The following is a 122,938-nucleotide window of genomic DNA, read 5'->3' as shown; positions in this document are numbered from 1 at the left end:
TAGCTGACCTTGCTTTGATGCAGAGCTGGTTGATTCACCACAGAGGCTGTTTAGTAACTGCAAACATGGCCAGCATTAGGGCTGGTCTTAGCACAAGGACAAAGCTTGTGGGTTCAGGTTGTGTGGGACTCCTGAGGAGCTGCCCTGAGCAGGAGCTATTCATCCAGGCTGTGGCTGGGGGTCTCACACTGAGGTTTCCAAGGTGAAAATGTGACATGCATTAGCAATATTACTTGGTACTCTACTGTATTGCACTGAAAGATTTATATGGTCTTGAAAGTCATTATACTATTTGGTTATAAAATATGTAAGTATGCCAGATGCAGACATGTCAGCTTCTTGGAAGTGGGAAATAGCACTATTTTTGCACTATAGTTGTTTGGGTTTCTTTTTTTAAAAACCAAAACCAACATGATAATTACAGAGGAATCCAATTCTGCAAAATAGCAGTGTTAAGTTACTCTCTGCTGAACATGGTAAATGTGCTCTTGTATGGACAGTACAAAATCCAAAGACACAGAGCAGTGAATCCCTCCATGTTTGGCACTAAAGGGATAGTGTTCCTTTCCTAAGGAACCCAGATACAGCCCAGCTATCACAGACCAAACCAAACACCCTGTGCAGCTCTATCCACCATCTTCTGAGATCCTGCATCTTCAACAAGCTGCTACAATTTATAGCCTCTGTTTAAAAAATTAAAAAAAAAAAAAGACCCATCTGGCTGGTTGTAGTTAGGTTTGACACATAAAAGTGTAACTCGGCAGTTCCTCCTTGCAACTAGTTCTGCTTTGATGGAAAAATGAGAACTGACAAATGAATACAAGGAAAAAAAACAGTTCCAAAAGTGTTGTAATGGTGTGGATGTTACGGGATGTTGGCACTAAGTACGGCAGACAGGATTTTAATCAACATCAGCTATTTTGGGGAGGATGATTTAGTTGCTTGCAGGGTGTGACTCACATTTCTTGACAATGAGCTGTGATTTTATATGTAATTCTTATCCTGCAGCAGCAGTCAAGTCAGAACAATGTTATTTACCAGTGAAACTCAGCTTCATCCCAGAAGGATCACTTCTGAAGTGTAACAGTTAATCTCTCCCTTACTGTGAATTTTTCCCACTATTAATGAGATTAAGGATCTTGTTTCTGTAGGCTTTAACAGACAAGACTTAATTTATTAGCACCCTTTGAAGTAGTAACCTAAAACAGAGTATCCACTACTCCTGTCATTTCTGTATGCTCCTCTGAAGGTCAAATAGTACTGAAAATTGTCCCATCCATAGAAAAACAAATCTTAGTATGACACGTGACTCTTCATAACAGCAGCAAATCTCCTTAGGGATCTTCCATCTGTTTCCAAAGCTTAGGAGAGGTTGCTTGATGAACAAAACTGCCTGTTGGTGAGACCTGGGAAAGAAACAACTATAAAATCCAGCTCTCTTCTAGCAATGCTGCCAGGCTGTGTGGCAGCACACCCTTCTACACTGGTTCACTGCTTTGAAGAATCTTTTTCCCCCAGCTTTCACCAACTTGATCCCCTATTCCCCCTGCAAATGCAAGGCCCTGCCATATTACAGATCCTGCTGTGGAACTTCAAGGCCAGAAATTTCACGGAACTGTCTAAATCAACATTTAAGTCTATTAATTTTAGCATCAGTGAAATACCATACATGGATTATAAAATCTGTCAGTGTATTATAAATCTTAGGATACTATTAGGTAAGCATTCTCTTGAATACTTCTGATGCATTTCACTTTAACCCCAGCGGTGGAACCAACAAGACCTAAGAGGTCCCAGCTCCACAAACTTTTGATGAGTTGTCCATTCAAACATTCCTAAATGCAGAATGGGTCAAAAAGCATTTGGGGAAAAAGTCCAGGAGAGAAGGCCATTATCTCTCTTCTGCCAAACACAGAGAGATTCTGCTGTACATCCCCGCATTTTCTACTGCCTCTGTGAGGTAGGTGACATTTTCCACACTGAGCAGATGGTAACTTGAGACTGCTGTACTGCACACAACCTGTAAACATTATTTGGTGAAGCTGTAAATATCTCATTGCACATTCTTTAGTAACTGTAGTTGAGTTCTGAGCACCTGTCAGTAACAATAAACTGAGATTCTCTGGGCAGGTGTATTGCACTGTGGTCTTATTAAGTTTACCTGCCATTACAACTGGGAAAGAAGTGAGCTAGCTCCAAAATTTTAGCCTGTGAGGCTTTGCCTTCTGGAACACACAACCAGTAACTGACCCTGAGACAGCAGTATCATTTGACAAAACAGGAGGAAGAGCCAATTCTTTTCACATACATGAGTCACTGCATGTGTTTTAAGACTGTTATTACTGAAGCTCACTTTTTACCAGCACTATGTTTTGTGTTGTCTCATTGAATAAGGAGGTAAAGAACAGTCTTGTTTATTCTACTACTTATGTACTCATTGCTTGACATACAAACATTAATCTGTATGATCAAGTATATTGCTTATTATTTCAGGGAACAGGATGCATACTATGGACTTGGTCAACATCTTCATTTCACTGCCTTTTCTTCAAACGCCAGCAAGACTGTAGTACAGACTACCTAAAGGAGTGGAACAACAGTGTATATGGAATGATAGGTGCAGAAGGCAGAATTTAACACAGATTCAAAATTATTTGTTTTGTAGAGAGCTGACTGCATATGCAAATATAACTTCACACAGTTATCACTGTAAGGACCATCATCAGTAAAAACACCAAGAGCTGTGCTGCCAACCTGACATCTCATGTACCTCAAGAGAAGCAGATGCTGCACTGCCCAACAGCATCACACTAGTGTGCTCACTGAGCAAGCCCAAAACATTTTTCCCATTGGAAATTGTCGGGGTTCTGGGGGTGGGATGACCCCGAGATAGTAGAAAGTCTTTTTGCTCCCAGCCCCACAACCAAAGAAGTAGAGATTCGTCACTTCTGCTTTTCAAGGTTATTTTTCCTTATCTATAACATTCTTTCCCTGACCAGCTGAGATCGGTCCAGCAGGCTGGGTTGCGGCACCCTGTCTGCCCTTGGGGTGGTACTCTGTCTCACCCCTCCAAAATGTACAGTATATTCTAAGCCTGTGGTCCTGCCCTGAACCATCCTGTATCTGTAACCCCATTGGCCCAAGTGTTATTCCGCACCCACTTTGAATTCCCCTCTTAAGCTGTGCTAGCGAAATCAATGCTCTCTTAGCCTTTCTCCTCTCTTAGCCCATCTCCCCTCTTGCTCCCTCCCTCCCCTAGGCTTTCCCTCTCCCCCTCCCTCCCCCTTTCCCCTTCCCCCTCAGTAACCATGCTGCTCCCGGGGATGGACCCCCAATAAACCCCCATCTAATCAGCACCCTCAGAAGCCATGTGGAGTCTCCTTTCCTGCCTGCTGCTGCCAGCCAACTCACAGCCTAGGGTGCCCTCCAGGGACTCCCCGGGGTGCCCCCACCAATGAACTGCAACAGTGGTATTAACATTGTATACTAAGAACAAGGTGTACTTTATTTACAATAATTTTCCAATACCTATCACCTATGGTAGACAGTCTGTCTCTACTCTAAACCAGTCAAGAAGTGTCACCATCACAGCAGAAGATGGAGCACAAGAAGGAGAAGGACAGGACACGTCCAAATTCCTCCATCTTGCCTCCTGAACTCCCATTCTAAAACTCCAAAATCCTACTTTTTCACCCTGTGACAAATCAGCTATCATTCTACTCAAACTCTTGTGGCTTGTAAATCTTCATACAAAGTTGGTAGTTTGTTCCATGGGCTAAAACCGAAGGCACAAATGTTTTTGACTCCGTGCCTAGGTCTCTGAGCCCCCTGCCAGGGTCTCGAGTCATCCAGAGCAGAGAGTGGAATATCCTGGGTTCCGACAGAAAATGCATCACTACTGCTGTACATCACACACAGTTCCTCTCATAATCCTTGGAATAGTTTGGTCTAGAAATAAAAGTTTCTATGACAAAGTTCACAGCTGCAATAACTACTGACTCAAATACACCACGTTTTGTTTGTACTGGCTCTTTTGTTTAGACTGAGGGACTCATACATAGAAGAGCAATGGATTGTTTAAAAGTTGAGTTACTTTTTGAGGTTATAGGAGGATCTCAATCCCATCTTCAGCAGATGGATACAGCTACAGCAGAAGGCATCTACAGCACTTGACTGGGGCTGGGCTCCCTCCCAAGCAGTGTTCGAACTGCTGACTCCCATTAACCACAGCAATCCCTGTGGAGATTGCATACACTATTTACTTTTCCAAAAGATGCCACGTTCTAGATTCCTCTTTGCTGTTACAAAAGCAACTTTGCACTTAAGGAAGATACAAATACAGTATGACTAGTCTATATAATCAACACCACTGGTCTTTACTACTTTGTAAACTGCTGATTAAGCTGTAAAAATCACTTCCTTCAAGTCAGCACTATAGGTATCAAATGAGTTAAGAACTTCTCCTCTCTGATTAGCGAAGATCAGCCTCTGTTGATTCTCCATATCAAATTAATTTGAAGTTTTCATATCAGATACTTTGCTCATAAACACATTTGCTGTGACTTTGCTCATAAACACATTTTAAGAGGACAGGCAAGTCAAAATATATTAAAAGTCCCTCTGGTTTATGATAATGTTGTTGGGAATGCAGAATTAAATAAGAATACAAAAAACATTGAATGCAAAGTTAAATACAATACAAACTTTATTAAAAATAGGTTGCAAGTGAAATACAGTAGAAATGGGAAACTACAGCAGTTTTGATGGGTTTTTTTTCAAATAATGCACAGACAAATATGAAAAGCACTTTTACACATATTCACACTTGACCCAAATGCCCAATAGCGGCCAAATCCACTCAGCTGAAGGTTATAGGTTATTTTTTTGCTAAGCCTTTTTCAGAGTCTAGCAGCAACAGTAATTCAGCCACAGCGTAAGTTTTTTCCTCTCACTGTAAGGCTGCTAGTGTTCTCAAGATAAATTGGGAGAGGCTTGCTTTTGCTGATGAACAGACAAAGCAAGCATGCAGATCCTTCATTAACACTTTCAACCAGTTTAATCTTCTACTTCATATTTAACAGGTGAAACGGTAAAAGCACACTTTCAAATAAGAAACCTGAAATACGTAAAAAATATTTACACTCCAATTTTCATTAACTTGCATTTATTTATCATACAGCTCTTATTAAAAGTGATTTCTTTCCTAAGGCAGTGAAAATCTACCCCTTTGTATTTGGAAGTGTGCACAAATCCCTAAATATATATTTATAAGAGAACAATATGATACAGGAAAAAAAAATCATCTAAAGCCAGTAAAGGGCTCTGTCAAATAGAAAATTTGTTTGGAATCACAATATATATTGTCTTAACATCACACAATGAGAAAGACTCTGATGAGGTCCTTATTCCCAACATCATCAGCCACATAGGCATAGCTGAGGAAATAGTGGGAGGAAAAAGATTAACAATTAAAAATTAAATAAGGCTATAACAGTGTGAAAAAATAGCTTGAACTGCCAAAAAGGCTTTCAGTACAACCATAATAGGATGTCAGTAAAGCCAGCTAGACGGAATGGGAGCTCACTAGCACTGCTTCCTCAGCATGAGCAGGGATGGTTCCTTGCTAGTACACCAGCCGTGTTAATGACCTTATGAATGTTCCCACTTCCAGACTGCAGGACTGTATTTGATGCTTTATACTTCAGTCTTCTTCTCTAATATGCCAATTGATATCTCCATAGAAAAAAAATATATTGCTGAACTGATAATAACAGACTTATCAATATTGTTCCAGGCCTAATTGCCCAATAACTTCTAATCTGAGTTTCTCAGAAAACATACCCACGTGTTCTGCTTACCTTCTAACTGTAATCCTTGCCTTTAAGACATTACTAATATTTTGGTCCTAGCTGATGGAGGGCCACTAAGTGTAGCCTACTATCTATTGCTTATGTAATTTTTAATGAAACAGTTATCCAAAGGTTGTTATCTTCACATTTTTTTAAAGTCTGAAGCACATATAGTGGGGATACAACAATGCAGACTTTTCCATAACTACAGATAAAATCTTAGGCATCCATTTTAGACCCAACAAATACATAGGAATAGAGATATTCTCATTCCAAGATTCTATCTAGAGAATGTGTGTTATGCCAGTACTAAGTAATGGTAAGATCTGTATTGATATGCTGATCCTTCTATGAACACCATACAGTATGTCACACTTGCATATGAAACCTTATTTAAGGTGGCCCAGACATTGGCTTCTTGTCGAACAACCTAAAATACCAATTTCTAGTGCCAGTTTACTTTAGGCAGTTCAAGCTATTCTCACTTTCTCTGCTCAGCAGCTGAAACAAAAGTGTGTCTGTAAAACACCAGGAAACAACTTATCTTTGACAAATGCTACTTGGTCTGGTGCAAAAGAACTTTACCCCCAAAACAGAAAAAAAGTTACCTTCACGTGATTCATATCTTTAAAAATTTACAGTGCTTTCACTGTATAAACCACAAGTTTCTGGCAAAGTAATCAGAGTTTTCTTGCTATTGCAACATCTCTAAGTCTTAATTAACAGTCTTAGTAGATATAAAGGAATCAAAGTCACTCCTTTCAGAAAACATTCATTTTCTGTCCATACTTAGTAGTGTGCTCCCAATCTCAATCCCTCAATTTGGAGATCATCCATTACATCTGATAAGGTGCTTTCATCTTATTTTGTGTTCAACTCATTTTCCAGTTCCATTAGTTTCCTAGAAGCTTTTACTTTATTGGATACATCCTGACCCTGTGAAAAAAGTCGCTGGCGTTCCCTGAACGTCAGGTTTTCTGGTGCTCCAGGTAAATCTGCATCTTGACTGGAAAGGAAACAAAAATATTTTTTATAATTCTCACCTACAAGGTCCTTAAACATAATCATTCTTGATGACATGTAATGACAGCTGCTTTGACTACAGCAAAGCAGTCTTCATTCTGTGTTCTGAAAGGTTTTGTTCCTCACACATACACACAACTCTGACATTGTGCTATCACTTAAGAGAAATTAATGACTTGACCATTTATTGCATGTCAAAATAAATGGAAATGCTTGCCAATTTCCAACATGAATGGCAGGTTATAAACTAAGGCTCTGCTTGTGTTAGCACAGCATTACTGCTCTCACTAAACTAGCAAGCTTTTCTGTGGTGGCACATTTCTAAGAAAAAGCACTGGAAGACAAACCTTTTCTTGTCCCATCATCAGTATGCTACATGGTAAAGCGTGTATGAGCTTAGATCTTTTATGCTTATTACAGGTTTTCTAAGAATGCCACTGGAGAGGTACTGTTCAGATTTATAAATACACCTAAACAAGCTGAAGTTGCTAATTTACAGTGATAATTTTGTTTACTTAATTGTATTGCCAAAACATGTTGCTGTTCAGTAGTGCTTCAGATCATCTAAGGACTTGTGGAGAGAACTTAGTTGTGTTTTATAGTAACCCATAACAGAGCCAACAGCAGAACTCTGGAGTAGCCCCCAGAGACAGAACGATGACAACAAGAAATACTGCAAAAGCTAGCCAAGTTAGTTGTATAAAAGTTAATGGACTCCTGTATATCACCTTTTAGATCTTTTGTCTCTTGGATCCCGATAAACTTCCCCAGCAGCTGCTCCAGTAGATCCAGTGTATGAATTTATTCCTTATGCAAAAAAAAAAAAAAAAAAAGAAGTAAGTTTAAGGACAGCAGCTACAACACAGAAGTTTTATACTGTATCCCTTCAAAAAGGTGCAGTGCTTCTTTCAAGAAACAATCTCAAATGAGAATCATAATCAATCAGAGGTCATCTGACCTCTAGAATATTTAATTCCAGTACTATTAAATTCAAACCTTCTTAAAATGGCTTATTTTTTCAATTCCTAATTTTGAGTCAAACCCCATTCTGTTTAGATTATCCAGCACATGCCAAATCATGGTCTTTATCTTATTATGCCTTATTGTTACACAGATACAAGAAGCAGTTCAAGGAGTAACACAGTGCAACACTCTCATTAGCCTGTGACAAACTTCACAGGAAGTAAGTTAGCTGTAGCTCCTCTCTTTCTGAGGCTAAAAGTAAGCAAAGATTAGTAGATACCATCTTTGCAATTCAGCAGAATCAAAATTTCAGTCTCTGTTAAGTCTGATACACAAACTGTACCACTCAGAAAATAGCCCCTTCCTCCCTCTCCTGAATTTAAATTTCAAGTCTTGCAGCACTGCACCTTTAAGCTGATGTAACACACAGGTTTTACACATGATATTAATTCCTTGTAAAGGGCACAAGACAAAACCTTTTATTTCCAATTAGAAGTTTAAAAATTTAATTTGTATTTAAGACCATATTATCTTAATAACTATCAGGAAAATAGTAAAAAAAAGTGTAGCACACTACTCAGATTTGTCTTCAGACAGTTCTAGTCTCAGTATTGTACATGTTATGTCTTGTGAACCTTCTTTGGTACAAAAGGAGATGTTTGCTTCTTCCACTGGTACATCTAACTTCTCAGAAATGTTTAGTAATTCTGAGTGAGGCTAGAACACATAAGCCAATTTAGCTAATGTGCTGTAGGCCAAATTTTTTCCACCAAAAATTTGCAGCAAACCACATCATACTAGGTATGCCAGGCATATAAAGATTTTTTTCCTATCAGTTGTGAGTCTTACATTCCTGTAAGTACTGCCTCCCCCACTTTGAAAAGCTTGTGTCTGGATCCACAAGCTGTGGGTCGTGGTTTCATTTGCATTTGGATAGTGGTTTTCATTTGGGTGTTGACTTTTTTCTTGGTGAGCTGACAGACCAAATGGTCTTTAAAGACCCAGTGGAAGAAAGCACAAGAGCAAAATTTGCAGAAGCATGATTTACTAGAGTTAACACTCAGAACAGGAAAGAGCTGTAAAGGACAGGAATGTAACAGAGTCAGCAAGATGGGAGATGGTCAAACTGCACAGTGAATTCTGCATTTTGTGCAAACGGCTTTGTACATTACGCAGGCAGTCTTCATAGAAGCTTGAGCAATCAAGTGAAGTTAACCTGTTCTCAAGGCTATTTTAAAAATTATGAAATAAGAGTATTCAGAATTAGTTGTATGGTTTATGAATTAGGCTATTAAAGGCGAAGCATCATACTACAATATTCCTTAATTGTTACCAAAACCCTAACCAAATCTTTGTATATTGTCCTTTCAATTTTTTTCCAGGACAAACAAATGTGCACAAACAATATCACTGAACATTTCACTTTCCTGAGATTCATTTTTCAATTAATATTAACAGAGCAGGATTAGAAATGCAATTATATACTAAATGGCATTCTGAGTTGTGGATGATGGGAGGCAGGGAGAGTGGTGGTGACAACTAGTGACTAATGGCTCTAGGGTTGCCTAATTCATTACATACACAGCCTTTAAAGTGCCAAATAGGGAAGGGAAGCAATCGCTTTTGCAAGCCTACGTGCTGTGATGGAAGGCACATTTTACTTTTTATTACAGTCAGTTTCAAAGAAGAATTCCTAGAAAAAGAAAGTCCTTTGAAAGAAAAGAAATTAAGTACAGACATACAGTACCAATGTTTCAAGTCAAAACCATGCCATTTCAGAACTTTCTTAATTCTTTGTAATACCTTGTGTTCAAAAGCTAAAGTCCTTCTGGTACAAAATTGGCTGTAGGTTTATCAGTGATTTCATGTGCACTGTAGTAGGTATTATGGTAGTACACAGCAGGTAGAGTCCAGAATTATACTCCAGTCTAATGAAAACACATTGAAAAACTAAAACCTTCCCTCACCTTCCTTTAAGATTCAGAGCCTATTACAGAGCCAGGCAGGAGTGACAGTGGGTTTACAGAAGAGAGGCCATTACCACAGAGACTACTACATCCTGATATCTCACAGGCAACACCAGTGTAAATTACCAGGCTTCCCCCATCTTTACAGGAGAATCACAGTGGATACTTTTTTTATGCAACTTGGGTGTTGTGCTGATCACAAACAGTGGAACTACTGACCATCCAACACCAGTGGGACAGTAATTATAACTGAGCTAAACTGTCCCTTCAGCAATATTAAAAACTACACAATACTGTGCAGAGCTTCTCTTCAGCACAGGAAGCAGTTCAACAGTAACAGAAGCTAATCTGTCCTGCAAAAGAAAGGATGTTAATTTTCCTTGCTGGAAAATTATGACTTGAGCCTCAATTGAACAGGATGTGGACAAGCAGTTCAGTGGCCTTATATATATATATCTTGAATTAGATTCTCATGCTATTGCAGCTGGATTAGAAGTGCTTCTAATAGATGGAACCTATTTGGAAGCTCATATCCTCCCTATGCCCAGGGCACAATGCTGAATAAAGCAAGTGAGCGATTTTCCTAATTTGTTAGGTGGTCAAAAAAGTGATGAGGGTTATAACATACTATAGGATTCCACCTGTGCCACTAAGACTTGAATCCAGCAAAGAAGTTGACCATTCAGCTAGAAGCCAGCATAAACACCTTCCCTTGGGATATCAGGTGACTTCTACCTTGTTCATTTTAGAAGGATGAATTGATTGCATAGAGTTGGTTGTCAGGCACTTGTTAATCTCCAGTGTAAGTAAAAAGAATAAACTAGGACAATGTCCTGGCCACCATCTTCAAAAGAACATAGAAGAAAACAAATGCAGAAGTACCAGCAGATGCTGCTGTTTAAAGACAAAGTATTATATCAAGAAAGTGCAATCTTATCAGAGTGAGACCTACTGAAAGTGTCAAGTACACAAGATTTCTCCTCCACAGCAGCAGTTTAAAAAAAAAAAAATCCCCAGACTTTGGACTGAATTAGCTTTGAATTCAAGAGTATAGTTCAAGTAGTTCTCTGCAGGTAAAATACAGTGCTAAAGTTACTGGCAGCTAGAACTCTAACTGAAATTAAACTTCATTATGGTTGGCTTGGAGTTATACAACAACAAGATGAGGAGTCAAAGAAACACAGAGGTGTAGAAAGGAAGGGAAGGAGTAAAGCAAACAGTACTAAGATGAAGTTTACATTTTTTTGTCTCTCTGCACGGAAACTGCACTGTACAAACCAGAAATTTAGGAATGGCGCTTAATACGTGAAATTAACTGCAAGACCTGTACTTCTCTTGGTGCTTGTGTATTTATATCTACAAATGTAATTTTTAAAGCCATTTGCACACACTATTAAAAGAGAGAGAACCCTGGTACCAATAACAAAGCAGAAGATAAGTTCTGTCCATCAGGAGAGGTTTCCTGTGTTCAAGAAAGGTGCACTTCCAGATGCCCTGAGTAAACAGTAGTCAGTCATACAAAACAAATCACTTCAAAGATACAGAGTGAAAGCCAAAACCAACAGTACTTCAAACTGATTGAGTTAAAATAATTTCTGATTCATACATGAAAGATGGAATTTTTGCTTTTGAAAAGTTTGGGTAAAGAGCAAGAAAATTTGAGAGATCAAAATAATTAAAAATTGAAGAATTCATATTAATATCAGGATTTAAGTTAGATCACCAGAGTGAAAATAGTGATTAATGAAGGGGGAAAATCACAAAATAAGTGATTCAGTCTAGAGCCCTGGAGTTGAAAATATGAGGACAGTTTTGTAGACATGACTTATTTCATTGTTTCTACCTTTAGAGCTGCTGGCATGGATGAAACTTGGTTTGTTTGATGGGAGCGGGGGCTGGCTTTTTTTGACAGTAGTACTGTTGGCATTGACGGGAGATGACTGGAATGAGTTGGAAAGAAAGATGCCATCTGAAACTGGGCGAGGCTGGCGGGAGGGCTGCTGTGGCTTAAGGGTGGCAGGAGGAAAGTCACCATAAGATTTTCTTGTGCTGGAGTACTTATCCTGACCTGCTAGATTGGAATCCTCCTCCTCCTCATCATCATCATCATTGTATGCAACAAACTTGGCAGTATAAATCGTGTCAGGGGAGAGGACCTGTGTTTTGAGGTAAGAGGTGTTTCGCTGAGGTGGGGGAGGAGGAGCGTTAGATGAAGGGGTTGGGGATGGGAGTTCATATTCCCGTGGAAGTGGAGGTCTGTACAGACCAGGCTCGTCAGGTTCCAGCAATCTTCGTTCAGCTTCATCGTGCTGCCTGCGCCTTTCAGCCTCTAAGCGACTGTAATACTCCTCTTCCTGGCGCCTCTGAAAGCCCAGAGGAAACAGAAACACAGTGGTCAGACATTTTAATCCATGAGATTTAAGCTTTTCATCACTAAGCTACAATCATCTTCTGTCAATCTTTTTTGTCTCCTTTTCTGGCAATAAGCAGGGCATCTATATTGGACTTGTACAAAGAATATTTACTACTAAGAGTGAATGGTATTTGTGGGTGCACTGGTGATTGGCCAGTGGTCAAACCGTCATATTTGCAAAAAACCAGCAGCCATCCAGTAACACCCTGTGTTACTGGATGGCTGCAAGTTTACCACTGCCTGTGGTCACTAAAGCAACTGCCTGTGTAAACTAAGGGCATTCAAACATTTATTACTCAAACTGTAACTACAGTTAATACGGTGCCAATTTACAAAAGCTGTAGAGAATCTGTGGGAGAGGAATACAACTAAAATTAACTACAACCTTAAAAAGGAACTTTGTTATTTTTCATGCTTACACAATGTAAATGAGTCAACAGAGCCTTGGAATAGATGACTTCTAAAAAAGTTTCTAGTATAAACATCAGGAAAACTACTTTCACACAAAAAAATTATTACAAATAAATTTTCCAAAACAGGCATCAAACAAATACTGTTAAAACAGAAACTATGCTAATGATATTTATATGAGGTTGCTGTCTTCTATGTATTCTTCCTCTTTACAAGACTGTTCTGTTTTTAAACTAAATAACATTTAATTCTGTTCAGCTGTTGTCTCAGACACATTGTAAATTAATATAAGGGTTTATTCAGTAATTTGATAACAAATGAGGTGTATTTGGGAACTATATGTACATTACAAAACCCTTTGGGTATAAGTTTAGTGTAATTTCTGCTAGGAATATATGACATTTGAAATAAACATCATTTCTGGTTTTAATCCACATGTTTTTAAAAAATCCACCTTAAATGCTTATCTGTCCAACACTGAGTCAGTTATCCTGAAAAAATAATAAATAGATCTGATCTTGTTCATCTGCAGCAAAGATGTGAAACTCGTACTACTCTCTAAAACCATTTTACTGATAGTACTGAGTTCAGAATTGGTAGAAGTATCTCAGTCAACATCTGTCAGTGAAAACTCTTTCAAGTGTGATCCAAATGTCATTTGGCTGCATCATTGTCAGAAGTTAAGAAAGCCATAGTTGTTTTCTCTTGGTTGCATTTTTTAAGGTCCCTAGAGTCTATTTTTAAAAAATTTCCTCACTGCAGATACACCTTCCTCACTTCTCTCTTATTACCACCTCTTCCACTCACCAAACCGTACTGTTTATGGGCAACAATTTAACAAAGCTTGAAAAATAAATGAACATAGTTAAAGTATTTAAAGTTTGGGGGCTTTTAAAATGTATTTGCTCAATCTTCCAAGATGAACAACTTTAAAAGCTAGCCTTCTCTCTGAAGTCAGTGTTCCTAAAAGGCAAACTGAACAAAAGTAACTGCTTTCTCAAAGAACAAAAGGGTCTTAAGAAACATGCTGAGTCAAATAAGTTGCTTTGTCTTCTAGTTTTATCAGTAAAGCTTGTCATATTAATGTATAATGTTTCAATGGAACCAACAATTCTGAATTTTTATAATTTGACTGCACACTTATCTGCTGAAATTATTTACTTGCTTTCTAGAAACCACTTTCCTCCTACATTCCAAACAAAAACCAATATGGAATATTCATCACTGCTCCATCATATTTCATACTTCTCTCTGTATCTATATTAAAAAATATTAGAGAATATCTAAGTGCCATCTACTGGGACACAGGAAAACCCAACAGCACTAACTGAGCCATGATAATAAAAAAGGTATGCAATTTATGATGGGAACTGAAGGGAAACAGAAATACCTAATTTCTTCCATAATTTTCAGAAAGGCCCTGAAGGTAAGAGCCTTGCCACTGCCAAAAACCTTCAGGCACTAAGCCCGCAGTACTACTTCAGCAATACCAGTCAACTCCAGCCAGCAGGAATGGGCTGTTTAATTCCTTTATGGTTTGGATAGAACAAACTGAAGCCTTGGGCCATGACCCTTATCACCACTGTGTTTAAACCCTGCTGACCCAACATTGAGCTGGTACTGGCCAGGCTGAAGGGGAAAGGCCTGCAAGAACCCCTGTGGCACTCAGAAAACCACAACCTTTTCTTCAGCCTCTCTCCTGGTCCGCTCCTCCTCTTGCTGTCTGCGCTCTTCTTCCTGCCTGGCCCTGTCCTCTGCTTCTCGTTTCCGCATTTCTTCCAATTGTTGCTGCCGTCTGCGTTCTTCATCCTGTAACTAACAGAGACACAATTTTAACTGGTCACTCACATGGGCAAGATGGGTCAAAAATGTACCAAAAAATGTAACTAAATACTGGCATCTAAAAATAACTCATTCAGGAGAAAATGCCATGCTACAGATTCATTAATACAATTTCCAGTCATTATGAGTATGCTTTGTTATACTGGCTTGCCTAAAATTGCTAAGGGGAAAAAAACCCAAAATACAGGCGCACAGAACTACATACATAAAAGCACAAATTACACAGGGAGACATTTTTAGCAGTCATGTATGAACTCCCAGTAGAAAACTGAGGTGTCTCATGTCCCAAAGAGCTTCAATAACCATAGTCTCATAGGTACAGTAAAATGAAATTAAATACTTGGAACCAACAGCCCACATCTCCAGCAGTCAATTTTTTTTTTTTTTTTTATTCTGGATTAGAATTTAAGCACTGGAAAATCATTACTCAGTCAAAGGGTCAATCCATTTAAAGTAAAAGGCTCATTCAGCAAGTCTACAAATAGTCTTGGGAAATAAAATCTCCCACTGTATCTGCAGCACATGGGTTTTGGAAAAACAGAGAGTAAAGGAAAGAAAACTTTTGACTACTGGGATGAAACAGCTCACAAGAACAACTCATGTCCAACAGACAATACTGGTTTATATACATGTATGATGCTGCACAGACAGAAAAACTGAGCACAATCCAAACTTTGCATTTTTTTTTAAAGCTAACAGTATATAAGCCCTTGATGGACAAGAATATTCACTGGCCCAAAAACAAGTAGAAAATAACTGGACTACATGCTGTGTTATTTCTTACTGTTGCATATGTTTTAAAGTAATTTTTTTTCCTCACTTTTTTTTAAAATCCTTATTACTATAAATCAACAAGTGATTTGATCTTGCTATAAACTGCATGTAACAGGGATACTTTTCTACTCCTTTTTTTTATTTTATTTTATTTTACAATCCAAATTCACTTACAGAAAAAGACCCTTAAGACACAAAACAGTACAAGAGAGAAAGAGAAATTAAATATTAATAGACTTTGTAAGGACAACCTTCATGCAAGTATCTTCCTCGCCAATTAATTAATAAAAAAAGTATAAACAGTTCGGCTAATTTTCTTACAATTATTTCCCCCCGTTGTTCATTTTTGAGTATGAAAGCTAAAGAACAAAATTAATTTGGTGAATATATTTTAGAGGATGCTACGTCCAAGTAAATTCCCCTTATTTAGGGCTAAAACTTTGTCATTCCTAACTGAAAAAACAAAGATCAAGCTCAGTTTGCACTGCAGAGCAGGGAACAGAGTAGTTAACCAACTCCCTGCTTGGATTAAGACTTCTTGTCTTAGTTATTAGAAAGACATTATTTTAGCAAAGGACATAATATTGCTGTCAAAAGGAAAGATAGCTTGAAATTCACAAGTGTTTATACAAGAGAAGTAATTTCCTCTTAATAATAAAAAAGAAGAAGAAAAAAAACAGGCAAGCAAAAACTGCATGGTGAGAAAATACAGGAAAATTCCTGTCCCAGGTGCATTACAGAAACACCCTGAACATGGCAGTTACTGCTCCCAGGTTATGGCATGGATGCCTTATTGCTTAGCAGCAAATATTCCTATTCAAAAGCACTTAAATGGGAAAGAATTTCCAACTAAATAATAGAGAAAGTAGGACTAGTTTATCTAATTGTCTTCTGACCATAACTAAAGAAAGAAGAAGGCAGAAGTGACCAAGCTGCCCACCTGGGAACTGTTGTTATCATCTAAATCGTAAGAATTGTGAAGACAACTGTATCCAGGTCAGAAGCTACTCTAAACATAATACTTATAGGAAAATGGCTAAAAATTGTATGGAAGGCAGAAGTGAGAATACAGCAACTATTAAGAGATGACATTTCATTTCTTGATGATTACTAACTAGTTTCTACTTTGGAGCATTCCCAGACCAAGGCAGGGAGCAGTAGGTTGATGAGGTATGCCAGAGCACTTGCAGGTGTTTGTAACTCTGTGTGTACAACAGTATCCAGTTCTAACTTCACCCCAAATTTTCAAGATGCAAAGGATAATCAGCTTTGCATCCCACTTCCAGTGAGAGGGCTGTAGGATTCCCAGGTTGCATATTTTGATTGGTTGCTTCTCTATCCCAATCAGTTTTACTTTTGTTTACAAGTCATGTTTTCACCAGATTTACTGTATTTCCACTATCTCCTCCAAAGCCACGTGTTTATATTTTAAGAGGAAAGAGCAACTAATTTGTACAGCCACAGTGATGGAGAAGAGCATTCTCTCAGCTGTAACCAAGCAAAGCATCTGAGCACAAAGCACCAATTCTTTTCCCCTGCTTTGACCCAGCTCTACTGCAAAGTGCCAACCGTTTGCTCAGTCACACAACTTTGTCTCCTTATTGCCAACATATACTCACAGTGCTGCTTCTACACCTAGAAGGGCAGAGAAGTCCACCTTTCCTCCAAGCTATTGCTCCTGGTAAAGGGGTCAGTGGGTTGATCCTATCAGGAGTGTTAAGATATTCACAGGACTAGCAGGCCATTCTCAAATCCAGGACATCTCAAATTTCAGAAAATGTTCATTTCTCCAACCACTGCTTATAACACTCTAAAAGATATTCCAGGAGAACTTTAAATTTATACCTATTTATTTAATGACAGCTAAAAAGGTGTGTCAGATCTCATAGGGCCTGGGGAATTTAAAAAACAAACACTATCTAAGCTGACAATTCTTGTATTAACTGTTCATCACCTTCCTTCAGTCTTGTAATTAGCAGAACAGCTATCAACAATGCTCACCCCTAGACATACAAAAAAAGCATAAAACATGACAACGTTTCGTTGTTGTTGGTTTTGGGGTTTTTTTAGAAACAAAGTAGGAATTACTTGGGTATATGAAGTGGCATTGTTTAGATGCATTTATGTCTCGAAAGTCACGTGAATAGGATAAAAATAACGAAATTATGAATAATCGCTGGGTGTAGTGTTCAACTATTTTAGAAGTATCTTGCTGCTGCCTTTTTTTAAAGCTAAATTTATGAACATCATAAATCATCAACTGATTCAGGCCATGCATCCATCTAGGCCAGTACTCTGCTGTCTCTGACCATGGCAAGAAGAGCTGCACATGAGCCTGCCCTTTGATGCTAGCATTCCCCCAGCACTTAGCACATAGTTAAAGATGTCAGCTGGTACAGTCTTGTCTAATCCTCTGAGCAGCTGTTTGCCAGCGTGGTATCTATGCATCTGTCTAATCCATTTTTCAAGCTGGTGATACTGTCTGCCTTCACCAACCTCCTGTTGCTGAAAGATCCAAATGTTTGCTGTCTGCTTGGAAAAGCACTTTATCTATCTAGCCACAGCTCCAGGAATCAAGGTTTGAGCAAAAAAATACAGGTAATAATTAGAAAATATTGATAAGATTCTAAGTCTGAAGGATCCATGACTTCTGGCTTGCCCTTAAATTCAAAAAGGTGAAATGCTTCACCTGTTCCACTGCTGTAAACTGTTTAACACTCACGAAACACACAGATAACAAAACTGAGCACCTCATATTTTATAGGTTACCAGAAGTATGCATTTTAAAAGGTGATTTTCTTTTTCATAAGGCAGTGCTGAATATCCAAATCCATCATTTGAACCGACACATTGACAGTTTTTCCAAGCAGCACAAATGAAATTTTACTAACATCCCCTTTCCTTTAAAACTGGTAGACTAATTACACAGAAATTGACTTTGAAGGGGATGTATTTCTGCTCTGGAAGACTACAAAACTCCTTCTCCATGTCCAATAAGTGTAATAAAATACAAAATTAGCTGGAGTCATAGCAATTACTGCTCCAGTTTGAAAGCCTGTCATGTTTTAGATGCAAGAGAATAGTATTAACCAATTGAAACTGAAATGATATTGTAACTTAATGATTGCATGCTTATGCAACCAACTTGGAAATATCAGTTTGGAAGTGATTTCTGAGTTTACAATACATTTTTGTGTTGATGTCAAAACCAGACATCTGTAACACCTGCAAACAACAGGGTGTCCACATGTGCTGAAGAAGTATGCTGTATTACTAGGCTCTCAGTACAATTTCCCTTCAAACTGTAAAGGAAGTGTTCTTAGAGCTCTTCTAAAACCTGCATGGTGCAAAAGGGAAAGGAAGCAATCTTACTTCACAGCCTGTTCATTCAAAGTTATTAGTAAGATTTTGTAAACAAAATTGCACATATCAGCAGATACAGTTTTATGTTAGACCACTGCTGCAAGAAATCAAGTCTGCAAGCAGAACACAACATCTAAGAGGAAGGAAACACAGGGAAAGGAATCACCATATCTGAAAACATTCAAATGCATGCTGGCAGTAACTTACTGCTTACAGTATTCATAATGATCTCTGAACACCCAAAGAAGCCAAATCATCATCCAAAGCACATAGGGCTGTTAATAATAATAAGGAACTGAAATGGGAAAGAGATATTGAAGAGAAAGAAACAAACATACCAAATCTAGAACAGAGATTGCTGGCACAGCAGTCTGCTGCAGGTAGTAAGAAAAGGGAAAAAAAGAAAGATGCACACTGTAAATAAAGACAGGTTAGATATGTGATACTTCAAAAGCATTTTCTTTTATTTGTTTAGTTGGCTGCTTTAGAATGAGGAACTGAATGGACATAAATGTGAAATACAGAAATTAAAACAAATAATCCAAAATGTTTATCAGTATTGACTCATCATGGATCTACCTCAGTAGATCCACAAAGATGCTACTTAACTGCATCTCTAAAAGCAAAACGTAATCAAAATTAAAACGTTAATTCAGTTCAAGACAACTGTTATTTTTTCATTTCAAAATGTTCCAAAAAGCTGTAAGAACTTAATGCACAGTGTTTTAAAGCCAGCACTTGCAGAGAAGACTAATATTGTTATGCAATACAACTGGTTTTTTTTTTTAATTAACATATCGGTTTCTTAGCCTTGCCACAGCAAAATTTTTAAGACACTGTTTGTTAAAATGGCAGTTCTACATGAATTTTTATGCCCACGTAACTGTCTATGTGCCACAAATGTCCTGTTAGCAATGCTGGACTTTAGGGAAACTTGTTTGCCGAATACATACTTAGTTTTTTCTTTTTTCAGTTTCCAAGTTTGAGGTGTCTATTGTTTTGCACAGCAATAAGTTAGGCATAAGGGAAAAAAAAAGGAAAGCAATGCAGACTGCAGCGAACATGAGAAGAGTAAGTTTAGGAAATGAAGCTGCCAAAACAATCGTGAACTCAAATCCTACTCAAGCCACTAGCTATTTCTGTATGTCAAAACAAGCATGTCCAAACATTTCTCAGGAATTAAACACTGCTTATCACAGAATTAGGTCAACTTTTCTAGACAAACACACAGAAGACACTGAACATATTACAGAGCTAGCTTTTAAGCCTGGAAAAGCGTAGCTATTGGTACGTAATTTTGGAATCCATGCAGTTATTCAGGAAAAAACAAATTTTCCTATAGACACTTTTTCTCAGTAACAGGAGATTTAGCAGAGTCTTGGGAGACAACAGCCACCAGCAACAGTTGTTAAAAATTTCACCATACTATCGAGTTGTATTATCTTATTACATGTATTATGAGCTTTCACAGAACTGAAGCTAAGGTAAGCAAACCTCAGATGCTGATTAATCTGGACACCATGAAAAATCCAGGCCTGTAGGAGTCAGAGCTCTAGACAGGGGGTACACCACCCAAAACCACACAGCTCAAGCAATGGTCCCTCCACTGCTGAGGTCAGCACTGAGGGGTGGTAAAGGTAGAGGTAGCAGCTGTATCAGACCAGCAAGTTGGAATGTCTGTTTAGCTCACTACTCCCTGGAAACCGTATGCATTCAGTGTCTGTGTTCATGACCCAAAACTATAAATAAAAACTTTTAGAGGTAAATACACTGGGGAGGAAAGGGAGAAATTACACTATTTTTATTCCCGATTCTCCTACAAACTTACGTAATTTCAAATGTTTTTGCTTACCTTTCTGCAAGCAAATTTCTGCTATATTTTACCTTCTAACCATACTCTAGGTACATGGCAAAAAACCTTTATCCAAAGGGAACTTCTCTCTCCCCAAAACCAGAAAAGTAAATCCAATTGCTAAATTGTATTCTATAAAAGGTAGCTTTGTACTTTTGCAATACATTACTTAACTGATGAAACCACTCTAAGTCATTAATTTTAAAATAAAGCCATTTACGAAAGTGTCATCCTCTTTTACTCTCTAAGAACATCAAAATACTCAAAGCATGAAAATCCATCAAGCTAGAAATTTACAGTATTTTTTTCTAGAAAGGATTTTACCCTTGCTCTTCTTTCTGCCTCCAGTCGCTGCATGATGAGCATAGTATCCACCTCATCATCCTCCTCTTCATCATCATCTTCATCTTTTTGCTTTGATTCTTGCAGTCGCTTTTGGAACTGCCACTCAAGCATGAGTTTGCGGAGGCGGTCATTTTCTTCCGCTGTTCGATCAGGTTTGTTCTGAAGTTCCTGAATCTCTTTACTCAGCATGTCCACGATGTGCATCTGTTGCTGCTTCTCCAGCTTCTCCTTCGCATCCCGTTTCCACGGATCTGGAGAGAGGCTATCACCAGAGGATAGTTCTTCCTTGCTGATAGTAATGTACTGCAGATCTCTCCGCTCAATAGTCCGCGGCTGCTGTTGGGGCTGCAGCTCTCGAATAACTGTTTCTTGAGACCTCTGCAAAGTTGAGGGCTTTTCTGATTTCACTTGTTGAAGGGAGACGGGAGGAGCCACAGGCTGAGCAGAAATTAGTGGCTGAGAACGCATTTGGCCCAGTTTTCTCTCCTGCTCACGACGTTTCCTTTCTCGTTCTTCTTCCAAACGTGCCTTTTCCTTTTCATACCACCTCTGATGTTCTTCTCTTTTTTTACGCTCAGCAGCAGCTACCTGGGAGGATGCTTGTGCTCCTATCTGATTTGGAGGAGGAGGTGGAGGCAGAGGCAAATCCATTTGTAGTTCATCAAATTCAGCAGCATAATGCACTGGAGGAGGTGGTGGCGGAGGGGGAAGATCTGTTCTGATAGGCTGGGAAATGGCCACTGGAGTTGGCTGGCTAGTGGCTGGAGTTTTCCAACGGCCAGGCCCACTTTTAGTTAAACAAGAACCAGGCGACACTGGTTTGGAGGAATGGTTCAGGTGTTCCTGGCTAGATGTGCTAGAATCCACAGATGAATTCATCCACTGATCGCTGTCTGACTTCCGATCAATGTACTCAACATCCTTTCGTATAACAACTTCCAAACGATTCCTCTCTGGCTGGAAAACTTTGTCTCTCAGCTCTTCCTGGGAACGAGCTACACGCTGAAAAATATTAAACAAGGCATGTGTATCACAGTCCATCCACATTAAAACATATTTGAAAATGGCTTACAAAACACGTTCTTATTACTGAAGATAATTACTTTTACTGAATTTCACCATTTCCATACCCAGTAGGTTTCCCAAAACCAACAATAAAATATTCTTCTCTGTCTTCTTAACTCATTCAAGCGATGGAAGACTTAGCAAGCTCCTGGGAACTGCCTGGTAACTGGACTGGGAGGAATGATGAATTTAAGCTGGAGTGTAAGCGGAAAACTTCCCCAGCTTGCAGTTTCTCAGGACTATCCCTGACACCCCCTCCCCCACGTGTGAATACAAAAGTCCTGGTAGCTCTCAGCAGTGGCTCAGTCATACCAGCTCTGCCATTCAGACTTCAACTGGTTTCACTGAAGATCTTTCCTATTGGGAAAGCAAACACAAAGGCTGCAGAGAGAGAAAGAGAGCAAGAGAGAGCGAGAGAGAGAGAGAAGAGTGCCTCTGTCTACCCTCCATTAACAGGAGAGATGCCCTGCAGGAAGTTCCCATTACTAACACAATTCAGGGTACAGAATCCAGGCAGACAGTCTAGTTCTACCTGTTCCTGGAACATGAGTATAATGAACTGAGATTTTTGTCACTTTAGTGCAACACCAAGTCTTTTTCTGTAGAACCTCTGGGTACCATTGCGCTGAACAACCACCTGAAAAGGAACACTGGACACTGGAACACTGGACCATAAACCAGGATTATTAAATCTGTTAATGATTTTCTTGAAGCAAGTATTCATACTTTGAATGTTAGGAACTGCTAAGTACTGAACACACAATGCACCAATTATCAACAACTGAGAAGACTAACAAAGCAAACTCCTTTTATTTTCCTCCGTCAATGACCTTAACCATGACCTCTAAAGAATAACTTCTTTGAGAGGAACAAGTGTATTTTTTATGCTCTATTAGTCCAACAGAGCTGAACACAGTTATTTGTGGTAGACTTGCTGTAAAGATGCACCTAGCCAAAGTTTGCTAATGCCTTCAGAATAGAAAGCAGACATTTAGCAGCTTTTTTTACAAGGCCAGTTCTCTCTGCAAAGATTAAAGTGATTTTTTTTTATTTTTGTAAAAGTTTTTCTTCTGTTTTCTTCTAATTTTCAACTTTAAAGAACTATTGTCTGTCAGGGAAAAACTATTAACACTTTCAGTGCTAGTAAGGAGTTAAACATTCTATTATGCTTTAGCAAAATCCTTTTCTGCCCTGCCTTCAGCCTTAAGGCTGTATCTCAAATTCATTGTCTGTCAACGACTTTAATAGATGGGCTTCATCTTTTCCAATTTAACCACCTCATCTAAGCTACTCACTTAAGCTTGTTTTAAGTAGGGGAGAGATTCATATCCAGGCAACAATTATCAGAGAATTCAGTTAAGACAAATGGGTAGGAACCTTTCTCTGGAGACACCTGCCTCCCCTTCTGCCATCACTGACAGAAAGCACGTAGATGTTAACTATGCAGCTAAGATTAAGTGAGATGAAATCATGAAATGTGGAAGAGTTAAGCATGGAAATTCAGTTAAATATTTCTGTATCTTTTGCCAAAGTCTTTCAACTTGCAGCATTCCCTTTCAAAATACCGTCCTACTTTGAGCAAAGCATCTATTTTTTTTATAGCCCAAATAACAAGAACTTAATTTCTATAATACTAAAAAACCACTAAAATAAAAGTGACTTTTTTACTGAATTCACTTGCCCATACATGTGTAAGCAACCTATAAACAATTATTTCTTTGCTTACTTATACAGAATTTCAAGATAATTTACACAACACCTTTTCAAAAGTAAAAGATAAGCCTGGTGTAAACCTGTGCTCTTATCACTAAGAAACAGCACCAAAAAAAGAAAGAAAGGAAAAAAAAAAGCGCTCTATATTATTAAGTCTGGTGGATTAGAGAAAGAAGATCATCCAGTAAGTAGATTTAGTAGATCTAGGTTTAATTTCCTGTATGGATTTGAGTGAAGTTCTCACTAACAGGAGCAGAACAACACTGTATTTGAATTTCTAAAAGTACAATGGGTGTAAATTTATTCCATGTCAAGATGCATCTACACTTTGATAATAGATACTATTTGAAATTTTATCTTTCTTTTTTTAACTAGAAGCAGGGAATGTGTTTTAATGAACACCTTGGATAGATCTCAAAGAACTGTTTTATTTCAATTTTAATACTTTATCACTTAAACAACACACCCTTCAGGCAAACATTTTTCCACATAAACTTTCTTGGAAGAATGGAGATTTAGTTTGCTTTTCAGAAAGCCACAAAACATTTTACAAGATGAACCCTACTACCACTTACACCCCATTGTCTCTAACAGGAAGATTAAAATATCCCAGATAACTGGTCTGCAGGTAACAAATTCTGTGAAAGGAAGGGGGGGGAAAGACAAAATGAGAAAAAAAACCCCCAAACCATAGGGGTCCTGAACCCAAGCCCATCTTGGCAAAAGTAGAGTTGTTCCTATCTTATGGTATAGTTATAGAGAATTCCTATTCTGACAGAAGTCTCTAGCAGTCCAGGAATGGAAAGCAAGCAGTTTCTTTCTGTTTTGTTTCCTCATACTGAAAAAAATTACTTCTCACCTGCATGGTAGTATTGATAGAATGATTACTTTCTGCCTGAAGCTGTGGTTTTTCATCATAATTTGGCCACTGACTCTGAGCTGGACCCATTCGATCCTGTGACTTTGAAGCTGGGAATGTGAAATATTCTCTAGTATAGGTCTGTGTTGGGATGGGATAAGCTTCAGGTCGTGGTGGCAGAACCTGCTCCTGAACAAGGGAGAAAAAAAATAAGGTAGGATTCTCTAATCACATAGATCTGTATGGAAGATTGTTCTAAACATGCATTTTCCAATTATTTTATTTTGGCTCCTAAGAGCATTACTCATCTGGGACAGGAGATGAAGAGGTTGCCTAGTATCAAATATAACTGTGAGGCTATGACTCATGTTTTTATGGTCTCAAAGCGAGTATGCAGCATTGTACTAACCTAAGAAATCACGAGGACAATCATGAAGAAAATTTAATGAAATCAGTGAAAGCTTTCTAAACCTTTCATTAGCTGTAATAAGAAAAACCCCACCCAGTCACAAGCACCAGCACTATGGTCAAATAGTTCAGTAAGACACTGGTTTGACTCAAGCACCTTGACACTACTAATAGATAAAGTTTAATAGCCAGCATTTTGCTTGCCATTTCTGACCTCTGTACAAAGATTTCCAGTAGAGACTGAGGTTATTTTGGTGGTAGTTCCAGATGCATAAGCATTCTTTCCCCCAGGGCTTGGAGGTTGATCTGTTGGAAAGTTAAAGGAAGCATTTATATGACTGTTAATAATAATTTACAGACCTTAATAAAGACTTAATAAAGTAACAGTACTCATAAAGTAACTACTATTTTTTCTCTGAGTAGTTCTAGCAGGAAGCTTGCTCCAAATGTTACCACTACACTGGTATTTTAAACGCAATCCATTTTTAAAAACAGTCACCCACTTTTGAATACAACAGCCTCTGAAACTACTGAAGGAGGAATCTATTCCCAGAAGAAGGATAACCTTTCTTACTTGCTACATTGGGACTGGAACGATGATCAGCCCTGTTCTTCATCAATCTGTCATCCCCTGGCAGCTTCTTTGGTTCACTGTACTCTGTCCACGGCAGCTGAGGACTCTCAGGTGATCCATTTTGTGTGGAATTGTTATACAGCTCAAAACCTTCACTCTTTGGTCGAGGTTTACCTGTGCCATGGTGGTCAGAAACTGTAACAGTTGGATATGTAGTTTCTCCTTTTCACTTAACTACTGCCTAGCATACTTTTTTTGAAACCAGAGCTACCTTGAGCTTGTATTTAAAATTTAAGTTCCCAGTAAAGCAAATGCTACATTTAAAAATCTTTCTTTCTTCAATTATGCAATCCCAATCTTCTATCAAATATACAGAATTCCCTCATCTGTATTCTTCAAAAGAACTTCTGACAAGGTACCACAACTGGTAAAACTAAATATGTTATACTGAAAGGTCTCTGGATGACTGAGACATATGGCATCTGGGATGGTGTTGTTAACTGTGATAAAAAGGATTTGTTCTTTTAACCCATTCTTTCCTATATTGGTACTACCCTGTATGTAGAAAATGTCTTCATTAACAAAATTATTTCCTTTACAATAATATTTTTAATTGGACTTCAATGTGTCTTTTGTTAGTAGCCTGAAGTAGGATGATAAAATAGAACATTGGAGAACCAACCAACCATCTTATGATCAGACACTGAAACTTAAGGAGATAAGTTTCAACATTTCTAGTTTAAAAAAAAAAATAAATTGAAATTCAATGGCAAAATACATTCCAGGATTTCTGTTTACATTTATTTCTCTCCTGCTAGTTACACTGCACTCTGTGGTTACAAGGAAGACATTCTGAGAGGAGAGAAGCTCTTATAAAAGGGACAGAAAATGCCATTAAGTTTAATGCCCTTTATATTAATTATATTTCATTTGTTAAAACAAAAAATAATTCAAATCAGATTTGTGTTTAAATGCATAATTAATTTTGAAAGGTACATGTGCAAAGGATTTATTAATTACTAGACTAGGAAAATTTCAAGCAGTATTTAAAACCAGATGAATTTCTGACAAGGAAAAAAATTTCCTTTTTTCTGTGCAATTACATTTCTTTTTTGATTTAGTGCTATAGTAATACTTGGTAAGATACAGTAAATTTTTGTATTTTCTGCATTCTTATGAATGCAGGAGGCATACTTAAAAAGCTGTTATATTAACATCAATATTAGTATCTTTACCTCGTTGCATCATTGGGGATGGCTGATTAAGCAGGGTTGCCAGACCATGGTAAATTGCACCTTGTTTTGCTACTTCTAGTGTTACTACCGAACCTGTCCTAGTCATAAGTTCTGCTGCCCTACAAAAAAAGGTAGAGCAAATAAAACAAAATTCAGTTAGGCACTGTTTACTTAGTTACCCTTATGATCAGTAATCTGTTGCCTGACAAAGCACTCTTTTTCAGATTAATACTTAAAATCACTTTGAAAAAAATTACAAGATAATGACAAGAAGACAGGCTTATGCACACAGACAATACAATACCTATGAGCAAGTACAATATTTAGTCCCAGTTTCTGCTTCAAAGGTCAGAAGCCAAAGTATTTAAAATTAGAGTTAAATAAAGATTGTTCAAAACCAAAATCCAAATTTATAACACCATCTCGTCTATATAGATAACCCATATCACATGAAAAGAAGAGAAAAATAGTACACAAACAGTTGAATTTGTTGCTAATGTTATCCATAGGCAGTTATCAAACGCCAAGACAAAGCCTAAAGTGTAAAAAACATGAGCTTCTGCCCATTTTGGTACATTATTAAGCTAACACTTTCTTCATATAAAAACAACCAAGGAAAGCATTCCGTACCTCTCCTGGGACAGGCCCACCAAACTTCGACCATCCACACTAAGCAACTGATCCCCTGCGGCCAGACGACCATCCTAAATAGGTATTCAAGAGAAGAAAATTCATACACCACTGCTAACATGATCTCCATTAAAACAATCAATCATTCACACAAACTAGTAAACAAAGGATTTTCAAGCATTTACGAAGGCTCTTACTACTTTTGAAATTGATGATTAAGAATATTACTAACCACATCTGCAGCACCTCCTTTCACAACAGACTTGACATATATTCCAAGTTTGTCTTGACCAGCACCCTACAGAGAAAGACACATTAATTTAGTTAATTTATATTTGATCTCTTAAGCACTCCACGAACTTTAATCAAAATTTTACATGGCCAAGTAAACCTCTATTTTCTCATTACTTTCATATATTTTCAAACTGGAGAAAAACCAACTACGCAGAGAAGAGTCACATTCAATTAAATTAATATTAAAAATTTAATAGTAGGCCTATTAAAACTGCAAGCTTTGTTAGAAGCAAAGAATATTTGGTCTTAATGCAAGTTTGAAATAAAAAACATACATTAACTAAAATTTATATTTTAGAATTTGCTCTAGTCTCCTTCTAATAAGAAATACTTATTCACACTTCTACACACGTTAATGATGCCTCTTTGTATTATGTTTTTAAAGAGAACACTGTACCCCAGTGAAACAAGGTAAATTGCAGACTACATGAAAAAGGAATAGAAATTTTTTTTACATTCATTAGGACTGTAAAGGAGCCAGTGTAAAGGAACGGAGAGTGCCTTTACCATTACATAAACAAGTAAAGCAGACATAAGTATTTTAGAATTGACAGAGCCAATACTCAAGTCTAATGCAAAACCATGCAATTTTGCTCATAAAACACCTTTCTTAAAAGTGTTCTGCTATATTTTGAAAGGACTGTTAACAATGAACTTATTCCAAGACAGATACCAACAGATACCAAGATACAAAAATGGAAGCATCTATTCAAGCCATGCTGTTGGGTCATCCACATGCTCCAATGTACAAGACACCACACAAATCAGTCCAAATGTTAGTATCACAAACCTTTAAATTGTCTCTTATAACATAAGACTATTACTTCTCATTTATCCACTACAGCAAACAGTGCCGTTTTACTCTGCAAGTCACTTAGGAGAGTGCTAAGTATGTTTTAAACAGAGCACCAACTTAATTGTAACATCATTTTTCAAATACAACCCCCCAAGCTGCTTTGATATTGAACATACAGCTTCCTCCTTTTTTCCCCTTCTCCTTTTCAACTCCTTTGTTTTGGCAGCAAAAGCATGCATCGCTCCCATTGTTATAAGAACCAAGGTGAAGATTATTCCAAAGCTAGTGTTACACAGACGGTTCTCTACACAAGTGAAAGACCTACTTTCACTAAGTCTTAGGTTAATCCCAAATGTTTACACAAAAGAATTCCTTCAAGACTTATGATTCCAGATGAACATTCTACGTGTCCAAATTTTTCATAATAATTACTTAAGCCATACTTATGGATAAAAAGGAAAAATGCAAAAAATAACTGAAATATGGATACTTTCTTTGTCTAGAAAGAATACAAAGAAATTAAGAGAGTTTAGTTCTTTTTTGGGTTTTTTTAAGCTCTAAAGAAACATTGCCATAACTGCAGAATAATTTTAACTTTATACCAGAAAAATTCGCTAAAGTTATGAGAAATACAAATCAGAAGACAGCTAGATAAGTGTAATGGAATTTGAAATCACGCTTCACAAATCTCTTTGTTGTTCCCTCAAGTAACCAAGATGTATATGAGGAAGGATGTTCTAGCTGAACACCTAGACTTCCAAGATGGACATCACAAGATCTTTTAGCAGGAGCTGTTCAAGACTTTCAATAAGAAAGAGCTTGTCCTTGTGTATTAAAAACAGGTTCAATAATAAATCGAAAGTTGTTAGTTTTCACAAGGAACAGAAGTTTGCAGAGGAGCCCTAAATGTATGTGCTGTTTACCCTGCTCCTACATGTTCCAAAAAAAAAGTGCAAATAACAATAATGTAACTAAATGTACCAAATAGAAGATTCATCAAATAAGTCAAAACCAAGAGTTGCAGATCACACGATGCTGAACACTGGAGCAATAATGGGGTGAAGATGCACTTCCCTGGTTCAAATTCAAATGTGAAGTAATGTTTCAACCTTCTAAGGTGCTGGTTCCTATCAGGGCACTGTTGGCAGAACCAGTTACCACCTTTCCTGGCTGGGAACTGAAAATTAAATGACAGTGTTTATACGTCCCTTCCTCTGCTTCCAGCCACTAAGACAAGCACCTTGAATTCCAAAGGGCAAAAGAATCAACAGCAACTTACCCACCCACCCTTGCAGTTATAACCTCATGTATCACATCTGTCATTGCAGGAAACAAACACAAGCTTTTCTTGGTGGCCACTGACAAGGATAACCAGATTCCTCTGAAGTCACCTGGAACTGACAGCATTTTTATTCAGTCCTAACTTCAAAGGATGCTAACAGGAATCTCTTCCTCTTCGGTCCAGAAATTCAGACAAGGATCTGTCTCATACAATGATTAGGTAAAAACAAGGAAACCTTTGGAAGAGCACTGCCACTTAAAACAGTGCACATATTAATTATGCAACTTTGGTACTAATTTCTTGCATCAGACACTATATTCATCCATATAAATCACCCTTCTCATGCTTGATTATGACTCTTAGGCACATTAAACAAAGTTGAAACCTTCTGTATAAGCCCATGATACGTGGCTTATATTGCTTCGCAGATAATGACGAAATAAACATTTTCAATTGCACAAACACCCATCAGAGTGGTTTCTAAACCGACTTTAACTCCTAAGTTTTAGTCACTGTTTTCAGAGCTATCTTATAATAGCTGAGAAATCTGGAAGCCAGCAGAACAGAAAAGAACAAAGCAAAAATCACCATGGTCACTAAAAATCTAAAAGGGTCACATTTAGAAAACTGCTTAGAATTCTAATTACTCCCTTACAAAATGACACTAACAGAACCATAAGGTTCAGGTGATAACAAGAATCATCAGAAACATACCTTTCTTGAGAGAACACATGGGCACCTCAGCTCAGCAACGATCAAGGAACGGAAAGCCAACGAGTTGCACTGATAGAATTATTTATCATCTCTTTGATCAGCCAGTAGAAAACACTTTCTTACTTCTCCTATCACATCTAGCATGCTTCAAATTGTAAAACATAATCAAAATGCAACCAACCTCCACCCTGCAACTCTAGCTCCAACCCCCTTTGCACAGACAGGGACACCTTCCACTAGACTGGGTTGCTCAAGAGCCCCATTCAGCTTGGCCTTGAACACTTCCAGGGATGGGGCATCCACCACTTAGCTGAGTAACCAGTTCCAATCCATCACCACCCTCACAGTAAATAATTTCTTTTGACCATCTAATCTAAATTCACTATTTTTCAGTTTAAAGCCATTTCCCTTTGTCTTGCCCTTCTATCAAGTCCCTCTGCAGCTGGCTAGCTGGCCCCCTTTAGGTATTGGAAGGCCACAATTAGGCTACTCTGGGACTTTTACTTCTGGCTGAACAATCCCAATTTGCCTGGCCTTTGCTCACAGGAGAGAAAGATCTTACACTTTTGGTATGTTATTTGGCTAAAGGCACCACAGCTGGAAGATACCGTATCAGTTGGATTTTTGCTCTAACTGCGCCTGTACTCTAACCCTGGCAGTAATTCTTCATTATGATTAAAAGGAGCTGGCATTTTACTCTTCATTTTTTCTTTTCCAATGTTTTTAGTTTGTCAGTCTCTTTCTGGTTATTTTAAAGGTAGTTATGACCAGATGTGTTAGCTCCAAGTCATCTCACTTAAATACAAAACTAATGCATTTTGAAAGCATAACTATTATTTTAAAATAAATCTCTGTTCAGATTACATTAAAAAAAAATCTTTATCAGTTACCACATCTACTCATGTCTTATTAGGACCAGTGAGCTTCTCTAATACACATGTCATTTAACATGTTTCTAATGATAAACATGTACAAGCTTGGGAAGACTTCTCACTAAATACCTTAAAATCAAGTCATCACCTTCCCTTCAACTTTTACCCTAAGCTTTACGGTAACTTGAGTCCAAATTCCTAATTTCTATTGAAATAGACTTGATTCTGCTTTGCTTCTACCTTCCAGAAGGCAGCATCAGAAAGAAATATACGTGTAGTCACCCATACTAAACTCCAACGTGAATAAAATTCTCATACACAACACATGGGTTTTCCTGTTTGCATTTACTGGCTTTACAATAAAACAGATTTCTTTGTGAACTACTAATTAAACTGCTTTTCTTTCAAAGGAATGTGAAGGTCAACATAATTAAAATTATTCCCCCACAAACAGAGCAATAACATGGGTGTATTAGTAACAAAAGTATGCTAAACCTTCTTTTCACTTAATTTTATTTTCTGCAGTCATTAATACCAGAAGCATGTGTATCTATTTGGCTTTTAGTCCAAGCAGAAGAACACAACTCTAAAGGAGTCAGATGACTGTGGAAAGCAAGAATACAGTAAGCATAAAGAGATGGCTTATTCCATTTCCCTGAGATTAAAATACTGAAACCTACAGCATATTTTCTCAAATACACATAACCAAATACAAAATCAAAAAAATCTTTATTTTTCAAAAAATAAGATATTCTATATTTAAGTAAGCCTCATTCACTGTACCACACTTTCTAGTGCTACCAATCTACCCATTTTGTTTCACACTTGGTGCAACTTTTTCCTGCAATCCTTGCAGAAAGTAAAAGATACCCTTGGGAGTAAAAATTTGGGAAAGCCTCCCCTATAAGTAATAATTTAAGGAAAAAACCCACTAAACTGCTACTGCTGCTTCAGTTCACCTGGGTGACAATATTCCTGAACTGAACTGACTATAACACTACTCTGAAGACTTATCTACTTTTACAATGCATAGCCAAAACAGAAACCTAGGGGGAAAAAAGTTCTATAAAGGAAGATATTAGCTGAACAGAATTCAACAAATAGTGAACTGGGGACTGGAGAAAGGAATTTAAAAATGCTAATACCTGAAGTACATCAGACCTAAGCTGCAATATGAGAAACACCTCCATTCTGTGCTTTTACAATCCAGTTAAATAATCAATACACAAAACCCTTTATACACAAAGTGCATGAAGCGGAGAGAACTAGTTTGGAGGCCAGAAGTGAAGCACTATCCACACATTTTAGGATTTTAAAAAATCCTATAATGATAATTACAGTGACAGTAACAGTGTACTTATACAGAGTGTCAGGAAGAAACCCACCTGTCTGCTCCCATGTTGTCTCACACTTGGAGCTGTGCAGGCACTACTGTGTTGTGGCAGGTCCCATGACAGACCTGGCTGGAGACTCAGCTGATCCCCGTCTCCAGTTCCCCTCCTCCCAAATACGAGCTTTGTTTTCCACTTAATCAGCTTCCCTAAATTGTTTACAGCACAGCACGACTGTTCATAACAGTGCAGGAAAGGAGGTTGCTAGGTGAATGTTATTTTCAACCCAACAACTTAAACCATTTGAAATTCTTAAATCCTACTACAGCTCACTTATTGACTTTTCAAACAGCTCTATGTAGTGTATACAAAACAACTGTATTATAGTGGGAGCTGAGCTCCAAAGCAACTACAAAACAAACACTCACATACATGCAGACTCCCACACAGAGAAGTAAACTACACAGTGGAAAATATCTTCATTTTAAGCTTCTGAATGGCTGCATGGCAAACGCACTGAAAAGACACTTCCCAATTTTGCCAAGTCCCACACATTCCCCTTCTAAATGTAAAAAAAAATCCTAACTTTAGCAAGGGATAGAGATGAATGACACATGCAGAATTGATGAAAATGCATGGCTAAAAAACATAGCACACTTTTACTCCTGTAATTGAACAATGGGATAAAAATGTTGTGTTCCTGCCCCCCTTTTTTTCCCAGAAAGGTTTACTAAGTTTCTGAGGCAAAGTATGAAATGATTCTTGAAAATAATCTTCTCCATGCTTGGGCTTATTCATCTTTAAGATGCAGAAAGCCAACACATGAGGAAAACTGAGGCAAGCTATTAAATCCAGTAGCCAAGATGAAGCCACACATTTGCATGAGATGCAATACCTGTATAAACTACAAAATAGTTCTTACCACAGAACAGAAAAATCTTACAAGATGGAGTATAAAATTACAACCTAAGGCTATAAATAAAAATTTTTAAAAATGGCCTTGAAAAACCAAACCAAACCAAACAAAAAAAAAAAAAAAAAAAAAAAAAAACAACAAAAAACCAAGGACATAAAACACAGAGAGAGTTTATTAGGCATTTGGCTGATGATGATTGTTGAGCTTCCCATCAGTACTGTCCCAAGGCCATGAGTTGCAGCGTCCACGCAAATCTAACTTCACCTGAAAATATCACCAGAGACTGGAGCAGAGAACAGCTAACCAGCTGGAACTGCAGCAAGAGCTTCCAGTTGTTTCTAAAAAAAACCCCACTATTTATCTTGGAGATGAATGAATTCAGACAGACTGGAGCCAACAAAAAACCCATTAAAATCTAACAATTAAAGGTGACATTAAAATCTCACCTGAGAGATAACTTTTTTTAAACATACATAAATAACATTAGTATATTCTAACAAATGTGCTCTTATACATGGATACATATATATTCTTCTCAACTAATTCAGGAAAAGTGCTTGCTAAGTATTCATATTTGGAATATTAAGACGTAATGAAGACTGTAAACTTTCACTTATAATTGTCTTCTAAATAGCAATAGGATAACGGGAAAAGCTGAACTAGATCTCAGGACACATCACCTTTCATAAAGGAATTCAGTAAAGAATTTATTGAATAAACAAATAAATAAATTAAGTGAATTGCTTTCCTGTAGGGCCTGAAAAGATTGGAAGAGTTCTGAGAACTCATGCACCTATGGAAATACATAGCAGTTCAAGAGGCAATTTTGGCAACTCTGGTCAGCACAACTTCAGCCTCTATAATGCTGATACATTACATTTAATATGGCACTGACACAGGGCAGGGGAGCAAACAACTAACCACTACAGTACTTCAGTAAAACAGAATCTGAAAGGTGAAGAAAATATACAACCTCTCCCCAGTGTTATGTTTGTTTAGAGGATTTACATTCTCAAAGTCACACAGACCTCAATCTCAAAAAAACAAACAAAAAAACCCCAAAAAACCAACAACCCTACAAATTCACTGGGAACAGCAGGAGTATAGAAGGAAAACTAATTTTATACAAGAGCCAAGTCAATTTAATGCATAAAAAAAAAGCTCAGCTGAGACAATGCTACAATAAAAATTTCATACCTGTTGTCCAAAATGGTTTTTGCCCCTTTTAAGCCTGGTGCAATTTTCTGCTTAACTACAAAAATTCTGTCATGTTAAAGAAGCCAAAGGAGCAAGCTGGATAATGTAATCTAACCTCAGTTTTTGAGACAGCCTAACAAGAAACAAGTCCTTTTCCATCACATCCATTTATAATATATCAGTACACAGTAGCCCATAATTGTTTGCACAATTAGGATTATTTTGCAAGCCCCTCCTTGCTCTGAAAGGATTGTGCCCAAAATATTGCATTTGCTTAAAAATGTCACTACAAAAACTAAAAATAAAAGAGGCAGCATTAAAGAATACCTGACCAAAACAAACCATCACAGCTACTTCTATAGAGTATTCAGACCAATGAAGAAAAAACAAACTACAGTGACGTAAAAAAGAAATTGCTACTCCTACATCAGGAGGATGTAAAATTGAGGATGTACAAAAGTACCACAGTCACAAATTAACAAACATGATAGATTTATTCAGAGTAGTTAAGGAACTAGTGTTGCTGCGTCACAAGCTGAGTTTTATAAAACTTCCTTGTCAGTAACAGACACAGGAAACTTTGGCTCACATACATTCCATTGGCCATAAAATCAGAACACACCATACAGTGCAACTGTATAGAAAAGTCACAGTTTGAACAACAGGAATATCCGACAGACTTCTTAATGGGAGCACCACAGCTATCCATGAGCTGGTGAGTCACCACAGAAGAATCAAAAGCAAGCAAAAGAAATTCTGCTTGCTCCTCCTATCCATCTGGTATTTGCCAGGACAAGCAGCCATAAAGGCATGGTGAAAACAACAGCCAGCTCCTTCTAGTGAGAATCAACATGCAGCTTCATTCCCAGGTGAGCCACTCATGCTGTAACATGCTCATGGGGATCTGCCACCTGCAGAATGATGGCTTAGAGGTGCTGAGACACCACACAGTCCCACCAGTATCCCAGTCTGAAGAATGAGAGGGAGTGAAGGCCCATCTGTTGACCAGGTGCTAACCTCTTAACAGCTGAACTAGTCCCATGCCCCTACCCAACACAGGTGGATCACAAAACAGCTGTACTTTCTGTGAATTTAGCAATATTCATGCAGTTTTAGGAGACCTGTAAAACAACCTGGTTATTTTAATACCTATAGTAAGAACTAGAACTACAAAAACTGTTATAAAAACACTTTTACAGTCGTTAAAAATAACAGAATTGTATTAAGCAATTGCAGGAGGAATTAAGGAGAAACTATGCATCTGCAGAGCAGACCTGCAATACAGCACCTAACCAAACCGGTGCTGCTCCAGACAATTAACAGAAAGGTCTTGTCATTACTTGTTCTGAAGCCTCTTTTGCCCACACCTGTTGAGCTTATATACTTTTTTTATCACCCTGATCAAACTAAAGCAATGAACAGCTTCCAATGAAGACTGGCAAAATCACACCTGATTAAAAAAATACCCTTCAATAACAAATTTAAAAAGTTAGATGTTCTAATATTAAAAAAGTTTTAATATAAAAGACAACTTTAATTTCCATAAAATGTCAGTGTCTTCCTAATGATCTTTCAATACAGAAATGTACATTTCTGTCTTAAGTACATATATATGTAAATGGTATCACATTTCACATAAAGAGTAAAATGAAAAAGTGGTCCTGAACTGAAAGTATCTTCACTCTCCAATTATACTTTGAATCCACAAAAGTGTCATACAGTCACCAACCTTTTAAAGTAATACTCCAATTCAAGTGGCTTCAGATATGAAGACTATATGTCAAAATATTTCAATAGGTCACATAAGCATACATCTTTTAAAATAAGTAATTTTCAAGATTTTCCTAAATTCTTCATATTTATGCAAACATGAAATAAGATTTAATTTTAATAATGTAGGTATCACATATATGTGTGCACACATATACAAATATACCTTACTAAAGGTATCTGGGATGTCTCAATGATTTAGGGCTGTCAGTTTTTCCAAGTCACTTAAGCTTCTGTGGTATTTTATAAAAATTAAACCGTTTAATACAGTACGAAGCAACTGCAAAAAAAAATGTGTTTAAAGAAAATAGCATAGAAATGTAGCTTATCAAGCTGATAACCTGCCATCTGGCCTTTTATCTGCCTACACCCAGAGAAGATTTCACTGATTTTTATCAAGGCTAATTCCTGATTCCAGATTCTTAAGCTTCCACAAAAGCTCTCTGCAAGTTGTAATAAACATTCTTAAAAGCAAGTTTATGGAACAGAATCCAGTCTCACTCAGCCATGGTAAGGAATTAGTCTAGAAGCAATTAAATAATCCAAGCTTGTAAGCATTTTAAAAAATAACAATTTACTAAACTATGCAGCAAATTTACAAATTCACCCTCTAGGAGGAAAAAGTGAAGGTTTTTGACCACCCAAACACTCACATTCCATAAAGCTCCATGCGCTCTTTAGGTTGTATCTGGATGAGTATGTATTTTATCTTCTTTAGGTACTAAACATACTAAGTCTATGACACACTGAATTACTTGCTGTGGGCCCAAAGAGGAGAAAGGCCAGCTTTGTAGCTACTGGTCCCACCTATAGTATATGCAAACTTTTCTGGACTTGAAAATAAGAAAAAACCCACTTTGTCAGAGAAAGCTAAGGCCTGTGTTGCCTCAAGACCAATGCAGACACGTCGGAAATCTGTCATCATTAGAGAAAATACTTTTCAAGTATAAATGAGGTGAACCAGCCTACTGTATCTAAAACTGATCCGTTAGCTGTGGTTACAGCTGCACTGAGTCATGGCGTACCCTGACTTTAAAAGAATTTTAAAACTGACCCATACTCCACATACAACATACTTTTGCTTTCCCCTCTCACATACTCCTCCACATCAGGGGCCAAAACCCGAATGTTTCTGGAGCTAGACAAAGTACAGTTGTAAGTGGGCAAAATATTTCCAGTTAAACAAAACAAGCACCATAAATTCAAACTTTGGTGATAATCAACATTATTCAACAGGTAAAGAAAACTAAGCATTTAGCTGCTATGACCAATTCCACGGTAGCTTTAAATTGCACTGAGTGGGAAAAACAGATGAGAAGTGTCTTACTACACAGAGAAAAAAAAAGATAGATTGGCAGCCATACATCCAACATCTCAAACTTCCAATGACCTAGAAACTTTATGTCTAGTATATAAGGATGCTCTGCTTACAAGAAACCCCTTAAGGGAGTAAAGAGAAAACACTGAAGAGTTTTGTTGTTATTTTTAATGGAATAAGGGTTACTTGTTACTTTTTAATAAAATAATGTTTGCAATCAAGATTAACTTGCACACAAAGCAAGCAAGTGACTATACTCTCATCTTCTAAATGTGCTTCTCACAGGACAACCCAGAATGTTCTGAAGTGGACATCCTGAAATGGCTTTAATAAATTATACTGCAGTGTACTCTTGTGCATATGTAGTTGTATGGGGATTTTAACAGTGTTCAGCATGGAAAGCAGGTACAATGACACAAAGAGCTCTAGAGCATCTTCTGAACAGAAATATATAAATTTACAACAGCATAATTTCTCTCACTCCAGGAATGCAACTGGCCTAACATTTAATTCTAAGATTGGAATCAAGTATTCAACAGTTCCTAACTTACTTTACTTTACTCTTCCTATCACTAAATGGGAAAAGTGGTAAGTAAATGCAAAAGGTTTCATATACAATATTTGTAAAAGACTAAGCAAATTTTGTTCATTAGATTTCTTAACCTTTCTGAAAAAAAGAAATCTTCTTTATTATTATAAATGCTGCAACTTAATACGATATACTACAAATGCATTAAAGGTACTCTTCATTTTCAAACAAATAAATTAAATACATAAGCCTGTTTGATCGCACTTCTCTTTTGTTTCAAAGGAAAAACCTTTCACTGAGCTCAAGGAAAATATATTGCTTAAGCTCTATTTCACCCAACAAGGGTTAACTTTTTAATGTACACCTGCTATAAGTACTCCATGAGCACTGACACACTAATAATACTCAGAGTTATGTACAAATCTACAAGTTGTACTGCAGGTCCTGTGATGCTCTTCCTTGGTAAGTCAATTCTTAATTGCAGCTTAATTATGTCTGCATTAAGCTTCACAGGCAAGATATAATGGGCAATATATTTTGGAAAAAAACCCACCCTGTACGTCTGCACTTTTTCAAAGAAATGGCACTTGCCTTTATAGTAAGGATAAATTACAACTCAAAAAACCCAGAACATTAACTTCCACATAAGGCAGGCTCTGCAGTTTCAGATGGATACAGCATAATCCTGGATCAGTGTGTACACTAACACATACTATTAAGCACCTAAATTCCTACTCCAACTGAGATTATTACTCATACAGTAAAAAGTCAATACAAAACTTACTAAGTTCCAAAAGTCTTTTCCATTAATACGGGGGCGGGGGGCAGGGTGGGGGGGTGGTTAGGGACGACTGTATTAACATGTATCTAAACAGAATTTTCAAAATTGTTAGAATGCCAGAATTTCAAGAAGCCTGGTAGAGGAATTTTAGCTACAATATACGTGCACTGCAATTTCAGCAGGCATGCTAAAAAGTGCCTGCATACACAGGGTGTTAGTGCAATGAGGAAATGACACATGAATTTTAAAACTCTCTTTCTTTCCGAAGGCCTAAAATACATGTCTGGGCCACCTATTTGCAGTATCAATCTAAGTACAAGTGAATAAATAAGACAAAACCCACTCCACCTGAGCAGAGCTGAGGTCTCACTGGCTACTGAGAAGAACAGTCACACTGGGATGGTGTAACATTCAGATTTTACACAGCACATAAAACCATTAAAAAAAAATTTGTACAACATCTACAGGGCACCAAAATTTAAGCAAAAACTCTGCTGGAAGTTCGGAATCAACAAAAACCAGGCAAATTGCTAACACAACAGCTACTTATTCATTCATGATAAAAACTAAACTGGCAACCTACACACAATTTTATTTCTGTCAGACTGAGAAATCTGTTCTGTAAATGAGAATTATACACTACATTTTCCCTCAGGTCCTCCTAAGAAGCCTGTTTGGCAACACCAGTAGTTTAGTTTAGTAGTTTAGTGATGAACATAAAAAAAAAACCAACAACAAAAAAAGAAAAAAAAAAAAAAGAAAAAAAAAAAAGCCAACAAAAAACCACCTCCTCAAAATTTTAAATCTTATTACTGAAACATTTCAATTAAGTCATGCTGGAAGAAAAGACCAGAAAATTTCCTTAAATATTTAGAAAACACAGTTACAGGAAGGCTTTAAATGCTGAGGTATTTGAAATCTTAAGACCTAGAACACATGTAAAAAGCTAACAAAGTAAAAAAAAATCCTATCAACTGTCTATATTTGCAAACACAGGTTAGATCCACATTTGTATATTGTTACCAGTACAATTAACTATAAGCATAATTTTCAATTTTGGGGAAAAAATAATAAATGAACGTTTAGACCTATTCCTTCTACATGGATCTCCTACAAGATATTTGTAGAAAAAAACCTTCATAAAAATTTTACTCTGAAATTGATATTCCTGTAGTCTCAAACCCTCCTCAACACCTTGAACTGACTGCTAAATACAAAATGACAAACAGTGGTTTAGAAATTAAAGCAAATTAGAATTATTTAACTTATCCTTAAGAACAAACAAGGTTGCCAAATAATGCAAATTATTTATGGGTAAGATGTTTCAAATTGTTTTTAGAACAGTAAGATTTTTATTGACTGCTGAACTGTCATACTCATGTTTTAAATGCTTCTATTAAAAAAGAAACACCTTATCACCTCTCATACTATTTCGGTAAGCACTACTTAGTCTGACTACCTAGAAAAAAAATCCTAGAAAAAATCCTAGAATATACACTCTAATTTATGTGCCAGTGGGGCCATATACATATGTATTTTAAGGTCCTTGTATATATTTTAGGGTAACATTTTCTGTTGATACGACTAAAAGATGACTGAACAAGAAGCAGAAGTGTGCCATACTTTAAAGAACTAAATCACAAGAAACTAATGAAGATAACCAGCATGCAAAGATTGATCAACAAAGCTTGCTCTATCATTCCTGTGGGACATGGGAATCCTTTCTTTTGTACAGTAGGAATCTTAAACAGAATTTAAATGCCTCTCCTCTGGGAACGTGTTCAATAAGACACCCTAACTGCAACGAATTTGAATGTTCTGATCTTTTCAGAAGGATCTAGAGAGTATTAAAAATCTTACACTGCTTGGGACACTGATTTTAATTATTCTACTAAGATTTTATAAGAGGAAAACAGACTTTTAGAGGAACCTGGATTAAAGCCAACTAATATGACAAGTAAACAGATCACAGGTCATGCTATTCATGCTCTGGCACAGTAAAACAGTAGTTATCACACCTGAAACTTTAAATATTAATAGTCACTTCCACAAATTTCAGAAGTACATATGAAGTAGAAGGTAAAAAATTAGTTTTTTCTTTCTAGATTTTAGAAAGTTAGCTACTAACATCTGACTATATTTAACTGCATGCTGTATTACATAGTTGCTACATGAACAAATAACTACTGGCAGGTTTAAACAGGCAAGAGAGCAGGAAAAAGTACAGGGATAGTAAAACTTCAGAGAAAAACAGTCCCAACAGAAACCTGAACGGACTTACCATGGATTCTGTTCTTCCAACAACAGAAAACCACATTTTGATCTCCGGGACTACAGATCCTTGAAAGAAAAAAAACAATTCTCCACTTCTCTTCCAGCCCTCAACAGCAACCACCAGCTCTAGTCTGCTGGATTTTCCAAGATACCCATCAAGATAACTCAGAGCTCGATGCTATGACACAGTGTAGCATTTATCAACACCAACTATAACCAATACAATGTTCAGACTCTTACATAATCAGTTATGCTGTTCTGACTTCCATTTACTTTAGAGGCTTTATTAAACCCTGAAAACGGCTAGAAAAAACAAAAAGGAAGCCCTTTTGTACTAAAGACAAAAAAATCTCCAAATTAAACAGGAAGTAGTGTGCTGGCCAACAGATGGCTAAGAAGTCACATGTGAAAGCCCCCAAAAAAGTGATATATTTTTAAAGTAAACTGCATGCACACGCAGCTTCCAAATCATCTGGATTTCATAAAAACTTAACCACAATGTGGTTGGGAGTCTGGCAGCTTTTAACATCAAAACATCTTTCAGAGTTACAGCAACTAAAGTCTGCACACAACCTCAAAAAGCAACACTGTTCCCTATGCCCGACCACTCCTACCAACTACATTTCCATATTCCATTACAAAAGCTATTGCTAATAAAGTTACAGAGTACTACTGTAAGAAAACATGCAATATCTACCAAAGGGCAGAACAAGAAGTTATTCTTTTGAATCACATATGAAGCTATACACCTTAATTTTAAATAAAAATAAAAATTGGTTTAAAGCATTCAGTTTGAGAATTGCTCTTAGGTATTTTCCAAATTTATAAAAAAATAAAACAAAACCCAAACAAGCACAACACTGTTTACAATGCTCTGGAAGATAACATCTGTTTCATAAGTAAGCTTGTTTTCTCTCCTATGTTTGCATATAGCATATGCACTTACTACATGTTTGCTCAGAGGGGCTGTCCTGCCTCAGACAACACCAAAGTGAGGTGAATTAGGTGATGCACTGAATTTCTGCTCTCTCTAGCACTCCTGTCAGGCCTTTAAAAATTCTAATTAAATAAAATATGAGCAGTTGTGATTAGGAAGTGAAAGAAGTAATGCACTCAAACATTTTACCTGTCTCTAGGAGGGAAGAGGATGGAAGACAGGGTTCCCCAGGGACCTGACACTTTCATATACTCCTTGACTCACCTCTTTAGGTTTTGTTTTGGTTTTAATTACATTAATGTATACATGTTTGCAATCACTTAGTATCCCAAGGTAATACTTCTATCATAAGAATAAGCAGGTGCACAGCATTTCAATGCAAGTTGCATTCCTTCTCTGCTTGTACAACCTTTGCTTCAACTTCAATCCTTGTTTTTTGATTGCAGAAGAGAAGGTGTATCACTTGATAATTTGGTGTAATGGTATTACATAAGGTATGATTTCTAATTTTGTCATTAGAAACTCTTAATTGGTACAGGCTTTAAGCCAATAAAACCTCAAAACTAATAAAAATTCAATCATTAGATTACAAAAATTTCAGATGTTTCCTCAGATATGAACAGAGATTTACTAGGAAAGCACACATTTTTTTTGCAGTGGGTAGAAGGAAAATAAACAGTCCATTGATATTATTTTTCTTTATGATCTCTTGAGAATCTGCTCACTTTGTCCACCTCTATAATATCATCAAGCTGCATGTTAACAAACTCAATCCAAAGCCCGTGACAAGTATGAGAAGCCCCGTAACAAGAAAGGCAGGTCAGCACTGACATGCAAAGGTATTCACGCATGTTACTGAAAGCAAATATTTTGTCACATCACAGGAAAAGAACTGTTTTCCTAACAAAAACTAAACAGATTCAGGGTTGTCCTACACTGGTTGGAGCAGGGCCTGTTGACCAGCTGCATTTTCTACTGCTACAGGTCTTTCGAAGCACTGTAGAAACCAACAGTTCATTAAACACAACTGGGTCAGCAATCAAACTGGGCTCCTGTGCAGAGCAGCAGCAACTAGGTATTTCTGAAAGTATGAGCTTTCATTTCTACAACTTTAAGAGCACCTAATAGCCAATCTCTTACTATTAGAAAGTTTAGAAAAATCCGAATCTACTCTCATAATTGCCTCTCCCTCTCATTTCAGGCATTCCATCCAGTTAATGTTTAGAAAATTTTACAAATAGTCTATCAGACTTCCTCCTGCATTTTTGAAGTTAAAAATGAAAATTTTAACTTTTACGCTGCTAAAAGATATACTATTTGAGACATGTAGAAAAATATGCTAGTAAATATCAGCAATCTAAGGAATAGAAAGAAAAAAATGCACCAACCCTTGCTAGCTTCTCAGTCACACTCACTCAATTCTCTAAGCTGTTCTGCTCTGACCAGATTGAGAAAATTAATGCTTGTGTATTCTTTGTATTCTTCTTTACTCTTTTTTTTAATGAAGCCTATTACAGGAAAAACACACTGATAATTACTCACAGTAAGCAACTTTGAACCTCTTGAAAATAATCCTACTTAACTACTACAGCAACTTGTTTCAAACAATGCATACGATCATTTCTATACAATGACCATTCTGATTACTTCATATTAAGCAGAAGTTTCTATTGTACAAACACCAAAACAAAAACAATCTGTTTCTTGCTTATTTCAGAGCAAGATTTAAAACATGACTGTTTTTATATCAGAATTCCAATATTAGGACAGCACACAGCAGTAAGATAAAATATGACTGCCTGAACCAATGTTTCTGCAACTGTGCAGATGAAAACTCTTCCTTCTGTGACTGATCAGGTATTACTTTACTGATGTCAGAAATCACGAAATGTTTTAAATAACTTGTAAAAAACTTTCAGATCAAGCTTATGCACTGACCAGTAGCACTCTTACATACTGCTAATGGAAGCTACATGTCAGTTGTTAAATCAACATCTAGAAGCCAACCAGTTTGATGAAACAGGAAACTTTTCCCTCTGTAATATGCTGCTTCTCTCTAGATGAGAAATTAGGTTTAAGAGTAAAGTGAAAAAAAATTACTTCCATGGCACATTTTGAACCATTCAACAGAAATGCAGATGGCAGTAAGAAGTCAGATACATATTTAATCCAGTGTCAAGAACAAGTATTCTCAAATTATTAACACATTCCACTACAATCAGAGCAGAAAATTGACTTACATTTCCCAGATCCTGAACTGCTTCCTCAATAATTGCTGATTGTTTAGAACTATACACCTGACACCAGGTACTCCTTTACAGATGTCAGAAATAATTCTTAAAAGCTGATACCATGCAAGATTACCATTTCAAGAACAGACTATGAAATGAGTGAAGGTTGTAAAAAAAAACCAAAAAACCAAACAGTGCTGTTTAGAAACAACTGACTGTGTGAGGTCACTTAAAACAATCATGTTTTCAGCTCATGCACTGGGTGCCAAGGAGTACCACAGTATTCTGAAGTTTGACATACTACACAGTGAAGAAACATGAGGAAAGACTTGCTCCATCTATTGTATACCACCTAATCACAACACAGACTTTTCAGTATCACTGTTGCATAATTTATGACAAATTTTAAACTCAAAAGATTAAGTCTTTTCATATTTCATTTAGTTAATAAAGCAAAACCAACCAACTAGTGGAGTCTTCCATCTGGTGGCTGGAGCTGAATGTGCATTTTATACATGACTACGTAGTGCTACTAGCTACACACCACCCTAGCTACTAGCTACAGCATACACCCACAATTTTGGCTATTACACTGTAGGTCTCCACTGTAAAGAAACAAAACTGAATCCATTCTTGCACCTCTGTGCAAAAGAAAAGGTGTTGTCTTCATGGCAGAAAGTACTCCAACTTTAATGTATACATTTTGAATTGTTTTACTTATTCATCAATTAACACACATTCTTTGTGTCTACTTCTTTACTTCCAGAAGTGCTAAATACACCTGTTTATTAATTCCATTTAATAACTGCTAACTTTTGGCTCTGAAAAAACTGAATAAACCTGTAGCAGAGGTTCGAATTGAAGTGTTGTAATAACTACATCCATATTATGTTTTCCCTTGTATTGTCCATCTGTATATTTTATAGAAACATTTCCCAATCAGAATAAAAGCATGATCAACACGATGTTACAAACAACTTAAGGGAAACAGACTTTTTCCATTAACATTTGCCACACCAGGCTTTTTTCAGTAAGACTTAAATAAACTGACTTCCATACCTTGGCAGCAACGATGCTCAGTCCCATTCCATTTTGTTTTTTTAGTGTTACAGTGATAATCTCAGGTTCTTTTCTCAGAGGCTGAGCCTATCAAATAGCAAAGGGAAAAGAAGAAAAAATTCCCAAGTTCATATCCACTGCCAGGCTAGGAAAGTAACTAAGCAAAATAGTTCATTACAAACAAAACTACTTTGTTAGAGCAGCAGGTCTCACATTCTAAATAATATACATGGTATCTATTTTACAGGTAGAATAGCTAACATTTAATTAACATGGATTCATATTAAGTACTACACCTGTGTTATACTACACCACTGAAACTTGAGGTCTACTCATTGTTCCTCCTTCTTTAATTCAGTAAAATAATTATTAATGAATTACAAATCAAAATGCAACCAGTCTATAAAATTGTAGTAACTTTTAATGAAAACTGAAGTTCAGACTCCATAGGCCCCTATTACAAAGGTGAGGGTAATCTACAGAGAGATCAATTTGTAGTGCTGCGTCTAGAAGATGATACTATCTTCACAGAATTATTAAGAAGCCAATTAATTTCAAAGGCAGAATTAAACCTTTGAAATCAAGGTCCAAAAAATTTCACTTCTGAATACTCTTGAATACAGCCGGAGTCCACAAACATGCTCAGTCTCTTTTTTTTTTTAATGTATCTTTCAACATCGCCAGTTCCTCAACTCAAAAAGTTGTCATCACAATCTTCATTAGCTGAAGAATGTCAGTTGGAGCACATTAGCTTGTATTCACACTGAAACAGAACTGTAAGTTCCACAAGACCCATTACAAGCAAAAATATAAGCCAAGAAGACTAATTTAAAAAAAATAGTACTTTCTGATTGAGTTCAAGTATTAGAAATGCAAGTGGTTTTTAAGCTGAAAACACTAATTGAAATATGATGCTATTTCTGTTTAGTTGCTCTAAAAAATATTTCACATAAAGCCACCATCTTTCCAAAACCAAGCTGTTCTGTAACTTTGATAATCAAACAGACAAGCAGAAAAAAGCCACCACAAAACAAACCCTTACAACAGAAAAGAAAAAACCCTTACCTTGCACTGAAGTAAGACCCTTTTTAGTAAGTATGATATAAGGAAAATTAAAGATGTTTTGGTTTTTTTTCAGGAAAAAGCACCAGACTAGAACTTAATATTAAATATTTGGTTGGTAACTGCCAATTTGTAAATAAAAGCAGCTTGCAGTTCCGTAAGTTATAGATCCACATCCATATATATTATTGCTCGTCTTTAGAAGAAATTTCTTCACTGTTTATTCTCAAACTGGGGGAATATGATAAAGTTTACTTATGTGAAAATTATAATCATGCTACAGCCTAGAAAAAGTGACTTCAAAAAAATCTCCAAACAGCTCCTTAAATGCAATACTTCACTAATTAACTATATGTTTAAAAATGAAGGCTATTCTTCCTAATAAGGACTAAAACTGATCACATAAAACTCAATGCCTTGCCAAGACTGCAATCAGTCATCATTCACTGAATCAATACTTACCAGCTCAGCATTCTCGTGGGACAGGTGACTTTCATAATCTGCACCTTCAAAATATATTGTCCATGTGCCTGGTGACCGTGGATGAGGTGTTAGTCTACAAAAACCTAAAAGAAAAAGTAACATCAATATAGTCATGGTATTTTCTCAAGGGATTAATTAAAATAAAATAGTATTCATCTTTTTATGTTCATTAGCATGTCAAATCTCATATCTCAGATGCCATTATAGGCTTTGCTACTACCTACAAAATCCTATAGTTCTATAGTTGCTGCTTCTCAGAAGCATAATTTAAAAACACTGCAAACTAATAGAAAACTCCGGGGCCGCAAAATATTGCTTTTACGCACCAGATTCAGAACTAACAAAAGAACTAACCTCTTTGACAGAGTGGATCTAAAAATTCTTGCAAACCACTTGGAACATTTCTGACAACATCACAGGAATAACCATCTTCTGGTAAGAGAAAAGGTAGCTGTAAGTCAGGATCCTCTTCCAGCTGAACTTCTCGGCCATCGCTGCGAGCAAGTTCATCTGCAGTATTTTCTGCAACAGTTACTACATTCTCTATCAATTCCTGGACAGAAGGCAGAAAAACATTGTTACTACAAAATGATAATTTTATTAAGTTAAAAAGCCTTACATTAAGAAGATGCTAAGATTGCAAGAAAAATCAACTTCTTCAGCTCTGCTATTTACAGTCAGTACATGGCAGTGCTTTATTTTATGAAATCCCACAGATAATTGTATTAGCAAATGAGAAAGAAGCTCTTATTTTTACTTCAATATTTTCCAAACCTGCAGTGCATGTTTTTAATTACTATTATTATTAGTAGTAGTAGTAATGATGATGATAATAATAAAAACCCAAGCAACTATGGAATTCTACCTATGTGTAAACAGGTTAAATAGGTTATATTCTTCAGCAAAAGACTTTTTAGTTTGGCAGCCAATACATAAAAACATCTCCAAGCTACATGTCCTTCCTCCTATTTTCCCAACACCACGCGAGCTGTTGTATTTGTGCTTCTGACTTAATAAACAAATGTATCCAAAGTTAATAAAAGATGGACTCTGTAGACAATGCACTCAGCTATATAAATATTAGACTACCTCTGCCTTTTTTCTTTGAGATCAGTGAACTATCAGAGTTTACCAAAGAGTGTTTTTTACAATTCTGCAATAACACAGCTGTCTTTTGAATTTCGCCATGAATAAAATTTAGAGTAGTCAGTCATCTTAAATATCAAGAAAAAAAGACATATACATATATACACATATAAATTCCAGGTACAAATATGTTAATCAAAGGACAACCTGTCTGCTGCTTGTATGAAGGAATTTAAGATCCCTCAATTTAAGATCCTACATGTCAGAAAGCGTAGTGTTTCTGATGCTTTCCTTTGATTTCCACAAAGTAGCACACTTTGTACCTTCTGGTTATGCAGAACCAGATTTTAGGGGCGCTCAGTTCTCTCTTATGGCACCTTTCTGTATTTCATTACAAATGGTGTAAGATGCAGTGACACCTCTCTGAATATGTTCAACATGGAATGGTACCGTCCTTTCCAACTCAGCGTAAGAGATTCTTGTTAACACCCTGCTTGAGTCAGTGAAGTACATCCACCAAAGGTAAGATAGCTACTCACAGCCAATGTTTTTTTATCTCCAGTATGTTAAAACTGGACAATGAGTGATAGAAGAGACTTACTGTTGGGATGAGTGGTTCATCTGGAGCACAGTGATAATTCTGCAACAAGGCTTGCAGCTGCAGAGAATTCAGCTTAAAGCAAGTACTGTTAATATTTGGAACATCTGCATGTGAGTATTTGTCCATGGTAAGCAATGTGGTTGCCTACAGGGGAGAAAAAAGTCCCAGATGACAAATTCAAACCAGAATAAAACTTTAAGCTTTGTGTCTAAATGTTCTTTAGATCCGGGAAAAGAGAAAGCAAGACAGATTTGTAACAGAAGCAACATCAATAGACCCCTCCCAAACAAACACTAAATAAAGATGAATTAATACTAAATCTGTCATAAATTAAGCATATCAATTTTCAGTTGCTCTTCCCGTCTCTGTTCAGTATAGTTACAGTTCAGTCTTATAAATGGAGATTTAACAGCCATGTTCACTATTAATTTCACTTGTAACTTAAACATTTACAATACTGAAAACATGTTTTGTGTCTTTACCTCAATGCTACCTCAGCATTCCAGGACTTACTCACTCAAGCTATACTTGTCCACATGCTATTTTCTAGGAACACAGCACAAGAAATAGTGTCTTTGAATATACAAATATGTAAAAAGTGTTAATCACAAATATACTCACCTGTACTATTCTGCTCAGGTGGCAATCAGCAGCCAATTCTAAACCTTGTTTTTCTGCCCAGGCTTCAATGTGGCCAAGCTGCTGGCGCATGATAGCTCCCCAGTAATGCGAACATAACCCTGAATCTGGGGCTGTAACTAATCTGTTAAAAAGCCACATGTTGATAAAATGAAAGAGCTGGGAGAAGAGCTGTATGGTCAGAGCAGCATTTACTCTACATCGTCGCAACAGGGACATGGCTCCAGTCAAGGTGTGCAGCACATCATCTACAGAGATAAAAGAAAAAGTCACCCATATTCACAAATTGCAGAGGACACCTGGTTTAGGCAGTAACACAAAGACACTCAAGTCAGGCTGGTGAATGCTATGAAGAACCTACATGTATTTAATTACATAGTCTTTCAGAAATACACTTACTGGTCCATCATTTTAAAGATAGAGGAACATTAAAATGCTAAGTGGAATGTAACCCCTGAAATGAAAATAAATTCTTGGGGAAAATATTTATCATATAAGTAAATAACTGGCTATACTCAACTTTTAAATCACATTCTCACTTCAGTAAACTGATCTTTCTATTAGTTTTTATAACAAGTTCATATTCTGTTCTTCTATGCAACCTTTATATTCTACTGTTTCAAATGCATATTTCAATTATTCCATAGCTTCTTCTAAGTATCAAATTGTACTCAGAAATTTCAGCTGAAGTTATTTGCATTGTATGATGCAGTAAAACTATAGAATGCACCTTCTTTTCATACAACAGATTTTTAAAACACTTCAAAATCCCATTTTCCAATTACTCCATTGCAATATTATCTAACAAGCAACAGGGACTTCTATTAGCATCACCAGGAGCAAACATCCTCATATGCTTCCCAGTGGAAGCAACACATTTATCTCCAGGTCTTCTTTAAAGCAATACTTTTAATTGGAAATCTCTTTTGAAGAAACCATTAGTATTTTTTAGAATTGAAACTCAGGATTGTGTCTGAAAAAAATACCTGTATAAGAAATCTATAATGCGGCTCAAAAACAACTGAAATAAGAACAGCATCTGCTTTTATTCCAGTATCAGTTTGCTACATTTTCTGGGTTGGTGTCCCCAGAAATACTCTCACAGTACAAGGCACTACAAACATAACAGTGCCTAGCCAGTCTTCCTTAAAGGCTCAATGCAGGAGAAAAAGCAAGAACAGAAAGCTTAATACCTAAAGTACCAGATAGTATCTATGAAATTTTCCTAGTTCAACAGAATGCTCTGTTTAATTGTTCTGCAGATCACTTTTCCTTCAATTATCGAGGCATTAGAAGTCTGAGCACAGTCACCGAGCCAGGATTACAGACACAGGGTGATACACATTGAGCAGGGTGCTCTGGTGGCAAGCATCATGTTTTAAGTATCACAGCAGCAGGGAACCCTGGCAGGAATCTACATGACCAGTCAGCCTGACCTTAGGTGGGGCTGGGACACCCCAATGTCACCCCCAAGAGCTGGGAGGCTCTTGATTAGCTTCTCCCATAACATCTCTACAGTAATGGGAGGAAACTGCCAATGTGAGGACTAGATAAACTGGTGGCAACACATGGTTGGACAATAGGACTTGGTGGATTTGTGGATACAATGTCCAGTTGGCAATCACAGATTAGTGGCTTATCTCATTATCTGAGCAATGTGATGGAGCATATTCTCAGCAAGTTCACAGATTATACCAAGAGGAGGCAAAATACTGATATGCTAAAGAGCAGCAGCATTTTTCAGAAGGGCCTCATTAGGCTGGAGAAATGGCCTGACAGGGATTTCATGAAGGTCTAAGTAAACTGCATGTGGGACAGAGTAAATCTGTGCAACAGCACAAGGCAGGTGCCACCTGAACAGAAAACAACCCTGATGAAAATTATGGAGAGATCCTAGCATGCATCAAGTTGAATGTGATTGAACAGCATGTCATTGCTTGAAAGGTATCCAGTTGCACACTTAGCTCTTGAGTCAGCAGCAGTGCAGGTAGCAGAAAGGAGAGAGGGAAGCAATCCTTCCTATGCATTCAGCATTGTGAGACTGCATCTGGAGCACAGCATCCAGTTTCAGAATCCCTGGTACAAGGAGGATACAGGTTTAAGGGACCAAAATTCAGCAGAGATCAAGTAGTCTAACCTATTTTAGGTCTCTGAGGATTATTTTCCTCTGGATCATCAAGGAATGCTGGCATGTAGTTATTAAGCTCTGACTGCAGACAATGAACCAGGTACCTGGAAGGGAATAATGAAAAAAGTGAATTTTAAATCCTCTATGTGTTCATTACAAAGGTTCTAAAGAGAAGAGTTCTGTCAAATTATAAGACTCCTGAAATTTCTGTGCTATGAATGTGATTATAGAAAACCCAATAATACTTTTTAAAAGGCCTGAGAGACCAATTTTCCCATAAATTTCCTAGAAACACTGCACAAACAATTAGGTTGTCCAGGAACAAGCAATATTTACATGCAGTATTGCTACTACACTGGTGAGAGACAGTTGTATGCTACACGAAGAGATGCTGACAGGCCAGTCTTGGGTTTCGTAAGTTTGAAAAAATTTCTTCTAAAGTTTGAAATAATTTCTTCTAAACAGAAATAGATTTTTTCTTTCTTTTAAAATCTAGCAAGAGTAGTACTTAAAAAAAATTTCATGTTGTGACCCAATACACAAAATCCTGAAATGACCCTAAGGCTTTGTGTGAGAAATTTTTTGATTCTTTTAGTTCTCTTTAACTACCTTTAACTACCCCAAAATAAAAATCTGTTTTAGTATCCTTTCTCTTCAAGTAATTAAACATTCTCTTTAACTCTGTTTTTGCTAATTTATATTTTCTGTTAAGAACTGAACTAAAATAAATCAGATTGTAAACATATGTATACAAGAAAATATTTCATGGCTTTCTAAAACTCCCCCTTCATTTCACTGAAAACATTTTTAATGAAATACAATTGCTAGAAATTAAATCCATGGCAATTTCAACCAGTCCTGGAGTAACTCATTACCATCAAGTGACATTTTCACAGCACTTCTTTCTGTTCATGCTTCAGTTGTGCTTTTTTTATTTACATTCTAAGTCCATATTCCAGGGGTTTCCAGAAGTTTAATACATGCATTTGCAATGTGCCATGTTACACTATACTTAGGGAAAATCCACACAACTAAAATTCAATAATATGTTTGCATATAGACAGCTCATAATGTGGAGAGATAAATACTGCACCATTCCTTCCTGGACGCAGCAATATTCTGTCTTTGATGACTACCTGGCCAATTAAAGTAGCAGGAAATTATTTTAAGACTGTAATTCAAGACACTGAATGTGGGAAAAGGTACAGCTTCATTTACAACTGGTGATTTACAGATGCTATAAAAATTGAAAGACTTTGTCAAAATAGCTACTTGCTATACCGTACCTGCCCAAAATTTACTGACCAGAAAAAAAAAGGAATTTGCGGGAACCCGTACAAAGGGGTCTGGTGCTCCCCTGAAACCTTTTGAAAGCTGAGAAAGCAATGACAAGGTTTCACAAACTACACATATTGTTCTTCTGAGAAACACAGCCCCTTCAAAGCTAAACTGTTCAGCCATGGCTAGCTCTCCCAGTCTCATCACAGCATAAAAAGAGCACACAATACCATATTTCATATTACAGAAAAATGAAAATACTGTATTTAAAACAGTCATCTTACAAGTGGGAGTAGGCTGGGTTTAAGTCACCCAAGGTGCACTGGGATGTCTCTAAACATCAGTTTCTGATTGGCAAATTTGCTGTGAAATACTTGTTCAGTAGTGGCTTGGGGAGAAGGAAAAAATCTGCATGTGAACAAAAATGAAGCCTTTCTTTTAGACTAATGCTGTGCTCAGCCAATATTGTTATTTTTATTTAAGGACATTTTCCTCTGAAGGTTTCCCTTCCCATTTGGTTATTTCATTCAATTTTTCCTTTAATCAGTATTGTAATTGCCTGAGCTGGCAAGTATAGCTTCATTTTTACTGCAAACCAAAACCTGTCCGTCCTTTTTTAAGAAAAATCTGTGCAAAGAAACCACTGTGAAAATTGCTATTTATGAGAATTATGAAAGTAGATTATATTCAGAAGGCCTTAAAGAGCATAAGATTCATTACTTTAAAGACCCAGGAATATTTAAGCCTATGTATTTACATCCTAACAGCAAAACTAAACTTTCCTCACAATTTCACATTAAATTAAGAGAAAGTAATCAACACAAACTGAATTTCCCTAAAGTTATCATTGGTAGCATTAACAATCACAAGATCATCTAACAGACGAAACTCATGCACAACTCAGTGATCCATATTCACAACACAGGGCATCTATCTAAAGAAGTAAGTCTAGGCCATTCTTATAAGTTTTCCTCTCAGGTATTTAACAATACTCGAAAGATATTATTGCAATATCTAAAATTTGGCAGAAATGTGAAGTTGTTCTATAAATCCCAGAAATGAAAAGAAAATGGTAATTGAAACAGAAGTTTGATAGCCTTACTTGAATGCCATTTGAACCAAGTGTGCCAAAACATCTTGTGCATCCACAGTAATTCGGCTAAGATCTCTGTCTTGCTTTATGAAATTGAGTAGCTCAGACGCATTTGCCATCCAAAAGGCAAGGGCCCCAGCAATATTCTTCTGTTTCTGTAAGTGGCAAAAAGCAAGAAATAATACAGGGAAATAATTTTCTGATAAAGCATGGCAGCTTAAAAAGGCTTCAAAAGATAGACCAGTACCTCTTCCCATTTCACCAAACATCTCTCAGATACCAGATATTTGCAAAATGTTTGTACGTAATACTGCAATTGCTGTAACTACTACGTTCAATTTTAACATGTTCACTGAACACATGAAATGCTAATAAATTGCCAATAGCCACATCAATGAAAGCCACAGTGTAAACCTCAAATTACACAGTGCTAAGAGCTTAACAGATGCAGTATCTGGTAATCTGTGCACTTTTAAGCGCATATTCACTACTGCCCACTGCCACACTGATACTGCACTCACTGGCTTTGATACCATGTGATTCAGTATCAAGTACTGATCTATCTCACCATCTCCCGACCACAAATGCCAGGCCAGGCAACCTCAGATGAAATCCAAAGAATAGGAACCACAAACAACAAAAAAAGAAAACAAAGGGAAGAAAAAGAACTTTGGTCATTTCATATCCACATTGAAGTGCGTTAAGCAGAAATTATGGAATGCCGTAGAAGTTGCAAAGTCAAAAAAGGATTTTAGTACTGCATGTTCCAGTTGCTGAATGAGTGTTATGAACTGTTCAAGTCCAGCTGTTTGAGTATTGTATTTTGATATGGAAGCAGCATGAGAAACTGAGCTAAGCCAACATAGCTAGGATCAGTTCCCAGCAAATATATCCTACCTGATCAACCTGGTCTACCTCCTGGAGAAAAACAGACGAAGAAAATCAAACAGAATAGAAGAAAGAAATTTGTGAACAATCATGAAAGCTTTAGAAATCAAACACTAAATATGAAGGTACAACACATGGTCACAGTTATACACAGATGCATTAATCAGTAGCTACAGTGCAACTGAGCTCCTTCTAAAAAATTAATTATTTTAATAGGATCAGTAGCACAACAGCTATGAACTGAAGTGCCTACATGTTACAATTAATTCAAGGAATTAATGCCTTATTTGCTATCCCAGACTGGTTATTCCATGCTCAGTGTCCCAGAGAAACCTTGCAGAAATTTTTGCAGGCAATGGGGTAACTAGCCATCCAAACAACAGATCCTGGGAGCCATTTGCCCACACTGCTGCAATAGACACAATATGCAAACACACACAAAGAGGGAACAGAAACCCCGCATCCAAAACAAAAAAACCCAACGAAACAACAACATTCAAAAGCAAACAAAACACACAGAACACCTAGGACAGATTTAATACATGACTTTTCAATTAAAGAACAAAAAGATTGTTTGAAACAACAGAAGAGTCAAATGAAATACCATAATAAGTTTCTTAAATGTTGGTAAATATATAGCTACACTGAGTTAAAAGAAAAAAAAGAACCCACTAGATGTTAGTCTGATTATTTAGAACTGAGCTCTTAATTATTTTTTGCTTTCTGTTCAGATCACTCTCCCCCACCTGCAACACAGTGAGCTTAGATGCAAATATTTGAGGTGTTACTATTTTAATTTTAGTCAGAGCTCAAAACACCAAATTGCTGCTTTTTTATTTCCTCTCCCCTTCCAACCAAAGCATTCTTAACTGACTGAAGATGTTGGCACAGAACAAAAGGAAATGCTCCTTCTACAAACAAATGTTAAAATTTTGAAAGAATGAAAAATGCCACAGAATGATTTGGGAAAAAAAAAAAGATACACAGAAGAGCTTTTTAATATGAACTAAATTTCTAGTCCTGCTTTTTTATTGAAAGTACTGAGCCTTATAATAGATCTCTCCTATTTTATACTTATCTCATACAAAGTCATCTATAATATTTGGATATATGAAGTCACAAATTTAATTTGTTAGCAAACCTTCTTGAGTAACTTCACAAAGAGACTTAATAGCTTTCTGATTCCAGGCAGGCAAAATTAAGATCTCATGGCTCCTTTCACCATGACATTTGAATGAACCTCCTCCAATTTTTATGCAATCTCTGACTACTTTCAGTTAATTTCATGCAACTAGGCAACATCTTTCACAAACCACAAAAACTGCTTCCTTGCTGATGTGTTTGGAGATTAGATTTCAGCTGAAGTTATAAGGCTGTAGAAATGGCCTTTCACAAAGGACATTTTTTTTAAATCTGCTTTCTCACTGTACCTGCCTCTGTCACTACAAGTCTTTTTAGGTCCATTATAACTGGTATACATTAGTTCTATAAACTGACTTTCTTTGATTCAGACCTGTAACTTCCAGTTTATATTTGAAGCCTACTTCTCTCTGCTTACTCTCCATTCTAGCTGCTGAATTGCTTACGTGCAGGCTCTTGCCAGTTCTCCCCTACAGTCACAGTCTCCTCTCTTACACAGACAGATTTTAATTTTTTTTAATAAAAGAGCTTGATATTAATCTTTGATACCATTTCAATTTAATGAAATATCCATTGACTGTGACATCAAGATTCAAAGCACCATACTAGTTCATCACTTCAGAAGCAAACTGCTGTTCAGTCTCTGATCAACTTTGGAATGCACACAGAAGGAAAATGTTACTTTCTTATTGCAAAGTGTCCTCAACACCAGCATTTCCTCTGGATGTTTCTTGTGAAAGGTGGGAGCCTGCTGCATAAGATTACACAGGTCTACAGCTAACATTCCCTTGCTGAAAACTCCACTAAATCCTTCCAAAACCTGAACAATTTTGGTTTGCTGTGAGCTTCGTGCCACTCCTGTTGTTTAATTTCCTACTCTCCCTTAATCAAGCTGTTGTGTAACACTTGCATTGTAAATTCCCTAAGGCAGGACTGACACATTCATTATGCCTGTACCGCACTTAGTGCAGCAGGGTCCTTGCTGCTACTCTGGCAGCACTATTCGCAACAAACACGTGTTTTAATAAATATAGAAACAGATTTCAATTTTTCTTCTGAGAAAAACCTGCAGACAAAGAAGTTTAATTAATTAATTACTGAGGACACATGAACTAGCATTCCTTTTTGAGAAAATGACCAGTCTGTTTTATCAATGCAAGGTACTGTCTAATATCATAGACAGCCCAGTGGATCTTATCCTGCATTTTTACACAAAACAGAATTCCCGTGTGATTCTGTAGGAATCTCGCACATATAGTAGCAAGAGTGTTAGACTACATGTAATACATTGGAACATTTGAGAACTTGTATTTCTCTTTACAAAGCAATTGTGTCAGCTTGGTTCAAGATGTCCAAGTTTTACGTCCAGTTTTGTGTTCAAGACATCCAACCATTTTTGTGGTTACAGAAGTTGTAAAAGTGACAGGGTCAGAATTTAAAAGTCATGATTCTTTTAACATGTTCAAGTATCAATCAGTGCAAACAAGTGCTACCTATACAGTATTCTTTAATAAGCCGATCCAACTTGTTTTACGAGGGTTCACAGCCAGAAATGTTTGCAAAGATCTTACCTTCTAGAAAAGAGTCACCTCTTGTTTCCTGAAACAATCTTCAGAGCAACAGCCACTCCCTAACTTCCCACATTGCTCAGGAGAGAGTTCTTACTACTGACATTATTCACTAGCATAAAAGCAGTGACTGCCCTTCATAAGGGCAGACAATGCAGGTTTTAATCAACTACTGTTAACAGTCAGACTAAGAAAAAGGCTAAGAAGTTTGCTCGATTATCAACAAACTGTAGGTAATTCCCTTGACAGATTTTGGCAGAGTAACTCACCTGTATCACTCCTTCCATCATGTTCACCATTTTGTTGACTATTGCAATGACTTTGTGAGTACGCTCAGCAGGAGTGATGTCAGGTCTGTATTGGCTGGACAATACATACCGACATGTCATATACAAAACATATGTTGGTGACAGCTTAAAATGAACTGTCGAGCTATTTGTGTAATTTATAATGGCAGATAAGAAGGCATCTTCAGCTGCAGACAAAGGAAAATAAACAGTATGTCATAAATCCAAAGACAAAAAGAAAATGAAAGAAAACAATTTCATAACTTGAGGCATAAAGGATTTTCTTTGGGAAAAATAAGAGGAAGGACTAGCAACTTACAGGAATTTGAACTCTAAGTTGTCTATTACGTACTACAATTAGTTAGACATACAAACAAAACACTTCCATATAAAGCCAGACAACCTGATCATTGGGAAACATTTCTGTACTATTTCCTCTCTACTGAAAATTTACATCTTCAAGGAAACAGGAAAATGAAAGATTTCTCTTGCACATTTTACTCCAACAAAGCCCTCATACTAATAAAAATCAGTCTTTGCTTGCTCACAAGTCTATTTAGTTTCAAATATCTGAAACATTAACAATCTCTAGTATGTTATTTTTCTATCAGAACTGAGGCCTTAAAAACCTGGGGACCAAGATAATAAAAAGAATAAACTGTAAGTGACAATGCAAATCTAATCAGATTTTATAGAAAATGGATTTTGACCAAGGTGCAATCTATTACACAAGGCACAGAGAACTGTATAGAAGACAATGAATCCAGGGTACTGTTGAGGAGATGGGATTAAAATTTTTTCACATTTAATCTGAAGACAAGAAATTGAAATGTCATCAGAATTAAGATACGCATGAACATCCCTCAATATCTAAAGTATCTGCTCACCCTCCCAGCAAAAGAAGTTATACTACTAGACAGTCTAGCATCTTGTATAGTCATAGTTTATTTCAATGTTTACTTAAATCACCCTTAAATTTTCAAACTGACTGAAATATTACATTATAGAAGAATGCATTACAGGTTAGTATTGTAACTTCACAATTTACTCACAGCTTTCCCTGAATTCAATACTGGCAGGCAGTATCAGTTCTGGTCCATGGGTATCCTGAGATCTAAAGAAACATGAGAAAACTTGAAACAAATAATCCACATGGGTGATATTAATTACTGTAAAATTACATATTCTCCAAATACACTGGCTCCAAATATTGACACAACCACCTTCCAGAAAATGACACTTTTTCTACCTTTCCTCCAGAATCATTCAAGCTGGATTTGCCAGCAAAACAACAGATAAAAATACAGACTTGAACTGCGGAGTCTGTGGCATTAATAAGCACCCTCTTGTGTGCTGCACAGCAGACTGATAGGATCAGTTTGCCATCTGCCATTTACAGGATTCAAATAACAAATTATTCATGAACACATGAAAGAAATTGAATTAAGCTTTGCCTGAAACTTCAGCTTGGTTACAAATGTATTTGCTGCCTTTTGTGCCTTTAAAATTTATGAAGACTTAGTCAACTCATTTAACCTTTTTTCTGATAAAGAGGGAAAGGAGGTCAAACCCAGTTCGTACATAGCTGTTGCTACACTACTTAAGAAATAGCAATCAGCCAAAGAACTGTCTTCACTGAAACTGACTGCAGAGCTATTTCTTACCAGAACCCATCAGAGAAATCACTGAGCAGAAAACTGAACAGAGATTTTACTTTTCTGGCACCCACAAAACGTTAAGTGTGCCTTTCACAGAATCACAGAATATCCTGAGTAGGAAAGGACCCACCAGAATCATTGAGTCTAACTCCTGGCCCTGCGCACAACGGCCCAAGAGTCACAGCATGTAAGTGAGAGCATTGCCCAAATGCTTCTTGAGCTCTGTCACGCTGGTGCTGTGACCACTGCCCTGGAGTGCTGTTCCAGTCCCCAACCACCCTATGGGTGAAAAACCTTTTCCTAATTCAATAAATCATTACTGCCTTAAGCAAAGACATTACCTGAGCTGTTCTCTGCAGCTGGGCATCTATTTTTAGGAAATGAGTAAAATCTTAACATCTTCTGCATGCAATAACAATTTTAACCACATGTAATACAACAGGCAGCTTTCTACTTCCCCCAAGAACTTCGAAAAAGAAAGGAATATAACATATTGATGTTATTCTTCTGAAGATTATTAGTTATGCCACAAGGCAGAGATAACTGAATAAAGGCTCTCAGTGTCATATCTCCTGTAGTAAAAATCCACATTATAATTTTGATGTCTGATGTCAAAAGATCTAAACTACATTTTAGCATATTGAATCCAAAAATCTGGGGTACCTTTGGGTTTTGGTGGGGGTTTGTCTGGTTGCTTACTTTTTTTACAAACTTGCAAAACCAGCAGAGAACTCAGGTTATGCCACCTAGATAATGCATTATTATAAGTGTTCACCAAATCAAATTTCTGTGGAAGTTGAAAGTTAAGGAATAGCAGGCACAGTATGGCAGTATGTACACAAATTTCTGCCATTTCAGTTACATTTCAAACATGACAGTATGCTGTCTTTATGAAAAGCACCCAGCTGGTGTGTAAATTGTAGTATTTTCTATCTTTTTATTGCTATAAATTTAAAATGAACTTATTTGTCACTACTTCTGCACTGTCAAAAGTGCTTCTGCACTGAGAACTTAATGACTTCCACAGAAAAATTACTAATACACAGTATAATAAAATGGAAATATAGTGACAACTCCAGAGAAATTTTTAATCTTTCATTATTGGAATGAGAATAAGAGATAGAAATATTTTAACAAACTGGCTAGTAAACCAGTGACAGATTTCAGCTAATGATTTATTTTCCTTAGAACAAAATTATATTGATCAGTTTCAGCACAAACAGAGGAACTGGATTTCCAGCCAATGAGACATGAATATTAATGTCATGAATAATGAGAAATGATATTAATGTAAGATTGCTCACAGACTTCTGGAAATTGGCCATAAGAGCCGAATTAATACAAAGTATTCTTTAAAAACTGTTGATTTAATTCTATCTATAAATTAGTTGTCTACGAACTGATGCAGTATTCAATTATTTAACTACCCTAACAGGAATTCCCTTCAACAACTCATGGAGCCATAGGATGGTGTGGGTTGAAAGAAGACCTTGAAGATCATCTAGTTCCAACCCCTGTACCGTCTTCCTCCTTCCCCTAAAAAACACACCAAAAAAAATTACGCTCTAATTAAGCTTTGCACATTAGAAATCTAAGTTGAAGTAATTCTCTGTGCTTCTGACATGATAACACATTTTAATGGATACATTTTAAGTGTACATTGTCTTTATGTGATTGCTCCTATAGATAAAGCTTCTCTGTGGTGATGAAATTCTTTGAGCTAAACCAGTCTGAAAGTCTAGTTAGGTTTAGAAGGGCCATAAATATTGACTAGGGCTTGACTCCTTTCTTAGTATAGCATCAGGTAATATTACCCTTTAAAATCAATATTACCCATTAAAAGCAATAATGCATTCTCCTGATACTTCTGTATTCTCCTAGATTGCCTCTGATAAACTACATTAAAAAAATGAAACGCCCTTGTGTGATTGTTTCTGTCAGCATACTATGTATAAATTTTTAATGCATGTTAAAGCAAGGAATCAGGTAAGCATCTGCATTCAGTTAACATCACTTACATATCATCACTCTTTTCCAACCAAACACATCTTAAAGAACTCCTGAAAGTTATCCAAGGCAAAAACTCTCTTTTCTCATTTTTATTATATGTTTGCTCATCTCAGATTATAGTCAGATATCTAATGAGAACGTATAGCGACAATCCTTAAATAAATAGTCATCATGTTTGATTTCCAAGAATCAAATTAAAATAGGAACAAGCATACCCAGTCTCAGATGTCAATTTTTTTTCATTCTAGAAATGAAAATACATGGCAGCCAAGTTCTAACCTTTGGTCTTCAACCCATTCAGTGAGTTACTGGAAGTCTAATTTGTCTTATTATTAACCTTTATAGAGCAGTGATGAACACACAGACTACCCACAAGAACATTTAATGTGGGCTGAAATTTACAGTAACAAGAACCTGAAACTTGCCAGTGAAGAATTTTTGGTTTTTTAAATTAATAAAGCAGTTTACAATTACTGTCCTTAGAGCTCACAAAATGCGACCAGAGTATCCCAGAGGAAACCTAACTAAAGGTCCACAAAATACATCCACAAAGGGGAATTCCATGTATTCAGGCAATTCATTGTTCAATTTGTTAAGTCCTAATCTGACATCCTGACTTTGCTAATTTGTTATTCTCATGGTCACAGTGAGTGTATCTGAGAAAGAGCACGATAGAAGGGCTGCATTTAGATGAATAAGACTCATTACACAACACATAATACAGACATTTAAGATATATACAGAAATATAAAATCAGTGTCAGGGCTGGTGATGAAGATCTCTGAAGTTGTAGTTGTCACAAATTTAAGTGTTAAAAGTCCCCCATCAAAATAAAGCCAAGATACAGCTCACAGATGGCTCTGTGTTTTTGAAACACAGAACTACAGCACAAGATAATACTCTTCATAGAAATTTAATGAACTTCATACACATACAGAAACACAGATCAAGAAATATTAACAACAGAAGCCTCAAGAACTTCTGACGGGCAGTACAGAAAGCAGTTTTTGTTCATTTTTTATGAGGAAAATTACAATTAAAATACTATCATCCAAGAAGAAGTTAAATCTTCACAATCTTAATAAAATTCTAAAAAAGAATCTGAAGATGGTCAGGCACTCTAACAAGGGAGTGTAGATTAGAACTGAGTTATATTCTAGTCTAACTTCACTGAAAGTATTTAAAAGATGCCCCTGCTATAGAACACTTGAACATTCAAGTTCAAGTGGAAGCACAACTTTCTACTCTTTTTTGGTATTTTTTTCCTGCCACACACATCTCTGAATTCTCTTTTCTGTCTAGTGAATAATATATAAATTTAAAGGTACAGAAAGCTTCATACTGCAAGCTTTACAACTTGGATCATTGCATGTTTTAACCCTGCAGTACATTTACCTTACCTTTCATTCATTTATCACAGCTGTTCACCTAAATTTAAAAGCTGATTCATGTACACAGCAATACAATCTTGTATTTTTTGAAAGAAAAAAATTCTATTCACATTCTCACTGATTTGCTGGGATGTGATAGGAGACTTTAAAGATCATCTGATCCAACTTCCCTGCTCAAAACGGGGTCAACAAGAGTAAGTTGCTCACTACCGTGTCCAGTCAGGTTTTAAGTATCTTTAAGTATCTTCAAGGACAGAGTGCACACCTGCTGACAACAGCACAGTGGACATAGCAATGACCCGGTTATTTCACTCTCCAGAGTAAATCACATCATCTTGCCCTCGACAAATGAAAATTTTACGTAATTGTACCTTTCATTTCATATGACATGCTTAACCACAAATCAACAATGATGTGACATGACTATCAGCCTGACTTTACAGAAAGAGAACCACAAATAAAAATAATAGAATACTGAAGCAAAGGATTAGGGTTTTTTGTTTTTTAAAGTATTGTGAAGTTTTTTACTTTGGTTGTTAAGCCTGGGCTTTTTGTAAAGAGTTCTCATTCTCCATACAGAAAACCAGATAATTTAAAATACTTAAATGCAGCATTTGATCTACTGGAAAAACAAATCCATTTTTTCAATTCTGAGAAGTAATGGATGCCATGTTTCCTACCTGCTGTCCTGTCTGCGGTAATCCTGCTGGTCTATTCTAATCATCGGCTTCACCATTCCTCGCTCGGCTGTGCTGGATGCGGATGATGTCCTGTCACCGTCCAGCCTGCTGGTGCTCTAATTCAAAACAGCAGGACAGGTGCTTAGCTTGCAAGCACTGCATGAGACAGTATTTGTGCCTAGCAGCACTAAAACGAAGCTGAGGTCTGAGGCTTGGAAAGAGATGGGGAAACAGAAGAAGGGAGTATGGCACAGAGAGCGACAGCTCAGCAGGAGTTTTCACCACAGTGAAGCACTGAAGAGCCTGCTTCCAATGCAACAGACAACAACAGCAAGCTAGGAGCAGTTCTTTGTTAATGCGCTGCTAGAATTTATAATGTAGCTTGCAAACATATTTAATCAAAAGTTGTATAGCTACAATAAAAAGTGAGAATGAGTTGGGAATCAAAACTTTAGGTAAGAGACAAAGTTTAATGTATTTACAAATTTAAAACTGGTCATGCTCCCCCACTGTGCTTCTGCAATAGTTCCAAGTGTTTGCACTATTGATCTGTAACATAATTTATCCTGATCTTAAGGAAAGTCTGATCTGGCAGGAAGTACATTTCCAAGACAAGAAGGGGCAATTCAAGCTGTTATTTTTTTTATGTAAGATTTGATTTGTTTTCTTTTGGTGTCTCATGCTCCTTAATAGGAAGCTTTTAATTTATGATTTCTAATTCAATCAAACCCCATCAGGAACAGGACAAATACACTGCTTTAAGCAGCAAAATAAATAGTAATTTTTTTCAGCATGAAGAGTAGAAAACAAGACATCAGTAAAATAGAAAGTGTTTCAACATTTCATAAGAAATTTCTAGGACTAAACAATTTCCTTCAACATAGGAAAACCTGCCCACAAGTGCATCTCAAAGCAAGAGTTTGAGCTAAACCACTTTTCACCACCACGTCTCAGAGAACTTTCATTAAACTTACTGTTACCCCTTTTCCAAACAGAAAAGCAAACTTAGAAGAGAGCAAATGTTAGAAAATTAGTGATTCATCAGCGCTTTAACAAGATGACGTATGCAGTCTCAAACAGCACAACTGAAAAAGAAACTAAATTTTCCCATTAATTCCTAAGTCCACTAGAAGTATTTTTCTAATGACTGCAAATAACATATGAAATAAGCTATATAATAAAGCCAGAAACTCTTATTCTGAGAAATTTTAGGACATTAATTAATTTACAAAGTTTCTGTTCTTCCTTTTAAAATATCACTAAAATTTCTATCAGAAGTAGGTGAAGAACACATGTAAGAAAAAAGCACTAGCCAACAGTACAAAGAAAGTAGAGAAACTGAATCAAAGAGCTGTGGTTAGAAAACAGGTAAGACTAAAAATGCATGCAAAAGCTATCAGAGTTATTAATACCTACACTGCTGCATTAGTATCACTAAACAGTTACAAGTATTTTAGTTGTGTAATAGCAAAAATAAAACATAAAAGGTAATGCAATTCTGGGAAGATTGAATTATTTCAGTAGTATGAAATGGAATATTCTCTCATTTCATCTGAGGGATGTGATCATAGCAAGCAAGGCATTAACCATTGTGTCATTTACTCTTTGTTGGCTCTTAGAAAATGCAATTCTGACACAAAATCTATTAACATAAAGTGCAGAAAGAAAGCATGAAAAGATTATCACCTCATAAAATGTTTATAATTATGACTGCAGAGACAGTTTGTTTAGTCAATGTGCGTACAGGAGCTCTACTGAAGTCTAAAGTCACACCCATTAAATTTTAAAAGCCTAGTTAAATTAAAATTGAACACCCTTTCACATTTTATAGAAAACATTTATTTACCCCATCACAAATGACAACAACCATATGCTACACACACAACAATGTACCAGTTCCAACAAGAATCTCTACCTGCACATAATCTGCTTTCTGTAAGTCAATTTGAGGAGAAACTACTTCAGGTTTGGAGAGTTTCCCTTTCTAAAAAATGTTACTATCCTTGACATGAGATGCATCCCCAATGCCAATACAAATGTAAACAAAAGGGTTTTGGGGGAAAAAAAACAAACCTAAATCTAAAATTACAATGCATACAATATCTGAGCCCATCCACAAGGAAAAACAGCGAGGGAGACTGAAAAATTGGCCACACTTCCCCAAATACTACTGCTGTTGTAATTTTGATTTAACTTACACATGCTGTTATTTATTGCTAACTTAGTCATAAAACAATACCTTGCTTGCTGGAAATGCTGTTCCACTGTGAACATCTCCCTCCAGATCAAATGTGGTTTCCTGGACAGCTCTATAAGCAAGATAACATTTCCATTATGTTTTAGAGATTATGCTGTTCAACTTTTAATAAACAAGGAACAGAGTAACTAAAATTAGTAAATTAAAATTCAAGGTTTATACCATGAGTCCAGTTAATAATAACTTTTTTTAATACTCTATTAGTTCTTCATAGCAATAAAATGTAAAAATATTTATACAGACAATTACATTTGCAAAGCCAGGTTCATAGCTAATTTCTTCCCAGTCAAGTGAGAAAATATAAATACACATAAACATAATACACATAAAACATGTTCATGGCATTGCATTTACTAAAATAGGCTAGCTACAATTTTTTACTCAGGTAATTAGTATTAAATGTACAACATAATGTAAATAACTCATAAATCATAGTAATGCATATTACTATCTCCTTATTCTAAAGATTTAAAAAAAAGATTTGATTGGTCAAGCTGCAACAGCCCTTTGCCATAGATTTTGTTGTCCAGATAAAGCTCTGCAGTAATACAGTGCTTTCCAGTTGACTATAAATCTGCAAGAGCACTTATTTACTGATCTGCAGGCTAAATGCAGGATGAACTCAAGATCTGAGCAAGAATGTTACATGACAGACAAATGGCTGGAGGTCTTTCTGCAGACAGCCTACAAAAAGCAATGTCCTTCCATAAAAAAATACAGTGGACAAAAAAATAAAAATGGTTAAAGCATACATGTATATTAATTCAGCAGATAAGCTTCTTTCCCTAGGTATCACTCATCTCCAAGCCAATTTGTTACTTTTTTGAATAACATTATACAATAATGTGTATATTAATACTAGTAGCCTCACTTGGACCCAGAAAAGATGGAAAATAGGATGTTGTTTTTTAACCATGCTATACAAACTGATTTTAAGATTGTTTCTTCTGAGTAATTGTTTCTTCTGAGTATTTCTATAGCTGCTGAACAAAACACCTGAACCCCCTATGAGTCATAATATCTATGATTAGTAGTTTTATTATGCACCTATGAAAAATATGAATAAGAAACAACAGGGTAGACATCTTGATTGTCAGCCCTTGCAACACAGAAACCAGGAGGTAAGTAATCACACTACAAAAAATGGTTGTTACATTGAGACATATAGTTCCCTATCTTAAGAGTCTCATTTCATGATTACTTCATTTCAAAATCCTTTTAGTGGAATTTTGAAAGTTGTTATCTTAGAAAAAACAAAAACCAGACTATCTGAAAATATGCAGCAACTTCTTGACTTTTCCTGGAGCTTGGATGAACTATGAAATACATGAAAATAAGGCATTATAGTGTTTTTCACACAGAAGTGCGTATGAGTAAAACCTGTTTGAATACTTCATAATGAAAAACACACTTGCTAATGCTACATAAAATCACAAGGTGGAGCTCAAGTATTAAAATTATATACTTAACACTTTAAATGAATTCACACATTAGTCCCTGGCATTTATAATGCTTTCATTATGTGTTTTTTCCCAAGGCTCCCCTACTAACCTCACTAGGATGAAAATAAATTTTACTCACCCAGTTTTGTGTCTTGGGCCTTTGACCATAAGACTTGCATCAGTAGATCTTTTGGAAATAATATGGTCCTGAGTAGGATCCACAAACTTAAATACATGAGAGGACCCAAACTGAACCTTCATTCCACTTTGCAGCATGGTGGTTTCTGAAATACGCTGACCTTCCACATAGGTTTCAGCATCAATGCTTCTTGGGGTTACAGTAACAACTCCATCCATATTAGTGAGGTCACAGTGATGAGGCTGAATTCCTGGACCAAATAACTAGGAATAAAATTAATTAAGATAGAAGAAAATAAATTATACTGCATCAGAAATAAAAAAAGACTAGGATGTAGCTTCCCCTGTTTACACACTGATTATTTAACTTTGATTACGAATTTACAGAGATGAGTGGTACTAAAATCAGTATGTTTCACTTCATTTTTCAATGCAACAAGAATAATAAAACACATATTTCACTAACATGTGCAGCAGACATCCCTTAATGAAAATTTTTTCACTGTTTTGGTCATACACTATTTTCTTCTACTTGCTGCTTTATATGAAATGGCACAACACAAATAATTATAAATCAACTAAATGCATTGACATGGACCCAGGCTACTGCAAGAGACTCCCTGGCATTAACTTTATACACATATGCTTGTTTGATACTCTTAAAATATCCTACCTCCATGGGATTAAAACTAAGATTTGAAAGCCATTAAGCAGTTAAAATAACACTGATATGCGCTATTTGATCCAGTTACGAAAAAGAAAACCCCATTTCACATAATAAATGCCTTAAACAATAAAAATGTACTTTAAATAATAAAACCCTCCTCTTAAATTAAGAGTGGAAGTAAATTAACAAATAATTATGACCATTAATACAACATTTCAGCAATATTTTACCCTTCAAACTTTGAAGCATATTTACAGCATATTTTATTAAGATGACACATAACACACAGAGATCAGATCAGTACTGATCTGTGAGTGAGACTGCTTTTTTCCATACCTGAATGGAATTGTCATCAAATTTTTCAGTTCCAACTTCAGTAACACTTAATTGTAGACGATAGAGCTTTGGCTTATCTCTGGAGTCAGAGCCATCTGTACAGCAAATGACAAATATTGATTTGTAAGTTAATGAAGTTCAAATATTCACACTGTATTTCTACATTTACTGCAACTTAGTTCAGAATAGTAATGTTTACAAAAAAAAAACACCTGAGTGATATTGTTTCAAGATTGTAGGGAATTTGGGTTTTCCTCATAATGTAACAACCCTGAAAGTAGGAAAGCCTACTTGGAGCAGCTGTTTACTACAAATGCAAAGGATAAAGTAATCAAGAACTACTGTTCTGAACATACCATGAAAAACCTTTTCTATGTCCTTAGTACTTTAAGAATACAACAGTTTTTGTAAATCTCTAAGATTTTATATGGGTATACCAGTATGGGTTTAGAAGATAAAGAAAATAAAATACCTCCAGATTCCACATTTATAGCACCTACTGATCTTACTGAAGTATATGTTATCAGCAATATCTGCTGTCAAGTGATCAACATACCAAACTGTTTCCAATTAAACAGAGACTGAACTAGAGAAATATTAAAAGACAATCCTACAAAATGTTTATCTATGACATTTAGTCTTAATATACAGGACTTCAGCACTTCTGGCCTTATCTTTATAGTTCCACTGACCTATATTTTCATCTCACAGAAAATTAAGTAAAAAATAAATCCCAACGTCCTACTCCCCTCAGAAATACGCTGGACATACAAAGTGTGCACAGTTTAGCTGGTGCCTTCACAGGCTAACACATATGGGTTTTGTCATACATATAAATTCTGCCCATTTTCTAGAAAATCCTACAACTTTAAATATGAGCGGAAACAGAAATAATATTGTCATTTCTAACTTCTCTCCAATCTCTCGTCCAAAGCAAAGTAAAAGAAAGGCTGCAAGACAAAGAATGTCTTACCTGTTAAAAATAACAATGATTTTAAGTCATCTCCAAAAAAGCATTAGAGAATATTATTAAAGCCATGGCACATACATTGATAATGTCTGCCATAGGCTACTAGCTAGCTTCAAATTTTTAAGTCAATATAAACAGAAGCTCTATAAATCTACTTGTAAACTCCCAGAACACCTTGTATTAAAACCACAGCACTAGATACAAATGCAATTTTTTCTTCCACAAAACAGCAAAAATTTTAAGGAGTTATTCAGAGTTATCTGAGTTATTTGTTGTACTCCATCAGTATGAAAAGCCAATTTCTACAACAAAAGGTATCTTGAATAATTACAACAAATCCTAAGAATGATGAAAGACCTTTTTTTCTAGGGGAGGTAGGCAGAAGGGAGGGATGGTTGTGTTATACTACAGTGTAAAGTATATTTCTTGTTTTCCAACAGCTGGTACCTCACCTAAATGGTATTGGGAATGTACTCCTTATAACTCAGTGCAGCAGAATAAATATTCTGCTATACCTATGGTGAAGGTTGTACTCCCTACTCCCCAGGCCATGAGAGTCCACGAAGGCTGATCTCAGAAAATGATGCACTACAAATAGATTTCATTACTTCGTTTATGCACTTAAGAGTCACCATTCATTCTTTAAATAGCAATGTTATTAAAAAAACCTGCAGTGAACAAAAGTGAGTAATCACTGTAAGGACATCAAGTCAGTGGACTGTTAACACAAACACATTTTTTAAACAATTAAAAAAAAAAGCCAACAAGACAGGCCACCCTTCATTGATATATATTTTAAATGTGTTAGTTCATCACTAAAATGTGAATCCTGTACTACTTTGAAAATTGTAACTTCAATCGATTTCACTAGTCCAATGCTTGAAACAATGCTGGGAAATAGTACTGAGTTAGCACAAACCAAACCAAATGATGAAGATCAGCTCATAGAAAACAAGTAAGCCCAAAGTTGAACAAAAATGGTCACACAATGGACTTTACCTATTGAGATAAAATTAAGTCTGTGCTTTAAAAGCATATTTCCTCTACAAATTCCTAATTACTAAGGGTTTAAACACTAATAAGCTTAAGGGATGGTTGGACAGATCTGAAACACCATGTCAAAATCAGGAGATAATTCTACTATTAAATTTCAGACAAGATATGCACTTGCAGCAGAAAGAGACAATAGTAAACTTTTTTAACAGACAACAAACTCATGTGCAAAAGTGTTACACCTGCAGTTCTGTTCTCAGAAAGAAGCTTGGCCAGGAAAGCCTGGCCAAGGCTTTCCACTTCTCCAACCTTCTGTAATTCTCCTGTCCCAGTTGTTATATCGCCATGTCCTTCACATGTCCCACTGCTATTTGTTCTACAGCTCCAGATTGCTCTTTTTTTTTTGTGACGAAGCAAGGAAAAAAACCTTATGAGGTTGCCTTTTTATTTTGTATTTATGCTTTGTAATTTTAATTTCAGGCTTGTAAGATCTGAGGCTCACATGTGAAAATATGGGAGTTTGCATTTTTCTCAGCCTTCAAATATTATATTGTACAACTGAAGTTATTAACATTCCTGAATTCATCAAAAGCCATATTCACAGCTAATACAGACAGAATCAGCTATTCAAAGCGCTGCTGAATGTCATTTCAGTATCAGATTAATCTCAGTTTACTGCTTCATTCACATGACATGGATACAGAGACAATTGCTGCCACATGTACGGCCATGAGCTACTGAAGTGCATCCTCTACCACACGGATCTAATCTTCAGTCAATTAAACAGTGGTACAAAAACAGCATCACCAGCGGCTGTGGAGAAGTGGAAAAACTGGACATACTTCACTACCAAACTTAATGAATTTGTGCAATTTTACAGGGTATGAAAGTGAGTCTGCTAGGTTCTTCTGCAAAAGTACAAACAGCCTCTGTTTTGACAGGAGGACATTTCTACTGGAGTTATTTCTATAATAAATACACATATCCTAAAGTGCTTTTTTTCCAAATCCACAGTCTGAGTCTAGAGTATGAAGACCTCTTTTTCACACACTGAGATAAAAATTTTAAAAGCTATCTTTTTTTTTTTTTCCAGTGACATGCAACCAAATTTCAATCTTCCTAGTTAATGGTCAAGTGTTCCTGCAGAGCCCATCCATGATTTTTAGTTCAGCACACTCTATGAAACCTTTCTCTCTCTGGAATAACGACGTTAACAAAATGGAAGTCTGAATTCAATTCACATAACTGAGCACTGGACACAAGCCAGTAAACCCCAGTACTGCACTCCACAACCATAAAGGAAAGGGTGAGCAGCACTGACATGCAGTTCTTCTACAGCAGTCTAGAAAACAAAGTGAGGAAACAGGGAAGAGTAATAAAATAAAACAATATTTTGGCAGACATTTCACAGTGAAAAGAGAATGGCTTTGTATTCTTGTCTACTCGGTCAAACCAGAACACATCTGCATATTATTCTAAACTCTAAGGGAGAGTTGAAGATCCACAACTATTTTTACATTAGGCTACCAACTTCAAACACTACAAGAAATGAACGAGCCTCTACTGTCTGAAGTGCTAAATCTTTGACATTTCCCACTAATTTTAGACAAACCAGGCAGCAGAAATACCAAAGGATGCTATGGAACATCACGGAGTAGAAAGTGAAGTAATCTTCCTAGGGGTCCAAACATTATTTCCCATAAAAATCATCACAGACTTCATCCACTGCATCAAAAGTCAAATACTGTAAAGGACAGCTAAGTTTTATGCCATGCCATTTACCCAATAACCATTTTAACTATGAATTCTGCAAGCACATGGATCAAAGAAACTTTAGTGTTACTGCAACATTGCTTGTAAACCACCTTCTGAAATTTAGCTATTAATTGTAGCTGGAAGGTTGAACTCTTTGGATAACAGCATATTCATGATCTATTTGATGTTTGTTCACCAATCAAATAATTAAATGGCAACTAACAACACAGATAATGACATCACAGAAGCAATCCTTTGGGGAAAAAAACCCTTAAGATAAATAAGATAGTCCTTCATTTGTCATAAAGAAACACAAGATTTACAGTTGGAGAAGTTTTTAGTGACTACTGAGAGAACAGTACCAAATACAGCGTTACCTTCATAAGCGTGATAGTTGTAGTAGGCAAAGTGATTCCTTCTCCCTGGGGTTAGAAACACATGCAGAGGACCCAGGTGAAGGCAGCACCAGCAGGACAGATACCATGCAGAACATGCGGAGGAGGGCAAGAAAAGAAAAGACAGGAAAGGATGAAACTGTAGCCAGACAACACCTATTCAATTTATAAGGATGAAGTGCATTAAATTCTTTCAATTTTAGAAACTGTGTAGAATATAAAGACATCAGTACTACAAAGCTACTGAATGAAACAATCATTCTTGTTTAGAGAAGTGATAACAAGCTGTTAGAAGAAAAACACTACCAGGTCAGTCCCACAGGCAATGTGTGAGGCTCAGCACACAGCACTGACACCTGTGGCACTTCAGACTGGGATTACTCTCTCCATAAATGGGCGTCTCACGCCACTGCCCGAGATCAACATTGTAATGATAAAGCACCAAATCCCACAGAGTAAGAGAACAAGAAAAGAAATCAACAGTACTATTAAAAGAACTCAAAATATCAATATGCAAACCAAACCTCAACCTGCAGAACCTGACAGTATGTTTCATATATTCTGTGTGCTGATAATTTCATCTGGATTTAAAACAAATTTTTAAAAACCCCATACTATTTGACCATAAATTTAACTTCTTTTTTTTCAGTTCTGAGCCAGGAAAGGCTTCAGCACCAATTTCCAACCTTGCTTCACATAAGGTACACAACCAAACTTCAAACTGTAACATTTACTTAAATACCTGAGTGTACTCAAGTTACACTTAATAGGAAAAAGAGCTGTATATAAGTCAATTACCAAAAATAAAAGTCCATATCCAAGTCTATAAATATGAGGATGACAGAAATTAAGAGCATAAGTTACATATGTTTTACAGTAGTTGTGCGATACACAATCATCCCAGCTGTTCCTAGATCATAAAATTAATTGCAAATTACCACAAAGCCCAGCGAGTTCCAATTATGGCAAAATAAAACTCAGCTTGCTAGCAATTAGAAAATTCCATATAGGCTGAAAAATGTTTCAAATCTAAGTTGATTTAAAAATTCATGTTCTTGTCCTGTTAAAAAATGTGATTTTCCACCTATGGCACTGTCAAATACCACGTATGCTACACTGTACTTGTGAATGTAAACAAAATCAGATTTAAGCTTAGTAAATAATTTCTCCCCCTTTTTTCACTCCAAACAGTCCAAACTCCAGATTTTGATATTACAGCAATATGCATCTCTACCTTTAGAACCGTTACCTCCAATTTAGAATCTGACATCAGAAGAACAACTCATCTGACACAGACTCCCAGCCACACAGAGTTCTCTGTGCTTACAAAGAATGTCTCATTTTTGAAAAATCCAAATGACTATACAATAATGTAATTTAGCTTATTAGATAACCAGAATTCTTACCTGGGCTTAATTCTACCAGGTATGGTAGTTTCTCAGGAGGAAGGCAAGAGCCATAGCCAGACCCATCAACTCTTTCCTTCCCCTTTAATTGCTTTCCATCAGTTATCTTCCTGGTTTTCTTTGGGACATAATCAGGAGGCCTCCTTTTCAACTGAAAGACCAGTATTCCTAAAACACAGTATTATACATCCTTTGAGTCACACTACCACTGAATAAGCACACAACCAACATCTATTAATCTGGAAGTATTCCATAGGATTACTTTCAGCTTACTAAATTCCTGTCACTTCTTTAGAATAGTTTTAACTTAAAAATAACTACACACAGATTAAAAGCATACTTCAGTATAGTGAATAATTTAGAAAATTTGGGATGAAATGCAAAACCTTTCTGCTACCTAATGGTGTAATACTACAAACCGTGCATAATGAAATAGTAAATAACTCTAATACTCTCTAGTATTTTAAGTGTCCAAAACCAAAACACACTAAAATGCATGTTAGAATTCCTTCCTTCACAGGGGCTCCACCACATAGCTTACGATCCAAGGCACAAAAATATCTTAAAGGTTTTTGGACATACCTTTATCACTAGGCCACTCCCTGAATATCTGCAGTGGACACTCATCATCATCAAGAATAGTTTCTTTAGCACCTTTATCATCAGAGTGCTGAGCATCAGGAGGCAGCATGACCTAAAAGAGGATTATCAGTTTTCAGAGCTATTATTGGACAATTAGAACATTCAATGGTCTATTCTCTGATAAATTTTTTGCATGTGTTGTTTATAACAAGAGATAAGGCCAAAGAACTCAGTAACTTGGAATGTATTTTGTTTCCAAGATTTTCTAACACTCCTCACTCGCCTCTTGCTACAGTTAAATCGCACTTCCCAGAACATCAAGTAAGTCTGAAAAGCGAAGAACAGCAAGTTAAAGTACGTGAGATCTTGTTCCAGTAAAAAAAGTTATTGCAATTTCTCATCAGCTAAGACAAAAAAAAAAAAACAAAAAAAAACCAAAAAACAAAAAACCTGCGGAAATGATAGTCGAAAAAACAAAACTGAACTCTCCATTATTATTTCACACACTGGAATCAGCATTTCCTTTTGCTAATGCCATTCTGCTAGCATAACATACATACTTATGTATTTAGAAAAGACACAACAAGCTGGCAAAGACTACGTTATACCTGCTGCATCCTTGTTTTACCTGGTCTACACAAGGGACTAAGGGCATTGGAACTGGAAGCATTTCACACAACTGCTTCATGATGCCTAGCTCTAAGGAAGAAACAAAACCAAGAATACTTTTGGAACAGAACTACAGACTGTTCCTACCTTTTACAGCTATATCCTTACAAGGCAGAGGAAGGGGGAAACTTTGATTCATGAAATTTGATCTTAGAGGAGACACAGCCTGTAATTTCATGCATTACCTCTCTCCACAGCAATTGAGAACCAGTAACAATGACAGGCAGTATTACAGTTACTGAAGACAGATCTTTCAAAGCTGAATCAAAAGAATAAAATAAAATATGTTGTACTCCCACACTTGTATTCCTAAAAATGTTATTTAAATTCATAGACAGTTCTATTTTAAACAAACTACTCCAAATTATTCTCATCTCTGATCTATGACCAAGGTTAAGACCTTCTGAAGTCATGTAGTCATTGGCTATGGCACCCTACTATGCTGCAGCCCTCTAGAGACTTTGCACTTTCATTTGTTCACTCCTTTCCACACCCATTTCCATATTAACCAAGTTCTCATAGATCTACCTCAAACATCCTTTCATCTTCTTCCAGGCAGGAAACAACCAGATTTAAGTTTTAAAGGATGCAATCCCTAAACCATTTTCTATGCAAAACATGGCTAAACATAGAAATAATTAAATTATATTTAATTATATTTTCAAATAGACAACATATTATAAAAGAAGGAAAACATTAAAATTTATAAACCAGAGGGAAACAGAAACACATCTACACTCAAACCTTATATTGCCAAAGTGCTCTGTTTCACATCTCAGATTTTAAAAACAATTACACATATAGGAAAATTAGGGTAACACTGTGTTTCAAGCTATGTTCAAGAAGCAACAATCTTAAAATTCCAAAGCCCTTGAGACAGAAGGTAGGCTAGTTACAATGCACGAAATACATGCAATACCAAGAACTGACCAATACTGAACTGGGAAGGAAACCAAAGAAAAAACAAATGCAGTGAAACATGCAGAAAATACAAGCTAAGAAATGTAAATGAAGACCACAGCAACTTCAGACTTAACATTCATATCAATTGCTGGAATAAACAAGAGAAGGTATTTGAGTATTATGCCTTCTGTGATAAGTAATACCTAGAGATCAAATTATCAGACCCATACTTAATAAATGTCTCACATGAGAACATCCCATGCTGCAACAGCAATAAGCTCTTCTGTCACTGTAATGTTTTTTAAGTAAAAACCCTCATATGTACAGTATATTTGAGTATATCTGGTTATTGTGATTAATTAATCTACAGTTTTCCTTTCAAGCTGGGAACACAGGCTCCACACATGCCGCTACTAAAACAAACAAACAAAAAACTAAAAAAGAAAACCTAGGAAAACAACAGCAACAACACATCAAAAAACCGACAACCCCCCCAGTGGATCTTGCTAAAATACTCAATGTCTTATGTCTGTAACAACTACTTCTTTAAAAAACCCAATAAAACTACTCACCATTAAATGCATATTTTTGCTTGACATTACATGAAGTTATTTATGCCTTACCCTCAAGTGAAAAATAAGTGAATGCTAAAAATAAAAGTCTAATCAAGATTCTGCTTTCAAGAGTTAACTGATTTGCTGCATGCCTGAAGTCTAATGCCTTGAGTGAATATGCACAGGTAGCCTGGAAGACTGTCTAATTAATTTGACATCTTCAGAGAAGTGCAGTGAACCCCACATTACTCAGGGAAACTCAAATGAAGCAAACCGAAACAAACAAAACACACACATTGGAACAAACTGGTGTCTACTTGCTTACACAGAAAAGCACTTTAGATCCAGGAATAAAGGTACAGCCTGATACACTGCAAACCAATGTATGAAAGCAAACAACCAATAGGAAAGTGCCATTTACAATAAAAGTTGTCAAAAATATTATGAAAAAGTCTTACAATGTTTATCTTTCAACTGAAAACTTCAGGAGCGATTTTTGTTACAGGTATTTATACAGCATTATAATGGTCTTGTCCTGTAATTTAAAAATCATCTCAACTATTAAGTAAATGTCAGCTGTTTAAATCTTCAAAGACGACACTGCACCTGGCACTCAAAGAGAACAAAATGTTTCAAAATCCCAACCAGTAAGAAACAGAACTTGTATGTTCCACTGATAATGTATGTTCCAGCTGAACTTAAAATGTAAAGAATAAGAACATGTGCAGGACTTGTTTTACAGAGAGTACTGTAAAGTGCCAGAAGAACAGGGGCAAAAACCAAACCAGGAACAGAGAATAGCTGTGAGACTTCAGTATAAAGGGAGTGCCATTGGACAAATTTAGTGGTGCATTTTTGTGTTTCCAAAAAAGACAACAGTGATTAAAGATATATCAGGCTAATTCTTGTGTATTTTCATGTTTCAAGCAAGGAATGCAACTTCATAAAATATCTGGGAAAATGTAGATTCTGAAATCTAGACTTAAAATACTCAACTTTATTAATAAAAGAAGAATTAACATATTAAAAGCCAAGCACTGTATCAGCAGAAGATGGTCAAGTAGATTTTAGCCAACTACAGCAACTTACTGTGAGAAAATAAGGTCTGCCACACTTAAGAGTTATTAAAACAGATCTGCTGTTGGTCAGTGAAGACCATTCCTGTATGCCAAATGTAAACATAAGCACACAACTGCTATCAGTTCAGACTTACTGTATGAAGATGCATTACCCAGGAAACACAAAATATTTTCCAGAAGTACTTCCCAAAAAATAATATAAAATATTTCTTTTGCAACAATGACTTCATTAACCTTTGCCAAGATCAAAGCAACATTCCCAGACTATTTTATACATTAAACATCCCCATACAAGATCAGAAAATAGGATCGAAGGCGGAACACCACCACTACAAAAAGAGTAACTTTCAACAGTTCCTGGGTAAAGGTGCAATTAGTCCAACAAACTCCCTAATACTCAAAGATCTTTTTAATATATTGTAAGTCTAAACTAAGCAGAATGAAGTAAAACTATCTTTCAAATTCAGTCTCAGTGTCTCTGCTGTGGCCCATGATTCTCCCAAACCACCACAGTATTGTAAGAAACAAACTTTCTTCCCATTTTTTCAACATTTTAAGGAGCAAAAAATGTAAGTTTATTTTACATATATTTTATATATATAATATAGCCGAATAATAATTTTATATATAATATAGCCAAAAATGTAATCAAACACTGGACTCAAAAAAGGATCAATATTTTCAAGCCTCACTGTTCTCCCTGAGAAGACAACATGGTCAGAAGTTTGTAATCTTTAATCACTATTGCTCATGGGACTTTTTGATTAAAGCTGCACCACTAAGAAATAACAATTCTATGCAATTTCTTTAGAACTCCTAAAATAATTAAATTCTGAAATTAAGAGTGTCACTTTAATCTTTTATGCTTTCTAGTGAGGGTCAGCTACCACTGCAAGGTTAAAAGAAACAGTACACAACATACACCTTTTACAATGGAGCTCACCTCAGCACTTCTACTTCAGAGTGGACACTCTTAGTTAAGGGAAGTAGTTATGTGCACAAATTTAGATATCCACAGGATAAACTATTAGCTTATATGTTTGTGAATCATTTAGTGGTATAAAACCCATGAAAGCACCCAATGAAGAAATATGTCATTTTCAGTATTAATGTTCTCCTGTACAGCAAGCAGTAATTTAGTACAACTGGAAGATTAAAGTTTTATAAACAAAAAACCTGATATGTCACTTCTAACTGAGTCATTCTATTTAGCTTGGAAGCTACTGTAAGAAAAAAAACAAACAACCAAATATGAAATGTGAGATGATTGTGCTTTAGTAACTTACACGAGCAATACAATAATCCTTGGGATTTTCTTTTTCCAGGCCATATTTTTCCAGTGCTTCAATAACTGCAAAGTCTGCAGTATCTGTAGTGGACAGCAGGATTGTCTTGTATGGTATATTTGGTTTTAAACTGTCTGCATAAATTCTCAGCGTCCCACCTTGGAAACCAAAAGGAATTAACAATGCAACCACAGAATAAAAAGACAGACATTAAGTAATTCACTATATTTCTAACAGAATATAAGAACAAAGCCTTTCAGAAATAATTTCATTACTCTACTAATACAAGAAAATTTATGTAACATCCCGAAAATAGATTTATCTCTCCACTAGTAAAAATCTCCAATGATATTTCTATAATTTAGCTAATGAAGTGTTTTCCCAGTGTTTCACCACGCTTAGTATTACATGAAGTTAAAATTAAATAATGTCAATAACTGGTTGAAGAACAGCCATTTACCATCTTGTCTGTCCTGACCCGTTCCTTAACAAGCCCATGATTTCCTTCAGGACACCTCTTTCTTCCCTACTCTTCCATGAACAGAATACAGAATTTCAGGTTTTAGCAGTTCTAACATAGCTTCATTTGTTCTTTTCTAATGGTGTGTATACAACCACTGTTGTTATATCCCCATCCCATGAATGAGAAATACTTAATCACTATTATTCACAAGATCTACCAGAACCCTTTATTAGAACAATCAGTTCTTTACATCCTTTATTTATGCTACTGATTAAATTTTCTATCAGCTCATTCTTAGTAAAAGGAATGTCAGTTATCTCAGCCAACCTCCTCACTTTGACAGTCTAAGTCCATCCTTCCTTTTTTTCCCAGTTTAGCACTGTTAGCAAGCTCAATGAGCACACACTCTCTCATCAATCTGAAAGCTTTGACTCACACTCACCATGGAACACTCCCCTGTGGAATCCTACCTTCACAAACCCTTTGTTCAGTTATACACCAGATAAACTAGGCATGTGCAAAAAATGTTGGAGAAAGCAAAAGTTAAGTCAAATTTACAGGAGCTGCTGGCCTTAAGAATATTCTCTTGGTAAAATGTTTACTGCTTCTAACTGAACCAGAAGAACTTCAAGTACCTGAGTCTGGTCTGCCATCAGAACTGCGAAACTCCTGCATTCTCTTCTCTAATTTTTGCTGTCGTCGCCGTTTCATAACCACCTCAGGATTGGATATTGTGCGAGTGAAGCTGGTCTCAGGCATGTCTTTGTAAACTTCAGCTGCAAGGCGAAAATTCTCACTGCAAAGTTAGTTTAAATAAAAAGAATGTCATTAAGAGCTTAAAATAGATACATCCTTATTACTTCACATAGGATGAAAAAGCAATAGGATTCATAGACACACGAGTTCATTTATGTTATTCTAAGATGGTTTCTACATGAAAATAATTTTTGCTACAGTTAAAGCTGTTCATATACCCATGCTCACCTGATATTAAAAAAACAATTTAATAACTAGTAGCTGCTAGTTTTCAAAGAAAACAAGAAGTCTTCTACCTCTTTTACATGGAGATGGGGGAAAGGCATTAAAGAAACTTTACATTATACTCCTAACTTTTTTATTATTTCCAATACCACAAAGCACATGCTTACAAGTCACGCTTTTTCTTTTGCAAATGCACTTAAAAACAACTATCATTTAAGTTTTAAAAAATAAGTTTATACCACTTACATATCATCCCCATGAAGAAGACGATCATCTTTATCTGACACTTGTCGCAATGCCTCTTTTTCACGCCTCTTTTTTTCTTTTTTTTCTTTTTTTGAGAGAGTTCGCTTGAAATTCTGAATTACTCCCTCTTTTTCTTGTTTTTCGGGCCCATTACTCTGAGCTTTCTGAAATAAATGAGTTTAAAACAGCTTCCATCAATTTGAATCCAGAGAGAAGTTAATATTAGTTTTAACTTTGCAGATGAATCTGTTTAAGACACAGTATCATGACTCAAAACCAACACTCCACTACACAGCAATGGGACCAATGTTCTCAAGGAAAACACAGAAAGGGCAAATATAATGTCATCTTCCAAAGAAGGTACAAACTAACTGTACTGAACAAAGTGAAGAAACTGCAGAATTTTACTTGAATAATGCCTGCTATATACTTGGCCTCAAAAGATTAACTGAAGCTGCCAAACAAATTTTTGCTGCTGAGTAAAAATACTCTGTAACAATGCTGTGCTTAATCTGCTTTCAAGGCAACTTTGTTGGAGCACCAGACAAGAATAAACTGCAGAAGGAAAAACATTACAGAAGACTTTTCCCCAAAGGTATATTTCTTCAAGTTGTCATTCCAGTGTTTTCTTCAAGTCCTACTCCTTGCATACACAAGACACCTGTAATCCTAGGCTCATTTGCCCTCTGTAGCAAAGATTACAGAGCATGAGAGAAAGAAAATACAGATTTTCTCACTTCTATCAGGAAGCGAATAACAGAGAAGATTGCAAATCACTTAATTCAATTAATAGGAATAGCAGGGTTTGTACGCGTAGTGCAAGGCATCATTAACTTTCCCTTCTGCCCTGCAACATAGATGTATCCTGTAGTCAAATGCCCAGTACAAGCTAACGTCCCTATACCCAAAGAACTTCTGAAATTAACAAGCTCTAGTTCCAAAAGCAATGGAAATTTAGTGCTCAGCACAGGACCAAAAACTTGCCTAAAGATAGCCTGTTGTGGTGTGTTCATTTTTATTTGGAGTTGGTTTGTTTGTTACCCCTATCTGTACTGATGGTTCAGTCTGGAATTACCCTCCTTCCCCAGGTTTGCCCCTCCCCAGCATAAGAGTTCTATCAATCTATTGTCTCCTCCCCTGTTCCCCTGGATACCCCCTGTTAATCCCTCCCCAAGTTCCTGTCCGTCACCCACTGGCCCCTCCCTTCCTTCCAGAAAGTTCTTCCCTTGTCAGTGGGTGATTGGATCAAGAACAAGAGTCCCTCCTTCCTATCATCCCTATTCGCTAGCCGGCATGTCTGTTATAAGTTTGTTCCCTCCTAAGTTTCCCCTTATTGGTTATTGTGTAATCCCCACCCGAGTGTTCCACCCCCTTTATATACTGTTGCACCCCCTTCCTTGAGGTCTCTTCCCGGCCTGCTTCCCTGGAGGCAAATAAACTTCTGGACTGGGCACCCGAGAAGAGTCCCTCCTTTCTTCACTTTGCCTTCCTGCTGCCCACCACTGCCTCCTGCTGAGGCGCTCCCCAGACGCCCCTGGCGCATCTGGGCAGTGTCCCCCGGCTGTGCCACAGCTCAGCTGGTGCGGTCTCCTCCCCTGCCCGGGGGAGTAGAGAAGGATTGGACAGCAGCGTGGCAATAGCCCACACTGAACTGCATGTTTTCCACAGCTATAGGCAACCAAGCTACATATAATATATATATGACTTCACAAGCCAAAGTCTAATCTAATTTAATGTTTAAATTGCTAATATTAAAGCAAATTTTTGTACACCTGATATTTGCAGCTCATTCATTTTGCATTTGTAAGAGGAAAAAATAATCAAAAACCAAAACAGCAAAAACCAAATCAAATCAAAAAACCATGCACAAAAGGAAGAAGTCTTCCATCATTTTTTCAAGTAACAGAATGTTACCTGAGGAGATAATTTTTAGCTCTAACTCCTGGCATTCCCTTTTAAAAGCTTTGCAAGAGGCAGGGTTACCTCCTGGTATGGGTCACCATATACTATTTAAGGTATTTTTCAAGTCATCATAATAGAACAAAGTAAGCTTTAAGATCTCTATGCATGCTCCAGTCCTAGACAGCTACACGAATCACAGCATCACCAGCCATCGAAAGATAACAAAAATGCTGTGTTGCAAAGACGCAAGTTAAGTATTTAAAAATACTTCCTCCAGATATTGAAGGTCATGAGCAGCAGTTGTTTTCAGGAATTAAAAAAGTGAAAGTTATGTTTTCCTATATAAGCAAACCCCAGAGATTTCAAAATTGCTGCTAGCACTAGCATGCTCCGTAAAGACTCACCTTTGGAGGAAGTGTATCATTTTCATTCTTGAGGACAAACCTTCCCTCACGATCATCTTTGTTCCAGTTCAACTGTACAACAAGAGGCTTCTCATCCACATCTAATCTTCTTTCTTCTTCAAAAAAAATGAAAAGCAGTAACAGTTACTTGGTATCTCAAGAGCAAAGATACTTAGAAACAAGCTTTTAAAAAAACCACAAGGTTTGATTAACAGAACACATCAGTTGATGTTTTCCTGTTAAGTATAGGCACAGAAAGAAAGTTCAGGAATGTAGAATTAATAACACATCTGTAGCCATGATATTTTAGTAAAAAGTCCTCTGCTGGGATTTTTCCTGTCCTGAGGAGCTGAGAGCCTCAGGAAAGAAATGTAAACAATAACTGTCTGCTGCTGTGGAAGGCCACAGATGCATCTGTCATTGGTCCATGTGGATTGTTTTCAATCAGTGACCAATCACAGCCACCTGTGCCAAGGCTGTAAGCAGTCACAGGATTTTTGTTATCGATTCCTATTCTATTCTTGTCTTTGTAGCCTTCTGATCTTCTCTCTGTTCTTTTTAGATAGTTGTAATGTAGTATTTTAATATAATATATAACATAATAAATCAGCCTTCTGATGAAAATGGAGTCAAGCCTCGTGTCCTCACACAAGGGGCAGCTTAAACAACACACATCCCCTTTCCAGCAACAAGCCCAAGCATATTCCATCTATTTATGTAAGCTAAACGTCCCCATAAGGTAGTCTCGCATAACTCCTTTGTCAGACTAAGTCTCGGAAAACAACATTACCACTCTGGAGGAGAAGTTGGATTTACAGTTGAAATGTTTAGAACTTTGTAACATCCTGGACCTTGTAAATACTCAATTTTTCTTATTTTAAATTTACTTTAAAGCAGACCGCAGTCTGGTTGCAGCCCAAGAAATAGTCCTAAAACAACTGCACAAAAATAAACAAGATTACAAAATTTAAATAATAAAACAAATCAAAAGCCCCCACATTATTCAAATCCAAGACAAAATTTCATTTAGAGTATTACATCTATTTTAAGTATAAGGAAAAACAACTGACAGAGTGGTTAAAAAACTTAAGCAAGTCTTGCCATTTAATTTTCCCTTTGAAAAGAAGGAGACGGTACATATGCCCAGGAAAACAATGATGTCTTTGTGGTTACTTTTGTTTAGTAAGAAACATTCCTATTGACCTTGCATGCCTCAATCATCTTTTTAAAACTCAAGTTCCTACTTGCTGTGCAAAGAAAACAATTTCATTTTGACTACAGGTACAGCACTAACAGACTTTTAAAGAAATCTAAGACAGAAAAAATAAATTATTTTCAGTCTTTCAAATGCAGAATTTAAGATTGTTCAAGCACTTGTGTATACTTCTGAAGTAAAAAAATAAAAAACATAACCAAAAGATAGTTTCTCCTTTATCTGTCTCCACCACCACCACCACACACACTATCACACTGATCTAAACAGACAAATTTTAGTAGTACCAAAGGGTATTTAGATATCCAAGTTCTTCACAGGTAACATTAGAGGATCTGTTTAAGAAACACAGTGGCTTCAAACAATATTAAGCTGAACTTCCCCCAGTTCAGCAGTAAAAGAACATGAGTTACAAGGCTACCATCATAGGCCCACAATTTCAAAGAACAGAAGATGTACTCTCAACTGCTCTAATTTAACAATACTAATCTCCCATTATAAATCTAGTCTTTACCTACTAATCCTAAAAATAGCAACTCTCTCACAAATGTCAACCAACTAACAGGGTGTCAATCACAGCATTTTATAGATCATAATCAAATCTTGCATTAACTGCAGGCCTGGTATATATAATAAAGTTTTGAAAACCAGTCCCCAAAAAAACAATTAGTAGCAACATATTTAAGAATAAAAAACCCAAGTCTCACATGGTTCAGAAACTGAGGGCAAACCTAAAGATAGTTTGGCTGGGAGTAGACACGATGGTGGTGGGGATGGAGCAAAGACTTAATGAATAAATACAAACCTCCACTGACATGCACTTCATAAAGTGAGTATTTAGGGGATGATAACATTCGCATGTCTGGTCGAAACTTCTCTGCAAGAGTTTCTATCACATCTTGAGTTGTGGCAGTACTAGAGACACGGATACATTTTGTTGCAAAATTTCCAGCTGCTTTGTCTTGGAAGTAGAATCTCATTACTCCATGAAACTCGAGATCCTGTAAAGAAATAAAAATACAAATCTGAGTGCCGGCTAACAGTTATAAGGTTCAGAGTTCTTTTATTATTTGTTACACATTTATTATGAAAATATCAGACCTCCAACATCATACTGGTTTTCAAAATTTTCATAGTTTTAAAAACCAGGACACTATAAACTTGAAAAGCTACCCTGCAAAATGAAATTAAGGACTATCTATTACTGAAAATACTGAACTTGAATCTTTAAGTATTCAAATTTACAGCTATATTCAGGAGAATTAATAAAACCTCTTTTCTAAAACCTAGAGACACTTCTTAAAGACTGAGAACAGGTCCCTGCAACCCAAGTCTGTAAAAGTACATGCTCAAGGAACAGCAGTGTGTCTTGATGAGAACAGCTTGCTGTAACAGAACTCACAGGATCATCTTTTCTCTCCTCTTTTCACCCCTTCATGCACTCCTCTCTCATGCTGGCATCTGTTTGTCCCAGAAGCAGCCTTTCAAGGAAGCTAAACCTTTGACCTGCTTATATTTTTTATTTTAAGAAAGGTTAGTCTTTGGTACAGCTCCCTAAAGACTTTGCGAGGGGAAAAAAGCTTCAGCACCAACACAAGGTGAAGAAAAGGACTGCAGCTGTCAGCCAGGTGGCTACACTACAACTGCAAAGGCAATTTGCTCAAGTGTTTTCCTTTGCCACTGAAGCCTGTGCTCTACTGCAGCACACCAAACTTCAGGAGGATACTGTCTGCTTATGCTAGTCGACTACCTGTGTGAACAACTCTAAATTCAAATTTTAGTTCCCCATTAGTCTCCACCCAGTCAACTTTTGCCCCTTGCATAAATCCCAGCAATCATGGGGCCCTGCACTCAAGGGGAATGAAGGATATTCAAGTCTCCAGCTGACTTTGTCAAGTTTACTCTACAGTTTAATAATCACTCTCTCTCTTCACTCTCCAGAGGCTTTGAAATAGGCAAATCCTTAGTTGCTGAGCACAGTGACAGATTTTATGCTAGGCACAGCCCTTTCCAGTACTACATCTGATCACAGGACACACATCACAACGCTTCTGATATTTACTGAAGCTACTCTATCATTCAGAAGACCTTTGCAAAGAGAAAGGAAAAAACAAGATTTTAAAAGGAATTAAGAAGTCAAATAACCTACACTTAGACAAACATCAATGTCACCTAGATACATGCAGAAATAAGCACTGTTCTTCTCAGGATATTCCCAAGCCTACACCAACACAGCAGTCCAATGAAATGCGCTACGGACCTCAACAATTGCCAATTGTGTTTTATTCTCTGTTGTTATCTGAACAATTTACAGAATTAATCTTTCTGAGCCTGCACTGTTGTTCTGACAAAACTATGTACTGTACTTCCAAACTAGTGTTCCTTGCTGCAAGAAGTTACAGTTTCCACAGTCCTCACTCCAGCTAACTCCCACCTCTGCATACACTCTGAACTTAATGCAATTTATACAACCATGGGTATAATTCTTCAGCTGTGAACATTTTTGTAACAGCTACTACTCACCTCTCAAAAGTATCCTAACTACTTCATTTCTTGTCTTTAACTATATATACACCAAATTATTAACTAATTATCCATACAAGGACTTACCCCTTCAGCATGACTTACTCTCATGCAGAAGGCTACCAAATGACTTCTGGAAATCCTACCTACCATACTGAATTGGAGCTTCCTTACATGTGTTCTTGCTAACTCTTTCAATAAGTTCCAAAAGGTCTGAAGCACAACTTCTATTCTAAGTCCTGCTGACCTTTCCACAGTCTATTATAATAGACAGCATATGTCCATGAATTCTGTAGATTAATGCAGTTTCTTCTCACACAGAAGATCACCAGTGAACGTCCTTTGTAATACTGGTTTCACAGTGCATTTGCAGCCAACGACCTGAAGGTGTCCACCTAACAGAGCCATTACAGACCACTCAGTAAAATTACTTAATCTCTCACTTCCTTCAGTTACTGGATGACGATTCTCTAGTTCTAGTAACTTGCTTTCTCGCCTTTTTCTCTTTAAAAATTATGATTTGAAAGCATTCTTCAAGTCTTTTTTTTTAATCTCATGCTTTTATATCCTACTTGTCAGATTTTATATCCTCACAATTTTCCTAATTTGGATACTACTTCAGCTTTCTAGTAACTATCTTTGCCTGATGTTCAGTCATGCCAGCTTCCTTTCACACTTCCCTTGATAGCTGGCATGCTTTTGGTCTGTACCTCCAGCACAGCATCTTAACTCTCAGCAGGCATAGTTATCTGCATACTTACTTGTCCCTTTCAGCTTTACCAAGCCTTCCTAGGCGTTCCTATGCTGCATTTCCAACTGGCTTGGAAAATTCTGTACTTTTTGCAAAAAAATAAATCTAAGATTGTCATGATCTCTAGAAAGGAGAGCATTTTCATAGGTAATACTCTGAACCACGTCCCATGCATACTTTTGTGCAGATTTGGTTTAAATGGTTGCCTCTCCTGCTAATACTCCTTAACCATGATGCTTCACAAAACAGCCACATTATTTTTATAATCAACTTTAATCTCAATCCACTTGTTTGATCTTTGTAAAAGACAACACATAAGCCTTCTGAAGAAGTATCATGAAGCATAATCATGTCCCATTTCAAACATTTATTTCCCTTTATACAAGGTTTTCCCCACCACCATCTCAAGGTACTGCTGAAGCAAGAATTTTAAAAGAGAAAAATAGGCACATTCCTAATATTTTCCATGCATTATGTACCGTGTGAGTACATGAGATAAGATTCAAGTAGCTTTTTTCAAATTTTTTTTTTTTTTTTTAGGGAGAGCAGATTATTTTACTGAGGACACACTCTACTGCCAAGTAGCCATGCTTTTAATTTGCAGATTTTTAAACAACACACTAGAGATTGAAGAGCAAGGGAATGGAACACAGGTCCATTCAGAGAAGATGTAAGAAACAATCCAAGAAGCCTTCTAAACTACCATGTTTGTTGTTGTTGTCGTTGTTAATATTAGTAATATCAATAAAAATAACAATGAAAGTTGCAACTTATTTCTACTTCCAGTACTAACAAAGCAGACAAAACAAAAGTACATTCTGATTCTCAAGATACAATGTCTGTATAAGCAAGTTTTGTTTTTATTTTCCAAAAGAAGTAATGCATTTTTCTAATACTGCCATTTGACAATCTGGATGTAAAACCAACTGAATGCAGTGACCACTGACTATCCATTTCCCCCAACCTCTTCTACAGCAGCTTCTCAAGCTGTGTCCCCATAAACCATGTCCTTGTCCCCTCCCCACTACTTTTTCTAAAGTTTTCTGTTAAAAAAAAGACTGTAGAACAGCATCACAATATTCTATCACTTCCCCATATAAAAGTCCTTTGAATGTTTTATTTCCATTATGTTCCAAACTGTACCTTGGGGCATTGTTTATACTATTACAGCTTTAAATAAAAGTATTTGATGACATGGATGTAATTGGTTTCACATTTCAAAAAATCAGAAAACAGGAGACCAAAAAACAACAACAAAAAAAAACCCTTTTACTCTTCATTATTTTTTTGATATTGCATGTGCATTTGCGTGTATAGCTGCAGTTCAAGCCATATTTAACTTTCTGGCCATGTGCTTAGCAGATAAATTCCAGCTACATACAGACAGATGCCACCACTCACACTCAGACAACAAGCTAGGCACCGTGTTTAAATTTCCACTCTCCACTCTAACTCTGCATTAAAGTGCTTATTTTTCCAGAGTTTTGTGTTTCATCCTCAAACTCATTCACTACTGAATTTCTCTGTCAAGACTGCTAGGCACATTCACTGCAGTTTATAATACAAACTTGTGTCAAGAAAAGAGGCTAAAGAACAAAAATTGCTTGTCCTAAGCCAGGTAGATACAGAAGTATCTATTATTCCCTGATATATTGTAAGCAAAGGAATCTCCCCAAACCACTTAGAAATCTCTTGAAACCATCTTTCTCCAAAGATAAGAACTGTAATTTCTCATTTAACAAAAATAAATTAAAATGTTTTCTGTATTTCAAGAGTGACTATTATTTAAGTGTATGAACACTCTTAAATTCCTCTCAGGAGTTTATATGCATGATAAGCAATATTAGCTCTATTATCTGATCACTTTTGATATTTTATGTATCTGCTGTGCAAGTTCGTGTAGGCTCACATAGGAATGCAAGGATACAGACCAGTCCTCAGCCACACAAGTACAGTCAATTTTCACAAAATTTTAATTCTGATCATCTAGACTGCAAAATATATTTTGAAGATCATAGAGTGAAAGTCAGCTTTTTAGGCCTTTCAAATAATAAAGGACACTTTCCTCAAATACAAAGCATTATTCCTTTTTATCAGTATCAAATGAAGTAATGGTAGGTTCCAAAAGCATATCCTACACAAAAGGTTTTAACTTACACAATAGTTGCCAGTTAATCATCATTTCCTGGTTTTACAAACATAAGTAAGCTGCACCACCTCCTCATTAGGCACAAAGGAAAGAGTTTACAGAAGCATTTCAAATACCTAGTTATGATTTTTTTGCATAAAGTCAATGACAGGCAGTAACGGCTTCAAAACCAATGGAACAAATGTTCCAAAAGTGTGTCTTCAGAAAACAAAAACACACAACAGTGTCAGAATGAAACACCTGAAACACTTCCTCAAAGTGAAACTACTTCAAAATTCTACAAAATCTTGTGAAAAGCTTTGATTAAGCATTCTTAGAAAACATCTGCCTTCTCAGTGCTATCACTCTCCTCTGACATTCTCCTTGAGAAGCTCAGACCATCATTATATGAAAAAGAGCACTAGAAAAGCAGGAAGCAAACAAACTTTAATACATTACAAAGGCAGCCACACAGAACACTCAAGTCAGACTTAAAACTGAAGATGTGAGGTACAAGTTATCACATCGATTCTCACCAATGTTTTCCATGAGGCTTCACAAAAGTGACTCCTGTTTCTCAAAACAGTTTGATCTTTAAATCTAGTTCCCAGTTACTTACTGTCAAGGGCGTATTTCTGCTTTAAAGCAGTAAGCAGTAATAATCAAGATCACTCATTTGAAGCTATGCTACAGAGAAATGCAAGTAAGTAAAAGATGGAGGGAAGAGCATGTCAAGCTCCCCTCTCCAACTAGGAGTGGTTACATACACATGTGAAAACTATTAATAATTATGGAAGGCAAAGGTGTTTAATACTTTGGCAATCCAAAACAAAGAAAATCCCCACCAAAAAACATCACATCCAAACCTGTCTTTCTGCCAATCATCCCACTCCTTTTACACAAGAATATAGTAGTCAAGAGGGAATATGAAATACAAGTAGAAAGAGATAAAGATATTGCACTGTACATGAAGCTCAGAAAAAGCCTGCAATGTGACACAATAGGATTTGCAGCAGGGAAACTTGGACTTCCTGGAGAATCTGAGAAGATTCTGCAAACAAAACAGTAATATCCAGGAGCCATCATCCACAGCCATGCTCACATGAGAAAGGAAACCCCTCCTTTAAAGTGTCAGAGATAATGAGAGTATTTATCACAATATCTAGGGCACAGCAATGAAAGAGATCAAACTACAACTCCCACAAGCCAGCAAAGAATACCCACAGGCTTTTAAACTCCTATCCCACCGGTGTGCATCACAAAGCACTACATACTTCAATACTTAAGAGTATTACACACTAACCATTAAAACTATTCGATCTCTGGAGCAGCAAATAGACAAGCTTCCCTTCAGAAATCCTCATCTGCACCCCTCCAAGAGGCTTTGATCTCTTTCAGCTGCAATGGTAACACTGTTTGCCTTGCAAGCACATTCTGCATGACTGCATCTAGAAATACCCAAATCCACTACTAAGAATATGACATCTTTCTTCATGCTCCATTCAAATTCTGCAAGCAAAAATCTACAGAGAACTAAGCTGCAATTACTATTCAGGCACATGTGCTTGCTGCTCAGGAGTTCTGCTAATAGCATATAAATAACATTAAAACCAATCTACAGTGAACAAAGTAGAATTAAAGCACATACAAGTTGCTTTCAAATTAATTCAGGCCACAATACTGATATTACAGGCCAGCACAGCAACAGTATTATCACTGCACGATATTCTGAAACATTCATATAATGCCTTTGTATCTGACCCGTTGTCAGTCTACACAGTAAAATGGAATTGCTTCCTTTGCCTCTCCAAAAGCCATATGTATGAAACAAATCTATGGAATTCTAATGAGTACAAGAAGATTTTTTTTTTAAAATCCTATAATATTTTAAAACCTGTTCAAATCAGTAAGGCAATAGGTACTGTAAAATTACATGAAGGTGAGGTTTCTAGCACTCATTTCCAGTTCTAGCACTCAATTCCCATCATGACTACTCAACTTGAAACTTGAGGACAAACAATACTATTAAAAAGGAATTTCAAATAGTTTGTGGGTTTTTTTTAAATCCTGGTAACTGTTATAAACTGTTTTCCATGTAGAAAAGAAACAGTATTCTTGTTAAACTACAGTTTTTGAGTTAACTTCAAAAAGTGCAGCTTCATGATAAAAGACTAATCTAACAGAAGAAAGAACAATACAGATGTAAAAAACAGCTCCTATAGAACATAATTTTCATCAGCTTTGCTTCCTCTTCCAAACCTTTGACACCTGGATCAACAAAGACTTTCCACTACAGAATGACTCATTCTGCCACAACACTTCAGACACTGTAATGTGCACAGAAGCAGGACCAACAGCTGACCTTTCTGTCAGAGAGAATTACCAATAACCCACAACACAAAGATCATAACTAAGTGAAACCTCCTCTTTATTTTCCTGAGGAAAATTGCACCTTAGGAACCAGCCCCACTACATTATGAAACAAAACCTCAATGCCAAAAGACAAGAGGTGCTACAAACATTTTCACAGTATAAATGTAATGAAATGAAATCAATACAGAAGCCACTTCAATACAGAGGCAGTATATGACAAACAGTGCACAAAATCTTAAACTAAGGCCAAAATTCAAGTCTATAATTATTGCATCCACTAGAAAATGATTAACTTTTATAAATGCAGCTTTAATGCCCATATGAACCCTGAATTATCATAGATGCAGGTATTTTACTGTATACTTTATAAGCATTGTCCCTGCTTCCTGTTGCTTATCTGTCCCCAGCTGTCGGAACCCAGGACATCTCTCTGGATGCCCTGGATGGCTCAAAGCCCTGGCAGGGGCTCGGAGACCCTGGCAGGAAGCCAAAGACACCTGGAAATTCGATCTTAACTCATGGAGCAAATTACCAACCTTATATGAAGAATTACAAGTCACAAAAGTTTAAGTGGCATAGTAGTAGCAATGACAGGGTGAAGGGAAAATTTTTGGAGCATGGTACAGGGGGGTTTGGAATTCTGTACATGGGGGTCAGGGGTTCCAAGATGGAGGGATTTGGGCCTGCCCTGTCCTTCTTTCTTCTCCCTGGCATCCATGTTCAGGATGACATTGACATTCACAGATTGGTTTAGAGTAGAAAGTCACTGTCTAACATAAGTGACAGGTATTGGAATATAACTGTAAACATAGTATACGTAGTTTTTAGTATAAAAGATAGCACCAGCCCTGTGGGCGGGCAGTGTGCCTCAGACCAACCTGCAGAACAGACCTTGGCAAGCCAAAAGAAAATGTTTTAGATAAAGAAATAATAAACAACCTTGAGAACGACAGCCGAAGACTTCTTGACTTCTTTGGCAGTTGGGTTAGGGAAAAAAGACTTTTAACAGAGACACACCTCGGGATCTTCTCAACCAGACCAGAGGAGATCTTGAGACCCAACAGCAAGACTAATTAATACAAAACCTCTTGGGATTAAACAAACATTATTGTAATCTTCAATACTTTCCTGCTATCTTACACCTTACAAATCAAAAAATTAAGTTTCAAAAGAGACCCATCTACACCAGCTAGATGAAGAAGGTCCTACTGAGTTCAAAATAAAACAAAACAAGTTGTTTTCAGAGTAATCTTTTACCAGAGCCACATTCTGTGGTGCCATCAACCATACTTCATTCTGAATACACCAAAGTTTTTATAACCTTTTACAAAATATATTATTACACAAGCAACATGAACTGTCTTCACGTAAGATTCACGAGTCGAAAAGTAGCTTTTCATTAAAAATGAAAAAAAATTGCCAAGGGCACTCCTCAAAAGTATGACAGACATTACCTTCCAATCCTTAATTTTCAAACCATCAGTACGTGATCAGCAAAATCAGCACAGCACTTGCAACACAGCTGCTGCCTGCCCCCTGCAGGGTGTGCTTTGTTAAGCTGTGGTGGACAGCATTTACACAATTAACCAGAGAACACATAGATCTGTTCTTTGTACAAAATGAAACCTGCAGTTAACTGCAGAAATCAAACAAAAAATTATTTCAACAATAAGCACTAGAAACAGTTTGGTAATTGTTTAATCATTCATCAGCCTGATTACATTCAAAATAAAAATAAAGCTACAGAAGATTAAATCATATCCCCAAATTAAAACATACCATCAGTTACAAACTATATTGATACTGGTATCATATAGATTCTCCCAATACCTTTATACTGAGGGCCTTGCGGCAACTGTCAACACATACTCTGAAAAAAAATGTACCCAACAAAAGCTTGTTAAGAAAGCTATTGTTATTATTATGATTAGGAAAATTGTTTGAAGGCAGTGATATGACGTTAAGGAAACAGAAAAGTGATTGATGTACACTTGGTGTATCAAAATACCCTGAAGGTCTCCAACAACAGGAGAGAGGTACACACATAGCTCAATCATACCTGAAACCAGATAAAAAGCAAGTCAAAACCAAACAAAGCCTCCTTCGAATTAACATGACATATTTAAAAGAGGAAAAATAACAAATAGCAATGGGCCTCAATAAAATATTGCTTACCTTCCTACTATTTATTTACAACCTGTCACTGTTGTGCAACTAAGACAATTGCTAAGGAACAACACCAGAAAACTTAGAGAAGAATTAAAAGTACAGACAATGCCCTATGACATTTTTCAGATGCATCTCCAAAACTCACTTAAATAAATCAGTTTTCTCCATACTGTTTACTGTGTTAAAAACTGCTCCTTTTGAACAGTTCCATTTGTGAAAAACAACTGCTCACTTTGAAAATTTAAAAAGGTTTATTAAACCTTGACAAAAACACAACAAAAGGACTACAAAAGGAAAAATTCGCAGCACTGAGAACTGCCCTCGTGGATACCACGTGGCCAGTTCGTCTTCAAGATGGATGCTCAGTCTTTTATACCCCTGCGGGTTGCATCAGCCAGCCCTGGCCCCTCCCAAGCTGTCTGTCAGTCAGCTCTTCTTTGGCATTTACCGGTGGAGACTGTTTTTTATAACTTGACTGGACTCCAGGTGTTGCCATATGCCACACCCCCTTAGCAACAAGCTTTTCCATTCCCAACTGCCCCAGGTAAGGGACACGTGCACGCCTTCTCTCTACCTGTTATAGACAACCCCGGCTGTTTGATAGTAACAATACAGGGGTAAAAGGGAACTATGGGGACGACAGAGGACATCTAAACTCTAACAACATAACTATACATCACTAAAGCTTTTCTTAATATTCACACAATAGTTATCCCTTAACTGTGAGAGCCAATCATCTCATTATCCATCCATAACACATTTAGAAGAAAAGAAACAGATTATTATATCCACCTGAAACCAAAAAGGAAAATCTAAGGGTGAGAATGAAAGTTCAAGAACTGGAAGTCTGATTTTTCACTGTCATTGCTACTTGCAGAACTGCAATCCCTGTATTTAAAACATCTTCAGACATCAATCAGGCCACAAAAAAGACTGCCCTTACTCACTTTAACATTAAAAACACAGACACACAGTCAGCAACAGAAACTCTAGCGCTGCAGAAAGCACTTCCTCATACCGACACACTCATTCCCACCTCCTCTCTTATGCCAGGCACCAGCATCCTACAGCTGTACAGCAACATGAATCAGGTTAACTTGGAAGATATTTCCCTTCATTCAGTGTGGAGGAAATTGTCAGTGCTAGCAGTTGGGGGAAACTGTCCTGCTGGCACCTTGTGTTAACTTGAAGGAACCACGAAACAGCGACCTCTGCAAAGCTGGACACTTCATTCCTACTTCTGCACCAGCATCAGCACATGCCTGACTCCAGCACGATAAGCCAGTGGGCTCTTACTGCTTTTTGTCTCAGGCTATGCTGGCTCGGCTGTGAAGTCTTGATACAGCCGATAAGCACCAGACCAAAGAAGGCAGCAGAAGTGCAGCAGCCTAGCAGAGACTGGCAGTCCTAATGAGCTAAGTGGAAACTAGTTTGTTACCGGAATGGCAAATCTCTCAAATATTTTAAAGACGTAGTCCACAATCACATGGCATTTAGATAAATTAATTTTCTACAGTCACAAAGTAAAATTTAGAATACTGTAATCTTGAGGCTATTTCTATAACTGGCATACAAATTGTTCAATTCCAGAGTTACATGATAATTTCTCTACAACTTTATTAGTTTTTCCTCTGTAATAAAACTCTGATACAGGAATGTCTTAGAAACAGTCTTAAAACCATAAAAAATGACAAGTAGTATGCAAATTCATCTGTGAAACTACTAAAGCCAAAAAGATACTGAGTTTTCACTCAAAAAGAAGTCAATCAACTTATAGCAGAAAGCTGCATTACAGAAAAAACCATTTCCACCAGCAACCAAACTCATGAAGTCTGGTTTCTTGCAGCTATCTTCCAAAAGCTGATCACAGTTTTATTATAGATGGCACAAATAAAATTATTCTTAACATTTTCCTCCCATATGGATTCTCTAGTGTCCAGAAGTACATACACTACTTAGTACAAACTAAATCAAATTTGTTGTCTGTTTCTGACCTCTTTCAGTGGTGATTCCACACTCCTGACATAGGCTGAAGATTCAATCAAAGAACCAACAGACCAAATAAAACCCAAATTTGACAAGCTGGTGCCTATTGATAAGCTGTCACCAGCAAATACATAGAGCAGCTCAGAAACCATGCCCACTTCAACTGCCTCACATTCACTTGGACAAAACATTCATATTTATTTGCTTTCAGTATAACCTCTATATTGGAAATAATAGAAATAAAGTCTCACTACAGGACAAAAAAAAAAAACCTCGACACCAACAATCCTTTAAATGAACAACTGTCTGGAATAATTTCTGGTAATTAGCACTGCATTTTTACTATTTTAGTATCAGGCTTTATTATGATGAGGGTATCAAAGGAAACTATAAAAACAATCATTTTTACAATAATGAAACAAGGGTCATGCCATGTATTTGTGCTGACACAGCCAGTAAAGTTTGAGCCATGTTCTACTCTGTAATGATAAACTTGATTGTGTTACCCTGGCTTCTCTAGTCATGTGGCATGAGCTGGAATCAGCACCATACAGGGTTAAGACATCCAGCTGCACTGACTGAAGGAGAAAAATGCTGGTGCTATCTGATACACTGCATGGAGGAGCTTTGGCAACCAGGCTAATTAGTCAGGAGTTTGAAATAGGAATGCTAACAAGCCTAATAGAAAAAACAAGCACCTGATTCTCCTGAAGTAGACAAACTGCTGCCCGGAATCCGCATGAAAAAAAAAATATCCCAAACCTCAAGACTGAACATTCTGACTTAGATACAACCTTTGAATGAATTTCAAAAAATTATTTCCCAAATAAGTTTGGTTAGTCAAGCATGTTTGAAGTAATAATTTAAGGTCAAAACGTACCACTAAATGCAATTTTATTGTAACAAATTCTATAGAAATGGGGCAAAGGACCTCTTTTTCAGCTACTACTGTTTTTCTTCCCTACCTTCCCTTTGCTTTTTAAGGGCAAATCTGCCATACTTCAGGCTATGGAATAATCGTCTACAAAAATAGTTCTGAAAAAGATCCCAAACTGAAAATCTGCACCAATGAATGAAATTATTGAGATGATCTGTGTCATAGCCAAAGACACGGCCACTGTGCTTTTATATGCAGCTTTGTCTAGAGTAAACATACACAAGCTAAGACATCCTTCTGGTTACTTCCACCACACATTCAGAAAAAAAATATATTCATTCGCTACAGATACAACCAATCATGTTTCAAATTAACACATGAAATTGCCACACAGTTTTCGATATTAGAAAGCATTAACTTGAATACTTAAAAAAAAATATATGGGGTTGACATTACAGCTTCCAAACAGGGGAGCATGTCCCAAAAAGAGTTGTGTTTTTGTTTGTTTGGTTGTTTTGGTTTTTTTTTAATTTTAATTCAGTCACTCAAAAACTCCTCCAGGAAGCCTCATTTTGAATAACTCAATTTTATATTTAAAGGAATCGGGTAATTTCTTAAAACTTACAAAGCAGTTTATTAACATCATTCGTTATCTTAATGTTGGACTACCAAGGCCACAGACAGCTTGTGAAAAACCTATACAGTAATTCTAATAGTTTGGTAAAATTCATCTGTTGATAACATTCTCTCTGCAAATCCTACTTAATCCTTTTGTATAATCTTTGGCAACAATTTTATCAAGCTTGTGCTTCGTGAATGATATTCAGCCTCAGTTAGTTGCATTTAAAAACAAGTGCTGACAGCTAAAAAAGGGCTTTCTCTGCATAACACCATATACACTATCTTCATACTGACATTGGTTTTGTACTCCCTGTTTTGTGTTGTTTTCTTTTGACTGTTCTCATACTACAAAATCCTCCATTCTAACAAAAAAGCTAGCTCAAAGCACTCCCAAGCATATAAAATGGTTTCTTCCCAAGGCACCTGCACAAACAAAAACGTTACCTTGCTTTTGATTTTACTCCCTCAATGCTTTGTTTACTTTTAAATCTGAAAGAGAAGACACCATATAGCTATCAACACAACAATACACTTCAATGTTTTGTACCTGCGCTGGCGCCCTTCTCACTGAAGAAGCATTTTACATTCCAATTACCTACCAACTTCCTTTTCCCCAATGGGGTTCCACACTTGCTCCCGATCTACAACAGCGTCTGTTTTGCTAGACTGGAAGCAAGTTCATTGGCTGAAAGGTCCTGCTCTCTAAATAGGCTTATCTAACAAGTAAATCTCTACATCCGAATACTTTCTTCTTTTATGTATCTTCCGTATTATTATTATTATTAATACAGAACACTGAATGTATTAGTCACATAGACCTAGAAATAAATTCCCCAAGAAGTCCCTAATTGTTGATTACTGGATGGCTATCACAAGAGAAAAACTACTCTCTTAAATCCTGCTTGCGGCAGCAAGGGAAAATACGACGTTAAACTAATCCAACAGCAACTAAGAGTTACATTGGAAGGGGCTTTCCCCATCCCTATATACCCCCACTCCAGCTGTGTGTCATTATAATTGTTTCAACACAAGCATTTAGGTGAATTCTAATGAGCCAGTTCAGAGAGAAAGGCCCAACAAGAACTAATTCTAGTCTCCCATCTTCCTAAGGACTTCACCATGGAGTCACATAAAATCCAATGCTGGCATAAAGGAGGGATTAAAAAAACCCAAGCAAACCTGTTCAATAGAAGAAGGGGTGATGGGAGCACTCTCTTGCAGCTAGAAAGCAATTTTACCAGCTTCAGCTGTAAGTATGAAGCCTCATCTACATAGTTTTCTCTTGAGTAGCTATTGACACCCAAAATAAAACCAGTAGCAGTAGTTTACAGAGGTAAGGAATGCTTCCGCAGATCCAGAAATCCAATCGGCTGTATGGTAGAGGCTGCCTTCCATGGTGGAAATAAACTGGTTAGCTGTGGGAATGTAGGAATTTCATCATCCCTGTCTAAACTTCTATTTCACTTGCCTAAGGATGAACAAACAAAACACTATGAAAGTAATACCGTATTTGGAACTCACTACAACAGACCTGAAAAAGGCTATTAGAATAAAATCAGACTATAATTCAATCATTAAATCATTTAACTGAGAACTTTAGCCATGTTTTTCTTTTAGTGCTGGAAGACACAGTAACCCATGCCTATGAGCGGCACTACGCACAAATATACACGATGTTCTACTGCTTCAACTAAAAGTAACTAAAGGTATCAAATGCTAAGGTGGTGTTATTTTCTATTGTAAATAGTATTTTCTCCAAAACATCAGGAGCCACCGAGTGCAGAGTACATTAGAGCTCCAATCACCAGCTTCTAACTCTAGCGTCCAAACTTTTTCAAACATCCTGAGCATAAAAAGGCAAGGGCTCAGTTCAAGCAGGAATGACACAAATGGTACAGGAATTACTCAGCAGCGCGAAGAGATCTCCCGCAAAACACTGCTGTACATCAAATGTTGTCCACACACAAACACTAATAGAGTTTTTACACCCCAGAGAGTCTCCAAGTCTCCAAGAGACCACAGCAGCACCATTCCAACAAAACAAGCCAGAGAAGGAGAGTAAACAAAATTATTCAAAGTCAATGAGATTTTAAAAAGCAGTCAGTTAACAAAATCAGTTCAGAGACAGGGTGGGCTACGCATGTTTAAAAAGCTCTCACGTAGACCTGCTAAAGGTAACATTTCTATGTGCCACCAGTCATTACAACACAGTAGCACTCAAAAGCTTAACTATGGGTGTTAAAAGGTACTTTCCTTCTGTAACTGCATGGCCACTGTATTTCCTTTTATTCTATTGCTTCACAGCCTCTTATTCCATGCTCAGGACAACAATGCAAACGCAGTGACTGTGAGTAATCACCAACACTATTCCCGACAGAGGAAACAGCAGCTGACCAGTTGATTACATAGGAAGCTCCTAATTTCCTTTGCAGCTCTCTTCATAATGGCAGAAATAATCTAGAGAAAGGTATCTTGTAGTAGTAGCATAAAGACCAACTCCAGCGATTTTCTGTTAGAAGGAATTGAATCAGAAACCACCATTAGTTTTTCAAACAACAGTTAAGATATACATACCCCAGTTCAAAAAAATAGTTTGACTTATTATAATTGTTATCATAACCTCTCAAATATTTAGGAGTTGAGTCTCTCATTAGAGTAAGACTGTGCAAGACTACTCATGTTTTATGAAAAATTATGATTCTCAAAAAGCAGCAAGGCAGCTCTCTTCCCAGTCATAAACACTAATATATCAGGACTTCTTTAAAATTACATAAGACAAATTATAATTTTGTTGCAATATAAGGTAATGCAGAAATCTGGCTTAACTTTTAGACATGATGAGAGGTTGAAAGGCAAATATGGGATTGATTCAATTGATTAAGTGCTCAAAATGTGAAGTAGTCAAGAATCACTTGCTCACTTCTCATTTTAGCATCAGAACAAATCTAGTCTGGTAGGTCAGCAACCAAGCAAATATTGCCCCCTCATTTTGTAGTTTCTTGCCCTTTGTTTCACAAAAGGTTGCCACCACCTGCTTACAGAAGAGTGAGGAAGTTTCAGAGGGCACGTCAGTCAGATCATCAGTTACAAGACTGAGCGTTTAGAGTTGGGAGGAGATAGAAACAATGAAAAGACAACTGAAAAACTGAATACTTAATCATCACATAGGCATCCTTCACATTACTACTTTCTTCCTCACCCTTCCTGTCCACCCTAGTCTGGAATAAGGAACTTGAAAATAAATACTGCATTTCTGTGTTTGTGCATTGCTTAGTCTAGGTAGCAGCTTCATTCCTAGAACTGAGAGAGCAGATGATTACAGATATTAGAGAATACAACTCAACATCTCCCTTCCAAAGATTGTTCACCCAGCATTAAGACTTCATGTCACCATAACCTGGGCAGCCTCCCCCCACTCACTGCAATGACTGTCTTCAGCTGAGCAGATTCCACTTACGAAAGGAGACCATCAGAAGGATATTTTTCTTGAGGAACTCACAATTCTCATCTCTGAACTTCTGGGGCAAACCAGTCCTGATCTAATGACTTGCCAGGGTGCACAATAAACCTTTTAAACTATGTTTTTTGGGAAGGAAATCCTTGAACAAGCATCTGGATGTAGGGATTAACAGCTAAAGTAGTAGTTCAGCTACTTAAGAATGGCGAGCAAGATTGCATCAAAATAGATTCAAACAGAACATACAGAAAAGGTGACTTAAAGTTTCTATAAACTTAATATCAACATATACAATTTAATTCTGAGTTTCTGAGATGTTTCTTATTTGGTTTATTTCAGTTTAAAATTCCTATCATATTAATACTGGCCTAAGAACATTTGCATAATTAACAGATTAATGCTACCCAAGTTTCAAAATAGCAACTTAAATTTTAACAGTAAAAATGCTCCATTGAAGTAACAAAGCTGTTACAAACATCTGTGGCCAGACAAGATTATAGTCTACTTTCAAACTAGTAGTTCAGCATTTCTTCCATTAAAAACGGTACACTACCAACATGGCCTATTTTTCAGCATCACACAGAGACCCATATCACAATAGCAGAATTCAAAACAAAGAACATGAGGCTGAGTATGAGTAATTGAACACACCATACTGTAAAAATATAGTTTTATACACTAACAATAATCAGGAGTGAAAGCAAATCTTTTTTCCCAAAAAACACATATCAACAAAAATAATCCAGCACTGCTCATTCACTGCAACTATCTCATTCACTAAACTATCTTACAGTTATTCCAGTAACTAATACAGGTGTGTCATCTGGAGAAGGAAGAAGCACAGGAACAGAAAATGGGAGCAAAACTCTGTGCAATTTATACAACTTACAAACACTTCCTGTCCTGCAGCACTAGGACCTCACCCTATCTCCCCTGGGCAATCTATCACACAGGATACATTGACAGAACATAGTTTGCTTAAGTCAAAGGATATATAAAGTGATCCTGAAACATTAAGGCATTTTCAGTCTTGAAGGTTTTGTAGGATGGGTAGAAGAATGCTGTGCTCAACTTCACGAACAATCTAAGCATTTCAATATTCAAAGCTTACAAGTACATGCCTAAAGGTTTTGCCAAAGGAAATTCTTCAAAGGGGGGGTTTAGGTGGGGTATTTTTGCTTTGTTTTTTGCTTGAGGTTTTGAGTGGCTTTTCAGTTCAACAGAATTCAACATGGGCAAAAGCAAAGTTCTGACAATGAAAGGCAAAATGTCTTGCAACAACACGGGATCAAGAAATGACTGGTTGGGAAGAAGCTCTGCTAAAGAAAACCTAAGGATCTTGGCGGACAGCAAGCTGAAGATGATTCAGATGCATGCTCTTGTGGCAAAGTCAACATCATGCTTAGTTGCATTAACAGGAGGAATACAAGCGTTAGGCCAAGTAAAACAATTGTACTGTTCTACCCATCACTCTGGTTTTGGGCTGTCAGTACAGGAAGGACAGAAATAAGCTGAAGTTCAGCAGAGAGCTACAGAATGTTTAGGAGGCTAAAGAACCATCTTATGAGACGAGACAGAAGGAACTGAGTTTCTTGGTCCTGGAGAAGAGCTGGCTTTGGGCAGACCTACAAAGGAGCTCACAGGATCTGCAAAGAGGCCAAGACAACACAGCAGTGATCAACAGGGCATGGTGGGAGGACAAGAAACACTGGACATTAAGTTGAAACAAAAGCAGCCTTTAAACTGACCATAGAGAAAACCTTTTTCACTAGTAGGATGGTCAAGCCAATGAAGGAGGGTGCCCAGAGTTACTGCAGTTACTGGTCCTTAGGGGTTTTCAACATCTTATGAGAAATGCCCTCGGGGCATCAAGGACTGACCTTGTTGCAAGCAGGAGGTTGGACTAGAAATCTCCTGAGGTCTATTCCAAATCACAGGATCATATTTAAACATCTGCAGAGGACAGGCTAATTTTCCAAGACTGCTCAGCCACAGAAAACACTGTTACAGTAGCCAGCCAGGCAGATACTCTTAATTTAGACATGACCTCCAACCAACAGGAGAGCTTCCAATACTGAGATGTACCAACATGTGTGTCTCAACAAGGGCCATGACAAATGAAGGGATGAAAAAAGCCAAATAAAATACTTTAAGTGGCATCGTAATATTTGTAAATTTCTCTTCAGGTACAAGCCCAACTGGTAGACATTAGAGACAGTAAAGCCTCTCTAAAATGGTTCTACTATACATAAGAAGAGTCATTAATATTGCAATGCAATCCATCACAACCGGAAATAAACTGGAATGGGTATATACACCATGGAACCATCTAAGATTACAGGATAATTCAGAGAGAAAGGAACTTCAGGAGTTGCCAATCCAACCTCCTAGTGAAAGAAAGGTCATCTCTGAGGTCTTATCAGGCTCTTTTGCAGCTTTCTGCAGCCTGCTCTTAGAAATCTCCATGGACAGAAACTGCACAACCTCCCTGTGCAACCTGTTCCACTACTTGATTATTCACTGACATGTGAGAAGTTTTCTTTTGCAGAACACTTTTGTAATTAGTGAATTGCATAATGATTTTAGTTTTAATACAGATAAAATTAACTGTATGCCTGAAATAATAATTCTTTTAACAGAGAAGTTAATTCTTCAAGAATGTTTATATAACAAAAAAACAATGAAAGATCAAAAAACTCAAGAGAACACAGAAATTTAAGGCAAAAACTCAGAAGAAGTGGCTTTGGGAAAAAAAAATTCAATATTCTCCATCCTCCTACATCCTCAAACTAGTGACATTTCTATGGGTTCTACATGTTACTTTTGAAAGCAATTCAGTCCTGAAGCTCTACACAAGCATCTGAGTGGAACAAGAGAAGTGATTCACTACCATCAATATGCATTTGTTGCTAACCCATAGTTGCTGTAGGGTACGTGGGGCACAGGAAGACAGGAGTGGGTGGAAATATTAATAGTAATAATAATCACAAGCTAACCACAGCAAACAGCTTGATTTTGAGAACACCACAAAGCAACAGAACATCAGAAGAAAACAAACTCAGAAATCAGGAACAAAAGGAAAGTGGGGTAGACCAAGATAAAAAGAGATCAAGAGAGAAATTATCAGAGGGTTGGAGCACCTCTACAATGACAGCTGAGACATTGGGGCTGTTCAGCCTGGAGAACTGAAGACTTTAGGGAAGCATTTTTATAGCAGCCTTACAGCACCTAAAGGAGCTACAAGAAATATGAAGAGGGACTTTTTACAAGGGCATGTATTGGACAGGACTAGGGGAATGGTTTTCAACTGAAGAAGAGTAGATTTATAGTAGTTATTACGAAGAAATTCTTTACTCTGAGGTTGCTCAACAAGGTGGTGGATGCCCTATCCTTGGAATTGTTCAATGCCAGCAAATACAACACCTTTTCCCCAAAGCCAATTTTTACAGACGTTCTTCTGAATGACAAAGAAGAGAAAGCATAATTTTCTCTGTAAGGATATAGGTGTCCATTTTGTAAGCTGCTCTCTTTGGACCAATTCATACTAATAAATGTGGATGGATTCATTTGCAACATCAAAGTCAGAAATGGTAGTTCCAGTATCCATTCATTTTTAAGCTGTGATCAAGAACTAGTGAACTTAGGCATGCCATTACTCCCTGTCCCACATGCTACCCCCTCTTCATCATCAGTAAGGTTAACAAAAAAAAGCACTGAAAATTTTCATGCTTGTTTCAAGAAGAAAGTCATCTCAAGGAGTAGATTTTGACAATAATCAAGCCCAGGATCAGATGCATTTTTATTAAAGCAATGCAATTCATTTTTTTTTTTTCCTTAAGCAAAATTTGTTCACTATTTAAATTCCAGTCCTCTGGAGTATACTTCAGCTATACGAAAAAAATGCTTGAAATGCTTTTCATTTTGAAAATAAAATCTAATTCTTTCAATACATTGAAGTAAATTTTATACTTGCAACTGAAGTTTTTGTAATGTGCCTCAAACACACAAAAATACACCTTTTTATTTGCATAGAATATTATTACATACTTTTATTTTACTTATTATAGAATAAGAAAGTGAGAAGTATTTTCCAAGCCGGGAAAGCAGCTTTGCTCAGGGATGTCTACTCATAAAAATGCTCATTTCACCTTCAAATAGCACATTTGGTTACCAAAGAGCTATGTTTTAAAAAAGTGCTACCAGCTCTATTCTACAGGTTTCTTCTAGAAGAGAACAAATTACTGTTTTTATGATCTAGCACTGGTTAACAAAACTGGTCTGTACAGCTCTGTTAATCAAGAGTTGCCAGAAGAATGTGTTTGCGAGTGAACTGTGCATGAACTCTCACTTTTAACCAAGTTCTGCACTTCTGCCCAGTAGATAGTTTTGCAGCCAGTGACATGGTTTGTATGTTTAGTTAACTTCACTTAAATTCCTTTACACCTTTCATTTGTCATCTCTACATTGCAAGAAACTACCAGAAAATTAAATGGTTGCTTACTTTCAGTCAGTTTCTTGCTCTAAAACACAATTCCATCAAATGCCCTTAATTTTATCCTTATCAAGGGACTGTCAGTTGAGTGGCACACAGAGCAAGGACAAGTTACAGTGTAAACATTAGCGCAGACAATTAACCGTGAACAGGACTATTTCGAGTTTAAACAGGCTCAGATTACAGAAGTATTCAGTAACTTGGTTTGGTTTACTCAGATATTAAAGCATAGCTAATGAAGGCATAAATGATACTACTGTACAAGATTTCAAGTATACTCTGACCCACACTCCAACACTTCAGGCTTCAACTAACTGCTGATACTAGCCAAACAGTCTCTGCAGCAAATAATCAGAATTTACACAGCTGAAAAGTTATACCAGTGAAGCCTATCCTCTCATTAGTGGGGGAGTATGACACAAGAATATGAGAAGATGACCCAAAACAAAAATTCTGTCAGGAAGCAAACAAAGTAGCATGCAGAAGTGGAAAAGAATTTACAAATCTAAGGAGTCTCTAGCTTCTTCTCCTTTTAATTAACAACAAATAATGTCTCCTAGTGTAGTATATATGCTGACTACAGCCTGTATGTTTCTCTATTACTGAGGACAGTAAACTTTTCCAAACTTAGTCCTACAAATATATTTTATTTGTATAGAAAAAAAAATGAATCAGAAACCCAAACCCCAAACACATACACATTTTATATAGTCTTAATTAACACCATACCATTGGTTCTGTGCATTTTTTATTACTCTCCAAAGTGAGACACAAACTTTCCTTATGATTAGGTACTTAGAGTAACTCATTAAAATAGATTTCATTTTTTTAGTTATTATTGCAAAGCATCCGGGGATTATGAATTTCTTTGTATTCAGTGTTCACTTCAAAGATCTTAATAAAACATATATGCTTGCCTTAATTAATAGCTCACAAGATGTTAGAATACCAGAAAATTACACATGTGGAAAAAGGAAATTATTGGGGGAAAAGCTAGGGCTGTTCAGCCTGGAAGAGAAGGTTGTGTGGAAATCTCAACCAGCCCTCCAATATCTGAAGGGGGCCTATAGGGATGCTAGAAAAGGACTCTGACAGGAATTCCAGTGATGGGGCAAGGAGTACAATGGGTACAAACTGAAAGAGAGGAAAGATCAGACATTAGGTGGTGAGACACAGGAACAGGTTTCCAAGAGAGGTTGTGGATGCTCTGACCCTGGCAGTGTTCAAGGCCAGACTAGATGAGCCCTTGAGCAACCTGGTCTAGTTGGAAATGTCCCTGCCCATGGCAGACAGGGTTGTAACTAGGTGATCCTTAAGGTCCATTCCAACTCCTCGGCAGTTTGATTCCCCACATTTGGAACTGAAGTTACCTATTTACTGAAGTGAGGCGGTCTCCCTTACATTTGATACAGAAGTATTTCTGAAACAAACAAAACCCCAAACATTAAAATTATTCAAGTTTTCTGCAAAGATACATAATACTCTTCCTACTGTATGCAGCTCCCCAATAGAGAAAAGGGGCAATCTTTGCTATACAACAGAACTCACATAAGATTTAAACCAGTGATGGTGTGATGGTGCTGGTAATGACCCTTAGATCTAAGTGTGATTAACTCCCTTCTCCCTATGTTTTATAAGGTGAAACCTCAAATAAGAATAACCTAGAGAATTGCACAGGTCTGTAAAAATCTGGCTTATCTTTCTGCCTCTGTAGTAACTAAATTTACAACAGTTTTCAACATTACTTCATGTAACTGCAACACTTTTCCCATCCCACTGTCCTGGAAACATTATAACAAAGTGAGAATGTTAAGTGTCTTTCATACAAACCAAGACAGTTTGTGGAGGTTATATAGCTACTCACATGTACTAGCTAAGCATGATCTAAATAAACATCATCTTTGAATCACAGAATGGAGTTGCAAGGGACCTTAAAGACCATCTACTCTCAACCCTCAATTTTGCTAATAGCAACAACTTCGAGAAGCACTCAAAGGGGGAAAAAATCAAAATAATATGGCTCAGTTCCAAACATACTTGAATGACCATTGTCCACTTTCAAGAATTAGACTTAAAACCGCTCATTGCATGAACAAAACATACCATAAATGTTCTACCTATAAAACTGGTTTAGACAGATAGTCAACATAAGAAAAAAGTCAGACTACCACATTATTTTGTAATGGCATACACAAACCAGAAAGCTCAGTAATTAGAGTCTCCTTGCACACAGCAAGTGAGCAGCTTTTCCCAAAAAGAAATGCAATAAGTTTTAGCAAAACCTAAACTTGTTGAATTTTTTTTAAATTTTACCTAGATTTCACATATGTAAATATAGAAAAATATTTTAAAATAAACTAAGCACAAATTTTAAATGTTGTCAACATTTAATGATGTTTAAGTCAGACAGACATTGGGGGTGGAGAATAAAGCAGAGAAAGGGCTGGTCAAAGCTAAAAGCCATAATAAAAAGATGCATACAAATTTAACTGCAGCATACAAATTTTTGTGGTTGCTGTAAAAGTCAGTATCATCAACACCACAGAGCTGGAAGAGAATCAAAGATGGACAGTTCTGTGTGGCAGAAGATAGAACCCCATGACAGCAATCATATGATGGCAGTGACGGCAGGAAGAGGGTCAACACTGCCCACTTCCTTTCTGTGCCTCAGGAGCACTGAGAGGTGGGTGAAGAACGGGCTGCAGAACACAGTGTGTGTGTGTACCTGTGAAAGTCTTCATCCTCTTTCACAGTTGCTGAGGTGGAAATAGCTTCAGATTACTCACATATCCATCAGCCACAACAAAGAACACTACTATTCAACATTTCACTTCATAAATTAAGGATATAAAGGTATGAGAAATATGTTGGTACCTCACTGTACTTACAGGTTTCTACTACAACTCATAACATCATGATATTGCCATAGAAGGAGAGAGCTGACACTAGGAAAAAGGCATGTATATCAAGGATCGGACAAATTGTCCTGACCCTTCTGCAACATAAAGAAACACCCTATTTATCCTCAGCATTTGGGTAAATTAAGCTCTACATGCTCTGAGTACCATCCTTATTACCTCTGAGGTGGTTAGGAAGGAATTTTTCCCCTTGCTGCAAGATCTCCTTCTCAGCAGCTAAGGAATTCAGTGTAAGGTTATTCCAGGAAACTCAGTCTGTGTCTACCTAGCAGATACCCAGAAGTGATGACACAAGCCAAAAGCCTATTAAAAGGAAACCTCTCCAAAATAAGGAAAAGGTATAACAGTATAGCAAGGCAAAAAGCATTCCTTAGAAGAAAACCAAGGTGTCACAGCCACCATCAGCACACAGACTAGTTGGTTATAAACAGGTCCAACTGCAAGGCCACTCCAAACTACAAAGTCCACATGGCAGGGGTACAGAATTTAATGCCTGATCTGTAACCTCACGGGAAACTTCTGATAGAGGCAGATAATCATAAGGCTGCTCTCTGAAGCCAGTACAGCAGGATGAACACAACTGAAGACTGCTGTAATTGGCAGTTTTCCCTGAATTAAGAAGTTTGGAGCATCTGGCTTAAGGTTGTGGATGCAAGCGTTTTGGTGCAGAGTGCATGTGGGAGGAAATGAGGGGGAAAAGGTCTCAACAAAGGTAGGTTTACTGAGAGAGCTAGATCAGTACATTTATAACTAGACACATGGATATTTATCGGCATCCATATACACAAGAATGTTCAAAGACCTGGAGTCAAATGTGGAACACTGAAGAAAAGACAGGCACTTAAGTAAGTGCTGAGTTTCAAAAGTTTCTGCAAACCACCACTATCAGAATATTGTACAACACTTGAGCTTCAGTATGTGGCTGTCTCACATTGGTACAGTGCTACCAATTTTTGTGCTGCCACTTGACACTTTATCACTCAAAATGAATGAAGACTACTTTGAGAAGGCAAAGTTTTCAAATTTGTCTAATCTACCAAAAATTTGAGGTACCATTTTTTTGAGTTCAAGCTTAAACTTAATGCAGGTGAGAAAATAAACCGTGAAACAGAAGTATTCTGGAGCTTGCAGCAGACTACAAACAATTTATTTACAACAGTAAGAATTAGTAACTCCATCAGAACATCTAATACTCAAGATACTGAGCCAGTATTAGAATGTTAGGAGATACAGTTGAATATTGCTTCAAAAATTCTACCAGAATTTTGAACACTGTAAAATTTAAACTCTCAAACTTCATCACAGATCCTACGTTACAGATCACGTTTAGTAACAGCTACAGACAGGCAGAAATCAGAAGGTAACAGAAAGCCAGATGTCTTACTGTAAATCCTGACAAAGGCTGCAGGAGAGACAAATCCTCTCTTCTTTCACTTTTCTTTTTTTCCTATTAAATGGATAGAACACCTGAGGCAGACTGCAAACCCAGCTCATATACTGAAAATTTCCCAGAACTGCAAAAATGTCACCTCTTTGGGCTGGTTAGGTCTTTGGATGCTGGTAGATGGCTTTGGTGAATATACCAGTAGTCAATGTACAAAATTACGTAATTGTTCTCCTTCAATCCCACCCCCACCTCAGTCTACATATCAATCCTTATCTGTCTGAAAACAGTTTGCTATAGGCATAAGTGTATTTATTAAAACAGTCTTTGCTGTGCTATGGCAACAAGAACAACTCATTAAATATTAGATACAGTTTCAGTATTGCTAGAGACTTTATCAAAAGTATTACAATACACCTCACACAAAACAAAGGGCCTTGTTAGAGCATTTCACTGATTTTTAAGAGGGAAACAGTTGTTTGGTCTTTTGTTTAAGAGGCTTCAAAAAGCTAAAGAATTAGATCACAAAATGCAGTAATCTTAAGTAGTTCCAGTTTTGACCTTCTTCACTATAGAGCAAACACTAGACTTAACAGGCAAATCCATCAAAATCAATTAGCAGAATTGAGCAATGTTTTCATTCGTAAACACTCTTTCCATCACCATTTTCCAATTATTTTCCTTTTCCAGATATGAAAAGAAACTATTTTAATCTTTTGACAGCCAGAATACGTTCAGTGAGTATTGAAGAAGTCTTAAAACTTTCATTGTGTCTACACTGAAAGTAAGTAGCAGCCATGTTCAGTAAGGCTATCACTTTAAATGGAAACAACTTACATGCTGCTCAACAAAACACACAGCATTCTACAAGAAGTATGCAATGCTTGGATATGATCCGAACGCAGAAAATATTACCAAACTCTACATGGAAGGTGAATGCAAACCAGATTTCTCAAGATAAATGAAATGACATTATAAAATCCATTTTAGCAATGCAAAGCTTTCTAAAACACAACATGGTTCAATTTTGTTTGTTTCCCCACAGACATTTTTTCATCCAGGAGGACACTGTATCACAGACAGCATTGTCCCAATGTTTCTTAAACATGGCATAATTGTTTTACTAAAATTCAGAACAATAACAAAATATTTAAAGGGACCTTTTCAATTTCAAGCTGATGTACTGCTCCAAGTAGAGCACCTTCTACTCTGGGACAAAGGGAATGAGACCTTTTCCTGTTTTAGACATTGGGGCAGAGTTTCTTTGTCCTTTGAACTCTTGCCCAACCACAGGCTATCCAATAGCCCCTAACTTTCATTAAGAACTGAGATTCTGATCTTCCACTGGGTTTTGTCAGCAATACAATATATGCAAAAGCAAAATGTAAATATATGTAAAAGCATGTCACTGACATCAAATTGTCTCTAAGAAAATAGAAGAGTGTGGACTGACAAATCAAGTCATCTAACCAAGAGAAAGCTCTGCTAAAAACATCATGGAGGGCTTGAAAAGTCTACACACCTAAATCTTAGCTCTGAGCAACATATTTTGTTGGCCAAATACATACTGTTGCCAGTCAACTCATTCTTTTTCACACTATAAAAAGTTCTTGTACTACACAGCAGGGCCATGCCCTGGGACACAATTCACCAAGGGGAAGCCTTAAACCACATAATCAGGAAACTACCATCTATCACTAGGTAGTGAGTTTTTGTGAGAGCTTTCCTATTTCTGAGTTCTAGTTACAAGAGTGCAAATTATCAAAGTAGTGAGAAAAACACAGACCAAATAAAACACCCCACCCTGCAGCCATTGTTTCAGTCCGCCATCACTCTATAGCAACTAGTACTGTAGTGCATAAAACCCATTCAAAATATTTATCCAAGAGTTATCTGGCATTAGGAGACATAGCCAAATACGTACTCAATCTCCAGTTCCATACCAAACCAGCCAGTTTTCTAATATCCTTGAACAGAATCACTATAGTAACTCATATTTTTAAAGTTAAATCTCTTTTATACTCTTGTAATACATAAGTAAAATTAGAAATCCCTTTATTATTATTCTTAGGAGATACCAAGCACCACTTAATAAAAGCTTAAAACTTTCAAAACTAATTATGTATCATTTCTGGTCTTCACTAGAAGAGGTGACATGAACAAACTTAGAGGAGTGTACACAATTTCACCAGTACAATCAAATTCTTACAGACTCCCCTATTAATATGATGAAATTCAAACACAAATCACAAATTCATGTAACCAATTAAGTTTACATATAAGTGCAGATTTGCACTTAAAACTAACTCCCTATACCAATCTTCTAGATGACAACCCCAGTCATAGGACTTTTTCCAGTTCTTACAGGATCCAAACTCTAAACAAATTTCCCAAAGTAATAAGTAATCTACAACAAAATTCTACAAAACAGACCAGGGCAATAAGCCCTGCTCTACACAGTGCATAGAGTAACTAAGCAAGTAGTATCTACACAGAAGGCATCTTCATAGGAGACAAGAATGAGCAAGAATCAGAGGAATGGCTCCCTAGTAAGAGTATCTGTGCTAGAAGATGATCTGAAGAGGAGCTATCTAACTTACAGGTGAGCACACAATGGAAGAAGGCAGATCTAGGAAATGTAATTAAATATATAATAACAATAAGTTGATAGCCTTGAGGGCAATGCCTGTAACAGAAGAAGACCATTATCCTGAAGCATTACACAAAATGGTTTTAGCAAGTTATATGTACCTAACACCAGAAAACATTATAGTAATGCATAATAAGAAGGTATGAGAAAAACAGGTGATGGCTGAAAAAAACAAAAAAAAAACCAACATTGGACTTCATGTCAAAGCTGATTTTTTTAGTCTTTCTAGAGAACCACACTAGACAGCAGCGAAACGCAGAACTGCAATTCAATGACTGAAGGCAACCACTCACGTGGAAAACTTATCCCTACACTGAAAAAAGTAATGTTACAACATTATACATCTTCATTATTCAAAAGCTCATGAAGCATAGTACAGTCCAGGGAGATAATTTGACTGCTACTTCTGTGTCTGAACTACTACAGAGTTTTATCTCTGTTGACTCAAGTTTTCATCTTTGATTATTAAGCTTCCAGACAGGGACAGTTACAGAAAAGTACTAATTTTTACTCGCAATTAAAGACCTGAGGGGAAAGAGGAACCTCTGCAAGAAGTTTAACAACAATTATGAGCCAAGTCATGCATGCATCCAGAACAACTATCAATTACCTCTTTGGTTTATCTATGGAACAATCTTAACAGCAGAAATTAACAGGCTTTAGCCTTTTCACAAGATGAAATGAGCATCACTCAACATCGATTTTACATGTAAATATTTTTCCTAGCCAAAAATCTTTAAAAATCAACAATTACCTAAATAGTGCTTTACTTAAATACACTTCAGAAGAGGCTTCCATTAGCATGAAGTTAATTTTGAAGATAGAGCAGACACTCCATTACATATCTGTAATATCTGCTATATTAGACTTAAGTTTACCACATTTAGTTTACTAATTCACACTGTGATTCTCAATTCCACCTTCATCAGAACCACTGGTTAGTTATTTTCTTTACGTATGTTCTGAATTTTGTGCAGCTACCATTTACTTCCCTTTATTTATAACAAAGCAACGATTCCAACAGATACTGATACAAACTCAGAGTGGTTTCTTATCATCTACAGCCCTCCCACAAACACCAGTTCATCTCAACTTTTATCACTTTCCAGCTAAGTTTTAGCTTTTGTTACCCACTTTAGATGACAAAATCATTTAGACACAAGAGCAGAATTTCATTAATTGTAAAGCTAGGTTTTCCTCCAAAATCATAAAAGTGTGTTCCATTCATCCTGATTTAACCTCTTGGAAAGAGAAATGGTTTTGACAGAAAAAACACACTTGCACAAACAAAGCAAATCCCTTACATGTCTAGATGACCGGGCGTTTTTCAGCTGATAAGCAATGCTTGCCAATTGTATTTTAGGTGAGGAGCAGATTCACACATAAGGAGGGAATTCTTAAAGCCAGTATGTCTGAATTGTATGGAACTAATTAGGCACTAGCTCAAGAAATAACTTAAATAAGGAATATTAAAAGCACAGCCTAAAACTTCTTCCTAGAATTATTTTCATTACATTATGATGTCTGTAGACTGTGGTCAATATCTTAATTCAAACTTGTAACTGGGACTCTCTAGAGACCACTAAGACTTCATTTGTAATGACTATTCACTTTGACTCAAGTTAAAGGAAAGCTGGTCTCCAAATATTCCTTCTCATGCACATGAGCAGGCCTGCAACCCTGACTTTTTTTCTCCAACCATTTTAATGCAGGACTAGAGCTCCAAAGACTCAGTAAAGTGCAATTAGTAATCCCGAACCTCTAACTAATGCCTCAGTGTTTTTATCTCCTCTCGAACTGTGCCTGCTTAGTGTAGAAAAACATTCTGTTCACTAAAAAGCACAGGCATCAGTCCTCAGGATTCCAATCACCCTTCCAGACTGCCTAAATATTAGTTTAAACATTTATTGCAAAGAGAGCTCACTTTCTATACCATAGGTTTGGCAAACGTAAAAGGACAGTTATTTTCAGATATATTACCAGCTTCTTGAGGTCTATAGAGTATGAAAAGCTGCACTTGCTTAAACTACTGAAAGTGGTACAATCCAACTAGTGGAGATAGCACAAGTATTTCTATCATTTAGATGGTGTTTCCTTAGCTCCAGACTTACATTTCTACTACTAGTATCACCCATAACACAATACATTACCCATTTTAAAAATAGGTCTTGAAAAAGCCTCAGAACCAGATTTTTAAAAAGGTGAGATCTTTTTGTAGGTGAGCAACCATGCAGATAAACAGCAGGGGGGTTAAAACCCAAAAATTCCCATTTCTTATTGCTTTAAATAGATTTAAATAACAAACTTGCGTAACTACCATTAAAAGGCTGTAAGCTTATGTCTCCCCTGTGACACTTAATACACCAGAAACAGATCTGAACCTAAAAAGTTCAGAAGAAGACAAAAATTCCATCAGCCCTAAAATATCCTGCCATACAGTGTACTGTGCAATATTTTCTGTTAACAGATTGCTTACTTCTATTCAAAACCAAAGAAAACAATACAAAACATACTGAATAGACCAAACATACATAACATATCACATGGAAAGTCAATATTAAAAAAAAAAAAACAAAACAAAACAAAGAAACCCAGAAAAAAAAGCCCCGGCCACATTCTGAAGGGTTATTCCTAAACCTTGTTGTTAAGACTAAGTAAGTTTTTTCATACATAAAATAATCAAATAGCCATGAAGACTTTTGAGCTTCTTTTTTTTTTTTAATGATAGCCTGATGGCAAATTAAAAGTCAAACTCTCAGGAGTTATTCTTTAATGCAAAGCATGTTATTTCTCTAAGCTTTTTTATTAGACCTTTCTACTTTTGCTGACACAGAGGTATATTAGTCTAAAAAAACATTCTCAGTCAGAAAACAAAACTACAACAGATCACTGTTTCTGACAACAATCCCCCAGCCCTTGGGCAATTGTTATAAAAAAATCCCACTTGCTCTGCAAAGCATCTGTCTCAAAAGAATTAAATGCAACTCACATTCCTAGCCCACAAACCATGCTTAGAAAAAACACAACACTTCTCTTTCTCTCATATAACAGCTATGAAAGCATACATGAAAGACAAAACTTTATTTTGTCATCAACAATAATTGTAACACCTAGTTCAGACATCGCATCTCATTAGATGCATTCAAACAGTGATAAATGCATAGTCTACAATACCCCTCCATTCCTTCCTCTCACCCAAAACATCCATGTGCAGTTATTTCATATAACAATCAACTCCAGTTGGCACTTTTATTAACAGAGGTTAAAAAAGCTAAACCGTATAAATGCAAATCATTTTCTATACACAAGCTCCCAAAAAAACTCTATGCACTTATTACAAAATCATTCATTTGAACTTACTCCTTTTTGAAAACTTTGAGTGCTGTAAGACCCAAGACTTAAATCAAGATCAAACCATCATTTTATCTCCTACTGCAAAAGGTCTAAGTCTTTTCTAAGTCTCTTTACTGTGTTTCTATGCCTGACCAAACAAATTTTTTTTTTAAAAAAAGGAAAAAGCATCCACAATACTTGCTAATACTTGGAACAAAAGCAAGGGGAAAGAACTGAAGAAAAGGGTTAACATTCTGCTTTGTTCTGAATCTGTTAATTTGTCTACAAACAAAAATATTACTCACCCCACCTTCCCCCAAAAAGTCCAGTATTTTTTTCAGACTTGCCAAAGTGAGTAGCTGCCTCACATAAGCTAAAGTAGAGACAGTAAAGCTTAATCAAGTTTAAATGATGACCAGTAGTACAGACATCCTCAGCAAAGGTCTGTACCTAGCAGCACTTCTGGAACATTATCATTTAAACTTCTGCTAGTAAATGCAGAGTTTTGGTTTTGATCAATTTTAAGTTTCTCAAGCCATAGAACTTCTCTGAGCTACTTTCTGAATAAAAAGAATTTTTAAATTTCAGAGTAAAATAGTGCAAATTAACAGGTTTTTCAGAACAGCAACAATGGTTCAAATAGGTAAATATCTAATAAATTTTAATTTACCATTTTGCTCTCAAGCACAAGTCCACAAATTACTTCAGTGAAGGCTAGTGAAGATATGAAATCCTCACTCCCAAGAAGTCTTTCAGCTTTCCACGTGATACAGAGAGAGAAACATTCAACTTTGAGCATGGAACAGAAAGTTCTTTTTTTTTTTTTTTGCTGGGGTAAAGCAGCTCTGAATGACTTAGTTAACTACTAGATAGTCAAAGACAAATTAAGAAAAAGTTAGTAACAGAACTCAATATGCCCTATCCAAGGCTTTTGCTTTTCAATGTTTTACATACCTTAACAATTTGTTCCTGAAGTCTCACAAGAGGCAAGTAAACAAGTAGATCTCTAATCCCTTAGGACTAGTCCACTCAATAAAATATTAACAGGAATTCTAACAGATTAATTTCATGAACCACTTCTCAGAAGAAAGCCCCACACATCTGAACTACTTTCAAAATACAATGCAACCTTCAGAACAAACTGACATTTTACACGCTGCAGTAAAGCGAAGAGCATCTAAGGGACTTGGAACAACTGCATCTCACCAAAGAATTAGATCTTTCAAACTAATACCAAGGTACATCACTTAGTCACACTGAATTCCTTTCACTGTCATTGCATCTATACTGCCAGAACCCTAGTCAATTTACATTAGATTTCATTTTTCCTCTGCTTTACAGAAAATATAAATCTCTCTGAACCCCACTATTAAGGCTGTGATTACCCCCTCTGGAAAATCCTACTCTCTTACATAGGAAAATTACAAGACAAGTCACTTAAACCAGGTTACTTTCACTGAGGAAATGCCTGAAGAATCACTACAAGGCACCAACTCTATTGATACATCCAACCAGCAGCTCCTGGATGACAATCTGCAGTTTGGGCTACAAAGGTAACACAGCAGGCCAACAACTATGTCTGGACATTTTAAAATGATTCAGTTTGACTCAGCTCAGGTACACACAGCCAAAAGTCATATCCAGGTTACTGCATCTTCACAGATGCCACATTTGCTGCAGTCTCTACAAAAAGCAAGATACGCCTTATGATCAAGCTGAGCCTGGAAAAACAGGGAAACAGAGGACTGTCAGTTCTCAAGCAGTCTAGTAAAAGGGCTTTTAAGCTGATAAACAGTACAAACGTGAATCACACCATGATCTAGGTTGAAAACATCGCCAAATTTGTGTCAGCTCAGGGTAAGACTGAAAATAAATGTGAACATTCGTAAGTGTAATTATCTAGAAGGAAAAGATACTTTATCTATAAAATTGTTACCTGCTGCCCGTTTGATGTAAACACACCTGCAGTCTTATCAAATGCTTTTAGAACTAGTAGGCTAAAGAGCTCATACATTCAAGGACATTATGCATGCACCTCATTTTTCACATTCAGTAATTCAACTGAAATATCATTACTGACAGTGAGTATGCTCCTACACAGGTCCGGAGACTTAACTGGAGAAGTGTGGAGCAAATGCAAGTAAAATTATTTTTTCTTTCAATAATAACTATAATGCAGCTGGTGACTTTTGTGCAAACTCTACTTAACTATGATAATAAATATGCATGGCTGACCTAAAGAAAGTATGATTTGTTAAACTACTTAATAACAAAACCACAGAAGCACAGTCTGCCATAAACACAAAGAAGACAGGCTGGAGTTAGAATGTACTGGGAACGGACAAACACATCAATAAAACAAAAAAGTTCAGCCACAGGCAGTTAGCAGTCAACGTGCAATTCCAAAAAGACTATGCTGTTCTCAAACACAATCATGAAAGCTTCTTGACACTGGCTTCAGCCCGCTTTTTTGAGACAGTGACTGTCAACCAACAATGACACTGTTAAAACCTAAGCAATGCAATCAAGGAACTCTTAATTATGATAAATCTTGGAAGATGTAGGGAATAATCAGAGAAAGCCCTCATCTTTGTGTTCAAGAAACTGTCTGCCATGAGCAGAACTGAAAATACCCAAAGGTGTCGTAGTTCCTAATCTTAGAATTGCTTTCAACACGTTTTCGTGGCTCTGCTAGCAGTCAGCACCTGGGTGCAGAACAGGAGCCAGGTCCAAGACCAAGCCAACGTGATTTATCAGAGGTCTGTGTTAATAAACAACTAGGGCCAGGCCAAGAGCAAGTGTGAATTTCCTCCTTTTCCCCGGGAACACGTACATGATCGCCTCCACCCTCTAAGCAGGGAGCCCGCTGTCACACACAAACAGGATTGTAACCTGCGTCCCCAGCCCTCCCCCTACCCCCCCTCGCCGCTTTCAAACCAGATGCGCAGCACGAACCAGCCAAAGGGAACATGGCAAGGGGCAGCGGGAGGGTGTGGTTTGACCATTACTTTTTTTTTTTTAAGGACAAAACCCAGCCTCTCTACGCCATCAAAAATTACCCGCTGTGTTTTTCCAGTACAACATGTGAACTCGGGTCTACGAACCTGCTCCTGGTATTTACTTTAGGCGGCGGGCTTGCAGCCTGCAGGCTCGGAGAGCCAAGGCGCTCCGTCCGTCACGCCCTGGGAAAGCCACTCCGGGGATTGCACCAGCAACCCGGAGTGCCGCCGGACAATAAGCAGCAGGTTGCTTTTTAAGAGGCGTCTTCTGCACAAAGACGAGTATTTAAAGAAACAAATAAGCTAGCAACAAAAAAAGCGCACAGCACCAGGCTTCTCAATCCTCCACCACCAGCCGCCTGTATGTACTGTTAAAGTCACAGACCCCCCCCCCCTTTTGTATTTTTAAAAAAAAAAAAAAAAAAAAAAAAAAAAAAAAAAAAAAAGCCCAGGGATGTATGTACTCGGGACGGAGGCAGCTCCTGTGTCCTCGCCCTTGCCCGCCCCCTTTCGCCACCTCCATCTCCCAGCGGGTTTCTCTCCTGCCTCGGAGCCGCCTGTCCCGCGGGGTCAGGCCGGCATACGCCTGCGGGAGGGAACAGAGGGAGGAGGGACGGCTCCGGCCCTGCGCTCCCTTCCTGTCTCCGGACGCCGCAACCTGCCTTCACCCGGGCACGGCGAGCGGCCCTCGCTGCCCAGCGAGGCGCAGAGCCCCGGCCGCGGACAGCGCAGGCGAGCCCGTGTCCGAGCCGCCGGCCGGGGCGAGGGGCGGCGCGGGAGCCCGGCTGCCGCGGGGCGCGGCCTGGCCCGGGCGCGGTGTCTCACCGGGCCGGCCGGGCGGGAGGCCCTCGCCGGAGTCGCTCACCTCGGTGGGGTCGCTGATCTCGAACAGGTCTAGCCGGTTCGCGTTCCAGTGGTTGATTATGTCGGCGAGTTTGCGCCGCTCCTCCTCCCGGCCGCCGCCGCCCGACATCCTCGCCGAGCCCACCGCCGGGTAGACAAGCCGGGGCCAGGCCCTCTCAGCCGAGCCCCGGACGGAGCGCGGGGTCCCTCAGTCCCGGCCGAGCAGGGGAGGGACCGGCTCTCCCAGCGGCCGCTGCCGGCTCGGGCACCGCGGAAACGCCCCGGGATCGTGCCGCCGACAGCGATCAGCCCCGGCGGACAGTGGGGAAGGAGAGAAAGAGGAGGGGGAAGGGCGGGGAGGGGGCGGGGAGGAAGAGGAAGGATCCCCGAGTCGGCAGCGCCCGCCGTATCTCCCGGCTCGGCAGCGCCTGTGGCCGTTCGCCCGCCCTGAGCCAAGCAAAGCCGCCGCTGCCGCCGCCTTTCTCCAACCCAGGATCGCCCTCCCCTCGCTCTCTCCCTCACACACCGGCCGTGCGCGCCCCCGCCCGGCCGCCCGCCCTCCTCCTCCCCTTCCCGGGCGTGTGCGCGCCTGCGCGCGCTCCCGGCGGCCGTCGCCTCTCGCCGGCGCGCGGCTCCGGAGTGTCCTCTGTGTCCCGCCTTCCCCTCTCGCTCCCGTGCTCCCGCTGGCGTGGGGAGGCGGCCGGGGCCCGGCGGTGGGTGGGGCGGGGCGCGGCCAGGTGCAGCGGGAGTCCCCGCCCGGCGGCCGGGAACACGCGGCGGTGGGGTCAGCCCGGCGCGGCGGGGAGCGGGCAGGAGGCCCTGCGGGAGAAGCGGCGGGAGCCCTGGGCGCCGCCTTAGCGCGAGGCCCGTGGTCGGGCTGTGGCACCAACAAAGAGCCGCCGCGGCCGCGGGAACAAAGACCCTGCAGGCGGATCCCGGCGCGGTCCCGCCGTAGCTTCCCCGCGCTAAGGCGGGCGGGCGGGAGGATTGTCGCCGCTGCCTAGCCCTCCCTGCCCCCGGGGCGGAGGTCAAGGCGACCCTCGCCCTGCGGCCCCTCGGTTGCCGCCGTGCCTCGGCGTCTCCCGGCACAGCCAGGGAAGCGACGCTCACTGCTGCGTTTGATACTGGTTATGGAATGCCTTGGGCGAGCCGCGTGAAAGGAATTGTCTAAAAAGGCTGTATTGACAGAAATTGCCACAGCTTGAGATAAACCTGATAACAAGTTAAAGCATCAGATACGTTTTAATGGTTTTTAGACACCACAAAACGTGTCAGTTGGCCCTACGAGGCGTCGCCCATTGTGTAGACTTTGGAATTCAGTCCAGATCTGGGTGTTTGGCTTTGTTTCTTAACCCGCAGAAGTAATGCATCCTGATAGTTCAGTGGTCGTATTTGTTGTGCTTTGGGCATCCTCTGAAACTTAGTACTTGAACAATCCTGTTTGAACTCAGTTGTCCAAGTGTGCATCTTTTTCGGTTTCTTCGAGTGGTTAAAAAGGGGGAACTACTGTTTCCTTTTAGGATACCTGACAAAGTATTTCAAGTTCCTCTTTGCTGAGGGAGTTCAGAGGAGTGAGTTTTGCTGATGAAGTTTTGATTTGGCTGGGTTATTTAAAGAATTATATTCCTCAGAGGCCTTGTCTACATTAAGCAATTAAATTCTTGTTTTTATCCAGTAGTACAGCACCTGTAAAACTACCAGAAGTTCTGGTTTTACAGGTGAAGGTCAGTTATACTTTTGCCCTACATACGTAACTGTGCCATATTCAGGCTTTCCAGTTCCAAGGGCAGAAGGGATTCTATTTCTTGAGTCCTAGACTTTGGGAGGTGTTGAAGGCCTGTCTGCGCCCTTGGAGAACTTAGCAGAAGTCAGGGGAGACACACAAAATCTCAAGTTCTTGTAGTGCCATCATACTAAAGCTATACTGTATTCCTTTTAGATGTAAAGTATAGAGAAAAGGAAAAATCAGACATAACCCTTCTTACATAAAAGGAAGGGGAAAAATAGACTGAATTTTTTTTCCCAGATCCAGAGTGTGCTACCATATAGCATTGGATGTTTTGCAATGCCTCCCAGAAACCAAGTATCACATCTGTGATGTGATAGCTCACTACCCAAGACAGATATCTCTGTCACAGATGACATTTGCAGAATGTTGTGCTGGTTCGTACGCTTGGTTCTGTCTGCATATTGGTGAAATGGGTTGGTTCAATTCACAGAGTGAGAAACAGTGGCTGTATTGCTTCAGGATTAGAAAGGAGACTTGGGTACAGAGTGTGCATAGATGGACGTTTTGCTGTTACAAGCTACATAGATAAAATTTGTTTTCCTGGGGAAAAGAGGTGGTTGCTCTGGGAAAATTGGCTACTGAAAGAAGCTGATTTAGCGTTGCTGTCATACCTGGGTTTTCAAATGCCAGGGAGCACCAGGAATGAAATTATCACTATGCTGGATCCACACGGTGGATACAATCGGCTGAGAATTTATTTATTTCTATTTCAACTGTGTCTAGTCAGCATTTCTAAGCCATAGCTAGACTCCAGCTTGCATAAAAACAAATCCCTCAAATGGAGCAGAATTGGAGCAGGCTAATAGTGTTTAGATGTGACTTCTCAGAAATCCCAAGTGACTACAATGTATTTCTGTGTAGCAGGAGCCCAGCAGCAACTGTGCTGACAATTAATTCTGCCATGATCTGGTCAGTGCTGAAGCAGCATTGGAAGAAACCAGGCCTGCTTGTATCTGCTGAACAAGTTGTTGCCATCAACAAAGGACAGCATCTTTAGTACAGAATAAGGATTTAAGAAAAATACTAGTGTAGACAAAAATTTAGATGTCTGAGTGAACCAGCAGGACCAGCATAAAGAGACTGTACTGCAGAAGATAAAACATAAACTGATTTCCTTGGAAAAGCAAGTGTGCGGGAAACTAAAGCATTAAATTACAGTGTACCAGCTAGTTTTCTTGGAAAATGTGTGTTGTTTCACTTGCAGTCCCTATTTTTTTTCATAGGGCCATTGCAATGAGAAGTAAAACAGCTGCTGTAAAGCTTGGAGAGCGATGTGATTCCTGTGAACAATTGTAAAAACTTTCAGAGATATTTTTGAATGGAAAGCATTATATGTATAAAATGTATTATAGACACGATTGTGTGTTTGACTATCATCGAAGTATCTTCTGTTTAAGGTAATGCATAAAGTTACTTGAAACCATT

The 122,938-nt window shown here is 37.4% G+C and overlaps 1 protein-coding gene across 24 annotated transcripts; it reads right to left on the bottom strand.

The window, feature by feature from the left end:
• Positions 1 to 4,680: 4,680 nt before the first annotated feature.
• Positions 4,681 to 120,384, bottom strand: AFDN (afadin, adherens junction formation factor). Of its 24 annotated transcripts, none has more exons than XM_039706878.1 (35): positions 119,747 to 120,384; positions 85,026 to 85,221; positions 83,008 to 83,123; positions 80,702 to 80,865; positions 80,110 to 80,270; positions 79,012 to 79,169; positions 74,521 to 74,632; positions 73,939 to 74,106; positions 72,515 to 72,559; positions 68,420 to 68,514; positions 67,418 to 67,680; positions 65,819 to 65,888; positions 63,580 to 63,695; positions 58,893 to 58,954; positions 57,823 to 58,028; positions 54,855 to 54,875; positions 53,967 to 54,112; positions 51,596 to 51,690; positions 49,441 to 49,706; positions 48,820 to 48,963; positions 47,487 to 47,685; positions 47,112 to 47,215; positions 45,588 to 45,674; positions 27,519 to 27,584; positions 27,287 to 27,360; positions 26,657 to 26,775; positions 25,422 to 25,595; positions 25,062 to 25,153; positions 24,440 to 24,628; positions 20,782 to 21,804; positions 18,944 to 18,979; positions 14,307 to 14,441; positions 11,646 to 12,165; positions 7,601 to 7,679; positions 4,681 to 6,855 (listed from the first exon to the last, which is right to left on the bottom strand). In XM_039706878.1, exons 1-35 carry the CDS (start codon positions 119,852 to 119,854, stop codon positions 6,711 to 6,713), a joined length of 5,754 nt encoding a protein of 1,917 aa, XP_039562812.1. In that variant the 5' UTR covers positions 119,855 to 120,384; the 3' UTR covers positions 4,681 to 6,710. The 24 variants fall into 24 exon arrangements, 23 of the variants coding, with proteins under 23 accessions (XP_039562812.1, XP_039562823.1, XP_039562826.1 ...); XM_039706889.1 differs by having other exon boundaries at positions 11,871 to 12,165; XM_039706892.1 differs by having other exon boundaries at positions 12,069 to 12,165.
• Positions 120,385 to 122,938: the final 2,554 nt, after the last annotated feature.

This window comes from Passer montanus, unplaced genomic scaffold (assembly GCF_014805655.1).
Source record: "Passer montanus isolate IOZ18808 unplaced genomic scaffold, ASM1480565v1 scaffold2, whole genome shotgun sequence".
In the NCBI taxonomy this organism is placed as follows: Eukaryota; Metazoa; Chordata; class Aves; order Passeriformes; family Passeridae; genus Passer; species Passer montanus.
The sequence above is the reverse complement of the archived record's forward strand: the minus strand, read 5'-3'. Positions and strand labels throughout refer to the sequence as shown.

Bases quoted from the DNA above. Each gene is read 5' to 3' on its own strand.
- AFDN (XM_039706878.1), bottom strand. From the start codon at position 119,854: ATGTCGGGCGGCGGCGGCCGGGAGGAGGAGCGGCGCAAACTCGCCGAC. The intron at 47,216-47,486 runs GTTAGTTCTTTT...TTTTTCTTTTAG, and splicing joins AGATCCACTCTGTCAAAGAG to GTTTTTGTAGACTAACACCT. The intron at 14,442-18,943 runs GTATGTTTGTTT...TGTCTCTGTTAG, and splicing joins CAATCTCTGTTCTAGATTTG to TTACAGGATGAAGAACGCAG.